This window comes from Lissotriton vulgaris, chromosome 4_1, assembly GCF_964263255.1.
Source record: "Lissotriton vulgaris chromosome 4_1, aLisVul1.2, whole genome shotgun sequence".
In the NCBI taxonomy this organism is placed as follows: Eukaryota; Metazoa; Chordata; class Amphibia; order Caudata; family Salamandridae; genus Lissotriton; species Lissotriton vulgaris.
Genome location: NC_141691.1, coordinates 1,110,105,608 through 1,110,249,786, shown reverse-complemented (window position 1 = coordinate 1,110,249,786; position 144,179 = coordinate 1,110,105,608).

Sequence of the window (144,179 nt, the reverse complement as noted above, 5' to 3'; positions counted from 1 at the left end):
CTGGCAGTGGTCCCAGATGCCTTCCTCCAGGACTGGAGCTCCGAGAGGGGTAAGCCTTTCCTCCCTTCGCGATGATCACGAGAGTGACAGTTCAGGTCCCACATCAGAGGGTGGATTTAGTCATGATCACCCTCTTTTGGAAGTCCCAACTCTGGTTTCCAATTCTTCTGGAACTTTCCTGGTATTCCCCAATCCTACTCCCCCCTCTCGGAACCTCCTCTTGAGTCCCGAAGAGGCTCCGCATCATTTGGTGCAAGCGAACTAACTGTGGCTCATGGTGTGGCAGATTTCAGGGGATGATGGAAGGTCCCAGGCCTTTTGCAGGAGGCTTAAACATTCAAGGCTCAAGGCATGGGCAGCCAGCACCGTCAAGAGGTACAGATCCGCTTGGGGCAGATTATCCCATTGTTGTATGCGGCGGGGTTTTGATCCCCTGGTCGCATATGTAGTGCATGTTCAGAATTTCCAGGCACAACTAGCTTCCAGTGGCATAGCTTACAGATCGATAAACACCTTTCGATCAGCCATCTCCTCCAGGCATGTGCCGATAAATGATACAACAGTGGGCGGACCCCTGATGGTTTGCAGGTTGATACGTGGTATTCGGCTCTCTTTACATCCAGAGCCTCGATACTCCGCTCTTTGGGATGTTAACCAAGTGCTCAACTTGTTCCTATCCTGGCAGCCGAACCGTTTTCTTTCCAGGAAAGAGTTATCGGCTAAGCTGGCTATGCTTCTTTGTCTCATCTCCTGCCAGCGTGTCTCCGATGTCAGAGCCTTAGACATCACAAGTAGGATGTTTACTCCTACCGAAGTGATGTTCACTCTCCTCAGAAGAAGGAAATGTCACACTAGAGTTATTTCCTACCCAGAATTTCCAGACTTTCCAAAGCTGTGTGTGGTCAGATGCCTCAAGGTGTATGAAGAGATGACAGAAGAGTATCATCCCCCAGGGGGACGCCAGCTACTCATTGCATTCCGTTAGCCTTTTGTTTCAAATCTTTTTTATTTTCGTCAAAGGAAGAAGGTCACACTCCACAGGGGGATCAGGTACACAGCGATAAGCCTACAACCCTAGTAAGGGCCGGCCGCGTGGTAGGAAGGCATATCAGGTGGCAATGAGTTCCAGGGGGAAGAAAAATTATACACAGCGTTACCCCTACAACCCCAGAGGGGCCGGTCGCAATCAAGTGACAGAGAACAACATCAGTTAGACCTGTGGAGTGGCAAGACCCAAAGGGCCTTTCTATGCTATAGACGGGCAACAGGCCCTCAGGTAACAATCATTCCAACGGGGCACCAGGGCCCGAAAAGAAGACTGTGATAGCAAGAAGGGGATCAGACAGAGGTAATTAAGCAAGAAGAGGAGGATGGGAGAGCAAGAGTAGAGACGGCGTGTTCGTGGGAAGGAGGCAGAGAGTCTAGTCTATTGATGGCAGCTTTGAGGCGCAGCATAGGGGGGCAGTCATGGTAGCAATCTGCTCGGGTCAGGGGGGACAATAGCATCCTCAAACAATCTCAGCGTCCTAAGTTTGGGAGCATGTAGCACGCCCGCTCAACTACGCAAAGGTATTTGACATGGGGCTGCCACACAGCTTCAAGGCGGGTAGTGCGCGCCTGCAGCCGGGCTGTAAATAGCTCCATTGTAAGGACATGCCAGAGGCGCACAAACCAGGCCGCGGTTGGAGGAGCTTCAGGCTTCTTCCAGTATAAGGCTACAAGCTGTTTGGCAGCACCCAGCATTTGGAGCGTCAGGATCCAATCACTCCTGGCCAGGGCCTTTAGAGTAGCAGGCTTAATACCCAACAGGATGGTGGTTGTGAGTTCAGGCAGAGGGAATCTCAGTACCCCCCTGATGTGGCTAAGGACCTAAGAGGGTCAGCGCCGGGCACGCCACCAAATATGAATGAGATCCCCCGTTGCAGATCGGCACCGCCAGCACAGGGGTGAGGAGTTAGGAAACATCTTATGAAGGCGCTGTGGAGTGTAATACCATTGGGTCATTAATTTATAGGCATTTTAACGCTGCGGGATGCTACAGTATGTTTTGGGGATGTCCCGCCAGAGCCTATGCCATTGCGCAGGGGAAATGTCCGTGTCCGACAGCGCCTGCCATCTGCCCTGGTAGGGGTGGGAGGCCTGCGTTTGCGGGTGCTGGAGGATCTGGTAAATGCGAGACACCAGACCTTTTGATTCGATGGGGTGGCGGGCCAGCCGCTCAAAGGGGGTGAAGGCGCGCGTAGCTGCCTGGTACATTACGTCTGCAGACACCCAATGTCGCAGCTGGGTATACTGTAACTGCGCCGTCGATGGGACATGGAATTCCTCCATACATTGAGCGAAGGACTTTACTTCGCCCTCCTCGAATAAGTCTGTAACCACCCTGCAGTCCCCTTGCGCCCACTTGGCAAAGGCTCTGTGTGATGTGCCAGCGGGAAAGACGGGTTCCCCTCGATCGGGGTGTGCAGCGAGGGAAAGGTCGTGAGGCCTCTGCGTACAGCTACTGCGCCCCAGATGTCGAGCACCATCCTCGTAGGGACCGCCAGGTAGGCGCTCTTAGAGAGTGCCGTTAGCTGACGCCAGACTAGGTCCCAAATGGTTCGTCCCGTCACGGCCCGATCCATGTGGAGCCATCCCTTTTCACTCTCCGTCACTCCGCATTCAACCACAATTCGGAGATGCGAGACCCAGTAGTAGTCCAAGAAATCGGGGCATGCGTCCCGCGGTGTCATTAACAGTTTCTGGGAGAATCGAGGCCTCTTACCAACCCAGATGAAGGTTGTGAGGGCACACTGGAGATCGCAAAGGTAGCGGAGCGGGATGGGCGTGGGGAGGCACTGAAATAGGTACAGGATTTTAGGGAGGATTGACATTTTGACAGCGTTGAGCCTACCCAGCCATGTCAGTACTAGGGGATTCCACTGTCGTAGTTCCTCCAGGACCGACCGTCGACACTCCCGCCAGTTTACTTGCGTCCACGTGTCCAGGGAAGGACTTATTTGCAATCCGAGGTAACGTATGCTCTGGGTGGCCCACTGGTATGGCGCCAACTGCTTAAGGTGGGGGATGTCTGTCTCCGGGACGGTAATGTTGAGGGCCCAAGATTTGCTGTGATTAATCTTATGACCGAGGCCCGCTCGAAAAGGGTCAGCGCAGAGTGGAGTGCCGGCAGACACTCACCGGGGCAGGTAAGGGTGAGGAGAAGATCATCAGTAAACAGCGCCACCTTGCTCTCGCGGCCCCCCATGAGGATACCGTGTATGTCGGTTGCCCGACGGATCATTGCCACCAGCGGTTCCACCACTAGGGCGAAGAGCAAGGGCGATAGGGGGCACTGCAGATGGGGAACGGCACCGAGAGCTGCCCATTGATCCGAATCCGGGCCTGCGGGCGAGGTATGGCGCCATGATCCTAGTGATCATGTCCGGTCCCAGTCCAAGCTTACGAAGGACCGCCCGCAAGAAGGTCCAACTCACCCGGTCAAATGCCTTCTCCTCGTCCAGCGAGAATAGGCAAGCCGGAATATTCCAATGACGCGCCTTCCCCACCAGGTGAGCTATTTTGCGCACGTTGTCCGGCCCCTGCCGATTACGGATGAAGCCAACCTGATCCGGGTCCACGAGACCCGGCATGTGGGGGTCCAGATCTTAAAATCGGTGTTCAGCAGAGCTATGGGGCGGTACGAGGCGCATTGCGTAGGATCCTTTCCCGGTTTCAGAATCAGCGCTATCTCCGCCATTCCCATGTCCCAAGACGGTCCCTCCGCGTCGGTAAACGAGTTGAACAGCCTCAAGAGATGGGATCCAAGCTGCGACTGGAACATACGGTAAAAAGATAGAGGTAGACAATCCGGCCCTGGGGTTTTCCCAAGGGGGAGATCCCGTATGGAGGCCGCTTTCTCCTCCTGGGCGATCGGGCTTTCCAAAGCCGTCGCATGGTACGGATGTAGTGGTGTCCCCGTATAGGCATTCAGGACATCCACCACGGCGCCTGGGTCTGGTGGTTCCTCCTGATAAAGCGCGGTGTAGTAGGCTCGGAACGCCTCGCATTTATCCTTCTCGGAGACGGCTTTCATCCCATCAGAGAGCTGGACACTGGCGATGTGGGCCTTGGCCGCACGCGCCCTCAGGCGCCTCACCAGTAAGCTGCCCACCCTCAAAGTATTTCTGCTTCAGGGCCAACAGGGAAGACTCCGCCTTGTTGGTACGCAAGAGTCGGAGCTGTCCTCTGAGATTGGCGAGCCGCCGTCTAGACACAGCAGAGGTGCCCCTATTGTCCTGTTGTTCCTCCCGTTTAATGTCCCGCTCAAGATTATCTTCGAAGGTTCTGGCCGCTCGAGTCTGTGCAATCGAAAGGGTGGTGATGTGTTCACGGATCGTCGCCTTGAAGGCGTCCCATACGACAGGGAATGGTGACTCCGGCAGGTCATTGCTGGCGAAGCAGGAGTCTATGGCCTCCTTAATGCTGTCTACATCGGGCGCGTCCCGAAGGACACCCGGTGGCAAACGCCATCGCGCCTCTCGAGCGGGGTGAACGGCCGGGTCCTGCAATAGCAATACAACATGCGCATGGTCCGATATCGAGATGGCAGATATGGAAGAGCCCAATACGTCCCTCAGCAGAGCATGGGAAATAAATAAATAGTCGATACGGGAGTACGAGCGGTGGACATGGGAATAGAATGAGTAGTCCTTCAGTCCCAGGGTGCCATACATCATAGAGCCCCAGGTCCGTGATCTGGGCGCGCAGCGCAGAGGACATGGCCCCAGAGCCGCAGGTCAAGGTATCACTACGGTCTACATCCGGGTCCCAGACTAAGTTAAAATCTCCCCCAGGTTCAGGGAGTGGTCCCCCTGTGGGACATGTGCATTTAAAAGCGTGCGTAGGTACCGATCCTGCAACTGATTGGGCGCGTACACATTACATAAAGTTTAGGTGCGCCGGCCAATGCCCACACTCACCCGGAGGAAGCGCCCATCTTCACTCCTAAAGGGCTTGGAGCCCCCCCTCCTGATGCCATTCCTACACAGAATCGCCACGCCTGCTGTCTTAGTGCTTGCCGCAGCCCAAAATTGGAGGGGGTATCTGGGGTGCGCCATACGCCCAACATCTGCCTGCAAAAGATGGGTCTCTTGGAGAAATATGATGTCAGGGTTCTGCTGCAGGAGATATCGCCAGGTCTGCTGCCTCTTATTGGGGGAGTTCAGGCCTTTGACGTTAAGCGTCAGGACCTTTAGGGGACTAGGTAAGGGGGCAGTCATAATGGAGCTCTAGTGGGAGCCGCATGCGCCCCTCCACCCCCACCTCGCTGCCACTTACCAACACAAACACTGTTCGCGAGTGCAGCCCAGGCCAAGCGCCACCGCCGCACAGCCCCCCACCGCACAGGTAAGGAAGAGAAGAGGTAAAAGTTGCGGGAGACAAGGAAAGACGGAGAGAAGAAAGAGACAAGAAAGAAAATACATGATCCAACAGTGGCCAACAGGGCCACGCCCAGCTGATCCCGCCATGGGCACCCTACACCCGGGGGTTCAGATATGCCCGGGATGTCACTCCCTCGGGATTACCAGGGGTAGGGGCGTAGTCGGTCTCTAGGTCATCATGGGGAGGAGCCCCAGCGTCGTCCACCCTAAAGAAAGGAGCCGGGGTGCCAAGACCGGGTAGAGCAGTCATCCTCAGTGGCACCCTGAGGCAAAAGGGGGAAGAGTGCCTACTCCCTGAACATGTGGGCCGTGAGTTGTCATGAACGCCCTCCTGTAAGGTCACGGGGTTGGCGAGCGGGTCGTAGCCTCCTCTCGATCTCCCTCCAAGGATTTGATGTGGGCAATAATGTCCTGCTTGGACTGGGAGGTGGACTGCTCGTCCACGCGGGTTGAGAGTCGGTGCAGTTGGACCGTGGTCCAGGATGGTTAAGCTGGGATGCGCTCCTGCCTCCGTGGGCGAACCGGACTTGCCGGCGGCGATGTTGGCAGCTGCAGAAGCTGTGCCGCCTCAGCGAATTTCCTCACAACTCTCCGCTTGGTCTCCCACTGGAAGATAAGGGCAAAGGGGTGGCCCCATTGGTAAGTGATGCCCAGTTCCTGGAGCTTTTCAGTCACTGGCTTGAAGGCTCGCCGCCGTTGGAGGGTGTGAGGCGCTAGGTCTTGGAAAATTTGGATTTTATGTCCCCAATAAGTAAGGTCCGGCTTGCTTCGTGCTGCCCGCAGGATGGCCTCCTTCTCCGTGAAGAAATGGACCCTTGTCAGGATATCCGGAAGGAGTCCTGGGCGCCCCGGTGGTTCGGAAACCCGGTGGGCGCTGTCCAGGGCCGGCGGTGAGGCATCGTTGTCTCCCCAGACCTCATGGAGAAGCTGCGCAACATAGGTCAGGATATCCTTCCCTTCCTCTCTGAGAGGCACTCCGCGGATGCGGAGGTTGTTCCGGCGGCTCCTATTCTCCAGATCTTCCTGCTTGACCTGCAGCTCGATGTATTGCTCCTCCAGCGTCACCAGGCGTTGCCACAGGAGCTCTTGGTCCTCAGTGCGGGCATCAACTGTCTTCTCCAGACCGTCTACGCGGTCTCCCAAGTCCGTGACCTCCCGGCGCAGCTCCCGTACACAAGTGTGGACCTCAGAGCGGAGGGAGCCAATCTCCATTTTAAGCTCCGACATAAAGGATGTCATAAACACCTGTGTCACCGGGGCCGCATCTCCCGAGGTCCGCGACGCCTCTGTCACCAGTACCGTTGCCCCTGCCTTGCCCCACATCATCACCACCGAGTTGTCCCTGGGGGGCACTGTCCCTTCAGACTTGCCCCCTTTGGAGCGCGTCATAGCCAGGGTTAATGTGTCTCACACGGCCCACCAGCGCCTCGAGGGCCGGGGTCGGGGCTGTTGAAAGCAATAACCAGATCGTAGGAGAGAGTCCTCTCGACCCCTTCCCTGGAGCACCGCAGTCCAGGGTCCCAGTCAGCCCAAACACGAGTCGCCAAGGGGCCCCACAGCGAAGTCGCAGCAGCAAATTCTCCCCGAGGGCGCGTACAAGATGGATGTCCCACCACAAGCAGATCGCGTCCAGTACTGTAGGGTTGGGCGTCGGGTTCCCAGGCTATGGGGACCCAGGGCTCAGGTCTTCCAAGTCCGTCACAGGTAAGAAGGGGGGGCCCGAGACACCTAAGAGCCAAGGGTGATGGACCCCTGCGTAGGAGCGGACGGGGGGGTGGAGGGAGGGAGCGGTCACTGCGTCACCACCCGCCCAGGCCTCTCTATCAAAGGCAGCGCCGCCGACTCACCAGCAGATCAGGGGCCCCCGGACCACCAGTCGCAGGCGCCAGTGGAGGCCCTCACCTCCGACGGCGCTCCTCGTGTCAGGGACTCCCAGGCAGGACAGAGGAGGGCCGTCCGTCTCTCACAGGACCGTTCTGAAATGAAATGAAATGAAATGAAAAGAAGATTTATTAAGCGCTACAGCTGCCCTGAGGAGTCCAGGCGCTAAAAACTAAAAGAGTGCCTTTAAAAGAAAACAGAGGGGTTCTGATTACTGAAATAGAAAAGTTTTAAGCTGCTTACGAAAGCTAAGCAGGTTAGGGTTCGTTCTCAGATGCAGGGGGAGAGTGTTCCCCAGCTTTGAAACATTATAAGAGAAGGAGCGGCCTCCTGCTCTGGCTCTCTGAATTCTAGGAATCTTAGCCAGAGATGCAGATGATGACCGGAGCATTTTATTAGGTAGATAGAGGGAAATCAAAGAGTGATTGATTTCTGGACCTAATTTCCAAAAAGCTTGGTGAGCAATACACAAAGATTTGAACTTCACCCTTTCCCTGATGGGCAACCAATGCAGAGCTTTTAACCCCGGCTTTATGGGGGTTCTTCGTGGGATGCCAAGTAGTGCTCGAGCTGCACAGTTTTGGGTTCTTTGCAGTTTTTGCAGGCTATACTCCGGCGCCCCAAGATACAGGACATTATTGAAATCCAGGCGGGATTGAACAAGGCCCTGTATGACAATCTGCTTGGCCTCAAACGGAAGGAGGGGAAGGATCTTCTTTATCCCCCTAAGGAGGCCAAAGCAGGTGGCCGCCACCTTTGTAGCCTGTGTATTGAAGGTCAATAACTTATCTAGCCATACCCCCAGACTTTTGCTGTTATCTCTGGGAGCAGGAACTGCGCCCATGCTCAGAGGCCACAGCAGCTCCAGAGTGAAAGGGGCTGCCGAGCCCAGGAGCATGAGCTCAGTCTTATCGTCATTGAGCTTCAAACAGGACTTCATCATCCAGCTCTTGACCTCTTCCAAACACACTGCTAAATTGGGCAGTGATTGGAGACCACTCTTCTGCACAAGGGAGACCACTAGCTGGGTGTCATCCGCATAGGAAATGATGTTAATACCATGCGGGCGGACAATCCCAGCCAGCGGTCTCATATATGCATTGAAGAGGTAGGGCTCAATGACGAACCCTGAGGTACTCCGCACCCCAGAGGCCTGCTTGACGAGACAGAAGTGCCATCAAAGACCTGGAAGGTTCTATCAGTTAAAAAAGATTTGAACCAGACCAGGGCTTCTCCGGACACACCCACGTCGGCGAGACGGGTCACAAGGATTTTATGATTTACCATATCAAAAGCGGCACTCAGATCGAGGAGCATCACTACCACCGATCCTCCGCGATCCGAGATCCGCCTCGCCTCCTCTGTCACAGCTAGCAGGGCGGTCTCTGTCCCATGTTTGGGGTGGAAGCCCGTCTGGGAGACATCAAGCAGATGGTTATCCTCGAGAAACTGAGTTAAAATGATGTTAATGTGTTTCTCGAGGATCTTAGTTGCCCATGGGAGCAGGGAGATCGGGCGGTAATTGCTGGAATTAGCCGGATCAAGAGCAGGTTTTTTCAGCAAAGCCCGTACCATGGCGTGCTTCCAGGCCAGGGGTACCGACCAACTCAAGATGGAGGAGTTCAACAACTCCATGAGTGTTGGAAGGATGACTTTGCTGGCCGAAACCAACATGCCTGGGGGAGCAGGATCGCACGGAGATCCAGATTTTATTTGGTGTACTAGAGTCTCTAGTGTTTCTAGATTCAGCAAGGGGAAATAGTCTAATTTGTTTTGAGGAAGAATTTCTACGTCTGAGGCCAGATCGGGGCTTTGAGTAGATGGTTCAATGACTGGGTCCGGAAAGGAGAGATAGATTGTGTTGACTTTGTGAAAGAAAAAATCAACCAGCTCGTTACATCTGGAGAGTGAGTTACAATTGTCTGCCAAATGTGAAGGGGGCCTTATCAAAGATTTTACTATTCTCTACAGGCCAGGGGGTCCCACCAACACCAACGTTTGTGCCCAGGGCCCAGCGGCAGCAGGCTCTGCTCCGCCGCCGGTCTCGTCGCCAGGGGGGGGGGGCCGCACCGCAGGAGACTGCAATTCGCTGTGGGCCAGGGAGCAGCAGTCGTACAAAATGGCGGCCTGCAGGACCGCAGGCGCCAGAAGTCCCCTAGCGCAGGCACCAGTGTGGGCCCCCACCACCACTCGCTCTCCTCACCTCAGGGGGGCCGCCGAACCCTCGCAGGGCCGTCACTCGTGGGGTCGCTCCACCTGGCAGGAGGGCCTCGTCAGCAGCAGAGATCACTCCAGGACCCCGGCAGCAGCCATCCCGCCACCGCAGTCACCGGCACCACGGGGCTGCACCAATCTTTGGGCTCTCCGATGTCATCCGCGGGGGGAGCCCACACCTCAGGACCCCAGAGCCCCTCCGAAGGCCAGCAGCCGACAGGCAGCAGGCCGAGCCCCCTTGCGGGGTACACAAGAAGGCGGCTCTCGGGCTCCCCAGCTGAAAGGGCCGCAGCTGTCCGGGGGCCGGAGGCAGTAAGCCCACCGGTCAGTCTCGCCGCCGCAATGCCCCAGCCCGCACACCGCCAGCAGGGGATCGCGCCCACGAAGGCAGTGACCCCTCCGGAATCCACGGGCAGCCGGGCAGGTCTCTGGGTGGACTCTGTAAAATGGCGGCACCCGCCTGAGGGCCTCCGTCGTCTCCGCTCCTCCGGTCCCCGCTGTTGTTGCAAGCCGCGATGGAAGGGCACCCAAGGCTCCCCGGGCGGCACAGGACTGTGGCTACCACTGGGTAGGGAGCGATCGCCCCGAACTCCGCTGAAATTAGCTTTAAGTGGTGGTGGATGCCGGGAGCTCCCGGGAGATACGTCCTAACACTTTGCCAGTTAGACCACGCCCCCTCCGTAAGCCTTTTAAGGCGGTCTTGTCACCTACCATTGCTAGATGGTTCAGATGGGTGTTGCAGGAAGCGGGCATTAACCTCTGGGACTTTGGGGCCCATTTGACACGGGGGCAATGTCCTCTAAAGCATTTGGCTTAAGTGCCCATTTGAAGATATTGGTCCTTGGACTCCACCTTTAAAAGGATCTATTTCAAGCCAGTGCTGGACATATCTCACCTCATTGTGAGCAAGCTTTAAACTAGCATAATCCACACCTCCAGTCCTGACATAGAATGGAGGAGGATTACCCCACCCTAGGTTTCCAAAAAAGGACATCCCTCCCCGTGTTTAAGTAAGTAATTTTGCTTGTCTATAAGGGGTTTTGGTGGGACAAGTTTTTTTTATTGTGCACTAACTACGTTTACTGCTGGGCTTGCAGGTTTCTGTAGTTTGTGCTCAGATAGTAATATGTGCTCTGTCTTTGTAGGTTCTGCCGCAAACAAACAGGATGCATGAAGGTGATCCGACTGCTGACTTCGCGCGACGAAAGAGGGTGAATGGCCAGTGAGAGAGGACTATGTTGGGGCCATGAGCCTCTTGATTGATCATTGTTGTACTGTTCTGATTCGTTGTTACCATATTTCTTCTAAACTAACTTTTCCCAAGGGTTCATGGGAAATGAAGACTTTAGTTATCTTTTAAAATGAACTGCTATTCGAAATAAAGTGAAGAAAGAAGGCATAATCCTCGCCTTCGAGTCAACAAGAAGATCATCTTCAAGCTCCTCACCCACGCTCACAAAGCACTTCACAACACCGGACCAACGTTCCTCAACAAACGACTCACCTTCTACACCCCGAACCGCCAGTATCGCTCCACCGACTTTGCCCTCACCACCGTCCCCCACATCCGACGAGCGACCGCCGGCAGCAGACCATTCTCCCACCTCGCCGCTAAAACCTCGAACACCCTCCCCATCCGCCTACGACAGATCCAGGACCTGCTGGCCTTCAGGAGACTCCTCAAGACCTGACGGTTCAAGCAGTAGCAGTCCCCCGCCCCCCCCTAGCGCCTTGAGACTCTTGCGGGTGGAAGTGCGCTCTACAAATGTACTGATTGATTGATTAATAGAATTGAAACTTTCCGTTACGATAGCTGGGAAATTTTTCATTCCATCAACAATTCTGAAAATTCAGAAGATACTTTTAAGGCCTTGCCTACTGCCAAAGAAATCCCTCACAATTCTTACAACAGCCCAAAAGTCCCTTTCCTGGTTCAAGAGGATGTGGTTGTGGCCGAGGCAGTGTGCACCACTGGAGACAGCAGGTCTCTTCTTCCTCCTCCCCCACTGTAGCAGCCAAGCAGCTTTGCTTACACCTCCTTGGTCATGTATGACTGGTTAGGGTCAGAATTAGTTTTTCCTCATCCAACTGGCATGCTATAACTTTAGGCCATTAAAAAAAAAAAAAAACAAGAGCAAGCCATATGTTCATTCAAACTGGGTATTCCTTTAGACCAGCGCCGACTCTAGGACCTTGGGACCGGTGCCACAGCAGCAGGCGCTGACTTCAGGGGGCACCATATTTTCAAATATATTGTGGAAGAAAAAGCACTGGCTGCAGCTTCTTTGCCACCAGCAATTTCCTGGCAATAATAAGACTGTCAAGATAACTCCGGTGATTAATGTACCAGCTGGAGAGAGATGGGAGTTTTATGTAGTAGAAATTTTGACTCATCATAAGGTACCATGGAGGATTAATATGCCTGCCTCAAAGAACTTGAACCATACAGATCACAGAAGTGCATATAATGTAAATAGTTCAGTGGGATACTGCTTTTGTCCCAGAGATCCTTTTGTCACTTGTATTTTATAAGTTAAAATCCTAATATAGAATTGCAACCTATTAACGGTCATCAAAAAGCTGCATGAAGACTGCAAGGTATAGATTAGAACATTCTGTTTTCTTACACAGTCTTTCATTATCCTAATGGCGCAAAATGGGTTAATTTGGGTAGAAATCAATTCTTATTTGTAAAGACAAACCCAAACCATGGTGTTACATTTTAAATGCCGAGTTTGTGCTTCTCCAGACCAAGCAGCATGAATGACATGTGATTCCTACACATTGTAGTCCTCTGTCTTATGTAACATGTCCTATAAACTGATTAACACATTTTATGATTAATTGTCTCTTCGTAATGTGTGTGTGATGTAAAGTGCTCTGTCGTACATTGGTATGAGTGGTGCTATAAAACAAAACAAAATGCAAGTGAGAGAGAGTGGTTATGGAGGCTTGAGGAACACTGTTGAAGGGCGGTACAGAGAGAAGATTGGGGATTGGATAACATCAACTGGGCAGAATTGATTTACCTGCTGACATAGAGGATGTTATTTTTTGCAAGCATGTGCCCATCTATGAACTCTCTTTATTTTGGTCACTAAGCAAAGTTTTCGGCTTGGTGCAGTGGGCCTCAAGATAACCCTCTGCAGGCTAAACAGAGAGATCCTTTGTTTTTCTTTCTGTTACTGGCCCAGCAGTACTTTGCAGAGGCATTGCTAAATGTCATTTGTCACTCCTTTTCCTCTTTCTAAATTTACCTGATTCATCTTTTCAATCTTAGTTATTGAAGTCACCAATTGTGATCCATTTTATAATGCTCTCATATACTTGCTTACCTCTACATCCTTCATTATGCTTCAATGGGACCTTAATTGGGTCCTTACATTTCTACTGGGCACGCAGTTCGAGCGCATGCACAGTTGTTCTTTGAGACTGCTGCTCAACAAGACAGTATTTCTCATTGCAGTCACTTCTGTGCCACTTGTCAGTGAGCCGCTGGTGCGGTCAGAGCAACCTCAGTTCAACAACTTTTTGCCGGATAGATTGGAGCTTCAAGCTTAAACTTTTTATTTGCTATAAGTGGTATCACCATTACAGGTGGGAGAGTTCCTCACTCTCCCTGCTTTTTCCCCCTTAGCAGCACCTTTAGCAGAAGGAGGAAAGGCTTCACTGACTGGAACCAAAAAACCCCTTTGCTTTTACAGTGGGCACCGGATGGATGATCCTATTTTTATCAACTTGTCAAGTTCCACAAAAGGAAAGGCGGTCCAGAAGCAAATATTGGCCAGATTATTATCATGTGCAGGAAGGCACGCTATGCCTTGGCGAAAAATGAGCATCCTGCGAGTCTTCAACCCTTTTCCACCAGAGTCAACGCCACAACAATGGTGTTGAGGAGAGGTGCTACCACGTGAGCGCTGATGCACACTTTCACCAGGCATTACAATGGTGGCAAGTAAGCCCACAGGAAGGGACATTTTGCCCACTTGCTCCTGCAGGATTTCCTGGTGGGTTCCCTCATACCCTCCCTGTTTTGGGAGGTACTGCTTTCAAATCTAATCAAAACGTGAGGTTAGAAGTATGCATCAGCAGATCTGCAGTAATGCTCTTTCTCGTGGATAACCTATGTTCCAACCCTCTTCTCCAACCCTCTTCACCCCCACCATCTATAAAGTAGCAATGCTACAGGAAGGACCTCATCGAATTTCTATAGACAAATCTGTGCAAACTTCACAGTCTAAGTCTCAACCCTCCTGATGCACCTACAGTGACCGGGAAAACAACTTCACCCCCAACTTGTGCACACAGACATGCAAAATTGAACCCACAGGCCTTCATCAATCTGTTTCGCATATACATATCATGGATATACCACAATAGTCACATATACAAGCACCCACAGCATACACTTTGATGGAATTAGGTGACAAATATGATTGCACATGGGCAAGATACTTTACACCAGTGCCAAATAACTAATTTTAGTGAACAAGTGAAAAAAACTCCTACTTACACAATAATGAGGGATTATCTTTAAATAAGACCCTCTCTTTTTCTGCGCCAACTACCCTTGTGCAGTGTACAGACTCCATGCTAAGGTTGAGATACTCCAGACTATGATTAAAAGGGCTGCGCTAGGCTTGGGAGAAAACAGGCTAGGGCTCTTAATGTTCAAATGAGGTATACACTTGTAGTCACATGTATGAACTGCCTGCACCAGATATGGAGCACTATGTATAATGTTTCTCCTTCCAGCTTACATTCTCCAATTGCTTGCCCACTCAGAAAGTTTTTCCCTTCTATATTCATAAACCCTGCATGAAAATTTGACCTTGAATTACCCTTGTTTGATCACTCTACTTTTTTTCTTGATTATGCGCCTGTTCTTACCTTCCATCCTCTGCATGCCTTCTGTTTCTGAGAATAGTCTCCCCTCAGTCTCATGCCTGCCTTAATCTTCCTTATTGTAATTCTGCAATTGGCTGATACCTCATCTTATAAATCCGAACCTCATTTCATAATTATAACCTCTCATTTTTATAATCCTATCCCTGGAACCTAACATTACCTAATCTCTGTCATCCTATCTATCTCACCAACCATTCACCTGAAATCACTTAGGGGCACATACATCAAGCCTTTGTCTATTCGCAAACGGGCCTGTTTGCGAATGGAAAAAGGCCTTTTCAGATGCATATACCTTTTTCTGTTCGCAATTTAGGGAATCACACTTTTTTGTGATTACCTAAATTGCAAATGCATTTAGGGAATCGCAATTTGCGAATTCCTATTTGCCAATGCATGTAGCCTTTCCTAAATGCGAACTGAGCATTTATGAAATGCTAATTACCATCAACTTCAAGTTGATGGTAATTTGAGCATGAGTTGAAAAATGCACAAAAGTGCCATGTAGCGCACACATGCCCTAATTTCACATGTGCACACTTACCTTATTTGGGGGACAATGCTTCATGGGGGTTTTAGGTCACCCGGGCACCCTTGGATTTGCATTCGCAATTTGCGATTATCAATTTGGTAATCGCAATTTGTGAATGCATTACCATTCATTCCTATGGGTCTGTAGGCCCATAGGAATGAATAGACTTACATTAGTTCATAGAGATCCACAATTTCCGAATCGCTATTAGCTAATGTTAAGGAATCGCAAATGTTATTGCGATTCCTACATGCATAGGCATTTGCTATTACCAAATAGCGATTTCTTAAAAATCGCTATGTGGTTATTGCGAATGAGGAGTTTGGTGCATGTGCCCCTTCATTCCCACTAATGATCACACCTAGTTGATATTAATATATCACAAGTAACTGGAGTAAATGCACACAATGTTTCTTGCGAGCACATGACTAATCACAATAGCCAACAGTAACCACTCGATTAACCACTAACCCTGGGTTCTGGAGTAGAGTGCTACTTGCCGCAAAGCGCTTCAACGACTCGTCAGGGGTAAGAAGCACTACATAAATCCAATTACAATTGCTACTGTCTTTGTGGCTGTACTTTAGAGTTTTTACATCTCTCACCATAAAACGATTCTAGTTGCTCCGACAATGTTTTGCTTTAACGAATTTACTCAAGTGATCCCAACTGTGCCCAGTCCGAGCCTCCTTCAAGCATTGGCGTCTGGCTAGGAAGGAGTTTAACAATCAACAGTGCAGCACGTGCAGTGACACCGTGACCCAGTGGTCTGAGCGATCACTTGACCACAATTATAGCTCTTTTATTTACTATTAAAGCGGGGTGGGGGAGGGGAAGCCTATATTCCTTGCTTGGTTTAGTACCCGCACCTTCACTATGCCGCCGATAAGCGGTGAGTGAGTGGGAAATTTACGTATATTAGTTTTTATGGCTTCTAATGTAAACATCCACCAGGCACGCCTGAGTTATTCGTGTCGTAGCGATCTCTGCAATTTCAAGATTTGATTTTCTCAGGTGAAGCCATAAATGAGCTGACATCTAGGTTAAAAACAATAACAGTGTCTTCAGCTGCCTGTATATTTTACCCATGGGAGAACATTTAATTCGAGCTAGTGGGCTGCCCCACACTCGAGGTATGCATCAGTGTTGATAAACACCCATTAGCGGTACAGTGCCCTCTTTCTAGAATCAGATGTCGCTGCTTCCAATAGCTCTAAATATTTTAGAAGGTGTGATTATGTGACAGACTTCAGCTCAGCGGTTGCTGGAGCAGCCACGCATGTCCTTGAACGCTCATAGGCATTAGCATGCTGCCTTGACACTGATAGAGTAGCCTTTATATGAGCCCATTCGGTCTGCATGATACCACGAGGGGGATGCTACTGCTCTGATGATAAGGACATTTGTTATAAATCACTGTGACCAGAGGAATTAGAATGCAACTGTGCGCAGATTGCAATCTACGTAAATGGAGCAGTGGAGAAAATCGAACTTTTCTGTGCCTTTCGAAATAATAATGGCTACCTGCAAGAGTGATCTGAAGGACTTTTATCTCACTCAGTGTTTTTTGAAAACGTTATATATGAGTTAGACTGAGCAATATGACTCTGCACTACAGTTAAGCTTTATATAAGGAGGTCATCATGCACATCCAGAGACGTTTTAGGCAAAGGGAGATCTGGCCCAGAGCCACAGCCTTCCAGGGGGGCCTGATAGAGCCAACTCTGTTCTGCAGAGCGTCTTGCCCTGATGACCTTTTATTATTATTTCAAAGATTGATTTAAATATTGTTTTCCTTTAGGTTATGTTTAATGTGGGTGTTACACTTGGCTTTTTCAGCAGATTTACCCCCAGACTTTTTGGCCACCTGGTTTTTACCCTATTTTTGTTGGTTTTAGAACTCTGGCTATTTTACCACTGCTATTCAGTACTAAAGTGCATATGTTCTCTAAATTATGTTTCTGGATTGGTGTTCCATTAATTGGCTTATGTGATTTCCTTTTAAGTCCAAAGTACAGTGAACTGTGTGTGCCCAGGGCATGTAAATCAAATGCTGCTGGTGACCCTGCAGTACTCGTTGTGCCCTCCACACAGGCTGCTCTTCAAAGGGTTCTCAGACCTGCCACTGCAGTGTTTGCGCGCAGTTGTGACTACCATGTAGGCTTGGCAAACGCACCTACTTACCAGGCCCTAACCTTGACTTTCCTTTATAAATAAATAAAGAAATAAGTCACCCGTAAGGTAAGCCCAAGGTGCCCCTATGGCCAGGGTGCGGTGTATGTGAAAGGTAAGACATGTACTGGTGTGAGTGAAATGTCCTGATAGTGAAATACAGTGTTTTTCGTTTTTTTCACTATTGAAAGGCAATCCCATAGGATAGAATGGGTAATGTTTTGTAACATCTTACAAGTATAACTTCCTATTTGGACAAGATGGAAAGATTGAGTTTAATATGCCGGAACTCAGAGAATAATAATGCATCTTTTAGTAAAGATGATTATTTTATTGTGTGTTTGAAAATACCACTTTTAGAAAGTTGGTATTTCTTGCTTAGCCATCCTGTGTGCCTCTACTGGTTTGTGGATTGGCTGGCTTTGGAGTGACAGGGGCTAGGGATGCGCATTCTCTCAGACATCAATGGGGGGGGGGATTGATGTGAGTCCTGCTTTTCCTTCATGAGTCAGGGCTGGCTGAATAGACTTTGGCTGCATTCAGAGTAGTGGGAGGAGTTTCAATAGCACCTGAATAGGCCCTGTCTGCCTTACACAATGCCATCCCCTCCTCCTGCCAGGAAGCTGGACCAGAGAGGACAGAACTGGTTTGGGCTGAACACAGACACTCTCTGCCCAAAACAACAAAGAGAAACTGAGTATAAATATTGGGGCCCAGACTCCGTAACCTTAGATTACTGCTGAACTAAGGAACCTGCCAAGAAGAGCTGGAAAAGCTGTCAGGAGGAACTGCCACTTTGCTGTGTGCTCTGCTGTGTTGGCCTGCTGCTTGCTGCTTCTGTCTTGGGCAGGCAAAGGACCGGATTGTACTTTTAACATCTTGCTGTTAGAGTTTTCTCCAAGGGCTTGAAGTAGAGCTTGCCTCCTGTTGGAAGTCTCATGGAGATAAAAGACTTCAGAGAACTCTTTTGGAACCAAGAAGACTGCCAAGAAAAAGAGCTGGAGAAGCTGTGAGGAGGAACTACCACTTTGCTGTGTGCTTTACTGTGTTAGCCTGCAGTGGCTGCTTCTGTCTTGAGCAGTGAAAGGACTGGACTGAACTTTCGGCCACTTCTTTGTGTGCTTTTCTCCAAGGACTTGAGTTACTGCTTGCCCCCTGTTCAAGAAGCCTCAGGAACAGCAAAGACTTCAAGTTCATCTGCTACCGGGCACTGGGAACTGTGTGTTCTGTGCTGCAACAGACGAAAAAGCAACCTGTCACCATCAACGACACCGCTGCCAACTCCATGTCCTAAAGGCACCGCAGAGGGCACCGCCGCACTCTGCACCGCAACCATGGTCACACCGCCGATGCCATCCACCACAGAGACACTACTTGCAGTGCGACCTGTGGGAACCTCCCTCCGCACTACCTTGCTTCACGCCGCCGCCCTGGTATCACCGACAACGCCGCTTCAAGCTGACATCAACATCACTGCTTGCACCGTGGTTCGGGACAACGCTCATAAGTTGCAAGACACACCGCCTTCATCCAGCACCGCAGCCATGGCCTACCAACACGGCGTCATCGACTCCAGTTCATCAGCCGTAGACAGCGCTGTCACAACAATAATGCCACTGCTTGCACTGTGACCTGCCAGCACTGCAACGAGCACTGCATCACTTCCCATCGCAGCCCTGTTCTCACTGACGTTGCTGTACCACTGTCACTGAGTCGCTGCCTGCACGGCGCCCTGAGGGCACCACATGCCGCACAGCTGCACTTCACACCGCAGCCCCGATGCCTGCAGATGCCTGCGCTCCAGACTTCAACCACGAGGAGTTCGATCTGCAACGAGTGTGACTTCAAGGGCCCGACAACACCTACACTGACTTCCGGAGCTGACGCCTGCTAACGCCAGCTCTTCGGGGCTCAACGAGAGGACGCCGACACCCTGCATTTCTTAAGGAGCTGTTTAACGGGTCTTCCTGACACTGTAGCTGGCCCACGATGTCGCGGTCAGCCAGAACTGTTTGGATTTGCTGTTCACAGCACTGTGATAGCCATGGATGGAGCTATCGACTTCAAGGAACTGGAATTTAAGTCTATTTTTGTTCATTGATATTGCTAAGAACTGTGTAATGCATTCTTATCATTTTTGGTATTGTTTGCACAGATAAAATATTGGTTAGTTTTCTAAAATGGGTGCGGTGTCCTTTTGTAGTGTTTTCATTGTTTTTGTTTAATGTTGGTTATCTGCCTCTGAGATAAGTCTGACTGCTGGTATCAAGCTACCAAGGGGGTAAGCAGGTGTTATTTCAGTAGTGTATCTTCTTTATACTGATTAGAACGAAGGGTCCCTATTTAGACAAAGGTGCCAACTATTGCCAACTAGAGACCCCCATTTCCAACAGTGGGTGATGGGTAAATATTAGATGTAAACATATTTAGAATTTGGACAAGTGTACGTGTACACTTTAGTGACCTGGCCGAAGAGGGCATGAAAGAGCTGAAATTGCATCATAAATTCATAGCTGTTCCGTACAGGTCCCCCTAAATCACTTTTGGCCCAGGGCCCCCAGAATCCATGAGATTTCCCTGCATCCAAACTCACACTTGGAGATCCCAGAGCAATCCATTCATATCACATGTGAGAATTTACATTCATGAGCATAATTATTATTTTACACTTGGCATCTGGTTAAGCATGGAATGTTAGACCTAGTATTGTATGCACATTTAGTTGAGCATGGGCTATATAGCTCGCATTTGTATGCCTTGTTGTACCTCTCCAACAGTAGAGCAAAGGTTCCCAGAAGCACCCCTAGTGCAGTTGAAGAGATACAATATTTATATATCCTATCTACCTTTAGGTCTGTTTCTGATCGATTGTCGGAGCTGTGTCTTGTTGACTACACAAGTAGTGCCAAGAGCGATATTTGTATACCCTTTCGATCTTGATTTATAGTTCATCGATGTGAGTAAATTAACAGAAGTTATTTCCGATAAAACCTCACTATCAGTAGTGCGATATAGATGAATGCATAAAAACTAGGAAAAACAGGGACCTTCTTTAGAAACAAAACCTGTAATTTACCTATGTTAAACTATTTACAAGAGCCTACTTCTACTAGGGCTAGTTTTCACTGTGACTTATCTTTGTGCTACTAATATGAACTCAACTTCCGGGCATTTGACTCCTTCCCCTCCACCGGTCATCTTTGGCTGCTAATTGGCTCCAGCAAACAACAAAGTTAGAATGCTGTGTAGTGTAGTTCCTATTTCCCTTATAGGTTCTGTGCATTGGAATAACATACACGATAGGCTTGGAATAGGACTGAGGTCAGTATGCCCCCATCATGTATATTAAACTTAATTACTGTGTACCAGCTAGCTCAGAGGCCACTAGAAGCTTCTTGATGACAAGAAGGGAATAGCTTCTGGCAACCACATAACATAAAACCCTGATCCCTCAGGATCGTGGAAACAATATACTACTTTTCATTCAGTCACTCATCTCAGAGAAGTACATAGAAGAAACAGTTGGGTGTGTTTACAATAAAATGTGTTGCACAGTTGTTATTCTAGTACTGGTTATATGTGCTGCGACAACTGTTGGACAGTAGCAGAGAATTATGGCCAGCAGTGCAGTTACATAAAAAGGCATTGTATAGTTCTACCATTTTGCAATAGTGATGAACACATACATGAAATACAGAATGCATTAAGATAAAGCCTATACCCCTATGATGCCTAACTAGATGTACTTAAGTGTACCTAGCATGTATGTAGGTCTTAGAGATCCAAGAATCCCCCTAGGATTTAGTCTAACCCCATTACCTTAGTGGGACTTCAACCTGATCTCGAGCTGGACACTCCAGGATAGGTGGATGGATTTCTGCCAGCTGGAGCTGTGGCATGACCCAGGTTGCAGCGTCTCCGTTCGGAGTGTCGGCATGGAAGTCTCGGTCTCCTCTGCTTTGCTTGGGCAAAGGGAGGTATATTTATACCTGATAGGTGGCTTGGAATGTTGGTATTGATGTACAAGGAAATGCGACAAGGGACTTGATTCTAGGAAGGTAAAATGCACTCAGTTGGGAGTCGTATGAAAGTTATTGCACTCCAGAGTATCAACACGATATCACATGAAATAAATAATCTAAACTAAGGAAATAAATCTCTGGAAGGAGGAGAATCAAAGATACACGGAGAGAGTAAACCTGTATTCAAAGGAAATTTTTATAAGTTTTAGGAAATGTAAATCATACAAAAATGTCTGGGGAGACAAGTAAAAATTAATTTGAGCAAAGAAGTTGTGAACAGAGGTATAAGCAACTTAAACACATCAGTTCAGAACTTAACATCAACTCCAAGAAATTACAACAAACAACCAGAATAATTAATCAACAGTGGTTGTAGGTGTGTTCCAAAGAAACAATAGTGGAGATGATGAGGTTGTCGACATTTCGGTCTATATTGCTGTCGTCGAGAAGACCATCTTCAGGACCAAACAATTCATTGCTGGTAAAAAGACCCCCTAGGTAAAACAGTGAAACATGTATTACTATCAGAACTACAGTTGTAAAAAAGGATTCTTCCGTGTATCGCTAAAATAGTGAAACAAGAGATATCATATAAAGTACCCCTTCCCGGTACTACTTGTTACACAAAGAACGCACCAATCATATCTCATGTAAAATCATCATTATGAAATTATTTAACCATACTGATCAGTAACTTAAGAAACATATCCAGAACGAACCATAATTAGACGGTTCATATAAATCATATAACATGTATAATCAACAACATATGAATGTTTAAAAGTATTCATCAAAAAAGAGAGAAATATCAGAACATGTCTAACACAATTAACAATTCCAATCGACTGAGGTTTTAACATTCATTAGAAAAAAGTCATAGACTGTACTGAATAGTCACATTTATGTAAGAGCATCTCAGAATGCATCATCTAAACCAGGGGTCTCCAACGAGTAGCTCGGGAGCTACCGGTAGCTCGCCAGTACCTACAAAGTAGCTCTCAGAGGTGAAGTCAAGCCCAGGATGAAATTCAGAGAGTAGGCACCGATTAAAGAAGGCAGCACTGCTTATCTCAAGACTCTTAGAGGGACAGCCAGCCAAACCTATGTCCATAATTAATACTAAACACACACAGTATCGGCCTGTAGGGTCTGCCACTTGATAGTTGGTATCCAATCTCAATATAACTAAGCCACAAGGAGATTGCCCATGTTGTAGTCCCTGCTTTATTAATCACAACATGTGTGTGAAAAGTGGACCATAAAAGAAGTATGGCAGCAGTAGCCTGAGCAGTAATCTGTGCTGACCCACAAAAGTGTGAGACTGCAGGAGCCAGAGTATAAATGTGTCAGTTGGGTGCATGACCAGCTCAAGGTCTGGGGAGAACAGGGCATGATCCAGACCAGAGAAAAGCAAGAGACTCATCAGCATTTATGTGCATCCATAATAAACACTATTGGTTCCTGAAAGCTACACCTGGTGTCAAGGACCGCCAAATGCGTATGCTTGCCCCCATCATAAGGGTGTTATCTCTGATATAATTGTGCCCATTCGTGACATAATAGTGCCAATGTCATAATAATGGTCATCCTTGACTATTTTGGGGGTATTTTTGGTCTAGTTGTGGTATAGTAGGCAGCCATCATTTACATACTGGGAGCATGACGGGCCTACATTTACCTATTCTTGGCATAACAATGGTCATGGCTGATATATGTTTCTACCCTGACCCTTATGGTTTCCAGCCTTGGCACAATTGCAGTCCTAGTATAATAGTGCAGCATTATTGTTATAAAACAGGCATCCGTGGTGCTGTGGTGAGCATCCACAGCATAAGACTGTAATAACTGGGTATTCAAAGAAGTCTGTCCTTATGAGGCATTTGTACATGGGAGTACTTGATGAAAATGATAAGCGGATGTTTTGGGACTGTGCATTTCCTAAAATCGGGAAACTGATATTTTAAAGGCAGTTTTTGTTTTCAAAAACGGGTTTTCTTCTGGGAAACTGAATTTGTTTGTCCACGGTGGAAAGTGGTATTTGATAGAAAACTTTCAATTTTAGAACTGATGAATGATAATTCAAGCTGAGCTGGGGAGACCTACTGCTGTACTTATATACTTTGTGCAGTAGGGCATGTCAAGATTTGAATGTTACTTCATAAGTCAGGTTATGTTGATGAACATTTTCCTGGGATTTCTGCTGGTAACCACACCAGGGGGGCGTTTTACGTACTTCCATTGTTTGTGCCTGCTGCACCTTTGAAAAGGTGCACCTGGCGCAAACAAGGCCAATGCTCCCCGTTATGGTGAATGCACTGCCCTGGGGACAGTGCATTCATGTGAAAACGCAGAGCAGCTGCTCCTTGTTTTCACAGTGCAAGCGGCCTCCGCCTGCACTTTCAAAGGGGATGAGAGATCCCCTTGTAGGCGGGTGCAGTCAGTGACTGTACCACTGCACCTTCCTGCAAGGGGATGTCTGAGGGGTACATTGGACCCCCTTCACCCCCTGCAGAGGGCTGCTCTCAGGGGGTGTACGGACAGTACGCCAACTTTTAAATAGCGCACTCTCAGTGCACCTTCTGAGGGCTTTGTTGTCTCTGTGGCCGTGTATGTAATATGGCGCTGGCGCAGAGTCAAAGGAATGCCCTCATTTGCATAGGGCACACCCATATGCAAATGAGGGACGACCTTCTGTTGATAGCACTGGTGCTTTAAGTGCACCCGCGATATCCGTATTATAGAAGGAGGCGCACAAGTGTCTGCGCCCCCTTTTATAATACCAAAGTTCCCCGGGAGTGTGCATAGCGGGCGCAAATGCCCCTCGCGCCCCTGGGGCACATTATGTAATAGAGCACCTGGAATACTTGGGTGGTAATTACTGATAATCCTGTTTGGGTGGTCATCGTGTAGTCACTATTTTACAGTTATAAAATTTACCAGTAGCTCAGGAAGACTTCCCTTGAGCAGAAGTAGCTCTCACTACAGAAAAGGTTGGAGACCCCTGATCTAAACTTTAGAAGAACTTCTCATTCAATTAACAAATCAATAGGAAAAGAAAGGGTATCAGTTGTCACCTGGATGAACAAAATTGGACCCTTCTGGCGAATGTGTAGGGTAGCACCCGTAGGTGGCAGAAAATCAATCTAAGAATAAATAGAGTAATTTAAAAAAAGTAATTTAAAAAACGGCATCTAAACACAGCGGGGCAAGTAGGCTGACATGTGCTTGGAGGTAATAATGTACCTTTGCTTACGATGAAACAAAGTATATGATGTTAATTGGCAGTCACCTCGAGCGAAAAACTTGAGTGAAATCTGAAACAACGTAACAAAAAAGGGGGAATGTCAAGTATCCCACTGGTTGACGAAACTAAAAGTAACTAAGGTTCATTTATAGCAGAATTAGCTCAGACGTAAATATAATAAATAATACTTGTCTAAACTGTCTAGTGTTTATATTTTGATAAAGGCAAGCAGCCGGCTAGTGGAACTGTTAGAGTAGTGCGCAGCTCCTGGCATGTTTAACAACTAAACTAGCACACAGGGCAATACGGTAGATAAAGGGCAAGACCGACTAAATTAATGAAACAGAAGCGGTCTGAGCGGGCTGCAGTAACACCCGAAGCCACGAAAGTGGGCGCTTGTATTCACTTACTTAATTTCCAGGCAGTTCTTCGATTCGTATACAATCGGTCAACGACAAGTTAGGGAAAAACAAGTCTACCGAGGATCGCGCGCTTTTTAAAGCCGACGCTGGTCAATGGGCAGTGAGCTAAACAAGGGACTTCTGTCCCGTCTTAGCTTTTGCTCAAGTGGGTAGATATGGCGGCCATATTTGAAAGGGTCAATGTGATTGAAACAAACTCGTTTTTAACAGGATGATATATTAAAAACTCGGTGTTATGTATTGTGTATCTAATCACAGAGTAGATTGAATAGACTAATGTAGCATGGGTCTAGTTAGATGAGAAATTTACCGACCGCCCTAGTGCAAAATATAACAGAGGGGAACTAGCGGTTTAAACGGACATTAGTATCAATGTATGATCGATGGACGTCTAGTGAGGGAGCATTATTGACAATCCAGGTGACAAGGGATAACCATCTAGTATTGCTATTATGTTATTCAATGATGCCGATGTGTACAGAAAAATGAAATACAAATGCAGATAAGGCTTATTTCAAACATGCCAACGCATGCCATTCAGTACTTGATTCGAGTCCATGTTTAACAGACTCAGCTAAACAAATCCAACGTTGTTCCTTCAGGGTGAGTAGATGATCAACATTAGATTGCCTAATAGTTGGTTTTACCACCTCCACCACCCACCAAACTAGTTGGTTTTCACTGTGTTGTTTGGCGGAGTAATGGTCAACGAGAGGGGCATTTTCAATGAGACATCGAATCCAAGACTGATGTTGAAGGATTCGTTTTTTAACAGGCTGAGATGTCTTGCCGAAATATTTGAGGCCACATGGATACTCTATACAATAAACAACATTTGTTGTATTGCAGTTGGAGAATGTTTTGAGAACAAAATTTTTGTTGTTCACAGAAAACTGTTTCATATTATTAGTAGTGTTACAGGCTGTGCAGTGATTGCACTTGTAATGACCCAATAATGGACTCAATTGTCGCATGTTGTCAATTAAATGGGTTTCCTTATTCTTGTATGCATGTACCAGCCTATCTCTCAAATTTCTGCCCCTTTTGAAGGCAAACCTAGGTTTGTCAACTAAATCGGGAAGATCTGAAAGCAGGGAACAGTTTTTTGAGATAGATTTCTTGATAGAGTTACTGTAAGTCCCAAATGTCGTAACACATACAAGTTTGGATTCAGTTGTTTTTTCTTTAACCTGAAGCAACGATTCTCGGTCGTTGTACCAAGCTCGCTTTAATGAGCGTTTTAGGAGTTTGTTCAGGTACCCACGTGCGAGAAGTTTGATTTTAAGAAGATTTGCTTCGCGGAAATAGTCAATGCGTCTGGAGCAGTTCCTACGTAAACGTAGAGACTGCCCAAAAGGCAGTCCATCGCGTAGAGCTTGTGGTTGACAGCTGTTGTACTTCAACAGAGTGTTTTTGGCAGTAGGTTTGGTGAATAAGGTGGTAAAGAGAGTTTTGTCTTTGTTGACTTTGATTGAGATGTCAAGGAAGTCCATGCTGTATTTGTCAAAACCCATAGTGAATTGTAGGTTGTTATTTCTCGAGTTAATCCAATAGTGGAAATTATTTAATTCTTCACTATTACCATGCCAAATAAAGAAAATATCATCTATATAACGCAGCCAGCATCGAAGATGGGCTGCGAATGGGTTGGTAGTGTTATAGATGTATTTATCTTCAAAGTCAGCCACGTATATATTCGCAATGTCTGGGGCAAAAATTGCACCCATGGCGACGCCTTTCAGTTGTTGAAAGAAAGTTCTCTCATGGATGAAAAAATTCTCACATAGAGGAATGTGAATACACTCTATGATAAATTCAGAGGGAACTTGGTGGGGTCTAGGTCTGCTCTCAAGTAAGGATAACAAGATGTTTAATGCATCACTCTGAGGAATATTTGTATAGAGACTTTCGATGTCCATGGACACCAAAAGTTCGGTCTCGCCGTCAAAATCTATGTTCTCAACACTATTGATAACTGCCATGGTGTCTCTAATATAGTTCTTGTTTTCGATGGCAAATGGGCGGGTGAAAAAGTCAGAATATTGTGCCAGGGGTTTTAGGATGGAATTACACCCTGACACAATAGGTCGCCCAGGGGGACAAGTCAGATGTTTGTGGACTTTCGGCAGTATATAGATGGCAGGTACAGTTGGCGTCTTATTAATAAGGAAGGCTGCCTCCTTTACACTCAGCCAGCCACCCTCTAAGCCTTCATTAGAGAGAGCTAGAATGTTTTTCTCCAGTTGAATGGTGGGATTGCAGGTTAGTTTACGATAGTTGGATACAACCGACAGCTGTTTTTCCAATTCAAAGTTGTATGCTGTTTCATCCCACAGTACTATCCCTCCACCCTTATCGGCTGGTTTTATGATAATTTCTGGGAGAGATTGTAAGTTGAAAAGAGCCTGTTGTTGTTCCTTGCTCAAGTTGTAGGGAACCCATTTAGGTTGTTTTAGAAGATGTTCAATCTCAGTCAAGATCACATTCTCAAAGGTAATGATTTCTTTGGCTACCGTATTATTAGATGGAAAGAAATTGGAGATTGGACGAAACCCTGTGCATATAAAATCAACATTCCCTGTCTAGATACCACAGTGTTACGTCCAATCTCCAATTTCTTTCCATCTAATAATATGGTAGCCAAAGAAATCATTACCTTTGAGAATGTGCTCTTGACTGAGATTGAACATCTTCTAAAACAACCTAAATGGGTTCCCTACAACTTGAGCAAGGAACAACAACAGGCTCTTTTCAACTTACAATCTCTCCCAGAAACTATCATAAAACCAGCCGATAAGGGTGGAGGGATAGTACTGTGGGATGAAACAGCATACAACTTTGAATTGGAAAAACAGCTGTCGGTTGTATCCAACTATCGTAAACTAACCTGCAATCCCACCATTCAACTGGAGAAAAAAATTCTATCTCTCTCTAATGAAGGCTTAGAGGGTGGCTGGCTGAGTGTAAAGGAGGCAGCCTTCCTTATTAATAAGACGCCAACTGTACCTGCCATCTATATACTGTCGAAAGTCCACAAACATCTGACTCTTCCCCCTGGGCGACCTATTGTGTCAGGGTGTAATTCCATCCTAAAACCCCTGGCACAATATTCTGACTTTTTCATCCGCCCATTTGCCATCGAAAACAAGAACTATATTAGAGACACCATGGCAGTTATCAATAGTGTTGAGAACATAGATTTTGACAGCGAGACCAAACTTTTGGTGTCCATGGACATCGAAAGTCTCTATACAAATATTCCTCAGAGTGATGCATTAAATATCTTGTTATCCTTACTTGAGAGCAGACCTAGACCCCACCAAGTTCCCTCTGAATTTATCATAGAGTGTATTCGCATTCCTCTTTGTGAGAATTTTTTCATCCATGAGAGAACTTTCTTTCAACAACTGAAAGGCGTCGCCATGGGTGCAATTTTTGCCCCAGACATTGCGAATATATACGTGGCTGACTTTGAAGATAAATACATCTTTAACACTACCAACCCATTCGCAGCCCATCTTCGATGCTGGCTGCGTTATATAGATGATATTTTCTTTATTTGGCATGGTAATAGTGAAGAATTAAATAATTTCCACAATTAGATTAACTCGAGAAATAACAACCTACAATTCACTATGGGTTTTGACAAATACAGCATGGACTTCCTTGACATCTCAATCAAAGTCAACGAAGACAAAACTCTCTTTACCACCTTATTCACCAAACCCACTGCCAAAAACACTCTGTTGAAGTACAACAGCTGTCACCCACAAGCTCTACGCGATGGTCTGCCTTTTGGGCAATTTCTACGTTTACGTAGGAACTGCTCCAGACGCATTGACTATTTCCGCGAAGCAAATCTTCTTAAAATCAAACTTCTCGCACGTGGGTACCCGAACAAACTCCTAAAACGCTCATTAAAGCGAGCTTGGTACAACGACTGAGAATCGTTGCTTCAGGTTAAAGAATAAAACAACTGAATCCAAACTTGTATGTGTTACGACATTTGGGACTTACAGTAACTCTATCAAGAAATCTATCTCAAAAAACTGGTCCCTGCTTTCAGATCTTCCCGAGTTAGTTGACAAACCTAGGTTTGCCTTCAAAAGGGGTAGACATTTGAGAGATAGGCTGGTACATGCATACAAGAATAAGGAAACCCATTTAATTGACAACATGCAACAATTGAGTCCATTATTGGGTCATTACAAGTGCAATCACTGCACAGCCTGTACACTACTAAAAATATGAAACAGTTTTCTGTGAACAACAAAAATTTTGTTCTCAAAACATTCTCCAACTGCAATACAACAAATGTTGTTTATTGTATAGAGTGTCCATGTGGCCTCAAATATTTCGGCAAGACATCTCAGACAGTTAAAAAACGAATCCTTCAACATCAGTCTAGGATTCGATGTCTCACTGAAAATGCCCCTCTCGTTGACCATTACTCCGCCAAACAACACAGTGAAAACCAACTAGTTTGGTGGGTGGTGGAGGTGGTAAAACCAACTATTAGGCAATCTAATGTTGATCATCTACTCACCCTGAAGGAACAACGTTGGATTTGTTTAGCTGAGTCTGTTAAACATGGACTCAATTCAAGTACTGAATGGCATGAGTTGGCATGTTTGAAATAAGCCTTATCTGCATTTGTATTTCATTTTTCTGTACACATCGGCATAATTGAATAACATAATGGCAATACTAGATGGTTAGCCCTTGTCACCTGGATTGTCAATAATGCTCCCTCACTAGACGTCCATCGATCATACATTGATACTAATGTCCGTTCAAACCGCTAGTTCCCCTCTGTTATATTTTGCACTAGGGTGGTCGGTATATTTCTCATCTAATTAGACCCATGCTACATTAGTCTATTCAATCTAAACTGTGATTAGATACACAATACATAACACCGAGTTTTTAATATATCATCCTGTTAAAAACGAGTTTGTTTCAATCACATTGACCCTTTCAAATATGGCCGCCATATCTACCCACTTGAGCAAAAGCTAAGACGGGACAGAAGACCCTTGTTTAGCACACTGCCCATTGACCAGCGTCGGCTTTAAAAAGCGCGCGATCCTCGGTAGACTTGTTTTTCCCTAACTCGTCGTTGACCGATTGTATACGAATTGAAGAACTGCCTGGAAATTAAGTAAGTGAATACAAGCGCCCACTTTCGTAGCTTCGGGTGTTACTGCAGCCCGCTCAGACCGCTTCTGTTTCATTAATTTAGTCGGTCTTGCCCTTTATCTACCGTATTGCCCTGTGTGCTAGTTTAGTTGTTAAACATGCCAGGAGCTGCGCACTACTCCAACAGTTCCACTAGCCGGCTGCTTGCCTTTATCAAAATATAAACACTAGACAGTTTAAACAAGTATTATTATATTTACGTCTGAGCTAATTCTGCTATAAATGAAGCTTAGTTACTTTTAGTTTCGTCAACCAGTGGGATACTTGACATTCCCCCTTTTTTGTTACTTTGTTTCAGATTTCACTCAAGTTTTTCGCTCGAGGTGACTGCCAATTAACATCATATACTTTGTTTCATCGTAAGCAAAGGTACATTATTACCTCCAAGCACATGTCAGCCTACTTGCCCCGCTGTGTTTAGATGCCGTTTTTTAAATTACTTTTTTTAAATTACTTTATTTATTCGTAGATTGATTTTCTGCCACCTACGGTTGCTACCCTACACATTCGCCAGAAGGGTCCAATTTTGTTCATCCAGGTGACAACTGATACCCTTTCTTTTCCTATTGATTTGTTAATTGAATGAGAAGTTCTTCTAAAGTTTAGATGATACATTCTGAGATGCTCTTACATAAATGTGACTATTCAGTACAGTCTATGGCTTTTTTCTAATGAATGTTAAAACCTCAGTCGATTGGAATTGTTAATTGTGTTAGACATGTTCTGATATTTCTCTCTTTTTTGATGAATACTTTTAAACATTCATATGTTGTTGATTACACATGTTATATGATTTATATGAACCGTCTAATTATGGTTCGTTCTGGATATGTTTCTTAAGTTACTGATCAGTATGGTTAAATAATTTCATACTGATGATTTTACATGAGATATGATTGATGTGTTCTTTGTGTAACAAGTAGTACCGGGAAGGGGTACTTTATATGATATCTCTTGTTTCACTATTTTAGCGATACACGGAAGAATCCTTTTTTACAACTGTAGTTCTGATAGTAATACATGTTTCACTGTTTTACCTAGGGGGTCTTTTTACCAGCAATGAATTGTTTGGCCCTGAAGATGGTCTTCTCGACGACAGCAATATAGACCGAAACGTCGACAACCTCATCATCTCCACTATTGTTTCTTTGGAACACACCTACAACCACTGTTGATTAATTATTCTGGTTGTTTGTTGTAATTTCTTGGAGTTGATGTTAAGTTCTGAACTGATGTGTTTAAGTTGCTTATACCTCTGTTCACAACTTCTTTGCTCAATTTAATTTTTACTTGTCTCCCCAGACATTTTTGTTTGATTTACATTTCCTAAAACTTATAAAAATTTCCTTTGAATACAGGTTTACTCTCTCCGTGTATCTTTGATTCTCCTCCTTCCAGAGATTTATTTCATTAGTTTAGATTATTTCTTTCATGTGATATCGTGTTGATACTCTGGAGTGCGATAACTTCCATACGACTCCCAACTGAGTGCATTTTACCTTCCTAGAATCAAGTCCCTTGTAGCATTTCCTTGACCTCAAATATAAACTGCCCAAGCCTACAAGGGTAAATTGGGTTTCCCCTGCCTGTTCAACGTTTCACGCGCAGATAACTATCTGCCGTGGGTAACTTTATAGTGGTTAACCTTGTGAGAGATTCTATTTCTCCATTTTGCTTTCCATCATCTCTGCTTCCTAGATGTCTGAAGCTGAGACTCTGTCCTACACTGACGAGTACATTTTGAAAATCTCAGCTGGGCCCTCGCTGTTGGGAACTAAGGGGCCCATTATTTCAACACCTTGTGATTCTGATCTGAACCATCTAGAAAGACTACGTAAAAAATTGGTACGCACAGAACTGCATGCCAAGTTTTTAACTGATTGTCTTAATGCTAATATAATTCCAACGGGGCTACAGATCCGCAATATCCCGATTATCTTCACTCAGGACGAAGACTTCAAGCTACATTTCTGTTTTGCGTCCAATAAATGTTCACGCACCTGGATGGTGCTGAGCATTGAAACAGCTTTGAAACACATGAAGAGTCTCCAAAAGGAGATTGAAACTCTTGAACTCAAGATTTCCTCTGATTCCAATATTGTTAATGCCAAGGCCTTGCTTGACAAGATATCTCTCACGATTAAGGAATTTGAGACATTCAATTCCCAAAAGAAAACCACTAAGCTTCAACTTGATATCAAGTGCTATAATAAAGAAAAGACCTATCCCTACCTTAACAAGGATTTTTTACCAACCCCAGGGGCATCAACAAGGCTCTAATAGACAACAGAAGAGAATTACCTTCTCAGGCACTGACTCTGACACTGATAGTGAAAGAGGTTCAGAATACCAACAAAGATTAGGACAAGAACAACCATCTACCTCCAGGCAACCTTTTTTAGGACAAGGACAGAGAGGACAAGGGCCCCCTCCCAGAGGACAACAGAGACAACCACGCAGAGGATGGGGGAGGAACAACTACACCCCAGGTTACAGACGTACGAGGAACCAGTACTACGAGTGGTAGATGAGAATGTAAGTTTGCCTATTTTTAATCTTTCCAAACACACCCTAACCACCGTTGAAATATCAGTTCTGTCACAAAGATTATCCTTTGTTCCTACCTTTAAGAACGAAATGTTCTCCACCAAGTTGGAGTTATACAGATTTTTTAGAGCAATACGCCTAAAACATTTTTTTGCAAATAAAATCAACATTCCCTGTCTAGATACCACAGGGTTACGTCCAATCTCCAATTTCTTTCCATCTAATAATATGGTAGCCAAATAAATCATTACCTTTGAGAATGTGATCTTGACTGAGATTGAACATCTTCTAAAACAACCTAAATGGGTTCCCTACAACTTGAGCAAGGAACAACAACAGGCTCTTTTCAACTTACAATCTCTCCCAGAAACTATCATAAAACCAGCCGATAAGGGTGGAGGGATAGTACTGTGGGATGAAACAGCATACAACTTTGAATTGGAAAAACAGCTATCGGTTGTATCCAACTATCGTAAACTAACCTGCAATCCCACCATTCAACTGGAGAAAAAAATTCTAGCTCTCTCTAATGAAGGCTTAGAGGATGGCTGGCTGAGTGTAAAGGAGGCAGCCTTCCTTATTAATAAGACGCCAACTGTACCTGCCATCTATATACTGCCGAAAGTCCACAAACATCTGACTTGTCCCCCTGGGCGACCTATTGTGTCAGGGTGTAATTCCATCCTAAAACCCCTGGCACAATATTCTGACTTTTTCATCCGCCCATTTGCCATCGAAAACAAGAACTATATTAGAGACACCATGGCAGTTATCAATAATGTTGAGAACATAGATTTTGACAGCGAGACCGAACTTTTGGTGTCCATGGACATCGAAAGTCTCTATACAAATATTCCTCAGAGTGATGCATTAAATATCTTGTTATCCTTACTTGAGAGCAGACCTAGACCCCACCAAGTTCCCTCTGAATTTATCATAGAGTGTATTCGCATTCCTCTATGTGAGAATTTTTTCATCCATGAGAGAACTTTCTTTCAACAACTGAAAGGCGTCGCCATGGGTGCAATTTTTGCCCCAGACATTGCGAATATATACGTGGCTGACTTTGAAGATAAATACATCTTTAACACTACCAACCCATTCGCAGCCCATCTTCGATGCTGGCTGCGTTATATAGATGATATTTTCTTTATTTGGCATGGTAATAGTGAAGAATTAAATAATTTCCACAATTAGATTAACTCGAGAAATAACAACCTACAATTCACTATGGGTTTTGACAAATACAGCATGGACTTCCTTGACATCTCAATCAAAGTCAACGAAGACAAAACTCTCTTTACCACCTTATTCACCAAACCCACTGCCAAAAACACTCTGTTGAAGTACAACAGCTGTCACCCACAAGCTCTACGCGATGGACTGTCTTTTGGGCAATTTCTACGTTTACGTAGGAACTGCTCCAGACGCATTGACTATTTCCGCGAAGCAAATCTTCTTAAAATCAAACTTCTCGCACGTGGGTACCCGAACAAACTCCTAAAACGCTCATTAAAGCGAGCTTGGTACAACGACTGAGAATCGTTGCTTCAGGTTAAAGAATAAAACAACTGAATCCAAACTTGTATGTGTTACGACATTTGGGACTTACAGTAACTCTATCAAGAAATCTATCTCAAAAAACTGGTCCCTGCTTTCAGATCTTCCCGAGTTAGTTGACAAACCTAGGTTTGCCTTCAAAAGGGGTAGACATTTGAGAGATAGGCTGGTACATGCATACAAGAATAAGGAAACCCATTTAATTGACAACATGCAACAATTGAGTCCATTATTGGGTCATTACAAGTGCAATCACTGCACAGCCTGTACACTACTAAAAATATGAAACAGTTTTCTGTGAACAACAAAAATGTTGTTCTCAAAACATTCTCCAACTGCAATACAACAAATGTTGTTTATTGTATAGAGTGTCCATGTGGCCTCAAATATTTCGGCAAGACATCTCAGCCTGTTAAAAAACGAATCCTTCAACATCAGTCTAGGATTCGATGTCTCACTGAAAATGCCCCTCTCGTTGACCATTACTCCGCCAAACAACACAGTGAAAACCAACTAGTTTGGTGGGTGGTGGAGGTGGTAAAACCAACTATTAGGCAATCTAATGTTGATCATCTACTCACCCTGAAGGAACAACGTTGGATTTGTTTAGCTGAGTCTGTTAAACATGGACTCAATTCAAGAACTGAATGGCATGAGTTGGCATGTTTGAAATAAGCCTTATCTGCATTTGTATTTCATTTTTCTGTACACATCGGCATAATTGAATAACATAATGGCAATACTAGATGGTTAGCCCTTGTCACCTGGATTGTCAATAATGCTCCCTCACTAGACGTCCATCGATCATACATTGATACTAATGTCCGTTCAAACCGCTAGTTCCCCTCTGTTATATTTTGCACTAGGGTGGTCGGTATATTTCTCATCTAATTAGACCCATGCTACATTAGTCTATTCAATCTAAACTGTGATTAGATACACAATACATAACACCGAGTTTTTAATATATCATCCTGTTAAAAACGAGTTTGTTTCAATCACATTGACCCTTTCAAATATGGCCGCCATATCTACCCACTTGAGCAAAAGCTAAGACGGGACAGAAGTCCCTTGTTTAGCACACTGCCCATTGACCAGCGCCGGCTTTAAAAAGTGCGCGATCCTCGGTAGACTTGTTTTTCCCTAACTCGTCGTTGACCGATTGTATACGAATTGAAGAACTGCCTGGAAATTAAGTAAGTGAATACAAGCGCCCACTTTCGTAGCTTCGGGTGTTACTGCAGCCCGCTCAGACCGCTTCTGTTTCATTAATTTAGTCGGTCTTGCCCTTTATCTACCGTATTGCCCTGTGTGCTAGTTTAGTTGTTAAACATGCCAGGAGCTGCGCACTACTCTAACAGTTCCACTAGCCGGCTGCTTGCCTTTATCAAAATATAAACACTAGACAGTTTAAACAAGTATTATTATATTTACGTCTGAGCTAATTCTGCTATAAATGAACCTTAGTTACTTTTAGTTTCGTCAACCAGTGGGATACTTGACATTCCCCCTTTTTTGTTACTTTGTTTCAGATTTCACTCAAGTTTTTCGCTCGAGGTGACTGCCAATTAACATCATATACTTTGTTTCATCGTAAGCAAAGGTACATTATTACCTCCAAGCACATGCCAGCCTACTTGCCCCGCTGTGTTTAGATGCCGTTTTTTAAATTACTTTTTTTAAATTACTTTATTTATTCGTAGATTGATTTTCTGCCACCTACGGTTGCTACCCTACACATTCGCCAGAAGGGTCCAATTTTGTTCATCCAGGTGACAACTGATACCCTTTCTTTTCCTATTGATTTGTTAATTGAATGAGAAGTTCTTCTAAAGTTTAGATGATACATTCTGAGATGCTCTTACATAAATGTGACTATTCAGTACAGTCTATGGCTTTTTTCTAATGAATGTTAAAACCTCAGTCGATTGGAATTGTTAATTGTGTTAGACATGTTCTGATATTTCTCTCTTTTTTGATGAATACTTTTAAACATTCATATGTTGTTGATTATACATGTTATATGATTTATATGAACCGTCTAATTATGGTTCGTTCTGGATATGTTTCTTAAGTTACTGATCAGTATGGTTAAATAATTTCATACTGATGATTTTACATGAGATATGATTGATGCGTTCTTTGTGTAACAAGTAGTACCGGGAAGGGGTACTTTATATGATATCTCTTGTTTCACTATTTTAGCGATACACGGAAGAATCCCTTTTTACAACTGTAGTTCTGATAGTAATACATGTTTCACTGTTTTACCTAGGGGGTCTTTTTACCAGCAATGAATTGTTTGGTCCTGAAGATGGTCTTCTTGACGACAGCAATATAGACCGAAACGTCGACAACCTCATCATCTCCACTATTGTTTCTTTGGAACACACCTACAACCACTGTTGATTCATTATTCTGGTTGTTTGTTGTAATTTCTTGGAGTTGATGTTAAGTTCTGAACTGATGTGTTTAAGTTGCTTATACCTCTGTTCACAACTTCTTTGTTCAAATTAATTTTTACTTGTCTCCCCAGACATTTTTGTATGATTTACATTTCCTAAAACTTATAAAAATTTCCTTTGAATACAGGTTTACTCTCTCCGTGTATCTTTGATTCTCCTCCTTCCAGAGATTTATTTCATTAGTTTAGATTATTTCTTTCATGTGATATCGTGTTGATACTCTGGAGTGCGATAACTTCCATACGACTCCCAACTGAGTGCATTTTACCTTCCTAGAATCAAGTCCCTTGTAGCATTTCCTTGACCTCAAATATAAACTGCCCAAGCCTACAAGGGTAAATTGGGTTTCCCCTGCCTGTTCAACGGTATTGATGTACAGTCAGTCAGAGGAAGACATCAGGAATGAACGCTTAGGGAATAGATCTCGAGCTGGACACTCCAGGATGGGTGGATGGACTTCTGCCAGCTGGAGCTGTGGCATGACGCAGGTTGCAGCATCTCCGGTCGGAGTGTCGGCATGGAAGTCTCGGTCTCCTCTGCTTTGCTTGGGCAAAGGGAGGTATATTTATACCTGATAGGTGGCTTGGAATGTTGGTATTGATGTACAGTCAGTCATAGGAAGACATCAGGAATGAACGCTTAGGGAATAGTGTTTCATGCATATTTAATGAGTTCTTGGAGAAATCAATAATCCTGTGCCAGGGAAAATCCAAGAGCTTAGGGGTCTGTTTATAAGAATTCATTGTAAATTTAGGTTAGTCACTGTTGGACATGGAGATGACGTATTTAGGAAGGACCGTCTTCTGCGCCCAGAGCACCGATCAGATAAGGGACAGCCTCTGTTGCTCGTTACTGTGAAGGGAGGGCTAATGTAGTGAAAGGGCTTTAAGTGGGTGAAAGGGCCTGCCTGTCTGTGTGGCACGAAGAATTTGTGCCTCTGAAACGGTGCACCTATGTTAGTGCCTCAATCTACCACATAACAGCTGACTGTCCTCTTTGGGTTTGTTCAATATTCAAGGTTATGGACGTGGTGAGTAGCACACATACATTGACAGTTGCTGCAGATTATTTGCGTTGAGCATTATTGGAAGGAGACCAAAGAGCATATGTGCCCTATAAATCAACCAGGTGCACTAACCGATGATCTGAAATGCCAAAGGGAAAGGACACACCTGGATTCAAGCACTAAGTGACAAGCTGGCAAATCAGTCAGTGTTTTTATCCTTTCTGGCCAGAGGGAACGGCTGGTTACTTACGGTAGTCTTCCTTTTTTTATCAACAAAAATAATAACTATAAGACAAGCATCTGGTGATTGTACACTTTGATACATGAGCAGAAATATATACATTATGTATGCATTACCAGCCAAGACAGTATTCATTGCTGATGATAAATGTGACTACAGGGACTCCAACACTTCAACTTCGGTCCGTACATTGGGGGGGGGGGGGGGGGGCACAAATATCTCCTCTGTAACTGTTCCATGGACCCCAGATCTTCCCCCCACTTCCTGGGACGACCCCTAGCCACATACACCGATCTTTCTCTAAACATGTTCCAGTCAAGGTCTTCCATCCATTTCCCCATTTGAGGCGCCTGAGTAGCACCCCATAATTGTGCGATGTTACGTTTTGCAATCATGCAAGCCAAAGTCACCCATTGTTTCCCATGTCTAGTGAGGTCAGAGGGTTCCCAAACATTCAGAAGACAACATCTAGCCTCTACATGCACATCCACTCCCAACACCTCACCTAACTTCTCATGGATCTTGAGCCAGTATTGCTGTATTTCGGGACAGTGCCACAATATATGTAGGAATGATCCTATCTCTCCACACCCTCTTCGACACCTTTCATCTTCTGCCAGACCCATTCGCACCAATCTTGGACCAGTCATATAGCATCTGTGTTGGATTTTAAATTGCACCAATCACAACCTCATGGGAATAGCCACTATCCTGGGAGATGACACAGCCTCTCTCCAGTCCTCATCATCAATGACCAAACCATCCACGCTCCACTGTCCTCTAAGCAACACCAACGGATCCTCCATATGATTAATTTGCTTTCTGTATATCAGTGATATGGTTTTGGTTGGGAGGTGTCCATCTAATATTCTGTCTTCCAGTGGGGAAGCCTTGGGCGGTTGGGAACCCCGGGGGATGGCGGCCATTAAAGCGTATCTCATTAGGAGATATCTAAATTATGGTAGTCTTCTTTAATCCAAGTTCAACACTTTCCTGTCACAGTCCTCACATAGTGAGTAATGGCTCCTTCAGCAAGAAGAATCACCAAGCTTTCAATTTATATGTTTCACCATCCCTCCAAAATGGCCTTGTATTCATTTTCTGTCACATGGTACAAGCTCACATGCTGTCATCCCAAGCCACATAAATCCCAAACTGCCCCCTATCAGATGGGAAACTTGGACTGTGACAGGAAGAGTTGAACTCGGAGTAATGAATATTACCGGTGAGTAACCGGCCTTTACATCCTCATCTCTCATCTCTCAACCCTGTTATAATCCTTATACAGTGAGCTGATGTCAAAGTAAATAAAACGGCTTCACAAAGGTAAGACCATGAACTGCAATACAAATACCTATTGCGATGTAAAGGCAACAAAATATGACAGTTTCAATAATGACATTCTAGTGAACTCAGAACTAAGACACCAAAAGGCGTTGAACTACTTTCCCCTGCTTTAAAAAATGTTTGGGGAAACCCAAATCACTGCATTACAATTTTCTTACTTAATAGCCACTTTGAATGCTGCCCAGAAGGCCGCTATATCACAGATGGACGTACCCTGGACCACATCTGGAATGTTCTAACTCTGTGATTGATAAGCAGAAATCATAGCAAATTTCAGCCTTTTATTCAATGCAGCCTCTGACAGTTTCAGACCCTGGTCAGTAAGAGCAAATATTACAAACAAGTAAGTAATCCGATTTTCAGAAAGACACAGTGGGGTCTACATGAATTGAAAAGGCTGTTTTTACATACAAAATATGTAGAGGTCTTTGCTCCTCTGTACTTGGCGCAAGACACAAACCTAGATGAGGTAAATCTTTAGAACACTGGAAAAGGATACAACTTTAGGAACAAACTGGAGGCTTGAACACAAAATCACCTACCAGGAAGATTCCGAGGATAATAAAACTCCCACATATCCAACTCTTCTGGCCACGGATAAAGCCACTAAAAACTCACCTTGTAAGCCAGAAATTTTAGTTCTTTCTGATCTAAAGGCTCAAAAGGCTGTTTCTCAAATCTTGTACGACCAAACGAAAACCCAAGCTGGTAAGGGACAATGAAGGAAAGGTCTCTCAAGTAAAAAAATGAGCCTTTCGACCAAATGAGACTCGTTCTCAAACTCTGGATTCCTGAAAGCTCTCACTGCTGCCCATGGGGCTTCTAAGGTAGAGACTGCCAAGCCCATGTCAAACCCCTCTTTAAGGAACTTCATCATCATCACTGGCTCTATCAACAATCCTGGTGATTGGCTTTTATTACACCTTTTGTCAAAGGAGTTCCATTGTCGAGAATAGGACTTTAAGATTGATGGCCCCTGGATTGTTGCACTAACAAACTTACTTCCAGAGAACAGCTCCTAGGTTTAATCTTTCAACAGCCAAGAACACAACTAGAGTCACTGAAGAGCTGGGAAGGACAAACAGGGTATTTCTGCAGGAGCAGAGGGCACCAAGGGTGACCGTTCCAACCTGGGACCAGCATAAGAAGCCCCTTGTCCTCTTTCACGTTCTGTTATACCATCTGGATTAGGAGAGTCAGGAGAAAGGCATATAGAAGTACCTTGGGCATATGAAATCCCCAGTGTTGATTATGTTATGTTAAGTGCTTTTTATAAAGCGCGCTAACACCGAAGCTTCCTGGCGCTGATAGACAGAATAGATGAGGAGGGAGCAGAGTTAGCGAGATCTAACCAGACGTGGGTTCTCAGCATTTTCCTAAAGGTCAGGAGGGAAAGGGAGGATTTGATGGGGAGAGGGAGAAGGTTCTAAAGTGCGGGAGCCAGGTGAGAGAAGCGGCGACCGCCGAATCTCTTGGTTTTGCTCTTGGGGGTGATCAGCAGATCTCGGTGGGCTGATCGAAGATTGCGTGTGGGACAGTGAGGGCGAATGAGGGATTTTAAGAAAACGGGGCCAGGGCAGTGAAGTGCTTTAAAAGTGAGGCATGCCACCTTGAAGGCAACCCTACGATCGACTGGGAGCCAATGAAGGCACGTAAGCAAAGGCTTAGCTGATTGCCATCTGGAGGTGCCATGAATCAGCTTGCAAATGCCTAAGGCCGCCCCTGCCAAACCTCTCCACCAAATGATAGAATGTCTACTTCTTCAGCAACAATGATGGCATTGAGTGTAAACTCTGATGAGGTGATTCCCCACTGCATTTTCTCTTCCTGAAAGATAAATTGACCCCAATAACGTCAAAATATGTTCCACTAAAAGTCAAATTTGCGATACTAGAAGATTCCGAGACTGAACTCTGCTCTTCCCCTAATTATTGATGTAACTCATGACAATCTTGTTGTTTGTTCGCACTTGAACTACTTGTTGGTCTGTCGATGGAGTGAAGCAGAGCAAGTCAAAATGAAGTGCCTTCAACTCCCTCCAATTGGAGGAGGCCCTCTTGTTAAATACTTTGGTTGGCCAAAATATGAAAGGGAACCACATCTGCAAATTCCCCTCCTAAAGCCACTACTGCATCTTAAGCTAAACACGAGCACCCCTTGCAACTACCTGATCGTAATCGCATGACCTCAGATATCAATGAGACAGAAGATGAGTGATAAGAAGATACACATATAATCAGGCCCAGGGATAAATCATCATTATGATTGTCATAGATTCCTGAACCCTCATTCACTGTCTGGTTGGAGATGATTGGTTTGATAACAGTTTTACCAAGCCTAATCTGAGTGTCTGAGCTCTCTTCTGAAGCAGGAACACCTTTCTCTCCTTGATATAGAATTGTCCTCCTATCAACTGTAGTGAACTGTAGGTCCTGTGAATATTCTATCTGTGCTTTTTCATGATTCAGGAGCAGCCCATGTTGCTGTATCACTTTGCACACTTCCTTCACAAGTCCTTTAGACTTAGAAAAAGAGGAAAAACAAATGAGCCAAACATAAAGGTATGGTGATAGCTGGATTCCTTTATCACACCTTGGGAGTCATCACCTTATTAAAGATCCTAAGAGAGGAGGACAATCCAAAAGGAAGTACCTGAAATGGGTATTGATTCTGGCCCATGCTGAAATGCAGGTAGTTTGAGATGCTGGATGTACTGGCATGTGGTAAATTATGTTATGCAATGCTACTTTATGTTATGCAGATTTGTACAGTGCACTATCACCTGGAAGAGTATCATGGCGCTGAACAGATGTAAATCTAGCCACACACAAGGCCTAGTGGCACTAGTCGAAAAGCCAGGTCTTCAGATTCTTGTGGAATTCAAGAAGTGATGAGGAAGCTCTTAGGTGTAGCAGCTGGTCTTTCCATGCTTTAGAGCATTGTAGGAAAATGCTCGACCTTCAGATCTGGTTTTGAGTAGGATTTGTGCAATAAGAGTCTGGATGAGCCAAGGTGTCTGGAATGTTTGTGAAAACAAATGCAATGTTGAGTATGCTGGGCCAGTGTTATATAGCACCTTGAAAATGTGGGTGATGAGTTTGAATTGTGCTAGTTTGTGGATGGGGAATCACTGGAGCTCCTGCAGGTGTGGTGTTATGTGAGTGCAATATGGAAGATTGGGAGTGATTCTGGCTGCCAAGTTCTGAATCATCTGTAGCCTTCTGGTAATTTTGTTGTTGATTTTGGCATTGAGGGTGTTGCCATAGACCAGCTTGCTTGTAACCAGGGTGTTTGTGACTGTTTTCTAGGTGCTGATTGGGAACCATTTGAAAATCTTCTTCCGCATCTTCAAAGTATAAGTGGTGATGGCATTGATGTGGGCAATCATGTCAAATTTGATGCTAATGATGACCCTGAGATTCTTGGCGTGAGTGTTGGGGGTGGGTGTCGTCCTAGCTCTGTTGGCCACCAGGTGGAATCTCATGGTGATATTCCTGAAGATTACGATTGATGTCTAGTTGGTGTTCAGCTTAAGACAGTTAGTCTTCACCCAGTAGGTGATTTCAGTCATGAAGGCACTGAACTTGATCCAGGGAGTGCTAGTCTCATCCGTGAGGAAGAGAAGGAGTTGACTGTCTTCAGGATCTTTTCAGAACTCCATAGATGAGGTTGCAAGCACCAAGGTGTACGGTACCAGGCTGAGTGACTGGGTCCTTCCAGTCAGGAAGGGCAGATCCATCAGAGTGCGTGCCCTTGGATTCCAATGTCATGTAGGTGTTGGATGAGGATGGGGTGGGAGACTGTGTCAAATGGTGCAGAGTGGTGCAAGAGGATCTGGGCCACTGGTCTACTCTATCCAGAGTCATGCAGATGTCATCCATGGCGGCACTGCCAGCAGTTTACATGCTGTGGTTGGGACCAAAACCAGACTGAGTGGTATCATGGAGTTATTGGTTGTTGAGGTATTCAGTGAGGTGTCTGTTAATGATTTTGTTTAAGATCTTGGCCAGTAATAGTGTAAATGAGATCAGTCTGTAGTTGACGAGCATTAAAGGGTCCACAAAGGGTTTCTTCAGCAATGAGAGGAAAGTTGTGTGTTTTTAAGCATCTGGGAAGGTAGCGAAAGAGGTGGAGGCATTCAGGAGGGATGTGAGCATGGAGCTGATGCGTTGCAGTCAACTGGAATAGGTGTGGCGGGGACAGGGGTCAGATGGGGCACCTTAGTGGATGGATTTCATGGTGGCAGGTTCTTCTGGGGTGAGGACTTGCCATGTGGTTAGGTTTGTGTAGCGGGTTGTCGAAACCAGGAGACTGAGTAGTCTTCAGACACCTTTTTTGCCAAGTTAACAACTTTAAAGTGAAGGTTCTTCTCTTCTCGGGGAATAGCACTTTTCTTCTCTGGTATTTTCTCCACCAGGGGTATCCAGGATATGCAGGTGAGGACGAAAGAAAAAGAAAAGAAACAAGTTGCACGCCACCAGCTATATCATTTTCAATAAAGGGAAGGGAGTGGGGGAATGTTTACACCCTTCATGCAGACCCTTAGGAGTGTGCTACCGAAGAGACAATCACCGAGAGATAAAGAAAAGAGGTGGGCCTCAATCAAATGCTCTGACGAGTGTTTTAAGGATTCCCCGTAGAATCGGGCACGCACCTGTGTGAGCCATGCTCCTCCTGGAACACGGCTGGGCGGCTTGTGGGGTCTTTGGCCTCCAGACGTTGCTGTCTGTGGTTTGTGGATGGAATTCATCTTCCGAAAACCGTGCTCAGTGTTTTTCTCCCCTCGGGACTGCTTCACAGCGTCTTCTGTTCTTTGTTCGCATTGTCCTTCACTCTGCTTCAACATGAGGCTCCTCAGTTCTTCCTTGATGACAAGCTCTTCCTCTTGCGGGTCTGGTGATCCACACTTCCATTGGGCGTGGCTTAGGTCCGCGTCAGGTAGCAGGTTCTTAAAGGGCCCAGAAGAGTAAAACTCAGGCTCCTCCACTGTATACAATACATCACCGCTGAACACTTGGGCTGGAAAGAAAGCAGAGGTGCAGTCCTATGAGGCAAAGTCACTTCTTCCTTCTCGTCAGGGTAAACGTGGCGCAGGGCCTGACACACCCCACCCCTAGAGTCTTCCCGATCGGGGAGGTAAGGGATATGAGACAGGAAGTCAGCATTGGCGTTTAGGGTGCCCTTCTTATGTCTAACCTCGAAAGCAAAGGGTTGGAGGGACAGGGACCACCGCAACACCCTAGGATTATTACTTTTGGTCCGAGTCATCTATGTTAGCGGTTTTTGATCTGTATAGAGGGTGAAGGGTTTTCCTTCTAGGTAATACCAGAGTTTCTCAACTGCCCACTTGATTGTGTAACACTATTTTTCAATCACTGGGTATTTTTTTTCTCTTGGGAAGAGATCTCGACTGATAAACAGTATAGGGAGTTCCAGGTCAGCAGTAGACTCTTGTGACAACACCGCCCCTATACCGACATCAGAGGCATCGGTTTGCAATATGAAAGGCTTAGCAAAATTAGTAGAAGACGTGATCGGGCTGCTAGTGATGGGTTTTTTAAGGTGTTGGAACGCTTCCAGGACTTGATCTGAAGGATTCAGGAGATTGGATTTTGGGACATCATTCTTCAGTAAGAGGACCGCTATCTCTAAAAAATCGGGAGCTGTACCACCATCGGGAGCTGTACCACCTATAATAGCCTAAAAGGCATAAGAACGCTCTCAACTCCTGTATGGTTTTGGGAAGAGGGGTATCTATGATTGTTTTGATTTTCTCTTCCTGGGGTTCGATAACTCCGTTGCCTAAAAGATACCCCAGATTGCGTTCTTTTTGGAACCCCATTCTTAGCTTCCTGGCATTTACATGCAGGTCCGCCTTTTGAAGCTCTTGGAATATCTGGTGACAATGTTCAAGATGTGACTCCCAAGATGGACTGAAAATAAGAATGTCATCCAGATAAGCCCAAGAGTAAATTAGATGGTCACGAAGCACAGAACTCATCAATCTCAGAAATGTAGTAGGCGCTCTATGTGTAAGCAGAAGGGACGAACAGTGAAATCAAAAAGCCCGTCTGGGGTGGAAAAGGCTATCTTTTCTTAATCTCTTTTCCATAAAGGGACATGCCAATACCCCTTTGTTGGGTCAAGAGTGGATATATAAACAGCATCTTCTAACTTTTCAATAAGTTTGTCCCTTCGCGGTAAGGGGTTGGAGTCAAACTTTGAGCTGGCATTTACGGATCTAAAGTTGATGTAAAATCGGACTGATCTGTCTGGTTACAGGACAAGGATGATGTATGAGGACCAGTTGCCCTGGGAAGGCGTTATACCACCCATTTGCAACATCGTACTGATTCCTAAGGCAATTACTTTTCTTCGGGCGGCTGGTATTCTGTATGGTCTTTGTTTTACCTCTGCCCAGGAGAGATCTTGATCGAATGTTCCACCAGGAAGGTCTTCCCTGGTGGATCAGAAAACAACCTGGAAAAGGGTTCGAGCGTTTTCAACAAACCTGAACGCTGTTCCTTAGTTAGGTCCTCGTTTAGTACCAGATGTTCTAAGGTACAGGGGTATGTCAGGGTTGTTAGGGCGAGTTGAGTGTCCGGGGTAACGGACCCAACCATTTCTTCAGGAGGTTAATGTGATAGTTCTGTTGTTTCTTAGGGGTGACTTGGATTCTGTAAGTGGTTCTTCCTATCTTAGCTTCCGCTTTATAAGGACCCTTTCATTCAGACTTAACTTAAGGGAGGCGGGCTGCAGTATGAGGACCCAATCATTAACCTGTAGGGTCTTCATTTCTTCCTCCTATCATAGAAGGTTTGCTGCATCTTTTGCTTTCTCTCCAGATTGGAATGTGCTAATTCTCTTAGTTTCCCTATCCTAGCCTTGAGTTGTTTGGTATAGTCAAGGAGCTCACTAGCATCATCCTCTTGCCTTTCCCAGACCTCTTTCATCATCTCCAATGGGGTTTGGGGCAGTCAGCCATATAACAGCTCAAAAGAGGAACAACCTAGACTGCTTTGGACCTGTCCTCGGATGACAAATAGGGCGAGGGGAAGGAGCTGGTCTCAGTTCTTCCCTTCTCCTGTGAGCATCTTTTTCGGGGTTAGTTTGAGAGTCCCGTTATATCTTGCGACTAACCCGTCGGTCTGGGGATGGTAGACAGAGGTTTTGATATGGGTTAAATTTAGCATTCAGCATGCTTGGGATATAAGCATAGAGACAAAGGGAGACCCCTGGTCGGTAAGTATCTGGCGTGGGAAACCTACTCGGGAGAAATATTCAATCAACTTATCAGCTATGCTGGTTGTGTTAGGGGTTTGTAAGGGAAAGGCCTCAGGGAATCGAGTAGAGTAGTCCACTAGCATTAGTACATACTGATATGCCTTTGCGGATTTGGGTAGAGGACCAATCAGGTCCATGGCAATCTGTTTAAATGTCTTGTCTATGATCAGTAAAGACTGGAGCGGTACTTGGGGTGGTCTATAGGGTTTTTTTGCTGGCAAACGGGACATTCCTGGCAATATTTCTTAATGTGTGCATATATGCCTGGCCAATAGAAGTGTCAAAGTATACTTTGCTTGGTCTTTAGAGCCCCTGCGTGCCCCTCTAGAAGATGTGAGTGGGCAAAGAACATTATCTGGTCCCGAAAGACCCGTTGTACAAGCAGCTGCGGGGATTCGTTCACTCCTCCCACCCTGTATTGGAGCCCATTTGTCTCTAGGAAGTGGGAATATACTGGGGGTTTCGTGGAATCTGACTTCCGGGCCTCCTGCCAAGCATTTTGTAAGGACAGGTTGTTGACCTGGGCCAACCGGAAATTCTTGTCTGTTAGCCAAGGCTACTGAGTGATAAAGGGGCGAGGGATAACTGAGACGGGTGGTTGGCGTGGGTCCCTTTTATTTATATTTATCAGGACCAATGTAAAAAAACTGGGGTTGTCTGTCCCTATTATGAGTTCTTCTGGAAGGTTCTGGAAAACACCTAGAGTCACTACTATTCGTGGTCCATCTAGGGGTTGTATGGATATCCGAGCCTCTGGATAGGTCGTAACGGCCCAATGTACACAACGGATCTGTACCTGTTTCCCAGGGAGTAGCTGTACAGCACCAACCAGATCTTTTTGTACCACAGAATGACGACACCCTGAATCCAGGAGGGCAGTTACCCGAGTTTGGTTAACAAGAAAAATCACGTCGAAACAGAGAACCACACACGGTAGTGGTGGATATAGTGTTGCACTTAGTCATCAATGGAGCGCACACCGCTAGCCCCTCCTCCGGATCGCCCCTCGGGTCTCTGGTACTTGTAGTTCTTTAGTGGATCACCCAGGTGGGTGCAAGTCGGTGCTTGTTGGACTGATGAATCGCTAGACCCGATACATGTCCCGGGTTTTAGGATATCGCCCGAGACATGTCTCGGGTTTCAGGATAACTTCCCTCATCAGTAGAGAAAGATCGTTAGGGGTGGAAGAGAAGGCCGCTACACAACAGTCAAAGGCCTCGATGCCAGAACCGGCACGCAGGTGCGTCGTCCAAGAGCCCGTCGGACCAAAGCTCAAGGGAGCCATATTGTGTTTAGTCATCAATGGAGCGCACACCGCTAGCCCCTCCTCCGGATCGCCCCTCGGGTCTCTGGTACTTGTAGTTCTTTAGTGGATCACCCAGGTGGGTGCAAGTCGCTGCTTGATGGACTGATGAATAACACCCGATACATGTCCCGGGTTTTAGGATGTCGCCCGAGACATGTCTCGGGTTTCGGGATAACTTCTCTCATCAGTAGAGAAAGATCGTTCGGGGTGGAAGAGAAGGCCGCCACACAACAGTCAAAGACCTCGATGCCAGAACCGGCACGCAGGTGCGTCGTCCAAGAGCCCGTCGGCCCAAAGCTCAAGGGAGCCATATTGTGTTGCACTTCAAAGAAGGTGTTGTCAGATGTAGGTACAAATTAGCTATCACGTCTTCACGTTATATCAGTTTTAGTAGGTGCCACTCAGGGTAAGATACCCCACTACCCAGAATATCAGTTAAAACAAGGCACACAAGTGACTTATTCAAAATACACAAGAGATAGGACCACAGCACTCTAAATGTTTCATACACAATTTGTAGTTAAATTTCTACAGCAAAGAAAGCACCATAAGATAATGGGAGAAACGTTACTTTGCAGGAATTTGGTATACACAACAAAGCTAGATGATTTAACTGTGATTTATTTCCTCAAAAGCACATGAGGTGTATTTCAAACAGACTCAACATTTACAAAACACAAGTTCTATGATGTAATTAGAATTCCAGTTTCTTGTTTGGGTAGCACGGAAACAGCCAACGCACGTTTCGTCACCACCGTGACTTTCTCAAGGCTTGTAATGTTGTAGCATATGAGCCTGGGAAAATATTCCAATGGTGGCTCTAAATTCTCGAACTATTGAAGATCTTTTGTCATAGCTAGTGGCGAACAGGCTTATACTGTTGTAGCGAATGGGCCTAGGAAAATTATCCAAACGAGGCTTTGAAGTCTTGGACTACTGAAGATCCTTTATAAGGACTAGTGGTGGACAGGCTATAGAGATAATTCATTAGGTAGAAAACCTATCTTGTCTTGTTCTGTCCTGAATACTGGGGTTTGAGAGTGAATGTTACCTAGGCAGCGAGTACACACAATCTGGCACCTCGTGATTCTCCCAGTTCGAGCAGTCTTTTGAATATATAAATCAGAATATAGGAAGATTTATTGAAAACAGTTAAGAAACTGTAGTGTAGCTGTTAGTTCAACAATGGAAGTCCAATATTCTTTTTAAATAGATTACCAAGTAGGACTCTCCTTGATTAGTTCATGGAGCAAGATAGGATCACATGTTTCAGGTACTGTGATAAGACCCTACAGCAGTATTTCAGGCGACCCCAGCAGCCCACGTCCGTCCGTCCCCCGTAGAAACAAGCACCCATCTCTTCTGTGTAGAGAAGAGACCTGGTAAAACAGCAGACGTCCATCGGTTCATTGCTTGGCTTCTTATGGGGGCCGTTAATAATTCTTATCCTCTGCACACGCTACGTCAAGTGACATCAAGTAAAAACTGGTAGCATCAATAAAGAGTCCAAAGTTCTCGTGTTTGTCTTGTCTTTTCTTTTAATCGACAGCACGCCCAGCCAACATGTGTTTCGTCGAACGAGAAAACCCCACAACTTCTTCAGGGCTGTTAGGCTGATCCAATCTATGGTTCTAATTCTGACCCGGCTGGTCAATCTGTTCTACACGAAATCCACACCAATATTCCTGGCGTCTGGTAATGTGTCCCACCTTCATTGAGGATTTGGTGCATCCGCCTGAGCGTGGAGGCTGAATTACTGCCTGTACCGTGATTCTGCTCTAAGTAGATTTGGTCCGTAATATCTTCTTTTGTTTTTTCTGTTGGTTTCAGCCATTTATCCACTGCTAGCTTTAGTTTCAAGAACAGCATCTTGGGGTTGTCACCCGGGCCCCCTATTTCTTCCTGAATTTAACTCTGTAGGACTCCGCATCCATACCCAAGCGGTTAAGGATAATGGTTTTTATTTCCTCACTAGCAGCCCGCCCCAGCGTTGCCTGGGGGCAATGAGGCTTCAGGGCCAACCGCCCGCCCAGGCCCCTGCCCGCCCCGACATGCCCATGCACGGACACGGACCAGGCCCCGTCCCGCCCCGACTCACTCCCGCCCCCCTCCCGCCCCGACTCACTCGCGCTCCGACATTTTCCTTTACTGCTGCCTCTTCCAGCTGATAGCACTGCGAAGGTCCTTCTTGCCTCCCCCTGCATCACACAGTCTCGCACTGAACTTTCCCTTTCCCTACCTGTGCCACCGCTCCTCACTGCACAGCCGCTCGTCACTGCACCGCCGCTCCTACTTCATCGTCATCACGCACGTCGCATCGCGGTCATCACGCACGTCGCGTCGCGGCCAGCACTTGGTCCCGCCGGCGCTACTTTCAGGGCACTACTTTGTTTTCAAACTTAATTTTTTTAATTTACTTTTTTTTTAAATTCATATTGCCTATGTCCATCTACACACCCTGACATTTTCATAGATGTATCGGGTGTGTAGATTGGCGCTGTGGTTCCCGAGTTTACCTGGCCAAAAGGTGCAAGTTCTCTCTTTATAATAGTAGTGTAGATAAGGGGAGTACCTCCGGCGTTAGCAACTTGGTAGGCCACTTGGGCTTCCCCTGTCAGGAGGGGAGCCAAGAAAAACTGCCACTTTCCGACAGGCCATCCAGATGCTTTGACTGCCCTTTCTGTAGCGATTCTGGGTAGGAAAGCTTCCCCAGATAGGTAATCATGTGTGTATGAACATCGTTGTTTGACATCTAGGAACCACCGCACTACAACTCCCAGAATGCCCTGGGTTCTGGCGGTTAGGAAATGCAAATGGCTCCCTGTAAATCAGATATAAGCACCTCCCATTGAAGAGGAAGGTGCTTGTCAATCGTTCCTGATTCCGGCCCGAGGAAGCCTTACTCTCCGTCTTCTTGAACCTCTCCTGAAATTGAGCGGACGCTTTCCTTCCCGCTTTTGGATCTGAGGTTTCTTTCCACTCAAACCTTCTCCTTCCTCTACGTCTGTAACCAACGAAGCGGTCGCCCTCTGATTTCCCGCTTGTTGGTTCTCGGACCCTGCCCTGCTGAGCGGACGCTTTCCTTCCCGCTTTTGGACCTGAGGCTTCATTCTCGGTTTCGTGACACCGGCTCCGGACAGAGAAGCCGGAAAACAGAACCGCTGCGCGGACGCTTTCCTTCCCGCTTCCAAGGTAGGATTGTTCCTTGTTTATTTTCTTCTGGGAGATAGCGCGGCTGCGCTATTGATACCTATGACACTCGTTTCAGACATTATTTCATTTCCAAGGTACTCCCGTTTTCGCCCTCACTAGGTTGCTAGAAGATTCCATAAACTATTACACAACCCCTGTAAAGACACTATTTACAGGTCTCACGGAGGAAGTTTGCTGCAAAATAGTGGAAGCACCAACTACTATTTTTCTGTGATAACAGGAACCTATCTCCTAGCTGTGACGTTAACAGCGGTGAACCGTTACTTGGAGATACTTGGTGCCGCCTATGAACAGATAAGGGCAGTATAAAGACAATCATTGCTGGGCATAGAGTAAGTGCGCATAGTGACTGGTTCCTAGAGAAGTGTGTATGTGTACTGTTCTGTTGTCCCTGTATACCAATTCTCCTTTAGGTCTTTATAGTAACTTCTGCATCAAGAAGATTCCTATGCCTTAGACCAGACCTAGGACGTGTGCCATACCGGCAGTGTTCTTTCTTATTTTGTCCCTTTCCCTTTTCCCCGGGGTGCAGCCTGCCTTAGTTGTGTTTCTCACACCGGTGAGGTCTCCATTTACGGGAACTGGGAGGCTCCTCTTCAAGCTGTGGTATCTGCTGGCTATTACACAAGAGGTTAGTGGCATATGTGTTTCTATTTTGGGCTACTAACATTCTGGCAAGACTTGACACTTTTAAAGTTTAGAAGAAAAGCGTCCGGATCCTCTCTGGATATGTACTTCTGAAGGGCTATGTTCGGGTGAATTTGAGCACCCGAACAAGCTCCCTGAAGACGTGATGTAGTCTGTACCTGGTCTTCAGCCACCTTGTGTATGGCATCTGCTTGGGACTTGATGATGTCAAGGCCCATTCAAGTTTCTTTGGTCCATCTACTAAATGGTGTATAAAGGAATCCATTTCGGCTCACCAATTGACAACTGCCCGGATTCTCCACCACATGTAGAGGGTTGTAGAAACTACAAGACTGAGTAGAGTCTTCAGACACCTTTATTGCCAAGTTAACAACTTAAAAGTAAAGGTTCCTCCTCTTCTCGTGAAATAGTTTTTTGTTCTTGTCTGTTATTTTCTCCACCAGGGGTATCCAGGGTATGCAAGTCAGGACAAAAGAAAAAGAAAAGAAACAAGTTTCAGCGCCACACACTATGTCATTTTCAATGTAGGGAAGGGAGTAGGGGAATGATTACATCCTAAATGCAGGCCCTCAGGAGTGTCCTGCTGAAGAGACCGTTACCGAGAGATAAAGAAAACAGGCGGGCATCAAGCAAATGCTCTGACGAGCATGTTGAATCTTTCCCTCTAGAAAAGATGGGTTTTTTCTTCTGCCTGCCTACCGCTCCCTAAGAATCGGGCACGCACCTGTGCAAGCCTCGCTCTCCCTGGAACGCCGTTGGGCGGCTTGTGGGGTCGTTGGCCCCCAGGCGTTGCTGTCTGTGGTTCGCGGCTGGAATTAATCTTCCGAGAACTGTGCTTGCTGTTCTCCTCCCGTTGGGACTGTTCCACAGCATCTTCTGTTCTTGGTTCACATTGTCCTTCACTTCGCTCCAATGTGAGGCTCCTCAGTTATTCCTTGACAACACGCTCTTTCTCTTCCGGCTCTGGTGATCCACACTTCCAGGGGGCGTGGCTCAGGTCCTAGTCAGCGCCAGGCAGCCGGGTCTTAAAGGGCCCATAACAGGAAAACTCAGGTTCCTCCGCTGCATACAATACATCACCGGCGGGGCACGGGGGCTAGAAAGAAAGCAGAAGTGTGGGCCAATGAGGCAAAGTCCCTTCTTCTGTCTACTGGTCAGGGTCAAGGGGGGTTCAGAGCCTGACAGTTTAGTTCTTTGAATAAGATCAGAAAGTGTCTGGTGAGGTCTATCGGGTCCAGTTATAGGTTGAAGTTGCAGTAAAAGGAGGGGATTATGTTGCTGAAGAATTCAGAGAGATTGTTGCTGAACTCCTTTGAGGGAGTGATCGAGTTGGAGCCGCCCAATAGTGTAGTGAAATCTTTCACAATGGCAAATATGTTTTTGCTTCTGTTGGTGCTGTCATCAAATGCAGTCTGTCAGAGTGGTGCATTTGGTGGTCTAGATTATTTGGTGGAAGCATCTCCTATCTGCATTGTCCTAGCTCATCCTCCATTTGTGCTAAAGTTTTGAGCAGTGGCATTTCATCAGTTTCAGTTCCACTGTGTACCAACTGGCCTGCAGATTTTGTTCTATTGCTATGTTGCGAGGAGACATTGTGTTCCTACTATGTTTTACTTGCAGTTAATGATCAATGAATCTGTTGCAGCTGCTTTTAAGGCTAGAGAAACTGTACCTTCTACTAAAAATATATAGGGTGAAGCCTGATGAACCTGAAGATCTTGATGTTGAGGAGGATGTCAGAGGCAGATTTATACAAGGCACAGAGCTGAAGAAGATTTTAGAACACACTCCGAGAAAGGAAGAGATGGAGAGTAGTTGCCTCCATTACACACTCTCCCTGAACTTATAATTACAATTAGGTGTGCAGTTCTATGGTTATTTTAAGATGCTCCCACCAGGTGGGAGCAGACTTACATTCTGTTTCCCTGCCGGGAAACAGAACACATATTGTTCCTACACAGAAGAATCAAGCATAAGTAGCTGCTACCTTCAAGCAGGGGCAATGCCAGTTCCTGCACCATGCAGCAAGCTGGTTGGGGCTTCGGAGCCCTAGGGCAACCCTCTGCGGTCCCAATGTGGTAGTTGGTGGGTGTGCCTCGTGGCCACCAGGGCACCCATCTTCAATTAATGATGGCCCCAGAGATGGATTCCCCAGGGCTAAAATAGGTTCGGGAGGGGGTTCAAGTGGCCGCCATCCCCTTTAAAAATAATGCATGGCCCCCAGGGCCTAGGAAGGTTCGGGGGGGGGGGGCAGCCCAAAGGCCAACCCTGTGCACAGCGAGGGTTGGCACTCTGCTCGGGGTTTGGCACCAGGGCCTGGCAGCAGATCAAACCCTGTGGTAAAGGCCATGCGTAGCAGGGGTTGGCTGCCTGCGGGTGGTCCGACACAGGGCTTGGCTGAAAGCCAGGCTTTGCGGCTGACCCCACACAATGCACGACTAAAGGTTGTGTGCAGCCTGGGGAAGGCTGCCTGTGGGGGTTTGGACGCAGGGTCTGGCAGCAAGCCAGGCCCTGCAACCAACCCATGCCAAGCACGACAAAAAGCCTTGAACAACCTGGGTTTGTCTGCTACTGTCTGGCTATATGGAAAGTTGGATAGATGCCCAGGCCCTGCGGCCAACCCCATGCCATGCACTATGAACGGCTGAGGACAGCATAGGATTGACTACCAGTGGGGGTGTTGGCTTGGCCAAAGGCCATGTGCAGCATGGGGATGGCTATCTGCGGGGGGTTGACTTTACGTAATGTTATATAATATAACTTTACGTAAAAACATTTTTTAAAGTCACTGAAAAATCAAAAATGTAGGTAACGTTAAAGTTAGGTGTGATAAAGAAATCTGTTTTGTTTTAAAAAAAAACACTTAGAAATCACTAAATAAAAACAAAGGTTGAAGTGACGTTATAGTTATGTGAATATGTCAGTGACAACAGTAACATTTTGAACAAAAAAAACACAGATATTCACCAGTTATAGTTGGCATAACTAACTATAACTTGCGTCCCCCGTCATGCACTGCTTATGATCTCACATATTACATCACTCATGACATGCTTACTGATGTATTCACCTAACTATAATGTCACGTTAACCTTTTGTTTTTTCGGTTCATTTCTAAAGTAATTTTTTTTTAAACAAAAACAGATTTTTTTTATTACACCTAAATGTAATGTTACTTTAACCTTTGTTTTTGCGTGAATCATAACTTATATGTTCTGTGTTTTTATTTGAGTCACACTCGCGTAAAACCATAGTAAAGCTGTTAGGCAGAAGATTAGATGTGATTGGATACAAGAGCAGACCAGTGCAACAAATTCAAGTGTTTCTCTGTCACTGTTATAATTGTTCAAAACCAGCTGTACTAGCCTTTCCATGTGGTGAAGATCTTACTGCATTCATGTATTTTGGCCTTCGAGTTCAAGGCTGAACAATAATGGGGCATTTAGGTCTATCAAAACCTTATTAGAAAGAGGGCCCTGGCACACCAGATATCACCAGATCTTTCTGCTAAGTATGTGCAAATATCTTGGAACTGGTTGAAGAAAGTCACACCTGCTTGGCTTATTTGAGGGTTAGAGAGACATTTCAAGGAGGGATGGAAGGGGAATGCCTTAGAATATTTTTTGTTGTCAAAGTTAAACAGATTAATTGGAGAATAGTATTTTAGAGGGGAGAGTGTCCTTTTTGCATTTTGAGAACAAGTGTAATCATGGTTTGGAAATAGATGCCTTGGGGTGCGTTGTGTGACAGGAAATATAAGTAAACTGACAATCATTTTCAGGCCTAGGAATCTAGAACACAGTTTAGATGTCAGGAGTAACTCATATATGCCTGGGGTGTACCATCTCTTAAGAGCCTTTACATTTAGATGGGGTACATAGTTTGGCTATCACCAGATTTAATTCAGTTAAAATTATATTCAAGTGAGATACCTTTAGCTTGATATTCACTGGTACGATTCTTTGATATAGAACTTTTGTAAACTTCATAGGGTATCTACATTTTTCATGCAAAGTGTGTCTGATTTATTTTAAAGGCCATGACTATTAGTATATCCAGTGACCAGTTTCCTTGACCTTTTACCACATCTGTCGGTATTTGGGCATGATAGAAAGGATCAAGTATTCTGCTGTCAATCAAATATCTTGATTAATTCAGATTTTAGAAGAAGGAGTTCCCACACACAACATCAGTCTGTGTTTCACTGCATTTGTTATCCATGATTTAATTTTAGTAAGCATGGTTTGTCATCTTTTCAGATTGTTTATGGTGGTTGTGGTTCACTGGATAATACCCAGCTTTCAGTGACTTTATAAGCCGCCTAGATATTGCTTCACAAAGTTGGTGCATTTATTATTGTTAAAGATTCCTTTGTTTAATTTCCATGCATGTTAAAAGAATTCTAGATTGGTAAGTAGTGAGAGGTTGAAATACCATCTGCAGGATTTAGAGGTGTCTTGCTTTAAATGAGGGGTGATTGAGACGCATAGGTGGAACAGGTAGTTTAAAGAATTACATTTCCATTTAGATCAATTGTGTTCAACTATATCTATGAGCATAAACAGATACTTTATTGAAATAAGTATGTATGATAGCTTTGGTATAGAAGAAATGAGTGACAGATTGATAAATGCCCCTAAAAGCAATTGATGGCAATTAGAGAAGACAATGAAAGAACGTTTTGTGTCTCATCATGCTTGGGGAGGGATTTGGAAAACAGCGTGTTGAGAAGTGTATTCAGCTCCTTTGGCACGTCAAAAGAAATTATTTTATTCTTCTGTATTATTTGGCACCTACCACAGTGGATGATTCCATGTCTGACATTAAGGCGCCGATTACGATGTCGGTGGAAGTTGCCTCCGACCGACACCATCGTGGTCTTGGGACGGCAGTTCTGATTGCCTGATTATTATGCGACCGAACACTGTTTGGTCGTATACTACCATTTCTCTATGGGAGCTTGTGTTAAGGCTGTAAAACCGGCCGTAATGTAGACTCCCATAAAGAAATGGGGGTTGTGTAAGACCCTGTGGCAGGCACCCAACGGTGCCTGCCACACAGTGCAAGGATTTACAGGGGGCAGCCTACGTACCAGCTTGGCCACCAACCGTAGGCCATGGAGGCAAGGGTGCCCGGTATGCACCTGTTACAACGCATTTTTTACAACGCACTACTGTTACAACGCATCTATTACAACGCAGATACTGTTACAACTCATGTTTTTACAACGCATTTTTTTACAACGCAGGTACCTTTACAACGCATACCATTACAACGTAAGTACTGGTAAGTATATAGTTATTTTTTTAATGTTATATGTTTGGGGTAAAGGGGTATTTTTAGGGTTTAGGGTCAGTTTTGGGTTTTTGGGTAAAGGGGTATTTTTAGGGTTTAGGGTCAGTTTTCAGTTTTTGGGTAAAGGGGTATTTTTAGGGTTCAGGGTCAGTTTTCAGTTTTTGGGTAAAGGGGTATTTTTAGGGTTCAGGGTCAGTTTTCAGTTTTTGGGTAAAGGGGTATTTTTAGGGTTCAGGGTCAGTTTTCAGTTTTTGGGTAAAGGGGTATTTTTAGGGTTCAGGGTCAGTTTTTAGTTTTTGGGTAAAGGGGTATTTTTAGGGTTCAGGGTCAGTTTTTAGTTTTTGGGTAAAGGGGTATTTTTAGGGTTCAGGGTCAGTTTTCAGTTTTTGGGGTACAGGGTAAAAATAAATTAAAATTAATTTTAAATTAAATTGTTTAATAGAAAATAAATTAAATTAAATTACATTACATTATTTTTGGGGTTGAGGGTCAGTTTTGAGTTTTTGGGGTACAGGGGTACAGGGTAAAAATAAAGTAAAATTTTTTTAAATTTACAATAATTAATTTAAATTAAATTTAATAAAATTACTTAAATTTATTTTTGGGGTTGAGGGTCAGTTTTGTGTTTCTGGGGTACAGGGGTACAGGGAAAAAATAAAGTAATATTAATTTTAATTTAAATTAATTAACTGAAATTAAATTAAATAAAATTACATTAAATTATATTTTTAAAAATTAATTTACTATTATAATATTAATATTAATATATACTTACCAATACTTACGTTGTAATGGTCTGCGTTGTAAAGGTACCTGCGTTGTAAAAAAATGCGTTGTAAATACATGCGTTGTTACAGTATCCGCGTTGTAAAATCCGCGTTGTAACGGTATGCGTTGTTACAGTCCGCGTTGTAACATCATATATCCAGGGTGCCCTCCTAGGGGGCCCCAAAGTTGCTTTCTGACAGCCTTTCCGTGTCCGAAAGGCAGGCAAGGAAACGCTGTCGGAAACCGCAATAGTAATCCTGATGGCGGAAACGGCATCCATAGAGGATTGTGGTGTGGGTCCGACCAGCTGGTTTACACTTGGACCACCAACATCGTAATTCAGCAGTAGGACCACAAACTGACAGTGTGGGTTAGAAAGCCTCCAACCGCGGTCGGACAGCTTCTGACTAGCGGTCGGAGGCTTTCTGACCGACATCATAATTGGCCCCCTAGGTGTCTTAAGCCTGTTTCCTTGTCTGACTGCATGTTAAAAATGTTTTTGACCTGGAGCACTCCCTTTCACAAGACTACTGTTAATTTACTGCCTATACAGTTTTCATCTTTGATTTAGCTGCATCAGGTATCATCATTGGCTTGGTTGGGGTCCCAATCTATTTTCATCTGAATATTATATAAGAAATCTAGAATCATGGACAGGAAGCTTTGTTTATATATGCAAGTGTCTTCCTTCTCTGGTGTCAGACGATTTGGTCTGATATTGGTCATTCATATCCTATTTTTTATATGTTTTCATTCCTTCAGGCTCCTCTGAATCTGATATGATATCTGATATGATATTTATTTTCCTTCATTAGGGGTGGCTCTTTCTAACCGTTTAATCATTATCACCCACCGACTTGCCAATGTTTGACAATATGTCTTCAATAGTATGCATTGTCATTGTAATGGAGGCCAGGAAACCTTTTAAGGTTGTTATCCCGACTAGGATAATGCCTTTAATTGGGTTGTCTGGCTTAATAGTGGGTAGGTATTCATTTTTAGGCTCCTGGGTTGGTATTTAGAGTAGGAGCTAAGTCTTTTTTGGCGGATAGTCTAATTGGGCCTAGTCATGACATGAAGTTCGGAGATCCCCTGGTGTAGCCTGAACAACAGTTTTGTCAGATGTTAGAGATATATTAGTTGTACTGATCACAAGTTGAATACGATGGGCGAATTGAGACTAGGGATACAAACAATGGGCCCTTGATAAGGATAAATGCTGGCTGGAGTCACTAAGGTGCCTACACATACGATCACCAATGGTATTGTAGCTGTTTTTTTTTTAAACTCAGTTAAAGGAAAGCACTTATGTAGCCATTAATGTAACGCAGACACTGGTATAGTATAAAACTATGCATTTTGATTGGCTCTTAGCTAATCAATATCTTGCAAAAAACATCAGGGCCAGAAGCCGAGAGAAGCCTCATAACAAACACAGCCTAAACATAATAATGTCTTATTTGTCTAACACCTGTAAATATCACAACGTTCCAATACGTTTCTGGCATGCTTAATGTGCAGTCAATCAGAGCTTTTCATGTGGACAAAACATCTATAGAATACTTCACTTTCTTATGCAGCAAACTGCAAACAGAGCAGACTGAGGCAAGCCGAGCAGCGGAGCAGCGAGGAGCTGCTGTAGCGGAGACGGTGGCGGCGTCCTGCAGAAGCCGCAACCGAGTGACCAGGTAACGATCAGGCAAAGCAGAATACCAGGGAACAGCTGTAGCGTCCCATCGGAAAGCCGCACAGAAGCGCCGAGCACCGAGAGCCCCTGAAGCGGCGGCGTCGGGGGTCAGTGTATAGAGACCGCTAAAGCCGAGAACCCGCAGGAGACGCCCAGAGGGCTTGCTGGTGCCGCGGCCGGAGCTAAAGACAGAGCTGGAGGAGCCGTAAGAGTCGCAGGAGCCGCGGCGAGAAACCAGCGGGATTTGTGCAGGAGGCACCGGCAGCCCGACCCCGACATTCCGCCCAAGCCCAGGCACAGCAAGAGGCGTGAGGCATGAGAGAGCCTGATTGAGCGAGTGAAGCATTCAGGTTCGAGCGGCGGTCTATGAACAAAACAAAAGAAAAGAATCGCAGCGAAGAAGCGAAGCAGTGAGTGCGAGCTGCGGTTAAGGATTTGTGAGTACCAAGCTCCCTTTCACTTGGAATTTTAGAATACCAAAAGAAAAGAGATAAAGAGAAAGGGGCGGAGGGAAGGGGAGGGAGGCAGGGATACGAACACAGTCAAAGGAGTTGAGTCAGAGGAGGGGGGGTGAACTGTGGAAACCGTGCTATAGACACAGCAGACCCCCAACCCTGCCCCGAAGCCCTGTACTTCAGGTAAAAAACTCACAGACAGACATAAAACGCAAATAAAAGACTCCCACCCCCCATACCCCCTGCGGAACATCAAGCAGACATCAAGCAGGCACGCAGAACTCTACTCCGGGAAATACAAGAACTGACGCGCTTTGGAAAAAGCAGCCACAGTTACAGTTGGTCTCGTCTTACCCATTCCTACTATTTTCCATCAAGAACAGCATTACAACTGACACACTGCCCAGCACCTACCTTCCCGCTCCCGTTCGCTCCCTGACGCAGCTGTTCCATACTTAAGGGGCAGACAGGCTTGGGGGGTTTGGGAGTGCTAGTGTAAGTGTGAAGGTAAATGTGAAGGTGGTTACAAGCAGCAGGGGGACCATATCACTCTACGCAACGAGTAAGTCTGAGCCCAGGGAACTCAGGGAAGCCTGCAGTGGTAACCATATTACGCCGTTTGCTAATCAGTAAATTAGCAACCCAGAGCAGACTGAAAAATTAAGAGTAGGAATGAAAATTTACACTGTGCGAAAGGAAACAGAAATAATTTAAAAACAAAGGGATAACCAGATACACCCATACTACGAAAAATAAAGTAAGATCCTAGACACCTCTAAAACACCTCTAAAACAGACCACAGGACAGAACAACAGAAATAGGATATGCGGTCGGCAAAAATTCGAAAAACACCAATACAGAAAATAAAAAGAAGGTTAGCGGCAAAGGAAAGAAACAAACAAGGAAATAAAATCAGGTCAGACGAAATGCTCAGCGAAGAACAAACAGACCCGATACCAGTCCCCATTGCAGAGCCTTTCAAGTTTGGGGAGGAAAAACTTAAGCACAAATTTCATTTTTTAAAAGATCAAATGGCAGTAATTCACAGCGTAAGTGAAGAAGCAAAAACCCTACAATGTCCAATAAAACCACTAAACCTAACCTCATCAAGCAAAAAACGCAAAAAGAGAAATGAATCAGAATTAAGTTTAGGCACCCAGTTCAAAGAAAAATCAACAATAAAAAATTGGTTGGTAAAAACTACCGCACAAATCCACGTACCTAGCTGCCAAGCAATGTCTACACCAAACAAAAAACCCACCGAGGGCAATGAAAAAAGTTTAATACTTATCAACCAAAGTCAATCAGGGTCCCAAATAAAACCGCATAGAAGTATACAAAAAATAGACTGGTCAAAATCTTTTTCAATTTTTGAAGAGGCAGAACTTCTGAAAATTCTCGAAGACAACACACATAAGGAAGCGGAACCAGAACGATGCAGTAACGTAGAGGTGAAAGAATCCGAAAATTTGGAAATAAATGAAGACGATGAGAAATAGAAAACTACACTTGCTCCAAAAAAACTTACATCAAGTCCCATCAGACAGTTGAACACTAAAATCAAGGGGTCTGATGAAGTAAAAGAGGGGAAAGAAGAAGACTCGCCAATAACTATCTCTTCCGCAGGTAGCTTTAACTCAACCACAAGGACCCGGACGCAACAAACCATAGCACAGTCCGCGTTCTGGGGTAACGCTCTAATAAAAAGCTTAGAACAAGCAATTAACGCTTTAAATTTTCAATCAAGCAAACTTGATGTTCAGGTGGATTTGATGAACTTAATTGCAACATACATAGTGGGAATAAATTCCAAAGTGGATAAAATCTCGGTGTACCTCACAAAAGAAAAGGAGGAAGAAAAACAATGGAAAGCTAAGTTAATGGAACAAAATTGCGTCTGCGGGGAAATAATAGACAAATTAGCATCATTACCAGACATTCTGAGAGAAATACTAGCAGTAACACATTCAAAAAATATCCAAGGTGAAAATTCCAATGGCAAGACTGTAAAAATTGGAAAACAAACTAGAACAATTTCCCCCGTTGAAAAGGAAAAAACCCTAAATGGATCAGAAGAGAATGAAACAACTGAGAAAGGACTCGATGAAAATAAAGCACTGGGGTCATCGGACATAACAGAACACCTAACCAAAAGACAGCGTAAACGCGCAAGGAAGGCAAGGAAAAATGCCATCAAAACCAAGCAAGAAAAACAAATCTTTGCCATCTTCGAACGAAAAAAGAAAGAGATCCCAAATGAACCGGTTAAAGAAAAGGTTATTAAAGAAGAAGGTAACCAAAGGACAAAAATAGAAGAGGCTGAAGAACATTCAAAATGTTCATGGCAGAATGAAAAAACATCAATCTCACAAGAAAAGCCAAAGGACGAGGAAAAAGCTGATATAATCACACAGAATAAAATAACATATAAAGAAGACGTGATAGCAAAAACAATTCACGGCCAGGACACAGAACAACAAAAAGTACAAGTAAATGCATTAATAAAAAAACCCGAGCATGAACTATCGGCACAAAACTGTTTAAAATGGTCAATAGGAGGAAATGAGTCATATGGTCGGAATATAATGGAAAAAGAAGAAAGCCAAAAAATACAAGTAGATCAAGTCAGGGAGACAAACACACGCCTAACCATAATGGTAGGAAAAAAAGGAAGAACATGTAATGCTTCATATGGAACTCTACCAAATGATAAGGCGGGGCAAAACACAAACAATGGACCAGCAGAGCGAGAATTAATGGAACTCCAAAAAGTGGTGACAGTACTGGGGCCCAGCCGACTAGAAACAACAACTACGGAACGACAATACCAACACATACCATATATTCAACTGGATCAAAGAGAGGGAAAAAGAGAAGTCTACCAAAAACAGAATCCCCAAACGGCATCCCCAGAAACAGGCTGTAAACTACTATTTAGGCCGGAATTCCAAACAAGAGGGAAATTGGACACGTTGAATCGGGGGAACATACTGAGATTGTTTGGAGAGATACCCAAATTAAGGGGAATAACAACAAGTGACCTCATATCAGTAGAATTCGTTCAGATACATAAAGAGAAAGAAGAGGAAATAAGCAGCACTACGTGGGCATCAAAAGATATAGTAGAGCTGATTCTTTCGACAAGATCTTACTTTGCAGAATGGGGAATAACATTATAACTCCCAACGCCAATTAAGTACCCATTCCCTTTACTAAATAACATGGTTTCCCAACCTAAGAACACAACCGAAAAAATGCATTCAATCTTAAAGGGGGCAAGAAACAAAACAATCATGCAACAACAGTCGAACGGCATAAAAATAACACAAGTGAACCATGGGTCGAAAGATGACGAAGATTGGTCTTGGACAGCACTAGCCCTAAACTCGCATCGATCCTGATGGCAGTAACTCGGTCCGAAACAAGCAAAAGCAAAACATCAAGGTAGGCCAGAAACCAGAGAGGAAAATAAAATTTGCTCGTGGAACGTTCATGGTTTTAAAGAAATGATTCAAGACCAAGAGACAATAGCTTTTCTGAGCAAATTCGAAATTATACTTCTTCAGGAAACATGGAACGAGATCCCGAGACAAATCATGGGATATGAAGAACATCACGTAATGGCGGAGAAAATTGCTAAGTACGGACAACCAAGGGGAGGATTATCTACTTTTATAACAAACGACCTAACCTGGAAAACAGAAGCACTCGATTCGGGGGTGAATTGGATACAAGTCATCAAATTAGAAAACAAAGCATGTAAAGACAGTTTGGGATGGAGGTTATTGATCATAAACATATACATCCATCCTGACAAGGCAACAAAAGTTAAAAAATTACTAACGCTATTAAATTTGATAAAAACCCTACAAAAAAACATACCAATTCCATGGGATGCTTATTTCAGGCGACTTTAATAGTAATCTAACAAGTGTTATGCATGACAAAAACAACATCCCAAAAATATGGAACGTGTTGGAATCACTAGGATTAACGATCCTAAATGGAAATATGAAGGGAGACCAACCCGCAAGATTCACCTTGTCGAGTGGAAAGAAAAACTCCATACTAGACTTCACACTAATTAGTAAAGATCTAATAAAGACGGTCGATCATTTCGAAATAATAACCCGACCGTAAAGTGATCATTTCCCACAAGAGACGATACTGAGCATAAACACCGAAGAAAAAACGAAGATAATATCATTAGCTTTTATTCCGGAAGTACACAACTTGAAGAAACTCAGATGGAGGGGTCCTATAAAAAAAGAGATAATGGAAATGGTGTTTGAACAAGTAAAAATCATGGAGGCCATTGGAAACCAATCGCTCGAAGAAAAATGGGAGAACTTACATAAGCTTGTGCTAGGAAAATTTCCAGTAAAAACACCAATAAAATATGAACAAGATTCTAACAATGAGCCCTGGTACACTACTAAATTAAGAGATAAAAAAAGGGAAATCGCGAAAAAACTAAGAACAAAAGTTTAGACAAAAGGCTGGGAAAAGAAGTAGATAATAACGAAATATTGAAAATGAGAAAAGAATAGAAAGAGGAATGTAGAACAGCGAAAATAGTGCACACGGAGAAAATTTGGGAAGATCTGCTACGGACGAGCAAACTACCTAATAGTAGTGAATTCTGGAGTATAATAAATAAACTATCAAAAGGAACGGGCGGACAGCACAACATAGGAATTAGTGAAACCACATGGATACATTATATCGAAAGCCTGTATAACACATACAGGCACCAACCACACAAAGAAATAAATAATGATTCTATAAAAGGAATGGTACAGAAAGAAGCAGCCACTGGACACGCAAAAGACGACCGGTATGAAAATTCTTCCAATGGTGGTCTAGAAGATCTAACTTCGCTGACAACAGTAAAACAAACAATCATCATGATAAAAAAACTGAAAGCGGAAGGAGCATCAGGCCCCAATGGGCTCCCAAACGCTCTATTCAAATATGATCCCGATTTTTGGGCAAAGTATCTCACACCATTATTTAACCAAATATACATGGAAAAAAAGATACCGCAGTCCTGGCAGGGTAACATCTTCCACCCAATATATAAAAACGGGTGTAGAATGGAACCGGGAAATTACAGATTGATAGCCCTAATTGACGTCGAGGCAAAGCTTTTTGCATCTTGTATATTGATTCACCTTCGACAATGGATAAATAAAAACAAAATAGTACCAAAATTCCAAACGGGTTTTATGGAAGGCACGGGTTGTACAACTAATCTGTCAGCACTGGGGCTGCTTATCGAAGGAGCAGTAAAAAAGAAGACCGGACTACTAGCGTGTTATATAGATTTGAAATCTGCTTCTAACCGCGTGCCAAGAGACCGCTTGTGGAAAAAACTCGAAACATGGGGCCTCCCACAGAAATTAACTGATATTATAATAGCTTTATATAGCGGAACGTGGGCAAAAGTAAAGCTAGGTGATGGGAGACGAATATCTGCAGAATTAAAAACAAGAAATGGCCTCAAACAGGGCTGTGTGCTCTCTCCAAGCCTCTTCAACATATACCTGGCAGACTTAGAAAGCCACCTGCAGAACGTAAACGGACACCCACCAAAATTAGCCAATGAATGCATCCAGTTCTTACAATATGCAGACGACATTGTGGTCTTAAGTCAAACACCGATAGGCCTCCAAAGAGTGATAACTAAATTAACTGAGTACTTTGACTTTGAAGGTCTGGAACTAAACATCAAAAAAACGAAAGTGGTGAGATTGGCGGGCTCAGGCAGACGATCATTCAAATGGTATACAAAGGACAAACATATTGAGGAAACAACATCATATAAATACTTAGGAGTCACACTAAGCAAAAACATGTCCATATTACACCAAAAAAGAAACATCAATGCGAGAGCCCAATCACTGAGTTTCGCTTACAGAACACTCCAAAAGAAACTTAAATGCCCGTTTTACGAACATCTTCTGAAAGTTATGGCAGCCCAAGTATTATCATCTCTGTCCTATGGGCTAGAAATATGGCACGGGAAAGAAATCGACATTTTGAACACACTCCAGACAAAAATATACAAATCGGTGTTCAACCTTTACAAAGGATCAGCTCCAGCAGAAATAAGATTGGAATTTGGCCTGCAAAATCAAACCTACCAAAGGAAAGCAGTTTTAGCGAAATGGTGCTGGAAGCTCAGATCAGCAGAACCAGGTTCACTAAATAACTTATGCTGGCTGGAAATCAAGAAACAATATGATCAATATGAACCAAACTCTTGGGGTGAGGATCTGCGAACAACCTTGGAAACCCTTAAAATAGAGGAAATGTGGAACAGCCAACTGGAAGAAGCATCCTTTAAAAAGATCTGCAAATCAAACGCAAAAGCTCTATCCCTGGTAGAAGACAAAAAGACCTTGGCCAAACGTCGACCTGCATGGACTGTATTAAATTCATATAAACGATTAAAACCGCAACCTTATCTTGCGGCACATTTCCGTCTATCTTCAAAAACGAAATGTATGGCTTTTAGACTGGGCGACCACCTTTCTAAAGACCTGATTCCATCTTGGAAAAACACACAACAAAAAACAAGATGTAGATTATGCGGATATCACACGGAAACCTTATGCCACTTATTATGTATGTGCGAGTCAATAAAAGAGGAGAATAACTTTTCTGAAATCAGTTCTAAATGCTCTTCAGATCCGTACCTGCAGGCAGGATATCACCAGCTGGATGGGTGCAGGCTCGAACATTTTAATATGCCGTGGTGTGAAATTTATGAAAAAAGTAGAGACTTTGCTTTCAAAGGCCGAATTAACTTAAGAGTGGGGACTGTAAAATAATGTTTTACTTTTTAAGAACCGAAAAAATAGAAATATATTTTAAGAAAATGAATTTTATCTTTTTTAATAATTGTAAATTGTATATGTATACTTTATGGTTGTGACAAACCAAATAAAGTTAATCTTGACTTATGCAGCAGTCTCAATATGTAATGATGACTGTTCTTGTCTGTGCAGGTTCAAATTCAAGAATGAAGGCGAGGCCTTGAAAACATTCTTATCGTTCTATGTTTGTGCCATTCGCATTTAACCCTTTAAGTGCTGAGGCTTCCCTCCAGTTCTGAAACTTTTTCTTACAGTTGAGGTAGTTGGCACTTATGACTTTACAACTTTTTCCACAAAAGATATCCATACCAAAGTTGCATATTTCTTTCACACATTAGGATTTCTAAAAGTACCCAGGGTTTGTGGTTTCCATTGGAAGAGCTCAAAAATAGCCAAAATATTGTAATTGTTTTTTAATTGCCTCTGTAAGAGTGTATTGGCTGTGTGTTGTAACCTCTCCAGCTGGACCCTCCCGCACCCACCCCTCTCCCTCCCTCCTCCTTGGTATGGCCCGCACTGCTCCTTAGAGTGCGAGTTAGAACGTTCACGGTGTGAAAGATTAGCCGCCAAGCTGGAAGCACCTGTTATCATTTAACTAATAAAAACATATGAGGAACCTACCGGATGTGGTGATTCTTTACTACATTCTGGCGACGAGGACGTGGAGCTGAGCCAGGGTCAGTTAGGTGCATTCCCCCTGGATGAATTTATGCTTGTGCGAAGAGATGAAGTGAAATGAGGCTCGTAAAGTGATGAATGAAGATCTATGGTCTATAGCCAATAATCGGAGCTGAAATCTGGAACCCACCCAGTCTACAACCCGATGTGTTGCCGGTAAGGGACGTGGCACTAGGAGTGAAGCTGTGAGGGCAAAGGACGCACGTAAAACGGAGGAAATGTTCCATTCCTGGCATCTATGAGGTGATTTCCCGAACAGCGCCGTCCCCCCTCCGTGTTTTGAAAGGATTTGTGCGCAGGTCGTGAGAAGCAGGGAAAATCATTCAGGGAGAGGACTTGCTTGCTCCGAGGAACTGCTGAGTCGACGACAGGAAGTTCCTGTTACTTAATCCTGGAAAAAGAAAGAGGACTTCGCAGCATATTTCCCTTTCTGGTGGCCTGTGGGAGAAAAGGAAGAAAGGAGAAAGTCAACTCGGTTTCCCTGTGGTGCCTCTGGAAACTGTCACGGAGTGGGGGAAGCATACTCAAGACAATAACAGAGGGATTCATCTAAGCGCATGAGGTGACCTTAGGAATCTGCGTGTGGAAAAAGGAGCTGAATTGACGCTGGTCCAAGGCAGAGTGCTTGGTGATCGTGAGTGGATTGAATGACAGCACGGGGAAGCGGAGATCTCTCACTCACAGTATTATCCGAGGCGAGGAGAACAAGGGGATCAGCGCAAGTCAAGGAGGTGAGACTTTTGAAGCTGTCGGAGGAGAGGTGTTCAGAGCAGGGAACTAAGTCAAACCTCTGACATCGCAGTGGAAACTGACCTGAGGCAGTGCGTCAAGCTATTTAAGCATGAGTGAGTGACTGCATTGGGAAGTTGGTTTTCTAAACAAAGTGTTATCGGATGCGAGTAAGGAACAGCCTATGTGAACCTGGGCATGTTTGTATAAGCGGGTGAGGAAAACACTCCCGAAGGCTGGACCCAAGTTGAAAAAACACAAAAGTGGGGCAAGTGCGTGTGGGTAGCCATTGAAACCGTGAGAGGAGACGGGAGCGGGACAGGGTGTGCTGTAAACCCCTGTTCCCGCGTTTGAAACTGACCTAAGGCGGCGTTTGTGTGCTGCGTGAAGAAATTGAACTGAGGCAGCGCGCCGTGAGGTGATGCGCAGTTCGTGAAGAAATTGAGAATAACAGGGTGTCCAGCAAACCCATGGTGCTGCGTATGAAAGTGAACTGAGGCAGCGCGCCGTGAGGTGATAAGCATCTCGTGAAGAAATTGAGAATAACAGGGTGTCCAGCAAACCCCTGGTGCAGCGTATGAAAGTGAACTGAGGCAGCGCGCCGTGAGGTGATAAGCATCTCGTGAAGAAATTAAGAATAACAGGGTGTCCAGCAAACCCCTGGTGCAGCGTATAAAAGTGAACTGAGGCAGCGCGCCGTGAGGTGATAAGCATCTCGTGAAGAAATTGAGAATAACAGGGTGTCCAGCAAACCCCTGGTGCAGCGTATGAAAGTGAACTGAGGCAGCGCGCCGTGAGGTGATAAGCATCTCGTGAAGAAATTGAGAACAGGGTGTCCAGCAAACCCCTGGTGCAGCGTATGAAATTGAGCTGAGGCAGCGCGCCGTGAGGTGATGCGCATTTCTTCAAGAACTGTAACTGATGGTTGAAAAGGGTGTTGATTTTACAAGCGTCAAGAAGTACATGATAGCCACTTTCTAGGGAATATATGGAAAAACAGTGTGATGAATCTAAATGCGAGCACCTGTAGTCAGCTCACACGAGTATCGGCGCAAAGCATTTTTGAGTAAACTCTGTAAGCCGAGAAGGGAAGCAGGAGGCGGAGCAGGAAGCATAATCTTCCCCTCAGAACTTCAGGGAAGGCTGTCAATCCCCGTTGCAATGCGCGAAAAGGAACTGAGGTAGCGCTTTGAAACAGCGTCAAGTAGCTGCGTGAGGAGATCTCTGAGGGGCAAAGTGCGCAGTGAACCCTAAGGGGAGAGTCTTGCTCAGATTTGAGGAAGAGCATCTCATGTGAGATATGATATCTTTCGAGGATCCTTAACTTGTGGGGGTCAAGGATCAGTAAGCTACAGGAGTTGGGAGCAAAGCATAAGAAGACATCTCAGTGTAGTGCAAGAAACTAGGCCTTTCCACCAGAGCCTCCATAGAAAAGCACGAAACATAAGGAGGACATAAGGATAAAGGCATAGAGAAGTCATCAGAAGAGGCACTATGGGAAAATTATCGCATCCTAAGCTATTAACTAAGAAGAAAAAAAATTTGGTACCGCAGATGACAAGGAGAGGAAGATGGGATGAGAAAAAACGCATAGCATTCGTCATAATCATTTCTGAGGAGAAGGAGGAACCTGTGGTAAAAGAGATAGGGGAAGAATGGAGAGCGAATAGTAACAGTGAAGGGAGAGACTGTAAGGACGCAGAAATAAAAGGTCGGCAAAAGGACTTGAATTATGCAAATGTACAAAATGAGCGAGAAAGATGTGCCAAAGTACAAAGGAGAAAAATATGCCGAGAGAGGGGAGATATCGTAGCGGTGAGAAACAAAAGCGAAGCAAAACTGAGGCTTACCATCAATAGGGGTGGAGAATTTAACGGAGCCCTCACAGATGCAGAGTCGCAAAGTACAGTGATGGACAAATACAGATGGAAGAGTGATTTGTCTTTAACCAAAGGAAATGAAGTGAAAGCAGCAGACGCAGGTGGAAACTTGATATTGAAAGAGAAAAACGGGACAGAGTGGTATTACATGAAGAGAAGTATGACATTTAAAGTGAATAATGCAGAAGAGGTGGTTGCAGTACAGGAAGGGATGGAACGAAGGAAATTAAGTAGACTTAAAAATCCTAAAGGTTCTGAGTCCAAGGTAAAGTTGGCTGTAAATAAAAGCAACCCATTTACCAGATTGGAGAATTTGAAGGTCAACACGTATCCATCCTTAGGCCTTGAAGTGAGAAGAAGTAAAGTCCGGAGGAACAAAAAAGAAACAGAAACCGCGAGGGCCAAGCGCAAAATAAAGCAGAATATGTCTGAGAAAAAGGATGTTGGAAACAAGAAGAGAAAAAACTTTGTGAGAATGAACAGGGAACATGATACTCTGGAAGAAAAGGAGGTGGTTAAGGAGGAAACGTACGGAGTAACACAGTCCACTAGAGTAGTGGACGAACTGTCCGAACAAACCTGTCTCAGGGTTAAGACAGTGTGGCGCTATGCCGCTAGGGGTGTTTACCAACTCAGAGCGTATAAGAGATCTGACCTTCACATGAGCCTGGGAAGAGGAAATCGTCAAGGTGGGTGTGAGAATTCACACAATAACGGACCAAGCCAGTACCCTAAAGGTCCGGTTGGAGGAGTCTGGTGGCTTCCAGAAGGCTGGGAAGAAGTTGCGTTAGGGTTTACTAAGGACAAGGCCAGATTCACAAGGTTGTTCCCGGGGGCGAAGTTGGAGGGAGGTCCAGTCCCCGAGGAGGCTCGTGCAGGTGGAAGAAAGGGAAGCACAGGCACGGCGTTCCACAAGAGAAATTATGAGGGACACAACGACAAGGAGACCAATGAGAAGGAAACCGGTCACAGGGGCAGGGTCAGAAGCAGTGAAATATGGTCTAGGAAACTTCCGAGAAAAAGAAAAAAAAAAATATATATATATACATAAAGGAATAATGTGTTAAAGGGATCGATGCTTGCCAGCAGGGTGAGGAGGTCTGTGTAACGGAGGACTGGAGCATGTCAGCAGAGTACATTTTTGTCGAGCGGATCCTGAGGACATTAAGTCAGAGTACCATTAGGCATCAGTTCCCCTTCCCAACCCTCTACTCAATCCAAACATAGGTGTGACACTAGCCTAAGGGAACAGGAAGGAGGGCAAATGGTGTGCTCTCAGTTCGTACAAAAGCATCTTAGTGAACAAAACAGTCACCCACTCCGTGGAAGGGATAAAGCGTGGCCAGGGACCACGTGGAACTATCAACCCTATCTCTCAGCAACTCCGCCGCCGTGAGCGGTGGTGACCATCACATCTATGACGGAAGTAGCCGAATTCAGAAGAGTATTGGGAGGCTGTTACCTTTTCCCGGGACAACTGGGTCGCTAAAATAACTAACTTTAGTAGTGCAAGTATCTCCTATCTTACTAGACAGGCGCCTAGTTGGATTTTTTCCCCTTCTTTCAGGGTAATGCGTAAAGAGCCACCTGTCTCCAGTTTTGGGGGTCAAGTCGCAGCGTCTACTTTGTTCTTTAATTGCAAGTTTATGGGGGGTCGCCTTAACCTGTCTCCTTTCTTCATCCCTCTGTCCTACCTGCACTCGTTCCTGGCGTAGTTTCCCCCCCCCCCCCCCATTCTCTTTTCTGTTCTCTCTTTGCATTTTCTCTGGGGTCCTTGCCTCCATTCTCCCCTTCCTTCTCTCCCCTAGCCTGGGGCCCTGGGATCTCCTTCCCTCTGTTCTCCTTAGGGGGAAAGGTGTATTGTAACCTCTCCAGCTGGACCCTCCCGCACCCACCCCTCTCCTTCCCTCCTCCTTGGTATGGCCCGCACTGCTCCTTAGAGTGCGAGTTAGAACGTTCACGGTGTGAAAGATTAGCCGCCAAGCTGGAAGCACCTGTTATCATTTAACTAATAAAAACATATGAGGAACCTACCGGATGTGGTGATTCTTTACTACACTGTGCTAAGGTCACCCTCTTCCATGCCACCAGAAACAAGCAGATTTGTAAAAACCATATTGACCCAATTTGAAATTTTGAAAGCAGTGGTCAATATTTCCTATTTAGGTGTGTTTTTTCTTTTTATCCCATTCCTTTTTCCCTGCTTCTACTATTAGTCATGTATATTACGATGTGTGTATATAGTTGTGATGACGTGAGGAGTAGAAGAGTGCTTCGCTTCCATTGGATCCAGAGTACAAGGACTGCCTATTGATGCCACCCAGCATACCCATACTTCTCTCGAAAAAAGTGACCAGTACTATCGCATGTGACACAAAATGCCCCAAAATGAAATCTGAAAAAATCCGGTGGATGTTAAAAGCTGTGGTATTTGGGCCCTGGTTGGTACATTGGTATTGTTTTTTGACATAAAGACCAAATTCTCAAATAAAGCTACATCCACATTATTTATTATTATTTTTTTTGGAAACCTTTATTGTGCAATAACAGCATACAGGTACGGGCCTACAACCACCTGGCCGGCCTCGAAATCAGTTTGCGGCACAAAAAACAACCATAGAACAGCTCAGCAGTCCCTAGAGATTTAAAAGCAGCAAGTGTTCGAATTATCACATATGGGAAAAGCGACCGCCGAGTACAGGAGAAGTTAGGTTAATTTTTAAATTATAAAGAAGAAGGATCAGACGCCATACAATCCGCCGCAAGCACACAGTGGGCAATGACACAGCAGGACATCAACGATACTAAGAGTTACAATCGGAAGATCAGCTGAAAGATACGCTTATCAGGATAAAAGACATGTGTGCACAGTACATACTGGTCATTACCCACCCCATGAACATGGAGCGTCCTAACTAAGGTTAGCGGTAACACTAACAACAAAAACAATAGGCAACGCTACACCTAAGCACCATACTGACCCAGAAGAAGAAAGAAAAAAGAGAAAGGAACCAGGAAAAGAGAAGAGAAGAAATAAGGCCCATAGAAACTAAGACAAAACAACCCCCCCCCCACTCCCCACCCAGCACGCATGCAGAGGCTACGGCCTACCCCACCCCTAGCAGTGTGCCTGTCGCCCGAAAAACAACAGCCCGAAATTTAGGTACAGAAAAGAGAAAGGAAAAGGAAAAAAGTTACATAATACCGGAGGAGGGCCATCCCAACAGGCTCCCGGTCTCCCCTTCCATGGGAATAGACTCCACCCTAGAAGCAACAGTCAAAGCATCTATCACTTAGCACAGTAAAAATGGGGGTGAAGCATCAGGTATTGCGCCATTAGGTATATCTTAAGAACTCGCCAACCCGCTTCCCCACCAGCCACACAGACATCAAACATTAGAGAGAACCGCTTAGCCCTGGCCTGTTCTTGTAAGTTCCCCGTGGCGTGCCTGCAGAGGAGATCCCGTAGCAGCAGACATAGGAAGACAAAATGTCCACTCGCGGCAGAAGCGCAACTTGCAAGTACAAAATGGACGCCGACGACCACCGACAGAGTCCCCTTCACCGAAGACCAACACTCCCAGTTCCAGTTCAGGGGACGCATTCCCCAGCAGAAGTACAGCAGCGGGGAAAGAGCAAGCAGTCACAGGAGGCAACAATAGCTGAACCAGTGTCCGAGTCTTCCGCGGCGCTACAATGGATGGGACCACTTGCAAATGCTGGGAAAGGCATTCTTCAGCACAATAGAGACGTGTGGACATTCTGTCACAGGCACCCACACTGTCCGGGATCATCCATTCCCCTCCGCAACCGAGTAGAGCCACAGTACCCTCCTCAAACGTAGGTGGGGGCAATTCCTCGCGTACCTGGGGGCCCTCCGAGCGCAACCGCTCCAGTGCGGGCGCGATGTCGTCTAACTTCCCACCAAGCGCTCGGGAGCCATCCCTCCATTCAGTGTAGAAGTCACTCAGAGCCACAAGAATATCACTGCGGGACAGCAAAGGCTGTATTTCCCCCATCACTGAACAACTCGGTGGCACGCACTCACCCTCACATAACACTTCGGTAAGAAGGGTGTTGTACTCCATCTTATTCAGGCACCCATCGGGCTTTTCCAACTGGTCGGGAGAACAAAAGCAGGGCAGGGACAAGTACGGTGTAGACAGGCCACAGCTGAAACTCCGAGGGCCCCCAGAGTAGAAGCCTGAGAAGCAATCCACGGCGGAAGCCATCCCCTCGCCGACTCAGCAACAGTATCAAATTCGGGAGCGCCCCGCAAAAACCGGGCAGGACCAAAGACAAAGCCGACAGGCTCACCCTCTGCACTCCGCAGTCAGCAGTAGGTCCATCAAGCCTCCGCGACGATAATGCACTCCAGCCGCATCGTGTGGCAACCAGGGCACCCTCAATAAATGCCTCTTTGGAGTTGCTGCGTCCCGGTGGGCCGACTCCACCCAGGTCCAGCTGGCCGCCGCCGAGGAGTCAGCGCCCGGCCATGTTTACCAGCGAGATCTCGGCTCAGGGTCGTCTGAGGCCATCAGTCAATTCCGTAAATATCTCCGTCTGTGGGGCCGGTAGAGGCGCCGGGATTGCGCAAGCGATATCTGCGCGCTTTCACCGTCGCCCCGCTGCCATGCAATGCCAGGATCTCGGGCAGGATTGTCTTGCGGGGCTCGGAAGCTCACAGAGCCGGGAGCCTACACTGCCATCCCGATCGCCATCTTGGCTCCTCCCCCATCAACATTATTTTCAATGGGCGAAAGGGAATGAATAAGTAAGAAACAAAGGAATAGGGTTGAAGGCTGGCCCAACCTGGCATGGGGTTGCCCCATCAATAATGGGCAAAAACAATCTTTCTGCCCACATGGGAGTAATATCTGAAGGATTACCCCCAATCTGCCTACCTCGTGGAACAGAGTAGGAGGCAAACAGCCTACATCACACCAGGGAAAGATATTCAGAAATATGTAATGTGGTATTGTTGGGCCTTCCCGTCACTGCACTAGTTGTGCTCTCCATCCCTAGACCAAGAAAGTCTCCACTTTGCACATTAAACTAAGTTTCCTAATTCATATCAATGTGACTATAAGCCTGGCAAATTACCATCTCAAACTCATTTGGAGTATCAAACACTGCCTACCCCCCACCCTACCTAACAACCTGAAAATGGTGATACAGGCTTCAGTGCTACAGTGCTATCAAGATTGGACTATGGGTGGAGGAGCTTCGTGCGCAACCATGATGGCCGCGTGAGCACAGGGCTCCCGAGACCCTCGCAACCTCCCGCATCTATCCTGAAAATTATCCTGTTTACATTGACAGGCTATTGAAGATGAGCCATGACTGAGGCGGACACCGTTGTCCAAATTTGAAACGGACTTCGGGAACCGGAATAACAGTGATTTGAATATTGCGGCCTGCCCCTCGGAGATGCCCGGAGCTCGAGTTGGCATGGTGCCCGGGCAGTAGTTGGACAACAGTGGCCTGAGGAACCACAGACTTGTGCTTTCACTTTCGTTTTCCATGGCTCCAGTTGGACCCTCTCTGAAAGTGAAGCCTGCTACCAACAGACGCTTTTTGATGACATAACAATCATAAGGCGATATCCTGACATCGGATACTGGGCCCGGACAGATTGAGTCCTCTGGTTGCGGCGGATACTTTGATCACAGCCATTTCTCTCGAGGAACTTTACTGTGGAAGGCCTTCTTGTCTGCAATGGCGACAAGCAAAAATCCAAGGCCACTCGGCGGGGTACCTATACCAAGCAAACAATATGGATCGGTATGCCCACTCTAAAGGATCCCCTGGTGACCGAGCAGATCACTGGAAGGTGCTGAGGAGGATTTATCCTCATCGGCGGAATTGACTTTGCAAGACGTCATGGGTGCCCTTGATGGTATGAAGATGCCCATCGGCCAGCAATTTGAAACTCTCGCCCACAAGCTGGACACCGTTTCGATCGATGTGAATTTGATCCACATGGATTTATCAAAAACTAATGAAAAGGTCAAATCTTTAGATCTAAAAACTTCCAGCCTAACGGGCGATGTGTCCGACTTGCAGATGGAGGTCCGCAATCTGCGGACCTTGAATGATCTTTTTGCGCGCCGGTTGGAGGACTTTGAAGGTAGGGCCCGGCGTAACAACGTACGCATTATTAGAGTCCCGGAAAAGTCAGAAGATCCGACAGCTGATCTGTTTGTGGAAGATCTTATTACTAAACACCTCGCTCCCAGGGGTCTGAGCAAGTTCTTCGCAGTTGAACGAGCTCACAGAGTACCGGGCGGTAAACCGAAGGTGGGTGCCCCGCCGAGACCTCTCATCGCCAGAATCTTTAATTTCCGGGATCGAGATGCTATCCTGCAGGCCTCACGGCTGAATGGACCCACAAAATATGAAAATACCACTATAAGTTTCTACCCGGATTTTACACAGGCAGTCCAAAAACAAAGACTTGGATTTCTGGGCATCAAAGGACGATTGAGAGACATGGAACTAAAATACGCAATGTTATTCCCAGCTAGACTGCGTGTAGAATTCAAGGAACGTACATATTTTTTTGATCGTCCGGAGAATGCGGGAGAATGGCTAGACACTTTGTCACATCAACGTGGCCGGGAGGAACATTCTGGAGGAGCGGAAGGCGGCCCGATGGAGCAGGAATAGGAACATGGTATCCGGCCCCTGAACTTTACTGAGAACTCTGCAATGGTTTGATGACTTTGACTGTAGGCTTTAATGTGTCATGCCTGGGAGTGGCGAGGCAATGGGTTGACTCTCTTCCTCCTAGGGGGTTTCTTTTTGTAGACTTGTTTGATATAAGGGCGACAGGCACACTGCAAGTTGGGGTGGTTATTTAGTTTCGCCCAGGGATGCAGGGTGGTGGGAGTTGTAACAGGTTTTTGGTTCGAGGGTAGGGGATGTTTCAGTGGGTGTGTTTTGGTTCAATGCAAGGCAACGTATTGTTTTATCATTTGATTTGGATGTTGATTTCCGAGGGGAGGTGGATCTGTTTTCACTTTTGGAATGGGGGGTAGGGGATTGAGACTACTGAGCTGGAATGTGAATGGGTTGGGGGATAAGATAAAATGAGGGGTTATTTATTTTATTTTATTTTTTAAACTTGTAAGGCGCAAAAGCTACCCAAAAAGGATTTCCCGGCGCCGAGACACAGCACAGAAAGGGATTGCAGGGTCATTCATGTTATTGCTCGAACAACCAGGTTTTGATGTTCTTTCTGAATCTAGCATGGTTTTCCTCCTTGCGAATATAGGGAGGGAGTGCGTTCCAAAGAGTTGGTCCTAGATGAGCAAAGGATCTGCCTCCCATTCTTGCTGGTTTGAACCTAGGCACACAAAAGTTAGCTGCTGATTGCGACCGTAGGTTGCAGTTGGGAGTGTGAGGATGGGCAAGTGTTAGTAGGTATTTGGGTGCAGTACCTGCTTTTTTTCTGAACATATAGTTCAGGGCTTTAAATCTAATTCGGTTTTCTACCCTGAGACAATGCAGCTCACGTCGGTAGTTCGAGACCCTGGTAGTTTTGGGAATTCTACACAGCAGCCTGACAGCTGAGTTCTGGACAAGCTGCAGCCGCCGAACTACGGCTTTATTAGAGCCAAGGTACAGTATGTTACCATAGTCAAGCCGAGATGTAATGAGGGCATTGACTACGGTTTTTTGGGTGGAGATGGGCAACATCCAAAGGATTTTCCTCAGCCACTTAATAATGGTAAAACAAAGGCCGACGACTTTGCTGGCCTGTTGTTTCATGGAGAGGGAGCTATCCACAATGACCCCCATATTGCGTACCTGGGTGGCTGGGGTTGAGAAATTTCCCATCTGGAGTGGCCAGTGGGAGGGGTTCCATTGTGTTACAATTGTTGAAAAGACTGTCTCCTGATGTGGTAGATGTGGAAGAAACGCATTTGATCGGTAACACTTGTCGTGCCATGAACCGGAGGGGATAGCACATGGTTGCCCATGCGGGGTTCACCTCTGGATCCCGAGGGGTGGGTATCCTAGTTAGGAAATCCCTCCCCCTAAAAATAGATGCAACAGACCTGGATGATAGGGGGCGTTACGTAGCCCTTACTGGATGGTGGGAGGGTAGAACCATATCCTTGATCTCAGTTTACGTCCCCCCGGGACTACAGTCGACAACTTTTGCTGACCTGGGGCGATTGGTGTTGGGACTCCCTGAGGGAATTCTGGTCATGGGCGGAGACTTCAACTCGGTCGTCTCTGGCAGGGAAGATCGGCACCCGCCCTTACTGGGTCACAGAACTGGCTTAGTGGTTTTATTGACACATTTGGGTTAGTGGACTGTTGGAGATTGTTACACCCAGCTCAGAATCAATACACTTTCCACTCGGGTGCACATGGTAGCCTTTCCAGGATTGACTACCTTTTAATACCAGCTGCACATGCCCCCTCCATAACTGAAGTACGACATCTGGCACTGGGAATATCTGACCACTCTCCATTGTGGATTCGGATAGACGTGAATATAGGGTCGGAGGGACGGGTAGCCCCGATTAATCCGTGGTATCTCCGTAACCCTAATACCCGCTCGGAGTTGGTCAAATTTCTTGACCAGTATTTTGTTGAGAATTTGGGATCGGTCTCCTCTGCAGTATCGCTCTGGGAGGCCTTTAAGACGGTTATCCGAGGTCATTGATTGCTGGATCGAAGAAGAGTAGCCGCGAGGAGGTGGTTAGGCTCGAGACAGAGATCTCCGAACTGGAGCGTGATTTGGAATTGGGAGTCACCCGTGAAAAGATACATGTTATGTGTCTTAAGCAAATTGACTATAGGGCGCTGGTTACTGATGCCGCAAAAGTTATGGGTAGGGAGCAGCAGGGTCGATTGTACGATGTTGGGGATAAAGCTGGCAAGCTGATAGCATGGTTAGATAAAAAAGAGAGGGCCAGTCGTGTGGTTTCTGTGATAGAGAAAGTAAATGGTCCGCGTGTGACTGAACCCGAGGAGATTGTCCAGAGTTTTGCGGAACATTTCCAAGAAGTGTATTCGCCCGTATCTGATAGGCCGGAAGAATACTCCCATTTATTGTTGCTCGACATTGCATTGCCCAGCGTATCTGATTCTGATAGAGAGTTGCTAGATGCCGAAATAACTGCGGACGAGGTAGCTCTTGCTATTCGCTCTATTCGTTCGGGTAAGGCGATGGGACCTAATGGTCTCCCCATTGAACATTATAAACTGCGCCCCGATAAAATCGCGCCATATCTTCGTGACATGTTTCTGGAATCGCGAGATGGTGGCTCTCTTCCCCGTGATCAGCGTCTAGCGACCATCGTGGTGATTCATAAGGAAGGGAAACCAAGGGACCGCTGTGCCTCCTATAGGCCTATATCACTCCTTAATGCGGAACCCAAGATCCTTGCTAAGCTATCGGCTAATCGAGTAATAAAGGTAATTGTCAGTCAGTCAGTCAAAACAAACTTTATTTGGTTTGTTACAACCATAAAAGTACAATTTGCATCATATCTTACTAAACAGGAAAAGTAAAAGCAACAGAAAATACCTAGCACGGCGGTATCGATAAACATATTACATCTTAATATACATATACATAACTATCATTTTTAAAATCGAAATGTTATCACAATTAATTTAAAAAACACTTAATTCACATCTATACATCAACTTCTTAATCATACAGCACTATTTTAAACACTACTTGTTTCACATTATTTGATGTCAGGGACCTATATTATTAGATCTTACTCTGTGCAACTGAGGAATGCCTTAACTTTTTTCATATATTTCCCCAAGGCACAGGCTATGTCTAAGTTCTCCATTTCCATCAACAATTTTACGGCTTGCATCCTATTTGTAATACTGTAATTTTTAAAAATAGGACATAAAATCTCCTTCCGCAAATCTAAAAACCACATACAATCTAATAAAATGTGTATAATATTACAGGTAGTGCCTAAAGTGCAAGTGCAGAACCCGTTACAACTTATCATTTGATTTCGGGCTCCATTATTCGCGTAACATGGGTTTATTCCGATTCTCATTTTTAGGACTTCTCGCCTTAAGTTATGACTTGGTAGCCGGTCTACATATGGGAAGTGCTGGTCAAGCTCCCAGGCAGATGTCATGTGGGCTACCGAGCTTTTTTGTGAGAGGTACTCCCGGTCATAGGTGCGGGACATCTCGGTGCCTTGGAGCCTTAGTTCTCTCTTACCTATTATTATATGATCTTGTAGCGGGCAGACCTTCAGATCGAGCACCCTGTATGCATTCCTTATTGATGTTCTAGCCTCTTTTGCCCAGGGTAGGTCGCTCTTTGTAACTTCCTCTTTGGCCCACTGAGAGATTTTGAGGAGCTCATCAGTTCCCAATCGCTGCCAGAATCGTACAAGGGCCATACAGGTGGTTATCGCCCATGAGGTAATTCCCAACTCAAGTCTGGCCGCCTGTACCATAGAAGATTTGGGCAGTCCAAATAGGCTTTTTAATATATTTCCCTCCTCTCTATCCCAGGAGGTCTTACAGCTTAAGTAAATAACTTCGGCTCCATACAAGAATTGAGGGGGCACCATTGCTTGATAGGCTTTCAGGACCGGTCTGTCTGACATTTCTCCGTATGTATTGTTAAATCTTTTTAAACCTTTCACAGAGGCCAATGCCCTCATTTTTAGTGCTTGTACATGAGTATGCCATTTCAGGGTACCAGAGAACCACATTCCCAGATATCTATAGTCCGCTACCCTCTCGAGCAATACTGTGCCCAGGTACCAAGAGAACTTTGTTTTCTTCCTGCCAAAACAGACAATTTTTGTTTTCTCCATATTTACTACTAGTTTTTTGGTAGTACAGTATTCTTTGAATCGATTTAATTTTCTTTGGAGCCCAATTTCCGTCTGATCCATGATTACCAAATCATCTGCATAGAGAAGGCATGATATCTGGTTTCCTCCCAGTTTTGGGTTAGCCCCTCTAACCTCTCTCAACTTTTGAGGCAGGTCTGCTAAGAACAGGGAGAATAATAGGGGGGCAAGTACACAACCCTGCCTTAATCCGTTCCCAATTGGGATTCTCTTCGTCAATCCTCCCTCCTTATCCAGGATTATCTGTGCCCAGTTTTCTGTATGCAGTTCTTGGATTAGTGCTAGCAGGTCACCCTGTATTTCATAACCAACCAATGATGACCACAGCTGATCCCGGTCCACCAGGTCGAAAGCTGCACGGAAATCCACGAAACAGGCGAATAATTTTCCCCCCTGATCGATCGACTTCCGTGCAATGGACCAAAGGGCAAAACAGTGGTCAACAGTTGAGTGGCCTTCTTTGAATCCTCCTTGTTCTGGCGGTACTATTTGTTTGTTGTCCACCCAGTCCTTTAGTATACCCAAAATTACTTTTGAAAACACCTTTTCGCCTATATCCAATAAGTTTATTAGCCGATAATTTTTGGGGGAGTTTACATCACCTTTCTTATGTATTGGCCTGACAATTGCCCCTTTCCAATTATCTGGGAACTTGCCTGAATTTAGGATCTCTTGAAACATATTAGAGAAAAACTCCGCCCACCAATCTATATTCGTTTTTATTATAGTTGCAGGTAGATTATCAGGTCCAGCAGCACGTGTTAGATTTAGTCTTTTTATTATACCTCTAATGGCATCTGGGGAGAAGTGTGCTTTAATTTCTTCCCTTATTCTAGGCCAATCCTTGGTCGTTGTCCCCTCCCTGTCTGGCCATGTACCATAGATTTCTTTCAGATATGTCACCCACTTGACCTCTGGCACCGAGCAGTGTAGGGTTCCTGAGGCTTTACCCGTGCATTCCTGAATTAACTTCCAAAAGCCTCTCACATTCTTTTCTTCAATTGTCTCAAGTAAATTCCCCCAACATTTGTCCTTAAATGTCCTTTTTTTATCTCTAATAGTGACCTTATATTTTATGTTTAGTTTCTTAAGTTCTATTACCGCTTCATCACTATAATATGCTCTTAGGTGTCTCTCCTGTTTTCTGATGCTGGCCTTGGCCTTCCGACATTCATCATCGAACCAATGAGAGCTGCTACTGGGGTATGGTTTCACATTATTTGCTACTTTACGGTTACCGTGTTTTATTTTTATCCTGAGGCATTCCACCATATCCCTTATTGTGTCCTCATACCATATTATGCCCACCACTGGTGCTAGGCTATCTAAATTCACGGACAACTGGTGTGCACTCAGTTTTTTTATATATTCATCGGTAATTCTCGTGGTTAGTCTTTTAGGGTATTCCACCTCTACTGGAAGCACTTTTTGTCTATGAGGGGAACTGCGTACCTGGAGTTCTACCTGTAGAGGGTAGTGATCACTACCCTCAAGCCTAAGGATTTCAAATTGTTTAATTAGATAGAAGTTCCACGCCTAAATGAATGCATAATCTATTGGGCACATTTGTTGTCCTATCTTAAAGGTACGATTCGCGGGCCGGTCTGCATCCTTCCTTCCATTTACGCATACCATCCCTATGGCCCCCAGCAATTGCCCAAGCTCATCGTCTTGATTTGAAATCTCACAACGGGGAAAAAGTGCGAGCTCTATTTTATATACTCCCAGCATATCCCTCAACCATGGGTCCGTTTTAGTAGGATTTAATCTATGATTGAAGTCCCCCAATATCATTAGCACATCTCTTGGATAGCAATCACATAGGTACTCCAGGTCTGATTTTAAACATTCTAGATCAGTCTTATATTCGTTTGATTTCCCTTTCTGAATGTACACATTTATAATGCATAAGTTTTCACCCCCCAGCATATTGTTTACGGTACACACTCTACTACCCAACGCCCACTTGCACTTGAGTTTGAGGGGTTCCAAATCTTTGGCTATCCTTGTTGAGATCAGCGTCATCTGGCCACCGGAGGGTCTACCTGATTGGTTCTTTTTTGCTGGTTTTACGTGGCGAGTGAAGCCTTCCGTAACAAGGGTTTCGTCGCACAGCCAAGTTTCCTGGAGGCATACAATATCAATTTTCTTCAAGATGTTTTTGAAATCTTCCTGTGACTTTATTCTGTTGTATCCATTTACATTCCAGGACAGAATGGCAAGGCTGTGCAACGACCCTTCTTCCTAATCAATGTTACTCATATAGCTGTCTTCCTCACCATTCATGTAGGCCAGATCTCTATATCTATTCCCAGCAAGGACATCTTCCACGTCCCACCTCTGATCTTTTGGTTTTATCGTAACTTCAAGGGCATCTTTCTTGCCTCTCCCCAGGCTAATCATCTTTATTTGTCTTTCATCTAGTGCTGCATGGTTCCTAAGGAAAGAGTTCCCTGTCTTATTCAGTAACACCTCTTCCCTTTTTACTATTCTGATTCCTTCCCAAAGCATCTCAGACTCTGCCTTTTCTATTGCATCTTTTATTAGGGCTGAGTGGAGTAGAACCTTGGTTATTTCCTCCCCCTTACTATTTGCCATGAACCCAACTTCCTTTAAATCTGCAGTACTGACATATCTTAGGCTGGGACACATTGCAAAAGATGTTAGGAGCTGTGAACGATTTAAAGGGTTTAATTTCCTTTTTCTTTTCCCCCCCTTTTCCTGTCCTAATGGCTCTACGAACACCCAGTTATCTGTAGGGAGTTCTGGCTGTCGGTGTTGTAATATTCCATCCGACATCTCTCCCCTATTATGCCTGCTTACTTCTTCTTTGTCTCTGACTCTAACCCCCTTTATCTGGCTTAGGTTTGTAGGTCCCCCATCTACTGGCGTGTCCATCCCCCAACCTACTGCTACACTCTCCTTTGCCTCAGGTTGGGTCCTCCTGGTAGCCTTTTCACCCTTTCCCAATCTGTTCCTTATTATCCTCCTGCTTGGATCATCTGAACTAGTGCTACTTGCTCCTGTTTCAGCAAAGTTTAGTTTCTTAATTCCTTGCCTTAGTTTCTTATCCTTTATCTTCTGGACTGGAGAGGCCCCCCTCCCTAACTCCTGATGCTTTCCGGGGTTGCAGTTATCTGGGGCCTTTTTTCCCCTCCTTTGCTTTGTTGTTCTTTGCTTTCTATAACTCTTTCCCCCATACCTTTTTATTATCATTGGGCGATAGGATATATATTCTGTGGGTGCATCCTCTGAATGACTACTCTCCCTTCTCGCTACCTCCCCACTATCCACTATAGTCTCTTCCTGGTCTTCTACTGGTCTTACTAAGGCGGGCATCAAGTTTTTGATCTGTACCAATTCACCGATCATAACCTTGTATTGGTCACCTTGTCTTTTTATAATGTCGTTATTTAGGACTGAAACTTCTAAAATGCCCTGCAAGGTCTTTTGGAGCATTAACATAACCTCAAGCATGGATAAGCTGGTAGATCCAGTCACCTCCAGATTGCATAAGGGCACATTTGTAGCATTTAGACCAATAGTAGTTGGGCTCTTTAGTCCATTGAAACTATTTTCCCGCTCAGCAGAGTTCTCTTCACCCAAGTGGTTACTTCTGTCTATTTTATCCTCGTTCACCACCTCTGCTCCTGTGACCTGGGTGAATAGAGACTGCCACATCCTTGGTGAGGAAGACAGTCGAGGTTCCAATGGAATCTCAGCAATGTTGAAGTCTGACTGGTTCAGGGGTTCCACGCTAGATTCTGCCGAGTCTTCGGTGATTTGTGGGGTCTCTAATACACTTGTCTCCTTACATACTGACTCTTTCCCTTTAAAATGTTTCCAGATAAAATCCTTAATGGTTTTTGATACCGCCGACCCCCCATTTGCGCCAGCTGACTTTGAGGATGCGGGTGCTGGCAAAGGAGTTGAACTCGGGGATGAGGTTACTCCATTAGTCATTGCTCTGCTGCCGGTTGGTGTTGCCATGTCTTTGTTTGTGTTCTCCAGACTTTTTGATACATTGGTCACATCCACCATTCCGGATTTGTTTCCTGCTTTTTTAGGGTTTTTCAGGGCCTTACGTGTTTTTGTCTTCCCTAAGGCCATTTGATCTCCAAATTCTTCTTTACTGCGTAACCGAGGGTACAAGGGAACTTTATTGCACTGGAAGGCTTCTGTTGCTTATGTATGAGCAACTACCCTCTCCCCCGGACCTAGGCGGGCTGACTTCCGGCCACCCCCCCGGCTCTTACTCAGCGGCCGCCTCTAACGGCAGCAGCGCTCGCGTGTGCACAATTGTCCCCTAATGCTGCCCTTTCTCGCCTTTGTATTGCCGGTTATCTCTTTTGCTCCTGCTTCCTGTTTCTACTCCTACCCCACCGTTGCTCCTCTCCTAAGGTAGCGCAGGGTAATTGGTAAAGGTAAAGGTAATTGGCGACTTGATTCATCCAGACCAGTCCGGTTTCATTCCACATCGGAATACGGCCCTTAATTTGCGACGTTTACATGGTGTTCTCGTGAGGACTTCGTCATTGTGTGAGCCGGCCATCTTGGCCTCCTTGGAAGCCACAGGGGTTTTTGATACGGTGGAGTGGCCGTATTTGTGGGCTGTACTTGCCAAGTTTGGTTTTGGTCCTGGCTTCATTGGCTGGGTCAGGCTCCTGCATGAGGAACCGTTGGCGCAAGTGGTGGTGAATGGTCGGGTTTCAGAGCCCTTCGTTCTTGGAAGGGGCACGAGACAGGGTTGTCCATTATCTCCGCTCTTATTTGCTCTTACTCTTGAGCCCCTTGCTGCATGGATTAGATGGGAACCGTCGATGAAAGGTATCTGGTGGGCCCCTGACCTCGAGGATCGTATTTCGCTTTACGCGGACGATATATTGTTGTACCTGACTTCACCCCGGAAGTCATTAATCGTTTTGTTCGATGTCCTCACCTCCTTTGGGAAGAACTCAGGACTGGTCATTAACTGGACTAAGTCTTATTTATACCTCCTATCGGGAGATGTCCGTCTTCTGCCGCGTGATCGTTCCATCCAGGTCACACAGACAGGTTTTAAGTATCTCGGGGTCTATGTATCGTTAAACCCGGCTGCCCGATATGAACAGAATTTGCTCCCACCGCTAACCCGGCTGAAGTCGGACGTGGTGCGCTGGCGTAAGCTACCGCTCTCGCCGCTCGGCCGTGCTGCGCTCTTTAAGATGATGTCACTACCGAGATTTTTGTATGCTCTTCAGAACACCTTTGATGTAATTCCTGCGAGTTATTTTCGTACCATCGAGGGTCTTCAGAGGAAGTTGGTCTAGGACGGGCGTTCGCGTATCGCCCTCGCCAAGTTGACACTTTCATGGTATGACGGTGGCATCGCTCTCCCTGATATCAAGCGGTATTATTGGGCGTCTCAGTTTGGGGCCATTAATCATGGTATGTATGGCCCCGGATTGAACCCAGCTTTTGCCATGGACAGGTGGCAGTTGCCGGGGGGGGGGGTGATTACTATAGAGCGCTTTATTCTAGTTTGGGTAGAGGGAAACTTTCCGGGCCCACAAAGATCGCTGCTCGTGCTTGGCACTGTGCTAACAATGCGATGGGATAGAGGGATCGACTGACCCGTGCGACCCCGCTTTTGGCTTCCGAGAAGCTGGGTAACTTGTGGAAAACTAAAGGATTTGAAAAATGGGATATGATCGGTATTAGTACTGTTGGTAACCTCTGGGTGAAAGGCAAGTTTAAGACTTTTGAGGAATTGAAGGCTGAGTACAACCTGAGTGACAGGGAATATTTTCGATATGCTCAGGTCCATCATGCCTTGACTTTGGTTTTTCCTGAGAGTGCAGATATTCCGGAGTCTTCTCCACTTGAGGATAGGATATTGGATGGCCATGTGCCAGATAGTACTATCTCTTTGATTTATAAAAAGCTGATTAATGGTAGGACTGACCTGTTGGTGTCCTCCCAGGATGATGACGGTCTTGAATTAGACGATGAGAATTGGCAGTCCGCTATCTCTTCTCCCAAGGAGGTCGCGATTCCCGCCCATTTCCAGTTTGTGCAACTGAAGATCCTGCATAAAGTCTATGTGACTGGCCCACGCTTGATTAAAATGGGTTCTTCAGATGATGGTCTCTGTAAACGTGGTGTGGGCTGCTTGGGACGTTTCTACATATAATTTGGGAATGTCCTGCAGTAGCTGCTTTTTGGCTTGGGATACACAATAAGATGAGGGAGGCTACTGGTGTTGTACTGTTGCCTGAGGCCAGACGTTGTCTCCTGAATGTCTGGGAACCAAATGACTATAATGTCGCACAGACGCAGTGGGCAACCCTAGGAAATATGGTAGCAAAAAGGGATATAGCACAGCTGTGGGGTTCTCCTAGATCTCCCACGGTTGAGGCCTGGATGGAAAACATGGACTGGTGCATGTTCAGGGAGAAAACGGTCTATGTAGCACGGGGAAGACCCAGGAAATGGGGTAAGGTGTGGGGTCATTGGAATACTTACCGTGGAGACATTTGCACTCCTCCTCTTGTGGAGGTCCCTGAAGTTCCACTTTCCCCCTGACCTGCCATTCCTCGTAGTGTAAGAGAAATAATTGACTTTGTATTTGTCACTCCCCTGCTCCCATCCCCTAATTTGACTTGAGCACCTTATTGTATGATATTTTTATTCCTCCTTCTTACTTGGACCGATATCCTATTGTAATGTGTTATTACCTTGTTTGTTTTTCATTTTCAATAAAAAGAGTTAAAAAAAAAAGGATTGGACTATGATTTATGATTCTCGCTCTTGTCGTGCAAGATATGTAATGTCGATTTGTTTACAATAAAAATAAATGTATATATATATATTTTTTTTTTTAAAGATTGGACTATTAGGATGACAATTTTGCCTGGATCAACAAATACACATTGCCCCAATGAAAGCCCCAATTCCTGCTCCTGCTCATTTGGCCTCAGTAGCAAACTTATTTTACCACTGTACCCTGATCTTGTCTTCCTTAAACTGACTGTTTGTTAAAGGGAGATCCATGTTTATATTTGCCTGTCTAGTACACAAACTCATTCACTATGGTCAATTGCATTACCTAGCCAAGAAACAGAAGCACTGTGGAGAACCACAACAGCTAAGAATCACAAACACATTCCAACTTGAAATTCCAAGCTTTAGTGAATAAATGCACCTTGAACGAGTTCTTTTCTGGATAGAACTCAAATTCCCTGCAAATTCGGACTCCGTCCTCCCTACAAGTGTTTTAAAGACAACTCAAAGTCTCTCTCCTCAATAAGTTACTACCAAACCACACCCCACCACAAGCAGACCAATATGTGTATAAATGGATACTAACAATATTGTCTCTCCTTACATTAGACTGGAAACATGAATTCCAATTAACCCCTGCTAAGACACAATATTGGCCACAAACAGGTGTGGAAATGTGCCTTTTTAGGGGCTGATGGAGCAAGGAGGAAAACAACATTTTTTGTACACCCCTTGTAAGATTAACTTTCCATAACAGTAATAAGTACTAAATGTGTGGTTTTGAAATTAACCAACATAGAGTAAAATGCACACAGACAAATACACGCGGGATACTAATTTGCATGGATTTGCAAAGCATCATTTACTAATTTGTTGTATATTGTGTCATACAGAGCACGCATTTATTATAATCTAATTGAGAATTGCATGGATGTGCTTTTGTCCGTTTATTTGTGGCATATATCATGAATATTGGTAAGTCAAACTACGCATATATGTTGCTTAAAGCTAGGTGAATACTAACCGGGTTATCAACAGAAAAGGAGGAGGTAAACAGAAAGGGCTTAATTTCATAAATTTATACTTATTTGTGTTTGTTTTCGTAATAGTTCCTAAATTGAGCCTATGCGAGTAAAAGAAAGATGGACACTGACTGAAATTCCGAGAGGGCGATAGAAGTGCGCAGACGCCAGATCGGAGATGCGAGCTGCCTATGACTGAACAGTATGGGTCAAGGACAGCGTGGCCATTTTGTGAGGCCTAAGCCAAAAGACAGATAAGTCAGCATTTGGTTTGTGGGAAAAATCCTACAAATAACAATTTAAAGGACACTTCGAAGGAAGTTAAAGTTTGAACAATAACACCACAGTTTGCCGCAATGTGAAGATGACTATGCACAAAATTATAATGAATGACGATAAGGTGATGCTAATCCGACTCTAAATTGACCAATCACGGACATTCTAGAACTTAAGTTACGAATTTAGATAGATAAATTAGTGACAAAGGGTATAAAAGAGGACATTTGGGACATTGAAGGGAGCTCGCTTTTTGACTTGATCTTTGCACCCCGAGATGCTGTCGGTCAGCACAATTTTCCTATGGCGCAGGGACTTTGACATTTTTCTCGGCCTTAGCTTTTGAATGGGTGCGAAGTCCTGAGAGAGAAAGACAAAGAGGTTTTCATTTTGGAACCATTGCATTCTACGCTGATGTCTTCGCTTCTGTTTGGGTAATATGCCTTTTATTTTTCTTTAAAGCGGTCATGCTAATAAATTAATGTTATTGAACTTTAACTTTTCTCTCAGGATTTATTGCAAAACTGAATTATTTTCATTTTAGTAAAACGTATAGATCATGCTATGAGATTAAATCTCTAAATAAAAATTAAATAAATGGAGAATTAAGCTGGTCTGGTTGTCCATAGTTAACTTTACTAGCAGATCAAATAAAATAAATGAATAGTGGGGTGTTTCTAAAACTTCTTACAGAAACCATGGTATTAGAAATAAAACTGCAGTTGTAAATAATGTATAAAGTTTAGTTTAGGCACTCCGCTATAGCACCGCGACTCCTCTTTTAGATTATTACTGAATCCTCAGAGCAGAGTAAAAGTGTGAATGATTGCAAGGTAAGAATGATGGGCCCAGTTGTAAGAAAATAGTGGGTAGCTCCGTGGGGTACGGTGATGGTTTTATGAAGAATTTTTGGAGCCGCGCTGCACCAGTAATACTTGGTAGCAGAGCATTGGTTGCTATAGGTTAAGTAGGATATATGATGTGTAGAATAGAATATATAGAATCGTGATGTACAGAATTTTTGGACTAACATCTGTTGAGTTTGTATTGCGTTATATGTAGTCTGGTAAAGGCTTCTGGATAGTGTGGGAAGCTGGTCACTCTGTCTGCAGGCAGAGGAAGTTTGTCAAGTGAAGCCGCACATCACATAGTCTGTTTCAAAGTGGTGACATCATCATATGTTACAAATTTAGGGACTTATACGTGTAAAAGTGGTGAATGTATAGCGAGGGCAGCCTGTGAAATCTTGGGTTTTGAGTACAGGGATCATTGCGTATTCTGTCTTAAAACGCTACTGAGAGGGGGGCGTGGCTAAGATGGTGGGGGGCGTGGCTATGATGGCGGCCTGACTGGATGCGTTCTCTGAGGCTCCCCGGCCTTAAGCCCCTAATTTCTATTTAATAGCGGGTAATTTCCCCCTTTTCCCCGGCTGATCGACGCCACAAAGCCAGCTGAACACCCGGTGCCGCAGAGGTGTCACTTTGGTGGGCGCAGTCAGCGGAGAACGGCGCGGCCGAGATTCGGCCTCTGGCGGTGCGAGGCTGCGAAAGGGTAGCGGAGGGAGTCCGGTGCCTGCGGTGCTCCCCTGGCTCAGGCGGACACAGAGGCGAGCCACATGAGGACTGGCGGTGCGGAGCGGCGAAGGATCGGTGACGGCCCCTGGACCTGAGGCCGAGCAAGGGCTGAGCCGGGCGACTGGGGTGCGGCCCAGCAGAGCTACAACCACGAGCCCCGGCTTCGGGCCTAGTCCAGGGCCCGGAGCAAAAAAACGAGCGCTCGCCGAGAGGCGCGGCCCGACGACGGAGACGCTGGAAGAGACCCCCCCCCCGAGATGGGCGGTTCCTCCGGTAAGGTGCAGAGGGAGGCACAGCGAGACGGCGAAGGAGCAAGGAGGAAGGCCGGGCCCGATCAGGAGGCCCCCGGACGCGCGCAGGGCATTACACTTTGGCCGCAGCAGCTGGACTTACCACACCACCGGCGATAGCCCCCGGGACAGCAACTGAGTGGGGGTAGCGCCGAGCTTCAAGGACGCGGCCTCGCTGGGCCGCGGCAGTGATCGGGAGGGACAGGCGGCCACGACACCTGGCTCCCCGGCTTCGGGCCTGGTCCCGGAGCGACACTTCGAGCACTCACCGGGCAACCCACGCGAGCCCCTACGGACAGCAGCCCCAATAGGATAGAGCGGGGAAGGCACAACAGCTCAACGGAGGTGCGTGAGGGAGCCGAGATCGATAAGACAGCCCCGCTGGCCGTGTTCACCGGGGAGCCCCCCTCTGAGGCCCGCAAGGGTTGAGCCCAGCGTGGCGGGTTCTCGTACTGCGGACGCTGACCCCGGGGGTCGGCGGGGGAGACGGCGAGGAGTGCTAAAACCTACATCGGATCTGTACACATACCGCCCGGAGGGGCCCCGAGGCCCGACGGCCGACAAGGGGGCTCTCCGTTCTGGACAATGTGAGGATTGCTCCCCCCCGGACTGCGCAGCGACCTCCAAGGCCCGGTGCATGCGTCAGAGACCCACATTGAGTGTGCCCCCCTGGGACAGACGACGCCGTTGGACCAGGGTTGCCTGCAGCTCTTCGCAGCAAAGGAGCAAAGACCCCGGACCCCCGAGCCTCGAAACCCGACACAGATTACGGAATCGGCTCCCTCTCCTCCGCTGCCCCGGACTAGTCACCACCATGGCCAACGCGGGACACAAAGGCAACCATACCATAACGGACTTGCTCCACAAAAACGCCGTGAAGATGGAGAAAGCCTCGGCGCAGTCGCCCCCCAAGACACCGGTTGCCGCCTTGAGCACGGACGACGACTCTGCACCCATCACGAAGGCCTTCCTGGCCTCCCTCTTCAACACCCTGAGAGATGACTTTCAAACCTTAAAGCAAGAGCTTGCGGGGGAGCAGAAGGAACTACGCGGGGACGTGGATGGCTTGGGAGAGCGTGTGGCAGCGGTGGAGGAGGCAGATCAGACCCGCAGCATGGAAGTGGAACGGCTTCAACAGGAAATTATCCGCCTGCAGGACCAGCAAGTGGATCTCCAGGCCCATTCGGAGGATCTTGAGAACCGTTCCCGGCAGAACAACATCAGGGTCCGAGGAGTTCCATCGAAATCGGAAGGGAACAGCATCACAACGTACCTACAGGACCTTTTCCGGGAGATCCTTGGGGAACCAAGCGAATTTGAAATCCGAATTGACCGCGCTCACAGAGTCGGCCCAGCGCGCCGGAAGCAGGCCCCCCCTCCGGATATACTGGCCTTTCTCCCAGACTTCCTTCTCTTGAGAGAGGCCCGAGTGCGACAGCCGATCATCTTCGGAGGGGACCAGGTGGCCCTTTTTCAAGATCTCTCTGCCATCACCTTGCAAAAAAGACGCTCCTTCAAGGTGGCAACTGACTTCCTGAGAGACAAAGGCGTGCCCTACACCTGGGGCCACCCATTCCGTCTCATCTTCAAGTGGAAGGGATCACTACACCAGCTTCGATCCCTTCAGGACACATGTGCCGTGCTAGAAATTGACCCACCGGAGGACTTGGTCACAAGTGGGACCCCCCAGCACGGATCTGCGGACGGAGCAAGCCAGCGGTCCAGGGACAGCTGGCAGACAGTGCAGAGACAACGTTTTCCTAAATCCTTCCAGAGGCCGGACCCTCTCCTGGCCGCCCAGGAACGAGAAGCGGCGGTGCAAGAGGTGGCAGACAATACTACCGCTAAAGAGTGAGGTGCCAGACACAGGGGCTTGTCCTCATTAGCCTCCGTCATTGGAGGGGAGGGGTCAGGGGCCGAAGAGTCGGCCGCCACCATGCCCTCACTTTCTGTGACAATCTACGGACCTGGACTCTGTCCCGATAGGCCCGAGACTATGGGAGTTGTTTTGGAGGGTAGTTCAGGGGGGGGGTTGCGGGGAGGGGATGGGAGTTGGGGAGGGAGAGGGTTGGGGGGAGAAAGTTGGGGAAGTTGGGATCAGGGACGGGTGGGGAGAGGGAAATCAGGACCCTCCCGGTGTGGTACATTAGAGTCAGGACGGGCCGACACGGGGAGCTAGCAGACCCCTGGCAGGCTGAGGACGCTGCGCGACCCACACAACTCCCATGCATGGCTAGCTCTGCACTGAAGATTCTCACCTTGAATGTAAAGGGGCTTAACAACCCCGTTAAACGCAGGGCTGTCCTGTCCTTCTTAGAAAACTCAGGAGCGGAAATTTGCCTGCTCCAAGAAACTCACTTGCTCTCCAAGGACTGGCACAGAATGCGCTCAAGGGCCTTCCCGCTCCAACACTACTCCTCAACCCTAGAGAAGAAAGCGGGGGTGGCCTTACAAGTGGCACGTCACTTTAAGGGGACAGTTGGGGACAGGGTGGCTGAAATTAAGGGGAGATTCCTAGCCCACACCATCCGTATCGGTGGGTTGGAAATGGTCGTGGGCTCCCTTTATGCTCCGAACGCCAAGCAAGAACCATTCCTCAAAGGGGCATTAGCAGACGCGCTGCAGCCTAACACGAAGGCAGTACTGGTGGGCGGGGACACAAACCTTGTAATGGACCCCAACATTGACTGATCTGGCCATCGACAAGAGTTTGCCGGGGCGATCACATCGGAGGGGAGCCAATGGTTGTTGGAGGAGGGGTTCGTGGACCTGTGACGCAAACACCATCCCGTCACCCCGGGATTCACTACCTACTCTCACGTACACCGCACCTACGCATGCATTGACCACTTTTTCGGTAACACGGACGTGACTCCCCTGGTAGACGATGTGGAGGTGCTCCTGGCGGCGTTGTCTGATCATGATGCGCTCGCATTACACATGCAAGCCCCTAGGGTCACACAGCGGAAAGGTAGATGGCGCCTCAATGATGCACTCCTGCAGCACGAGGGGGTGACGCAACGGCTTCAAGACCGCATCAAAAAATATCTGCAGACCAACGACACCCCGGAGGTCTCCCTGGCAGCGGTGTGGGGGGCGCTTAAGGCGGTAGTGAGGGGAGAACTAATTTCTATAGCCGCAGCGGAAGCCAAGGAACGGAGAGATAAAAGGAACTCTCTGTCCGCATACGCGCTTGACCTGGAGCAAGCTCATAGCCGAACCGGGGCTCCCAGGATTTGGCGGCAGCTTAAGGCGGTCAGGGCCCAACTCGCCAGCTTAGATCTAGATAGGGCGGAATATGCAGCCCTGAGACTGCGCCACACTTATTACGTGGGTGGCGATAAGACGGGGCGCTTGCTAGCGAGCTGCCTCAAAGCAAAGACCCTGCGGGCGAAGGTCCCCTCCATCTGTACCCAAGACGGGAAGGTCGTCTGTGAAGATGACCAAATTGCGGAGGCCTTCCGCGAACTTTATGCCTCGCCGTATACGGCGGAACCACCTCCTGGGCGGATTACGGCGGAATCTTATCTCCGGGACACGGAGATAACGCCCCTAGATGAACCCACAAGGGCCTCCCTCGAAGCTCCCATTAGAACAGAGGAGGTCATCTCCGCGATCGCGCGTCTCAAGCCTCTGAAGGCCCCAGGCCCGGATGGTTTTTCGGCAAGCTTCTACAAGGCTTTCTGCCCCCATGTCGCGCCGGTATTAACCAGACTTTTCAATTCCTTCCAGGGCAGAGGCTCCATCCCTCAGGACATGTTGGAAGCTGACATCGTGGCCATCCCCAAGCCAGGCAAGGACCCATCCCAATGCAAAGCATATAGACCCATCTCACTACTTAACCTCGACCTAAAACTGTTCACAGGCGTAGTGGCAGCGAGACTAGGCCCGTGCCTACCGGGAATCATTGAACCGGACCAGGCGGGATTTATCCCTAACAGACAGTGCGCAGACAACACCAAGCGCCTGCTTCATGTCATTGAGAAAGCCCACTACAATGACTCTGACGCGGTCCTTCTGTCAGTAGATGCCGAAAAGGCGTTCGACAGAGTGGACTGGGGATATCTGGACGCCGCCCTGACGCGCTTTGGATTCGGAGACTGGTTCCGCACATGGGTCGCTAGCTGCTACGACGCCCCGCAGGCCAAGATCACAGTTACAGGTACGCTCAAAACCTTTAGACATCCGAAGGGGCACCAGACAAGGGTGTCCTCTGTCGCCCCTGTTATTTGCTTTGTATATCGAACCACTGGCCCAACGGATCCGAGACAACAGGTCCATTACAGGCGTTCGATTCGCTTGGGGACCGCAGACCATAAGTCTGTACGCAGACGACGTCCTGGCGGCCCTGGAGAACCCCTCGACATCGGTACCGGCTTTCCTCTCGGAGATGGAGCGTATCGGGGTTCAACATGAATGTAGAGAAATCACTAATCCTGCCCCTGGGACGGAACGCAAGAGCCGCGCGACGCGGCCACCAGCAATATGGACTCAGATGTCCGTGCCCTATTTGGGCATCTCCCTAACCCCGAACACGGCCCAAACGGTCGAACAGAACTATACGGCTCTACTAGCTGCCCTGAAGGGGGACCTCGCGAGATGGTTGGGACGCGTGGCAGCAATAAAAATGACCCTCCTGCCAAAGGTCCTGTACTTGTTTCAGACCATTCCGGTAACTCCTCCGATTGGCATGCTCAAACAATTGCAGGACTGAGGGAGGAGCCAAGCTGGCGACCGCGATGGCCGCTTAGGCTCTCAGCTCCGCCGTCTTCCCTGATTTGCGTACACATCCTGAAACTAATCCTGACCCCGAGCCGCGTTTTCATGAAGGGGAAGTGTTGCAGCTTTCGGTGACGTGCTCCCGAGACTTCCACCAGCGGTAGAACCGGAGAATTGTTCCCGCTCTATATCCGGCCCTCAACAGCCGTGAAACCGGGGCTTTGCGTGTGAGGGATGGCCAGCCCCTGATGCAACAACAACGGCCGCCTGCAACGGGGAGGAGTCGGCCGACCGGAGTGATTCACCCGCACTGCTTAACCCTTGATGCAAGTCTCCAGCCCACCAAGCGGGTCGAGTGCCGGCGGAACATCAAAGAACCGGGGGACTACACTTTATTTGGGTTTTTCCGCCCGTGCACCGCTCAGATATTCCTTCCATCTCTCCCGACGTAAATGTGGGCGCCATTTTGTGCAACTCGGGATCTGTGCTTGGGCTCTGAGGGCTCTAGCGTTCGGTAGAGATCCTGTCGCCTGATGAGGCCGATTCTGTAACATTTCCTGAGACGCCATGGAGTTCGCCACCCCTGCAACTGTGATTCGATTGTGCTCCGATGAAAGGCGAGAAGGCGCCCGATCGGATGCATGGGACAGCGACATCCTGACTAATGTGGCGAGGCCTGTTGGGGGGCCCTCGGTGAGGACGACGCCAGGGATCGTGGATGTTATTGCTGCTCTCGGTGCCCTTCGCGTCGACATGGACTGCTGTGCCCGCGACCTGGGGAGAAAACTAGATGCCATTATTCCAGCTGTGGGATACGCTCTACGGGACTGCTCGTGCGTCCAGGACACTGTGCCACACCCTACACTTGAGCGTTTTGTCATGATTCTCCCGGTGGGTATGGTGATGTTGGAGGGCCAGGATCCTATAACGAATACGGGACTGCTTGGAACTCTCTCACAGTGCCCTTGACTGCAATCTGTTGTTTATGGCTGGCTTTGGTGGGCAGCCCACCGAATTCTCCTGGTCACCTTTGTCGCTCACGTTGATTAACATGGCGGCTGGCCGGCTGTACTCCGTTGGTGCACTCGATCGCACGGGACTGGGCTGAGATTGCTTCCTTGATTACTGGTGTTTGATAACCTGGTGACTATGTGGGGCACGCACTGAATTGACTGAAACTGATTTCGCTTCTGTGTTGATTTCCTGGTCCGGGGCTCGGGGGGTGGGTGGCTGGGAGCTGGTATACTGATTTCTCTCCTCCTCTGCTTTCTTTCTTTCTTGCCTTACTACATTTCGGGTCTCTTATTTAGGGCGACAGGCACACTGCTGGGGGGGGGGGGGGGTAGGCCGTGGCCTTCTGCAGGGGTGCGGGGTGGGGGGTTGGGGGGGGATTTTTCTTTCTAGTTCCTTGCTTCCTCCTTGGTTCTATGAACCTCTTTTCTTTTTCTTTTTCAGCATTACCGTTTCCTATGGTTCCTGTAGTATTTTCAGTTTTTGAGGGGTGGGGCGTTGGTTTATTATGAAACCTGACTGTGCTTGGGATTATCCTGATTTGTATGCGTAGCCCTTTTCCCCTACTGCAATTGTGTTGCTTGTTGACCTTCCACTTTATGCTGGCTAACTGCAGGACCTGGAACGATTGTTTGGCATTGATCTTGTGATTCTTAGATTGAAAAACGAACCTTCCTTAATCCTGACTGCCTACATACATACTTGCATATACGTTATGTCCTGACCTTGCTGGAACACCTGACCATGTGCTGCTTTGTTTTCTCAACATTGATTTGCTATTGTTATGACTTGCTTCGTGGCCGGCCAGGGTGGTTGTAGGCCTCTGCCTGTAATTGCTTGTACGAATAATAAAGGTTCTCCAAAAATTTAAAAAAAAAAAAAACAATTGCAGGACTGCATCACACACTTTGTGTGGGCTGGTAAGCGCCCACGTTTGCGTAGGGACCTGAACACGCGGGCTACGGCGGAGGGCGGTCTCGGGGTCCCTGACATGCTTCGCTACTTCCACGCATAACAACTTTGCTACCTACTACAATGGAGCAGGCCCGAATCAGAGAAGCAGTGGTTATTTCAAGACTGGGCTATGGGCCAGATGTCTCTATGGAAAGTCCCATTCTTGGGACGAAAAGACAGGCCCTCGTATCTTAAGAAATCGCCCATCACGAGAACGGTAATGCAGGCATGGGACAGAGTGGCGGTCCCGAAGGGCCTTACCACATTCCCGTCCCCGATGTCCCCTCTGTTTGGGAACCTGGCGTTCCCTCCGGGATTGACCCCCGGGTCGTTTTCACAGTGGCGGGAGTCGGAATGCAAGGCGGCTGGCGACCTCTTCAATCCCACGGGCTTCATGCAGATACGCACTTTGCAGGAATACTACACACTCCCACAGATCCACCGCTTCCAGTACTTCCAGATCAGACACTGGCTCACGGAGAAAGACGTGCTGCCCCACGTGAGCAGACCCCTAACAGACTACGAGAAATGGCTACACACGAAAACAACAGACAGACACGCGATCACAGACCTCTACATGATGCTCAGTTCACCTCCCCCTGCTGCACGGTCGGTGGGTCAGAATCGATGGGAGCGCGAACTAGGACGCTCCTTCACAGATAAGGAATGGCAAGACATATATTTCAGGGCCCACCATACCGCCCGCAATGTGGCCAGTAAAGAGGCGGCAGTGAACATAGCATACTATTGGCACCTTACACCGGCACGGCTACATCAAGGCAATCCACGTAGAGACCCTGGGTGCTGGAGGGGTTGCGGCCAACAGGGGGCACTCACTCACATCCTGTGGGAATGCATAGAGGTCCAGGGGTACTGGGAGGAGGTGCTAAAGAGCTTTGACACACACTTTGACACGGAAATTCCCCGGTTTCCAGCATACACGTTCCTTGGCCTCCCCAACGCCATCACATTCCCTCTCAAATCGGTCAGGGGGAGGCAGATGGGGCTAGCGATAGGGGCAGCCACCCAACACATCCTATCTCTCTGGGGCACCCCAAGGACGCCTACCCATATGGGGTGGCTCCACCGCCTGTGGTATATAATGGGGATGGAGAAGATACAGGCCTCCCTCACCCAAACACGGGACACATTCCTCGATACATGGCAGCCCCTCGTCTCTCTCCTGTCAGAGGAATTTAATGAGATCACCTGCCCAAAATACCTCAGGGTGCTCCAGCTTCCAGACGATTTCCGGGGGAGCCCCGATCACCCGACTGAATGATGCCTCTCCTGCAGGCCCTGTGATGTCTGACATCAACGCACTTACCACACCGGGGAAAGGGAAACGAGGGTGGGATACGGGTGGGGAAGGGAGGGGAGGGATTGTTGGATGTTCATGGGACCGGATCAGAGCTTTGCTTCGACCCCTGGGCCTCACTAGCACTCAAGGACACACTCTATGCTGCACCAATGGGTCCCGCCCTTTGGGAGGGGAGGAATAGATGTTACTTGCCGGGCGACCGCATGCATGCCCGTACTGTATCTGTGTCCTATGTCTGTCTTGTCAAAATTTCAATAAAAAGATTTAAACAAAAAACTCTACTGAGAGAGTAATAAAGCTTAACTTGAGCTTGGGAGAAGGGTAAGGTAGAGGGAAGTGCTACTTTATCGGCGAAAGTAAACATTCTGTGGTAGAGAAGAGGTAAGCGTTGTCTACTGGAAATACAGAATTCTTGTATAATTGAGGAAACTATCCTTTTGGTTTTAGCGAAACAGATCGTTGTTTTATGTAGTTACTAACTGATTTTGCTGTATAGAAGTGTAAATACAGTGTGCCGATAAATTTTGTAAAGGAGGGGTCAGTCGAAGCTGCAGAAACCGGAGCAGGGCTGACGTCAAAAGTGTCGCGCTGGGATTGGTCCGCGTGACCAAGACAGAGTAAGGGCTGATTGGTGCATCAGTGAAAGCAGCGAAATAGTTGGTTGAGCATTAATGAAACGTATCTTGTTCTACTTGGTGCGATAGTGTGAACCACGCTGCGATAGGCTGGTGTTACTAAGCAGTTTACGGAAGAGAGAGCGATCTTTTGAAAAGACAGGAGAATTATAACTAAATGGAATTTTATTACCGAATGGAGAAAGTGAAACCTTCATGGTTCCAAAAATTTAAAAATGTATTAAAAAAGGACAAAGTAATTGAAAATAGGGAGGGAAAAATAATTACTCCACCGGAAACGCCTGCATCATACATGATGACAAAATATGGCTACCATACATGTGTATGGTTAGAGAATTAGGCAAGATATACCCGAAATGATGGTGCCTTATCTTTCCCGGAAGAAGGATCTTTTAGTCTTGCAATATTAAGAGACTTGAGAGACAAAATGATGAAGCTTGAACCAAGACCTAGACCAACACAGTTTGAATCTTTGGCTGAGTGGGAAGATGAAATGCATGACTTAAAGCAAGAAAGGTTCGGAGACTACCTAGGACCAAGGAATAGAGGTCGTAGATTTTGGAGAGAGACACACGAGACTAGAATGCGAAGATGGAGAGATGCTAACATGTGTGATGGGATGTATCCAGTTAGATTGGTAGATGAGGAAAAAGGGCAGAAATGTACAGAAAAGAGAAATAATATAGAAACAGGAAAAATGAGTTATGAGCGTTGTGGGTCTGAGGATGCAGTATTGGAAGAGATCCTAAATAGAAACCACCGCCACATCAAGCAAATTCTATGAGTACAACCCCAAGTGCTCCGCAGTTAGAAGACAGACTAGCAAAAACTCCTAAAAAATTCCCACATTTTAGAGATCTCCCAGAAAGAGTAAAAATGAGATATGAACCAGATGTTCATTTATTGGGAACAAGATATACAGGGACACCTAAACAAGGAAATGAAATGGAAAGTATGGGAAATAGAGTAGAGCAACAAGTTGAAGCACAACAGAGTACTGCTGAATATATACGTTCAACAAATGAATTAGCTGAAAAGATACAGGAGCTTACTAGGAATATAGAAGCTGTAACTGTTACGGTAACAATAGGTCCAGTAATCCCAGTGTTTGAAAACGAGAAAATAAAAAGAGCCATCTTTAACTATTCCTTTAAATCAGAGTTTACAAAAAGTAAAAGAAAAGGTTTACCCAGATTTGTCAGAAAATAAACATACTAACCAATTGACACCGCCAGAATTGACTTTTAATCAGAGTCTTCAGTATAAATTCCCAACAGGAGCAGAGTCAGATTCGGTAACTCCTGAGCAGAGTGTAGAGAAAATCAATTTAACACTAACTCCAGTAGGGCCAACAGAGCAAGAATTAAGCGATTGGATCAAAACCTTAAAACTGAAAGAGACAGAATCAAAATTGCTAGATGTAGCTAGGTTAAAAGTTGATATGGAAGAACTAATAATTGGAACAATTGGTACAGATAGATTGAAAAATGATCAGGATGATGAGATCACGTTTATGTGTAAAAGTATTACGTGGAAGACAAAAAGCATGCATGAAAGGTTTGAAAGCCTAGCAAGTGAAATGGATGTGGATTTTACGAAATATAACATTTTGCAGAAACCGTATAGAGTGGATTTTACTGACAAAGATATAGAAAACATGAATACAGCAGGAAGAATTACTCAAATAAAAGAATTAATTGTGTTATTGAGAAAATGGGAAGATATGGATAAGTGGAAAATGATTTGGACAAAGAAAAGAGCGGAAATCAGTGACAAATCCACACTAGCATTCCCAGTAAGAGAAAAGGAAGAAGTGGTAAAAAAAATTCCTATGAGAGAAATACCTGGAGGAGGATATGTGCATGTACCTTGGAGCAGACAAGACATTTTATCATTCACAAATGATTTTCACCGATTGAGAGAGAAACCAGTAGAGTGGTATAGAGAAGTAGATCGATTTGTGAAGGTTTCAAAGGTCTTATGGGAAGATTTAGAAGGGTTGTTTGACATAGTAGTACCAGCAGATTTGTGGTCAGATGTAAGATTACAGTGGATTGGCCCAAAGAGGAATTTCCACGAGATAAAGTGACAGGTGCTCCCAGACCTGAAGTGATGCGAAAATATGAACAAGTTTTAGTGTTTTTGAAAAATAAAATTCCACCAAAAGAAACAGATTGGGTAAAAATAGACAGGACAATACAGGAGGCCAAAGAGTCAGTTCATGCATCTTATGAAAGACTGTTATTGGTATTTAAACTGTACAGTGGATATGAGGAATTAAATGAAAAAGATGTGAGTCATTTTGTATATTGCTTTGTGCTTGGATTGAGACCAGACGTAGGGGATATGATTAAACATAATTTAATGGGATGGCAGTCATGTTCCGTGGACGAAGTCCTGAGACATGCAAAATATTGTAGTGTGAGGTAAAACAGAGAAAACTCAAAGAGAAAGCAATGTGGGCACAAGTAAAGGTTGCAAATCATCAGGTAGCTCAGTTAGAAAATAAGAATGCAGAAGGTAACCAAAATAGTGTGAAAGCAAAATTCTAGCAAACCAAAGTTACCTGGAAATATAGAAGAAATAAAGAAGAATTATCCGTGTCATAATTGCGGTAGGATGGGACATTGGAGAAAAGAGTGTAAGTATCCACCGAAAGCTAATCCGGAAAATAAACAGGTGCAGAATGAGATAATTCAGCAAAGATCGCCACCGCAAAAGGTAGTTAATCCACAATGTCAGGTGCCACAACCTCTACTTCCTCACAATGTAAACCACCAGAGATATAGTACAGAGACAGGATTCTGCGTAGGAGACCAGGTAACAAAAAATAATAGAGTGCATGTGAGTCCGCAATATTGGCTGAAAGAGGATGGAAGCGAGTCAGATGATAGTTTCTGACGGTGCCTGAGAGAGGGAGAAGAGTGCGTGCTTGGCGCTACTCTAGAGGTAGATCAGTCTGGTCCATATGTGAATGGAAAGGTGAATGATGTAGATGTGACTTTCCTAGTGGACACAGGTGCTACCGGTTCTACTGCTGGATTAGTGGAAATTCAAAATCTTCCTCTCTCGGGTGAACACATTCAAGTGGTAGGTGTAGCAAATCAGCAGATTAAAACGTCCTTAACAAAACCAATTGAAATAGAGATTGGAAATTTCAAATATATGCATCGATTTGTCGTGTGTGACAGTAGTCCTGTACATCACCTTGGAATGGACATACTGTGTAAAATGAACTGTGCCATTTATTGCTCACCAGATGGCATAGAACTCCAAACTCCAGATGTGGATAGTCTGTATAAAATGACAACGACACTAATTGAAGCAGAAAAGAATAACATTTTTCCTGTGTTTGATCGAGAAAAAATACCCAAAGAACTGAAAGAGGTAGTAAAAGAGCAAGTGTGGAATTTCACAGGAGAAGATATTGGTTTGATGAAAAATGTAGATCCTGTAAAAGTTTCTGTAAAAGAAGGAGTAAGCTCTCCGAATACACCTCAATACAAGATTACAGTTGAGACAATTGAAGGAATAACACCATTGATTGAAAAAATGATTGAGCAATGGATTTTGAGAGAAATAGAAAGCAGTCCTTGTAATTCACCGATAATGGGATTGAAAAAGCCAAATGGAACATTCAGAATAGTACAGGACTTGACAATGGTAAATAAGATAGTCATTCCATGTTGTCCAATTGTGCCAAACCCAGCAGTAATTTTATATCAGATTCCACATGATGCAGAATGGTATACAATCATTGATTTATGTAATGAGTTCTTCACAGTTCCATTACACCCTGAAAGCCAGCCAATATTTGCCTTCCAATTCAAAAACTGTATTTTAGCATGGTGTCGAATTCCTCAGGGGTATACTGAAAGTCCCTCAATCTTTAATCAATTGTTAAAGAAATCATTAGAAGATCGGAGATTACCTGGAGAATCAGTTCTAGTGCAGTAAGTACATTGACGATCTGTTAGTGGCGTCAAAAACAAAAGAAGCATGTGTTACAGACACTGTTACATTGTGAAATCATCTGGCAGATGAAGGACATAAAGTGTCACCGTCAAAATTACAGTTTTGTCAAAAAGAAGTACAATATTTGGGACACAAGATTGCTAAGAGAATCAGACAGGTCACCTTAGAAAGGATCAAAATGATACAGGGAATGAAACCTCCAAAAACACAGAGACAGGGAGGAGCTTTGCGCGCATCCAAGATGGCCTCGTGAGCTAGGGGCTCCTGAGACCCTCGTACCCTCCCCCATATATCCTGTAACTGATCCTGTCAGATATCGACTTCTCTGGGTAGATGAACCACAGGAGACATGAAAGCTGAAAACGGTGTCCCAATCGGACCCCGGAGGCCAGAGTTGTGATGTGGTGAAGTTTGCGGCCTGTATCTCCTGGAGGCCCGGAGCTAAAGTTGGCATGGTGCCCGGGGTGTAATTGAACAACATCGGCAAGGCTCAGCGAGGGAGCCCGGTCCAGCCGCACTTTCACTTTCGCTTTCGGCACTTGGACCATTCTATACTCGGAAGACGCTCCATCGTTGCAGCGGCTCTCGCCCCTGGGCAGTGTCTGCGTATCCTCGACAATATACGACGTTTCGTGCCTAGGCCTTGGGGACACTTCATTCTCCCCCCCCCCCCCCCCCCCCACTTTGCTTGGGCTGATTTGACTGTACCGCTCGGAGGCCACTTTACAATCTCTTACACAGCTGGGCAAATAGGAGACATTGGGAGCATAGCCTGGCATAAAGTCCTTATCTATTGCCTGCTGTATCGGAGACCAGCTCTACCGGCTTGGACACCGAATGGTGAGTGCCTTGAGATGGTGAGCAAACCGGAGGGGGACAAGCAGAAGTTAAAAACCACCAGAAGGGGTGGATATACACAGTTCAATGTCATGGACCGGTATGCCCAGGTTAAGGGGTTGCCCAGCGGACTTGGCAAGTCGGAGGAGGAAGCGAAGGATTCCTCGGCTCCAGCGACTGAGTTGACTCTGCAGGATGTTATGGCCGCCATTGATGGTATCAGGTCATCCCGTGGTAAGCAGATGGAGACCATGGCGCATAAATTGGATACAGTGGCTATTGATGTCAATCTTATCCGCACGGACCTCGCAAAGACAAACGAGAAGGACAAATCATTGGACATTAAGACATTGAGTCTAACTGATGATGTCGTCGAATTACAGACAGAGATGCGGAACTTGAGAGCCTCAAACGACTCTGTTGTCCGAGCCTTGAGGGCTTTGAAGGGAGGGCCCGAAGGAACAATGTCCGTGTAATCGGTGTTCCGGAAAAGGCGGAGGAGCAAGCGGACGATCTTTTCATTGAAATCCTGATCATGAACCAGCTAAAGCCCAAGGGACTGAGTAAGTTCTTCACTGTGGAAAGAGCACACAGAGTTCCTGGTGGAAGACCGAAAATGGGTGCCCCGCCGAGGCCTATTATAGCACAGATTTTTAATTTTCGAGATAGAGATGGTATCCTCCAGACCTCTCGGGCAAGTGGACCCCTGAAGTTCGAGAACTCAACTATCAGCTTTTATCCGGACTTCACACAGGCGGTTCAAAAACAAAGACTCCGTTTTCTGGGGGTGAAGAGGAGACTTTGGGACATGGGCCTCAAATATGCTATGCTTTTTCCAGCCAAGCTGAGGATAGAACATAATGAAAGGACCTACTTCTTTGATAAACCCGAAGTGGTGGCCGACTGGTTAGACACTTTGCCGGCCCAGCAAGTTTTGGGGGAACCATCTGATGGGGTTGAAGGTGAACAAATGGCTCAGGAATGAATATCAAATGTCTTGTCTCCGGGGTTGCTAGGGTTTCTTCGAATGTATGGTTCTGAACCAGAGTGTAGCTTTGTGCTGACTGTATGGGGGGGGGGTGGTTGGGTTACTGGAGGGTCTCTTTCCTCCATAGCTTTCTTTTTGTTGATGTGGGGGTGACAGGCACACTGCGAGTTGGGGTGGCTTTATGGTCGTAAGCAGGGGTGCAGGGTGGGGGGTGTTGTATCGGGGTGTTTGGGGAGGGGAGGTGGGGGGGTGTTGCTTTTTAGTTTCGTTCTCCAGCAAGGCACTATATTGCAAGACATTTTCATGGATGTGAAGGACTTGGGGGAGGATGGGTTTTCATTCTGCTTCATGATGGGGGGTAGGGGGTTGAGGTTGATGAGTTGGAATGTGAATGGGCTGGGGAACAAGATCAAACGTCGAGTGGTGTTGCAACTTTTGAAGCGACACTCTCCGGATGTAGTTCTGCTTAAAGAAACTCATTTGGTGGGAATACGTGTCACGCCATGAACAGAAAGGGATACCGTCTGGTGGCCCATGCGGGGTTCTCGTCTGGGTCCCGGGGGGTTGGAATTCTCCTTAAGAACTCTTTTCTATTTGAAGTAGAATCCTCAGTCCTCGATGAGAGGGGCCGCTATGTTGCGGTTTCTGGAAGATGGGAGGGCAGTGTGCTTTCCCTTGTGTCTGTTTATGTTCCTCCTGGCCTGCAATCTACGACTTTTGCTGATCTGGGACGGGTTCTATTAGATCTTCCGGGAGGGTTTCTGATTCTGGAGGGTGACTTCAATGCAGTCTTATCTGGAGAATTAGACAGGCACCCGCCTCGGGCTCTCACGGGGGCTCGGGGCTGGTTGCCAGACTTCATTGACACGATGGGCCTGGTAGACAGCTGGAGGTTGCTACATGCTACTCAACGACAATACACTTTTCACTCTGGTGCCCATGGTAGTCTCTCCAGCATAGACTACGTGTTAGTGCCGGCTGCACAGGCGTCCTATATTGCTGAGGTCAGTCATATGGCTCGTTGTATTTCTGATCACTCCCCACTTTGGTTTCGGTTCGAACTAGCATATGGATCTGGGGGAGGGTGGCTCCCATCAGCCCCTGGTATCTTCGGAATCCCAAGACTCGCAGTTCACTGATTAAGGCATTGGACCATTACTTTTGTGAGAATGAGGGTTCGGTCTCTTCCTCTGTATCGTTATGGGAGGCTTTTAAGACAGTGATTAGAGGTCAGGCTCTCTCTTTAATAGTCGGTGTTAAGAAACAGAAGGAAGAGGATGTGGTTAGAATGGAATCGGAGATAGCTGCGTTGGAATCGGAATTGGAGCAGGAGGTTACCCCCTCCAGATTGCATGTCCTGCAATTAAAGCAGTCGGATTATAGAATGTTGGTAACGGATGGTGCGAAGGCTCTTAGTCGTGAACAACAGGGACGTATTTATGATGTTGGTGATAAAGCTGGTAAATTGATCGCATGGTTGGATAGGAAAGATAGAACTAGTCGTGCGGTACCCGAAATTGAGATGGAAGACGGAACTCTGGTGACCGATCCGCAAGAAATAGTGGCAAGCTTTGCCAAACATTTTCGTTCTGTTTACTCTTTCGTGTCGGATAGACCGGAGGAAGATTCATGCTTGTTGTTGTGAGACATCGCGCTCCCGTGTTTGTCTGTAGAGGACAGGACCTCCTGGATAGTAAGATCACCGCTGACGAAGTGGCATTAGCAATGCGCTCCCTGAATTCAGGTAAAGCGATGGGTCCCGATGGCCTACCGATTGAGTTATATAAGCTGCGACCGGAACAGGATTGCCCCGTACTTAAGAAACATGTTTCTGGAGTCCCAGGACCGTGGCCTTCTCCCCCGTAATCAGAGACTGGCTTCGATTGTCGTAATTCATAAGGAGGAAAAACCGAAGAATAGATGTACCTCGTATCGACCGATCTCTCTGTTGAATTCTGAGCCTAAGATTTTAGCTAAGTTGTTGACTAATAGGCTGATAAAGGTTATTAGCGATTTGGTGCACCCGGACCAATCTGGCTTTATTCCACACAGAAATATGGCACTCAATCTTAGGCGTCTTCATGGGGTCCTTGCAAGGGCCTCGACGCTACGTGAGCTGGCCATTTTGGCGTCGTTGGACGCAACAATGGCGTTCGATACTGTGGAGTGGCCGTACTTGTGGGCGGTGCTAACTAAATTCGGTTTCGGTTCCGATTTCATCAGTTGGGTGCGCCTTCTATATGCAGACCCTCTTGCCCAGATTGTAGTTAATGGTCGCGTATCGGAGCCGTTTTGTCTCGGGCGAGGTACTCGTCAGGGTTGCCCATTATCTCCTCTTTTATTTGCGTTAGCTCTCGAGCCTCTCGCGGCGTGGATCCACTTGGAACCCTCGATGAGGGGAATTTATTGGTCGCCGCACTTCGAGGACCGTATTTCCTTATATGCGGATGACATTCTTCTATATTTGACCTCCCCCTAGAAATCACTAATGGTACTCTGCGATGTTCTGGCCTCCTTTGGAAGAAACTCGGGTTTGGTCATTAATTGGGCTAAATCCTATGTCTACGCCCTCAGTGGCGAGATACCGATCTTGCCCGTAACTGTCCTATCCAAATAGCACAGGAGGGATTTAAATATCTGGGAATATATATTTCTATTGACCCTATGATTCGTTACGAGAGGAACCTTCTCCCGCCCTTGACTCGCTTAAGGCGAGACGTTGAGGGTTGGCAGAAACTTCCATTGTCCATGCTTGGACGGGCAGCTCTTTTCAAAATGATGTCGCTTCCTCGCTTTCTGTACGCCCTTCAGAACACACTAGACATTGTTCCGGCTAGATACTTTAGTTTGGTGGAGGATTTGCAGAGGAAATTATTGTGGGAAGGCAGACCGCGTATTGCACTAGCTAAATTAACGCTCCCATTGTATGATGGGGGCATTGCCCTCCCTGATATCAAGAGATATTATTGGGCGTCACAGTTGGCGGCCATCAACCACGGTATGTATGGACCCGTGTTGAATCCTGGTTTCGCCATGGATAGGTGGTTATTACCTGGTGGCAATTATTATAGAGCGCTATATTCTAAGTCGGTGATGAAGACTTTGATGGGTCCAACTAGAACTGCGGTGCGGGTCTGGCGTGATGCTACCAGTTCCTTAGGGTGGAAGGACTGCTTAACTCTGGCTACCCCACTTTTCGGTTCAGATCGGCTTGGCAAACTGTGGAACACTAAAGGGTTCGACAAGTGGGATCTTATTGGTACCTCCAAGGTCGGAGACATATGGGTGAAAGGACAGGTTAAATCATTTGCGACCTTGCAGACAGGGTATGAATTGGGGGGGGCGGAATACTTTCGCTATGCCCAGATTAGACACGCTCTGACTTCCATTTTCTCGGAAGGGGAAGAGATTCCGGAATCTACCCGGTTAGAGGATCGTATCTTGGATGGTCATCTGCCTGATAGCACCATATCCCTAGTGTACTAAAAATTGATTAATCATAGAGCAGACCTTTTATTGCAGTTGCGTGATCAATGGACCAGTGACGGCCTCGAGCTTGATGATGAGAATTGGCAGTCGGCGACCTCCTCTCCTAAGGAGGTCGCGATTCCAGCACGATTGAGATTGGTGCAGCTTAAAATATTACATAGAGTATACGTCACGGGTCCCCGTTTGGTTCGGATGGGGCTATCTGAGATAGGTCTGTGCCGGAGGGATTGTGGACAACTGGGGACGTTCCTCCATATAATCTGGGAATGTCGAGAAGTGTCTGATTATTGGAACAGAGTACATGCGGTAATGCAGGAGGTCACGGGTGTGGCCCTCTTACCAGAAGCTAGGTGTTGCTTACTTAATGTCTGGGAGCCTACTGATCATAATGTGGCACAAACCCAGTGGGTGACTCTAGGGGCCATAATTGCCAAACGGAACATTGCACAGTTGTGGGGGTCACAGAAGCCACCTACTCTTAACTTGTTGGTTAAAAATATGGATTGGTGTATGTTCAGAGAAAAAACAGAGTACTTGGCTCGGGGCGCCCCCGGAAATGGAGCAGGATTTGGGGCCCCTGGAATAAATATAGAGGGGATATATGTGTTCCACCAGTTGCTGCGGTCCTTGATGTCCCACTCTCCCCCTGACCGCCTTATTTTATTGAGTACTTTCGATGTTCCTCTGTGTCCTCTCTCCCCCTCAATATCTCGCTATTTGTACCATTTGAAGATATGATGCTCTACCCTCGTACAGTCTTCACTTTCCTATGTATTGTATATGCCTTGCTTGTTTTTCTCAAATAAAAAGAAATTTTAAAAAAAACAACAACAAAACACAGAGACAGGTGAGAATGTTTCTTGGAATGGTTAGATATTGTCGACAATGGATTAGTAGATTTTCACTAATAGCTACACCCTTGCAAAGATTGACAAAAGCAGATGTAAAAGACCCAATAACTCTGAATAAGACAGAACTGGAAGCTTTTGAGCAACTAAAAACAAGTCTATGTGAAGCACCAGCTTTAAGAATGCCAGATTATGAAAAAGAGTTTGAGCTATATTGCAGTGAGCGAGAAGGATGTGCTTTGTCACTCTTAATATAGAGACATGGAAAGCTGAGAAAGTCAATTGCATACTTTTCTGCTGTTCTGGATCCTGTTGCAAAGGCATTGCCGGGATGTTTAAAGGCAGTAGCTGCTACAAGCATGAGTATTGAACAAAGTGAAGGTATAGTGATGGGATTTCCGTTGAGAGTGTATGTACCTCACTCGTTGGAGATTCTCTTCACTAGGAGTAAGACACAGTATCTTACCAAGAACAGAATTACAAAATATGAGAAGACAATTATAGGTACAGACAATGTTACAATTTCAATATGTATAAATGTGAATACATCTACATTATTACCTGATGCCATGAATGTGAAAGTAAGAGATGAAGTGGATCACAAATGTCTGGATGTACTAGAATATTGTACTAAACCAAGGTCTGACATCAAAGATGTACCTTTACCTGAATCTGACTATGTGATGTTTGTGGATGGATCATGTCTGAGAACAGATGAGGGTGTATTGAGCGCCGCATATGCTGTTTGTACAGTAGCTAATGTCTTGGAAGCATCTTGTCTGAAAGGAATCCGTTCAGATCAAATTGCATAATTGATTGCTTTGATTCAAGCATGTGAGTTGGGAAAAGAAATCAGGATCACCATAGTGACTGACAGTCAATATGGATTTGGGGTTGTCCATGATTATGGTCAACTGTGGTCCCAAAGAGGTTATATGACTTCGGCAGGATCCCCCATCAGAAATGCTGAATTTGTGAAAATGTTGATTGATGCCATACAATTACCAGATAAGCTAGCAGTAGTTAAACGTGCAGCCCATAAAAAAGGAGATGATTATATAACAAGAGGTAATAAATATGTTGATTCAATTGCAAAATACTGTGCCAAAAATCAAACATCCATTAATCGGGATAGACAAACTGAGCATGTTTCAAGTCCTTTGATGCTAACAACTGTAGTAGAGACATGGCAGGAGGTAAAACAAATGCAGGAAGAAGCTAGTGAAGAAGAAAAGGATAACTGGTTAAAGGCAGGATGTAGACAAAGAAAAGAGGATGAAATCTGGGTTTATAAAGATGAAAGACGAGTAATTCCAGATAACATGATTTCAAATATGGCCCGAATGTATCATGGTCAAGCCCATATTGGAAGAGACGCTATGATTAGGCTGTTTTGACAGACATGGTATAATCCAAAGTTTAGGATGATTTCTGAGAGCATTTGTCAAATATGCCTTGTATGTCAACAACTGAACTCAAGAAGAAAAACAGTTGTGAGTCTGGGAACCATAGGACGGGAGGGTGGTCCATTCACTAGAATGCAATTGGATTTCATTGAGCTTCCTCCATGTAACAGACTTAGGTATGTGCTTGTGATCATTTGTCTATTCTTACGATGGGTTGAAGCATTCCCCACTAGGAGAAATGATGGAGTAACTGTTGCCAACTCCTGTTACGTGAGATAATACCACACTACGGTTTCCCAGTAACTATTGAAACAGATCGTGGAACTCACTTCCACAATAAACTAATGCAAATGATTTATGAAGCACTGGACATTCATCAAAAGTTGCATTGTGCTTAAAGACCAGAAGCTTCAGGGGTGGTTGAACAAGTAAATGGAACAATAATAAACAGAATCGCCAAAATGTGTTTGGCCACAGGACTAAAATGGCCCATACCCTGCCACTTGTTCTAATGACCCTGAGGAGTACTCCTGACAAGAGAACAGGATTAAGCCCACATGAAATTTTGATGGGAAGAGTAATGAGACAAGCATTTGTACCAGTTGATAAACTGTTGAGCATAAATGATGATATCATACTGGATTACTGCAAAAATCTGTCTGATGTAGTAACTTCTGTGTTCCTTCAGGTGGGAACTGAGTCACAAACGAAAGAAAAACATCCAGTTTCCTAGAGTACACAAACCTCCTAAAGGTTTTATCGACAGCAAGATCCATTAACCATATTACATAATCGGGCAACTCTTTGTTTTTCTCACAAGATTACTGTAAATCTACTGCTGACAGACTTAAGGAATTCCTGGCGATGAGACCCACCCTTAGATACATGGGGGCACAGCATGGCCTTTTTCACCTGTGCCTTTTCAAGGTGACTTAACAACAAGACTACTACATTTGAAGATCCTGTAAGACTTAAAAGCTTTCTTCACTCACATAGTGCAGTAACGATGGACACATCTTCGTTGGGAAAATAAGTTGTTAACCTTGTTGTTTTGCAAGTTTCATTGTTTGTTATCTTACCCAGGAAATCTGCCTTGGATTATAGATCTGTTTGCTGGTTATTAAACTGCACTGAATTTTATTAACCTTCTTCTTCTTTCCTCACAGGGTCCGTCCTTGTATCGTGTGATCCATTCTCTGTACCCGTGATGCGTCCTGCGGTCCCCCTAGCCTTCCCACTTGAAGTCTGGATGTGTCATTGTTCCATGTGGCATCATCCTCCCCACCCTTTATGTGTTTTGGATTATGTGTAGGTATGTCTTTTTTTCTTTGTTTTCTCTTTTTTACATAGTTTTCTTTTCATCATAACTTTCCCAATTTTGCATTCGTTCACAATTCCCTCAGCCACTTTCGCTCACTGTGATGCCTTCTGTATTCTACAATCCAATAGCATATCCTACTTTTTAATTATCCTTATGCTCATTCTTCTACGTCGTTTTCTTATCCTTATATTATTGTATTTACACTTGAACTCTTGTTTTTTCACTCTTTTTTCTTAGTTTCTTTAATTCATTTTGTCCATGGTAGGTTTGTCTTTTGGCATGCTCTTCATTGTTCAATGAATTACTATGTTTGATGCCCTTTATTTATTTCTATGTTTATCCCATGTCATTAAAACTTATCTCATGGAATGTAAGGGGTTTACATTCACCTATTAAGAAGCAAAGGGTATTAACTCACTTAGCTAAATTGGGGGCAAATATAGCCTGCTTGCAAGAATCTCACTTAACGGCAGAAGAATCATTAAAGTTAAAGAGAGGCTGGGTGGGGGAGGCCTTTTACTCACCAGGAGATGGCAAACGTAATGGAGTCTTAACTCTTTGTCGCAAATCACTTTCTGTTAAAGTGGTGTCACAATGTTCTGATGATAATGGTAGATGGTTTTCACTAATTTGATGTTGGGAAATGCTCTGATCTCTTTACTTAATATTTATGCACCCACTGCTGGAGACTCCTCATTTTGGATGTCCCTGGCGCAACAGATTGCAAACGGTTCTTACAGGTGATTGCAATCAAATGTTCGATCCTTTTATAGACCGTTAGTCAGAGACCCCTTTTGTTACTCATAAAGCACTAAAACTTTTCATACAAACCATTCAACAATAGAAACTCATGAATGCCTGGAGACTCTGCAATCCAACGATAAGGGAATACACTTATTACTCTCTGGCTCATCACACCCAATCACAAATAGATTATTTTTTTGTATCTCACAATATTTCTCAGTCACTAATGACGGCGGACATTGGATCTATTCTAATTTCCGACCAAGCTCCCAATATCATTCAGCTAAATATCCTACAGAAACCTAACTTAACTCGGACATGGTAGTTTAACAATACTCTTCTTTTGGATTCAACTGAAACTTTATCTTTTTAATGAATATTTTTCCTTTAATCAATCTGACACTTTACCCCTACACGTGGTGTGGGATGCTTTTAAAGCATCAGCTAGAGACTTTGTTATTGGCTATGTTTCTAAAAAACGTAGAAAATCCAAAGAACTCACTGCAACTCTCTTGAATGAGATAAAGAGATTGGAGCATTCCTACTACTCTTCTAAGTCAAAAGATTGTTTATCAAAACTTTAAAAAAATCAAACTTCGGTTCAATAGAGAATCCAGCACTGACGCTTCAACATTTTTACTAAAATCCAGCGGAAAATTATATGGAGGTCAGAATAAAGCCGGGAAAGTCCTAGCCAATTATTTGAAAGTTAAACAGAACAAACTCAACATAGAGTCCATTATGAATAACACTCAAACTTTTAAATTTAGGATACAGATCTTTTAAATTAATTTCTCCAATTCTATCAGACATTATACACATCAGAAAATTCACCCTCAGAATATCACATATCTCAATTTCTATCTGGCATTCAACATCCTCTGAACATTCGACCAGATTTTACACTTCTGGAATCCGCCCTTTCCCAAAAGGAGCTCATTGCTGCATTATGAATACTTAAGAACGGCAAAGCCCCAGGACCACATGGTACATTTGCTAATCCCAAAATTGCATAACCTTATTTTTATCCACAGGTAAATCCCTTGGCTCTTTTTCTGACACCCTAATTTGTCTCATTCCTAAGGAAGAGAAAGACCTAAGATATTCTAAAAATTATCGGCCAGTTTCCCTAGTTAACATTGATTAAAAATGTTTTTAAAAGCTCTGGCCATCCGCCTGGAATCTTATCTACCTGATCTATTAGGAATGGAACAATCTGGTTTTGTTAAAGGTCACCTTATCACAGACAATACTTGTTTATTTTTTACATCTTATCCAAGTCCCCCCATGTTTCACACCCCTTGGCAGCAATAGCCTTAGACGCAGAGAAGGCGTTTGATAGAGTGGAATGGCCATATCTTTTCCGCACACTTAAATGGTTTGGCTTTGGTCCTAGAATTATTTCCTTAAAATCAATTTTATACTCCAACCCACAAGCTGCAGTATGTGCAAATGGGAGTAGCTCTTCATATTTTAATTTAGGTTAAGGTATTCGTCAGGGATGCCCAATGTCCCCGTTTCTTTTCAATCTAGCCCAGAAACCTTTTTTTATCAAGGATTCACCAGAACAAAGATATACATGGATTTGATTTTAAAGATACTCAAATCAAATTGGCGGCTTACGCTGAAGATATTTTATTATTTATTTCCCAGCCTCAAAATCTCTCCCTGCATTCTTACAAGAGGTTGATTCTTTTGCAGCAATTTCTACTAAACTAAATAAAGATAAGTTCAAAATCTTACCTTTAACAAAACATACATTCAAAGCAGATTTTGCCATCTCAAGCTTCACATGGAGCCCCAAAGGCATTAAATATTTAGGCTTGCAGTTTACCCCCTCTATCTCAGGCACGGTCTCTTGTTGTATGGAAAATAGTTTACAGAGAATATCTTCCGTAACCACTAGGTGACATCCTATATACTTATCTTGGTGGAGTCGTTTAGATACAATAATGTTGATGCTTTTTCCCATAATTATGTTTACCATTTCCAATATTCCGGTATCTATCACCTCGAACTTTTTAAAGAAAATGTATTCTATATTATCCTCTTTTCTATGGAGTAGTAAGAAATCACCCATATCCTTATCAAAACTGACTCGTCCAAAATCAGAGGGTGGTGTTAATTACCCTGATTCACCCACATATCACAAATCCTTTTCATCCCAAAGTCATCGAGATGGCTTTCTGAAACCCCCGCATATTACCCTCTCTGGGCTGAACTTGAGAGATCCTTTATACCCCTTTTTTCTTTCCAAGAATAATTATTGTTTTCTTGTAAACCACCATCTTTATCCACTCTCGTACTTAAGCACACATTCAAATTCTGAGACCTATAGATGCGTCAAATTTCACGAATTGGATTTCTTTCTCTGAATCAACGATATGGCATAACAGCATGATATTGATTCGTGGTAGGCCTCTATATTGGAAATCCTAGAGACAGAAGGGCTTAATCTGGATACATCATTGTTAGATTTGGGGGTTTCTAGTTGGCACAGGTAGGGACTTGTGACAAATAGGGACCCTTGCCTCTAGTCAGGATAAGGGGATTACACTCCTAAAATAACCCCTGCTCACCCCCTTGGTAGCTTGACAAGAGCAGACAGGCTTATCTCAGAGGCAGTGTGTTAAGCATTTGTGACCACATACAGTAACCCAGTGACATCACTACAGATGGACATCGCACAAGATTTTATATCAAAAATAAGTATACTTTATATAGAGTTACCACAAGACCATTAACGACAAAAATACACAATACTGTTACTTTAAGATGGTAGATTTAGCTTAGTTAAGTTCAGTTCTTAAAATGCAACACTTTGCGTCATGTACCTTAGGTTGCTTTGCGCTTCCACGACAAGCAATGTCGCAGCAAGGGAAATGCGGCAAAGTTCAAGTACAAAAAAATTAAGATGTGAAGATCTTCCAGATGCAGCACGCTTCTCCGGGGATGCGAAAAGTTCTCGGTTTGATGCGTGGACTGCATCGGCGACACCCTTGTTCCGCGATGCGATGGTAGCAGATCCACTTGCGACACTCTTCTCCCACGATGCGTGAAGCTTCCGCACAATACGACAACTACAGCAGCGCCATCCAAGATGCGACGGCAGCAGATCCGACTCTGGCGCGCTTCTCGGGGATGCGAGGCGCTTTTCTTCGATGCGGTACAGTGCGGCAGTTCCAGCGGCGACACCCTCCCTTGGAGTAGCGACGGCAGGCACAGCGACGGCGACACACTCCGACCTTGTTGAGAGACTCTTCTCTCGATGCGGTGCAGTGCGACAGCTACAGCGGCGACACCTTCCTTCAGAGTTGCGACGGCGGCAGCAGCAGCAACGGCGACGCGCTTCCGCTTCTTTCGGCACGCTTCTCTCCGATGCAGTGCAGTGCGACAGTTCCAGCGGCGACACCCTCCTTCGGAGTTGCGACGGCAGGCACAGCGACGGTGACACGCTTCTTCTCGATGAGTCGCACTTCCAGCTCCTTGTGACATGCAGTTCCTCAGAAAGCCCAAAACAGCAGCAGGCACTTCCCAAAGAACTCTGGGGAGCTGGGGGGTGAAGTCTGTTGTCCCTGACACTTCAGCAGGAGGCAAGCTATTTTCCAAGCCCTTGACAATCCTTCACCAGTTGAAAGCAAAGAACACAAAGTTCCTTTGTCCTTCCTTTGTCAGTAAGGCAACCACTGAAGGCCAATCCGCCAAGCAGCACTTCAGCTTGGGAATAGTCTCTCCTCAGTTTCTTCATGTTCCTCTCCTCAGTAAAGGTTTCTTCCTGTAGTCCAAAGTGATATAATTTCATGGGATCAGGGTCCCAATATTTATACCCCAAAATCCTTTGTTCTCTGAGGGTAGAGGGGCCTTTACCCAGTCCAAACCAGTTCTGAAGCACTCTGTTTACCAGACTTCTCCTTTCCTTTAACAGTGCAGGGCAGGCACATCAGACGCCCCGCAGGAGGTGGAGGCAGCATTGTGGAAGGCAAGTACAGTCCTGGAGCACTTTGTTTACAGGACTCTTTCTCTTCTTTCAGTGTGCAGGGCAGAGACATCAGCTGCTCCCCAGGAGGTGGAGCCAGCATTGTCGAAGGTTCAGGTGCAACTCCTCCCTCCCATCCAGATGCATATCTCTCTATTCACCGCTGGGCTGACTCATCCTGTCTCTTGGAATCCCCCAGCCGTGTCACTCAAAAAGCAGACAAAGGAATACACAACCTAGCAGAGGCAGGCTTGAAAGGTTAGACAAGCAAATACCTACATTCTAAAAGTGGTATTTGCAAACACAGAATGTTAAAACCTACTTCGCTAAAACATATATTTGATCATTCTGAGTTCAGGCATACTAAACTCGAATATCTACCATGTTCTCTGAGACAGTTAGGATTATAAACATGTAATAATCTAACAGTCCATTCTGGCCTATGGAGGACAGGTAGCCTTGCAATAGTGAAAAATGAAAATGGCTGTAATTCACTATTAGAGCATGCCACACACACCAGGGCTTGTCCTACCTTATACTTACAATGCACCCTGCCATTGGGCCTACCATAGGGGTGACTGATATGAAGAAAAGGGAAGGTTTAGGGACTGGCAAGTGGGTGCACTTGCCCCGTCAGCATGAAAGTACAAGACTGCACAAAGGCTCTGCAATGGCAGACCTTAGACACATTTTACAAGGCTGCTTCTGTGGGTGGCACAAACAGTGCTGCAGGCCCACCAGCAGCATTTGGATTTACATGCCTTGGGCACACTCAGTGCACTAGACTAGAGTCTGACAAGTAAAACAAATAGCCAAACATGGAACCACTGATTAATACATCAATTTACAATAGGGAGCACTTGCACTGTGGCACTGAATAGTAGTGGCACAGTGCCCAAAGCATCTAATACCAGCAAAAATAAATGAGGCAACAGCAAAAATGGAAGGGAGGCCCACGCCAATGGTGCCAGGTCTAACAATCAACTATATGTACAGGATGAGATTATGTCCTTTTTGCAAGCTAGCAGTTTCTTTGGTTTACCCTCCTCATTCCAACCTAAATATCTTCTTCTGAAGCAAGCCATTTTAGACGCTCACTCACAATGCTCACTCCCAACCTCTTCGACTGACCCAATTCCCTCTTTGGCTAACAAGCTACATATTCTATTACGCTCAAACCCTAAAGCCTTCGCTATATACAACTACTTACACACTTCGTGTAGCACACCGGATAAAAATAAAGTGGAACTTTCTTGGGGAAAAGATTTGGCTGTTTGTTGGCCCACGGAGTTATGGAAGAAAATATGGACTGCAATTCGGAAATCCTCAAGAGCAGTGAACACCACACAGACACTTTTCTTTATATACAACAGACTTTTATTATGCCCAGTTACTCTAAGTGCGAGGTATGCCGAGCTCTCCAATGCTTGCTGGACATGCTCCTCTCCAAGTGCAGACCTCCATCACTTACTTTTCACATGCCCACCTGTTCATAATTTTTGGAAAAATGTTTGGTCTCAAGTTAATTTAATTTTTTATACCAATTATCCTTTCTCTATTTCCCATGTGTTTTGGGGAAGCCTATCTTCTATCTGGACAGACCACTGCTCCAACACAAAGATAATAGACCTATTACTAGCAGTTGCCTTTCAACAAATAACTAAAAATTGGAAAGATCTTACCAAGCTATCTAATTAAGCATGGTGGTATGCTATATGTTATAACTAAAGACTAAATACAATTTTTGTGCACCCCATTCACATGGCAACGAAACGCTTGGATTTATGGTTACCTATCACATTGTTCATTGATGCTAGTGCTAGACGATCTTTCCCCCGACTCCAATGCAACAAGACGTTTCCAAACCTCCTTGACTTCCCTTATGTTATTTTTATATTAACTGATTACTTCACATTTTGTATTATGCCTTTTTTCTTTCTTTTATATGAATGTGTTTTTCTTTTATCTGCGCCAATCAATATGTATACCCATGTAATTTTCTTCTTATCCTAACTTTTGTCAAACTCTACCATAACTTTAATTATTTGTTTTCTTAGATTTTAGTTAACTTATATGATTATTTGCTGTTTCATTATATCTTATATTGTCACTTTGACTTGTCTCAATAAAATTCTTTTTGAAACAAAAAAAAAAGAAATGTTTTTGGGTGGTATCCTAGTCATCATACCTCGGTTGTTCTTGTATGCTCGTCCATGCAAGACCGCTTCTTGGAGCTGGTGAACTACTCAGATCTGACTGCGTCACAACCTTCTGCACCTCTGATTAACAACTACTACTGACCATCATGATCAAAGAAAGTGACTGTACCGACAGGATCCTCAACAGCATTATTTGAAGACACAGGCAGCAATATTGGAGACCATAGACGGAGTAGAGGGGACAATCGGCCCTTTGATGAAAAGTGATGAAATCCCTATATTTAATTTGTCTTCTGAACATATTAGTCTGGAAGATTGTCTTCTATCAAAAGGTCTTTCAGTTGTCCCTAGCCATAGAATGCTTTTCAACTTAACAAAGAAGTACATGTTTTTTTTCAGGAAGATCAGACTAAAGACATTTATAATGCATCAAGATAAGGATACTCAAGAAGAGTTCTAAGTTTACACCTATGTTGAATACATTCAGTCTAGAAGTAGCAATTTTTGACAGAGCAGTATTTAAGGATTTAAATACCACTACAACATTTCTTTCTTCTTCCTCGAGTTTCATTTAATTTGGCAGAAGGTGAAAAAAATTCTATTAAGTATTACAGGAACATTTTAAAATAACAGTGACATCTTGTGACAAAGGTGGAGGAATGTCCTGATGTACACAGACAACTATGTAAAGATAATTGACCAAATGTTGGCATGCCTGAGTATTATGAAAAAGTAATAAGGAAGAACTCACCAAACTAAAGAATAAAATTAATTATTTAACAACTGTGACCTTGGAAAAAGTCTGGGTATGCAAAAAAGAGTTTGAGGTTCCTAATAAAACTAATCCAGTTACAGCTGCATTGTTGGGGCTCCTAAGACTCATTACAAATTAAAAGAACCCTCACTGGCAACCCATCATTTCAACTAATAATGTATTGACAGAACCTTTCTCCAAATATTTAGAGATTCGTATGTCCCTTGGTAAATATATTTAAATCATACATTGAGGACACAGGGGATATGTTTAAAAGATTGTGAATCTACCTTATTGTACGGTGCGTAAAATACTAGTGACTTTAGAAATTGAAGAGCTATATATGAATATACCACAGAAGGAAGCACAGGAGATCATCAAGAATAGAAATTGACAAAGACCCCTGGAGAGAGGCTTACGGAATTTATCTTGGAATGCTTGGAGACTGTACTTTTTAATGATTTTTTGGAGTTAAAAGGGGACTTATTTCAGCAGATTAAAGGGATGAGCATTGCGGCATCTGGTGCTCTCAGCATAGCTAATATCTGTAAGGTAGTGTATGAGGAACAACCCGTCTTCAATGAGGTAGCTCTGTTCTATGAGAATGTTTAAAATTGGGTGCGTTAATAGATGATATTTTTTTCACCTAGAAGGACGAGGAGGAATTTCTTTTATAGCTCAAATCAAGCAAGAAATTAACAGCACATACAAGTGACGTGAAAGTAGAATTTTGTGCAATTTGGATTAAAGGTTCTAGTGATCAACTGGAAGTAGATTTGTATAGAAAACCTACCATGAAGAATGGGCTCCTCCATTTTCTAGTTTTCACCCGAATTACCAAAAAAACTCAGTATTATTTAGACTGTTCCTGAGCCTTGGAACAAATTGTTCCAGAATGGAGGATTATTTAAGGAATGGGGAATAATTATATGGGAAACAGTACCTATGAAGGTAACCAACATGTTTAATTAGTAATGCTTCAATGGGAGTGTGTATCACTCTTTCGAAATAAAGAAAAAGTGAGGGATGAGACTGCTGTGTGTTACCAGCCACTTGAATATTAACAATAGATTAGAAAAATGTTTGACACAATTAGAAGATTTTAAATACCAATGAAGGCAATGTCCCCTATGAGAAGCCTTTGTATGCATTCAGGAGAAATGTCCACTTAAGGGATAAGTTAATGCATACTTGGATAAAGCAGAAAATGGGATCAGTGGAATGGGATCAGTGCAAAGACCTATTGTAGCAGGCAATGAGGGAGAGAGACTCCTACAGTTAGTCTTCTCGCTTGAGGGAGATGACTAACTGTAGGAGACAGAATATTGTGCATCTCATGTTGCACTCCTCTGTTTGAGATATGTGGGGAAACTGGCAGAGGGTTTAGAATAACATTTGGGAGCATAAGTCGGCATTGCGAATAAAGATGATGCAGCACCATTAGTAAAACACTGTTCAACAAAAGGCCATCATGATTCGAAATTGAAATGATTGATCCTCGAAAAGGTGAAATCTCACTGTAGCCAGTCAGAGACAATCAAATGTCAAGAAAGAGAGACATTTTGGATTTTTACTCTAAATACTAACAAATTAGGTCTCAATGAAGAGATTATCTGGACAGGAAACCTAACCCATTTAACTAAATGGTATTTGATATATTAAGTGTTAATCCTGATGTTATGTCAAAATGTATCATATGGGTCCTAGACTTAGGTTGTTTACCGATGAATGCATAATTATGGTGAAGATTTCTGTGTTTAATCATTACATGATATTGATGTAGGTGTATGGCTCACAGGGAATATATGGGGAACTAGCAAGAAATATTTATGCAGAAGAGCTAGAGATTCACTAGATCAAAATGTTGATGCCCTATAATACGATGTCACATGACTTAAGAAAGAGTAACACTGTAATGTACACATACCAGTTTTACTCTATAGTGAGCGAGGGAGAATATATACACAAGTATATGTTGGTTTATTGAATTATTTTATCACTATATTATCATGACATGGGTGTATGGCTTGATGTCACAAAATAGAGGATGAATACTAGTGATATGTATTTAATAGAGCAAAAAAGGTACTAGATTAAGATGGCAGTGCTTCACAGCCTGATTGTCATGTGACCTAGGAATAGATCAATGTGAAAGGCATACACACTTGGTTCCTATTCAGTTGGTGTCTGGAACTATTTATACAAGTACTGGGGATTCCTCTATAATGATCCACTAAATCATCAGTGGAGGATTACAGTTATGAATGAAGACTGCATAATGAAGGTATGTGGTGTACATAAGTGATCGTTGCTGTAAGGCTGAAATTTGTTGGTAGAGGTATTCAGTTTTATAGAGTTGCGGTGAAGGTTGGGGCATAGCATACAGTAATTAGTGCAGCGTGGCAGTATGATTGTTGACTAGTATGTCATCTCTCCTTGGGATCAGTAAAAGGTCTCAAGCAACGAGAGAGTTAAGGACGCTTATTTCACATTGTTTGTTTTTGTTCCTGCTGTCCTAATTGGTAAGTAATTTATCTTTGTTTTGTTTATATAAAATGGATCCCTGATTGTTAGAGAACCTAGGAAGTGGAGAGAAAAAGATAATATGGTGCACTAAATTACAGCAGCTATGGATAGCAATATAGGTATATTTTGTAATCCTTTCACCTTATATGTTTAGTTTTAGGTTGTCTTATAAACAACTAAATACATTGCCTATTCCAGTTGTGGCATTTCTAAACAATGTGAGTGAAGTCGAAATGTGCCCTATGAATATTTGATGTAGCAAATAGCTTTCTTTGAAAAGACTGTTGAGATAATTTTTTTACCTCTTCAATATGATTCTGTTTTAAGGTTTCTTGTAGGTTTTTCTACTGGTAGAAGGATCTTGTATGTTCAAGGCCTTATTTACCCCCATTGTATAGGAGGGGTGTGAGCACCATTGGCAAAGTTTGAAGACTACGACCAGTTGACAAATATGTTATGTGCAGGGACCATAGTGCTTGATAACCTGTAAGTTCTGCATGTTGGAATAGCATGTGTGGTAGATCTGGGCCACTATAATTTAAATGAAGAAAAGCACAAAGGGAATAATCTTTCTTGGGCAATCTATGGCTGAATATAAAACATGAAGGTGTCTTTGGTGATAGTCTGCTTAGTCACATGATTTTGACTCATGGTAAGTAGTGCACTTAGGCTTCATAGATTTAACAAGCGCTTTCAATCTAGTTAACCATGCAAAACTAAGGCAGACCATGGTCAGGATGAGTACCCCCAGTGTCAATATAATTTTTTCTCACAAATATATAAACTACTATCTGCAAGAGTTCGATATGAGCCCAAAGGCGAGTGCACTCCCCGGTTCAGAGTAACACGTGGGATTAGGCAAGGTTGTGTCCTCGCCCCGCTTTTGTTTTCCCTTTATATTAACAGTGTTGACAAATGCCTGCAAAAGCTGAAAGCCGATGTTCCCAAAGTCAGCAGTCGCGCCACCCCGGCCATGCTATATGCGGATGACGCAGTTGTGTTATCTAGAACCGGAAACGGGCTCCCTTGCTTGATTACATGCAAGAAAAGGATTTAACACTTAATCATGAAAAATCATGATGATTTGTGGAAAGGGGAACCAAAACCAGGATACACCATATCAAGGAGGTGCCCATAGCGGAAAGACATTCATTTTCACATCTGGGCCTAATATTCACGTCGAAGGCACATTGGGGAGCACATATTGAATCATGAAATCAAATATTTTACAGTCAACAGAGGCCATTTTTGGATTTTCCCAAAAAATGGGGAATACGCCAATCAGGGAAATTCTGACTCGTTATAGGAGCAAATGCCTCACAGGAACTTGTTATGGTGCGGCGTTATGGGGAACGACTAACCATGCTGCACTCCAGACCCAAGAAATTATTTTTCTAAGAAGATTACTAGCAGTCCCCAACTCAATATCTTCATACATTGTACATAAAGAATTAGCAGCTCCCTATATTGATGACTATATTAATGTAGCAGCTCTCACTGTTTGGTATGGGATCTGGAGTAAAGAGGGAACCATACTCACTCAGAAAATTATTATGGATTGCCTCGCCATTGAGCATAGTAAAAAAATCCCATGGTTGTCATATATTATTAAACTCTTAAATGAGTGAGTTGAGAAAGTTGACTTTAATTACCCCGTGCAAATCCTTTGTTATAGAAAAAAGGATTTGAAAACCAGGCTTATAGAAGCAAGAGAACGTCTAAAAGAAACTGACGCAATCTCAAAGCAGACAATCAAGGCATATGGTAAAGGGCCAATTGTTGTAGGCATACAGCAATATTTACTCTGGGTAACAAATTTAAAACATAGATTTTACCTTACAAGACTGAGAATGGGAACTCTTCACTGTTTAATAGCTTTCCCTATTATGGGCAAATAGAACCAAAATCTCCAAAATCGCATCAGTCAACTGCACATTTTATACTTTTTTGTAACTTTTATAGAGGCATCAGGAAGAGCACTGTACGGCCTTTTTTTCTTTTTGTTTTTCTAAAAATGTTTTTATGAAACCAAACTTCTCTTTGACAATCATGACAATTATTAGACAGTGATTTCACATCTATACAATTATACATGCTCGGATATACAATTCTTATAATGGCATTAGTACAGTATGTTCACTGTATCAGTTTTACAATGTCTCGTTTCTTTTCCCTATCCTCATTCCCCTTCTACCTCTCCATCTGAGCTATCTACATCAGATTCTGGCAACGGGTCACATATTTCTCCTCGGAAAACATTCCAGGCCGCCCAGATTTTGTTCCATTTACGCGGGCTTCCCCTGTTTCAGTATACCGTGCGCTCTGTGACCATTGCAAGGTCCATGTACACCATGATGCCAACGTGGGGAGGTCTGTCGCACCCCATTTCTGCGTTATATCCCTTTTAGCAATCATGAGGCCTAGCGTGACACAGGTCGGTCCATGGCGAGTGAGATCATTGGGATCCCTTATACTTAAGAGACATTTTCATGGTTCTGGCAGAAGGGATTCCTCCAGTGTTTGTGATACTGTGCGTAACACCCGTCGCCAATATTCTACTATTGCTGGACACTCCCACATAGTGTGGAAAAAGGTACCTTCCTCCCCGCACCCTCGAAGGCAAAATGGATGTTGTGCTCTTTGTAGCTTGTGTACTGTGATTCTGGTATAGTATATGCGATGTAGGATTTTAAGCTGTCCCAGTCGAAGCTTGGCTGAAATTCCCACTTCCTTAGGGGACACCAGGGCTTCTATCCATTCCGTGTCATCCATTTCCCCCACTTCCGCCGCCCACTTCTCCCGCAGTGTGATTGTAGGGTCAGGTATGTTGTTGAGTAACTTTCGGTATGTGAGTGACGTTGCTCGTTTTTGCATGTAATCAGTGAGTAGATGGTCTTCCAGCGGGGAGGCCTCTGGGACGTCAGTGTCTGGTGGAAGTGCTGCTAATAATGCATGTCTGATTTGTACATACCTATATGTTTCAGTCGGTCCCAGTTCATATTGTTGTTGAAGATGGGCAAATGGAATTACTATTCCTTTATTATCCCACTGTGTGAAGCCCTTACTGTGTCTCAGATGTCCCAAAGCCCTGGTGTCCCAAAGTGGGGTAAGTTTAGTTATAACCCCTTTCCATCCCAGTTTTGCATGCGCCGTGTACCATGGTGTGACCGTTTGTTTTGTGGGCCCCTCCTTCTTCGAGGCGAGTCCTCTGTTGTAGAGCACGGCTAGCATGTTGTTCGTGCCCAACTGTGCCCTATCCGCTCTATACGCTGGATAATCTTGGGGTGCGTGGATCCATTGATTGAGGGTTGTAAGTTGCGCTGCCCAGTAATATATTTGTAAGTTTGGTAGCGCAATCCCGCCGTCATACCAACCTCTGTGCAGTTTGATTTGTGCTATACGTGCTGGGCGATTACCCCATAGAAGGGTCGAGACTTGCACTGCTATTTGTTTAAAGTACTGGGGTGGGACCGGGTAGGGCGTATTATCAAGTGCGTAAAGAAATGTCAGCAGTGCCATCATTTTGTATAACGCTGCTCTACCCAGAAGCGTCAGGGGCAAAGACGCCCAGTGCGCGACATCGCGTCTCAGACGTTCCAGAGGTGGAGATAGATTTTTCGCGAAGAAGTCTGTTGTGTCCCTAGTAATGTGAATTCCTAAGTATTTAAAGGAGTCCCCCGCCAGCACCAGCGGGCACTCAGCAGGTAGTGAGGTCTCCGGTCCTTTCAGAGTGTAGAGTACCGATTTGTTTCAATTTATTGTGTATCCCGACGCTTTCCCGTGTGTATCGCAAATTGTAAGGAGCTCTGGTATGCTGTGTTCCGGGTCCATCAGATATACTAACATGTCATCAGCATAGAGCGAAAGACGGTCTTCCCATCCCTCCTTCCAGCTAATTCCCTTCAGCAACGGGGTCGTTCTAATTAATGTTGCCAGCGGTTCCAATACCATAGCAAATAGCAACGGCAACAGGGGACACCCCTGGCGCGTCCCCCTTGCCAGTTGTATTTTGTGGGATATGTGGCCGTTAGCCGTAACTTGAGCCAATGGTTTAGAGTAAAAGAGTCGTATCCAAGCTCTAAATTTTGGGCCAAAACCCCTATGGGACAGGACAGCAAAAAGATAACGACCTTTTTTCCTTAATTGGAAATTGTATTCTTATAAATCCGGTTTTGATTTTATCTGTAGCCAGGAAAATGAGAAAGTATGTAAGGCAGTGATTGTATATACACAACTGGCTCTTAAAAGAAGAAAGATGAATTCACATCTCGAGGCCTTAGTTTATGAAGATATATAAGCAATATATTGATTGGTGTCACCTAGGAATGTTATACCCTTTTTGAACTTTTAGGATAGGATCAAAACGTATTTTTACATTAATATTTGTATACCTAAATAGTAATTTTTATAGTCTACAGAATGAAATCACTATTAGAGACTTATGTGTAAACTATCTGATGTATTATGTATTTATGGTATTGAATAATTGATATATTATGCTGACCTACTTTTATTAATATTTTTTTAAAGTTTACACCATGTTTTACATGTGTTAAGGTATTTACAACTTGATGAATTATGTCAAGATCATTTTTTTAGAATGCTTTTATGGTTGCACTTCTTAACCAAATAAAGCTAAATTAAATTGAATTGAAGTAGTGCACTTAGGATAAGCTGGTGTAACCATTGACACTATTGGTTTTCAGTGAGATAAAGTCATTTTTTAGGTCATATACTTACAAATATATATTTTAAAAAATTCAGTTTACAACAAACCCATATAGTTTTATGAGAAAAGGGACATTGCATGGGAGGTCCTGAAGAAGGTGGTTATGAGTCATCTATGCCCCCAAAACGTTCATTGACCCTCAATTAAACCCCCTGACAAAGACACATCGATGGAAGACTAAAGAAGAGTCTACATATTGTGTTGTTAAGAAGATATCTGGGGAAGAGAGAGTAGTGTTTTGAGAGTGTATGGTTGTGCATAGTTAGTATAGATGTGAGAATTAATTGGGGTTTGTTCCATTTTATTTTGTGCTGATTAAATGGTTGCAATGAAATATTGTGCTTTTATTGTTTTAATGAAAGAAGTTATAATGATGGCTATATAGATTAATGATGATTCTTGTATTAAAAACATGAATGTTTCAGAACAATTGTAGTCAGTGAAATACATAAAAACATTTTTGAAGAAATTGTTGGGTTAGTGGTGATTGAAGATTCATTCCTTGTAAGAAACAAAATAAGCCAGAGGGATTTTTTGTGATGTTTGATGTCTTATGCCCCCTGTTCCAGAGCCTTTAAAGTGTACTGGGGTGAAACCTCCTTTGCAAAACAGCAGGATTCACCTGGCTCCTGACATGCATAACAGAAAATGTGGTCCATGTTTTCCTTACAGTTGAACTGTTCACACAGTGCTTTGTAAGTAGCAGTCTTTCTAGTAGACAATGTTGTGATTGGGCACTGCCTATCAAGTCCCACTAGATCTGTCAGAAGTTGCAGCTTTTGTTTGTCACACGATTCTATTGTTGCTTCAAGAAAATCATCCAGAGATTCTAACCACCTCTTCCCTTGGGGTCCCAAACTTTGGCACTCAACCTCTATGACTGAGAGTGACATTTTGAAGGAGGCAGTCGAGTTTTGTGAGACTATCTTCAGGCATGGTGGTCCTGTGTTAGGTACTCTGATCATGGTACAATTAGTATGAGCAGTGTTTAAACTTGCTGCTGAAATGTTGGTTCTTAGAGTGATAGAGGATGCAAACTGTAATATTTCCTTGGAACTCGTTATGTCTTTCTTTCTGCAGTGGCTATATCTTTCCACATATTTCCAACTATTTTGCTTATGTCTCAATATTTCTCAATTTACTAACCTTTAGGGCATGAACAACTGGGTAAGCTTGGTCAGATTATAGACCTTGTGATTGTCAGATGTCTGCCCATCTCAAAGTTAAGCATTTTAATCCAATTATTTTTGTTATTTATGTATTCATTCTTTTTTTTTTTGCATATATTTATTTGAGTTGTTTCTCTTGTAACCATACCAATTCTGTATTAGACATATTTTATTCATGGCTGTTTCTCTGCTCAGAATACTGGAGTTATAGAAGTCTTTTATTAGTATAGAAGCTCCTTTTCTTTTCAAGTTATTTCAGACCAGGACATCATATCAATTGTTGTTCTTTTGTAGATAAATCTCTCATGGCCCTAGCGAGATTGCACTGATACAACAGCATTTACCATATTTACTATTGATCCAGCATACTTTCGTATACATCAGTGCTCTAGTGTAGTAATCTATCAGATAGCTCCGCTGGTCATGTGGAACTTTGATTGTCAAGTGAAAATGTATAAAAGGAGCAAGTATCAGCGCAAAATTTACAGCAAAACCAATTGGGATCAGAAAAAACAACAGCAAGGATGGTTTCCAAACCAAATTTAAAGTTACAAATCTCAATCAGTAAATCGGTTTATCAAATATGCATATATATAAATTCGATCATACAAGCTGAATTAGTATATTATGAAAAAGAAGTTGCAAAATATAACAAGATACAAAGCACAGAAAAAGGAATAGATAGGTTCCATAAGGGAACTTAGCTAAAATAAAGCATTGAACATGGCAAGGGAAAAATTCTAAAGAGGAAGGTGTTCGCATCTGTCGATCCAAGTTAAGGTTCAAAGGAAATAGGCACAGGTGTTCCAGTATGAAGATTAACACCACAAGTAGGGAAATCAGCAGAGTTCAGTAGAGGTCTTTCCTCAGTGCAGTGAGGTCAAGATCTGCTGAACTATACTAAGAGATACACTTAATACATGGTAGAAAGTTCTGGCAGGAAGCCTTGTCCCACCAACTCCCTCTAGTTGCACCAAAAGGGGTACAGCGTCTCCTGGGAGCACGTCAATTTCCACATTTCCAGAACCGAACAAAGAAGCATAGAGCTGAATGGCCTTGAAAGTAGCAACGTTGCGATCTGCCTGGTATAGGAGGCGCTCTCCGAATCCCATGATCTGCATCTAATTACTGTTCCTTAATCTAACAGTACTCATTATAAACGAAGGCTTAAGTAGACAGGACACTTGCACTTGAAAGAAACCAGGGGAGCAACTCAAGAAGAACGTTTTATTCTGAATACCAGGAAAAACAAAAAAAATCTGTTCAGGCTTAAAGCCTAGCCACAGTCAAGCTAATGTTAAGAAAATAAAATAGAAGTTGAGTGAATACAGTTAGCATAAGCAAAACCTTAATCATAATTAGGACTCCCAGTTTTATAGTATTTATTTTTTGGACATTTCTGTCTGTACTTACCCATGTTTATTTTTTGCTAATTATATCTGTATTTATCCATATTTATTTTGATCTTTGTAAAAAAACCTAATCTGAAATTAGTATATTTCCACATTTATTTAACCGATAAATATGCACTCATGCTTGAATGCCAGCCAGGTTTCAGTGCTGTGAACACCTGTGAAGTTAAATCAATGTGCCTTTATGAAAGCATGCCAATTTCAACATCAGCCTTGTGTATATCTACTGCTGTTAAAGCCCCTCCACTAAAATCCCTTTCTCTTTTAACCCCCTTTCCTATCAACCCACACAGCTATTGGCTTGGCAGTAATTGCAGACAGAATTTAGAATTATTCCAAAAACAACCCAAGTTCAATTTTTATCCACATTTAAAAATAAGTACCGACACGAAAAGAAAAGTTTTCTGTCCGTATTTATTTGTAAAAATCAGTAAAAGCAGAAAACACAGAGCACTAATTATCATTCAATTCTATGAAAGTGGCTTCTGTTACAAGCTGATATAACCACTTGCTAATAAATGTGCACACTGGTCAAAATGTTAATACACAGATGAAGACTTTGATGTATAAATGTATGGAGCGCTACATTACGCTGCTCCACTATCCTATTCCATTTTAGACCTTTGTTCATTTGCATTTTTTTGTGGTGTATAATTATTTGGAAAAGAGAAAAACTGTATTCAATATATTTGGTCCCTTTTGCAAGCATATTTTGTCTTTGTAAATAATGTATTTACTTTATAGCCAATCTTAAGGAAAGTTTAGGGGCATACAAAAATAAGCCCAATATAGCCACCATGTTTCTCAGGGATTCCACAAGACTTTTCCCCTCGTATGGGTTTCAGCCTGTTTCAACATGACAAATGTTCTGCCTCCGTTAATATTATCTCTGGGCAACACAGTTTGCACCTGAATTTGCCCAAATGTATGTAATGTGCAGTTAGTTTGCCTTGTTTTCCAGGTTACTGCTGGTTTGTTAATTATTCTGAACCTTGCAGTTGTGATGGTGATTAATTTCTAAAAGGCCACCCATATGTCATTAATGAGCCCACCTGACCTCAAAATAGGCGACTTGTCTCTCAATATCTCATCTGGCCTCCTCGAGATCTTTAATGCTTCTGCTTCAAATTTGTGAATGACTCGGGTCTCACTTACAAATGTTTTCAACTCATTCCTTAAATAAGTAGAAGCATTTGAAATATGGAAGAGAGAGTTGAACAGAGATCAGAGACTGTAAAGCTGATGCCGTGACTTTAATTGCTAGTAATTACCAGTTAATTACCTGGTCGAGTCCCCGTGCAGGTGGTTGAGAGGCACATAGTGGTATTCCAAGCTAGCGTGGCAAAGGTTTTTTGAAAAAATGGCCCAAATGCTTACATAACGTCGTGAGTGTGTTGCGTGTTCTTGGGCAATGGACATAGAAGAATGTTGGGACTCATTCTTATGGTTTTCCCTGTGTCATTTTGATATAATAAAGGTAGAAAGAAAATGTATTTGTCAAACGTTATTTATCCAGATGTTAATTTTAATTCGTGTGGCATATTGCTAGATTGAACTGTTCGTTGCGGGAAATCAGCCCGAATGTTTTTATAATAACGAGTGTATCACTTGTATTAAGGTAACAAACATAGACAACTAGCTGGACATGTACTAGTAGTTAATCTTTTGCTTCCAGTAGTTTATCATGCATTGTTCTTAATACTAAATTTATAAATAATGCATATGTGTTAAAAGTTGTTCCTGCAATTATTGTATTGTGTCCGGCTTTGTATTTTTTATTTAAAAAAAAATTCTGATGTATATACACCGCAGTGGAGTACACATGTGATTGTTGTTTTTTCCAATAACTGTGGTTCCCATAATCTTTTATCTTATTTCTTGTATTGTGTCTGACATTGTATCTTAAGAAAGGTACCGATGTCCATACATCACGGTGGGGTATACTCGTATAGGTGGGTTTTTCCAGTTAACTGTTGGGACCCATTACACTGTGAACTAGTATCTTTTTTTGGGGGTTGAGGAGACAAAAACCTTAATGGTAATTTCTAAATTAGTCTGGCCAATTGTGAAGTGTCATAGCTAGCATCGTAAGTTTGGAGGCAGGCTTGTTTGTTAAAAACTTGTATGTATAGTTCTCGGCCTGTTGTTTCTTACAGGGCGTGGTTAGCGTGGTTAGTGTGTCCAGTGTGTAGTGCCGCTGCATCTTCAAGGGATTTTAACCATATGGTGGGTGGACTGCCCAGGGCAACATGAAAGTGCTCTAAATCTCTTTAAGAGGTGACCTTATCAGCCATTCATAATATCTTGTTTGTGTATAAAGGATCCTATATTGCCCTAAAGTTGTTGGTTTTACAGATAGAGATTCAAAGAAAATCAGTTGGTACTTTCTCTTCTGTTCTTAGCTGTGCTTCTTTACTTAGGTTGCAGTGTTACAGGATTTATCACAATTTCTCAAGTGTTCATTACCTCTACGTCCCTCGTCCTCGACCCAGTCATAACACATGAGGTATTCCATATGACAGGAAACAAAACAGGAAACGCTTTTAGACTCCACCCACCCTCCTGTCAGGTGCTATAACACACCTCACCACCAGAAGCAAATCCTGTTTTGTTTCCTGTCGGATGGAATTCTGATGGGGAACGCTTGGGTGGGTGCCGGGCACTTACCTGCATCGCCTGTCCTGTGGTTTCCTCCTTTGCTGGGCATTGGGGATGCTCATGGACCTCCGTGGGATGTGGACACCGGGCTGCTGGGCTTCCTGTGTTTCCTGGATTACTGGGGACCTGGGTTGCGGGGCCTCTCGGGTCCCCGGGGATTTCGTCTATTTGTTGCTGAAGTTCGGGAATGCTTTCCACTTCGGGAGAGTCTTTGCATCTGTCCTTGGACCCGGCTACCGGTTGGAGCTCCGGTTCTTTCTTGTGCCCTGTGCCTTTGGATTTCGGGGCGCGCCACGGCTTCTCGCTCTCCGGCCATTTCCAGTATTGCTTTGTTGCTGTTTGCCGGAGCCCCGCCCCCGCAGTCCAACTCTGGAGGCTGGCTCCCGCTGTCACTCTCTTACCGGCCGCTTGTTCAGTGGTTCTCGGCTGTGTGTGGTCGCCCCCTCGAGGGGGGGGGGAGGCTGATTCTGCCTGGGAGCCCGTTTAGGAAGTGTCTCGGCAGTGTGCGGGGGTTTTCGCCTTGGCGGCGGGGGCTGGAGCCTCCATGTCGTGTCGGACGGCGGCCGAGAGGCCGGTTGAATATTCTGCTCCGCATTGGCCTGTGCAGGCGCCTGGGTGGGCTCCAGGCTGCTTGTCTTTCGATACTGTTTGGCTGCAGGGGGTGATGTCATCGTTTCTTTGGATGATTCATTCGCTGTCCGTGGCTCAGCTCCTCCTTCCTCCCTTCCTTCCTCCTCGTCATTCGGCTGATGGGTGAGTGTTTCTATATATTTTTTGGCGGGATTCTGCTGTTTTGTCATTCCTCTCTGCTGCTTGTAGTACTTCAGGGTGTCTCAAGTCTGCTCTGCTGGCTGGTTTACTGTGCAGCTTTGCTATGGGGAAACACCACAGGAAGAGAAAGCATGTCTCTCCTGTTCGGTCTTCATCTTCCTCCTCAGTTAGTGAGGATTCTGCCCCTGCTGCTCGGAGTGCCAGTTTGGGTGACTAAGCGTCTGAAGCGCCTGATTTTGGAGACGCTGTCTGAGCTCAAGGCTTCCAGTAAGGGTGCTGGGGGTCGCTCTGAGGCTGCTGCTCCCCTGTATTTGGATATTTCTTCCTCTGCTTCCTCGGATGAGTCCACGTTGGGCGCGGTGGATCTGCAGGGCAAGACATTTCCAAGGACCTGATGCCTGATCTTCTTGGTCATGTTAGGGAGAATAGGGGCTTCCCTGAGGTCTATGTGCCGGCCTCCTCCCAGGACACTGTTCTGCCGCAGTTTCGGAAGCCTGTGTCTTCTTCCATGACCGTCCACCCCTTTGTCATGGATGTCCTCCTTAAGGAGTGGAAGGACCCGGACCGTATTTCTATGCCAAGATTTATGTCTAGACTTTATCCTCTGCAGGATATGGAGGTTGCCCTGCCTGATTTGGTGCAGGTGGACTCCATTGTTGCTTCTCTGGTGGGTCGGCCCTCCATGGCAGATGATAATATCCTGAAGGATGGGGTTGATAAAAAGATGGACTCTGCTGTGAAGAAGTCCTATGCTGGCTCTCACCTGGCTCTTAGGTCGGGGTGTATGGTGCGTATGTTGCGCAGTCTTTGCTGGCTGACTTCAAGACTTTGCTTTCTACTATGCAAGAGGGGGGCACTTGTCCGGAGTTGCTGGAATCTATGGAACGTCAGTCAGAGTTCCTTTCGGACATCGCCTTTGACTCGGTCAGGGCTTCAGCTCAGTCTTGTGGTGCCTCTGTTGCTGTCCGTCGGAACTTGCTTCTGCGGGGTTGGAAGATGGGTGCTGCGCAGCGATCTATGGCCTTGAGGTTGCCCTTTTCTGGTACTCATCTTTTTGGGACGCCCTGGAAGACAAACTCCATAAGGTCTTCAAGGAGAGGAAGCATTTGTTGTAATTCTGTCATACTCCTTCTCCAAGGGGGTCCTCCTTCTCGAATGCCCGGTCCTTTCGCCAGCCTTCCAGATTTCAGCAGTCCTCGTTTAAGGGCCAGCGTGGTGCTCGTAGGTCCTTTCCTCTGAGGTTCCAGAAGAAGCCCCAGCCGGATGGTGGGTCTGGCGCTCCTCGTTCCTGACTACGCTGTTCCAGTACCCGTTCTCGCTGGTGGTCAGCCCGCGGTTTGTGGAAGACTGCGGCTGTTCCTCCATGCTTGGCTGCTGACGACCTCCGACCAGTGGGTGCTGGATGTTCTTTCCCGGGGTTACCGGATAGAGTTCCTGTCTCCCCCTCCTCCCTCGGGTGTGGTGGTGACCTCTTTACCTTCGGACCCTTCTCGACCGTCTGGCGTTGCTGGAGGGTGTTCAGTTACTGTTCGACAAGCGGGCGATTGTCCCGGTTCCCCCTCTGGAACGTGGACTGGGGACTTATTCCGTTGTTTTTGTGGTTCCGAAGATCACGGGGGGTTTCCGTGTTGTCATCAATCTTCGGGCCCTGAACTTATTTGTACAGAGAATCCCATTCAAGATGGAGACTTTGCAGAAGGTGATTCCCCTGATCCAGGAGGGTTGGGTGTTCACCTCGCTGGATCTCCAGGATGCCTACCTGCATGTTCCCATGGCGTTGGGGGATCAGCGGTTCTTGCGCTTCTGCCTGGAGGGTCGTCACTGGCAGTTCTGCGTCCTTCCCTTCGGTCTCCGGTCCGCCCCCAGGGTGTTCACCAAGGTAGCTGCTCCCTTGGTGGCTCATCTCCATCTCCTGGGGGTGTCCGTGTTTCCGTACCTGGACGATTGGCTGCTGCAGGCTCCGTCTCCGGAGGTCATGTCCTGCCACCTTTCCTTGACCATGCGTACGCTCGAGGATCATGGCTTCCTTGTCAATCTGCCGAAGAGTCAACTGGACCATGCTACTCGGAGGACCTTCATTGGGGCGGTGTTCGACTCTGTGCTGGGCAAGGTCTTTCTCCCAGAGTCCCGGATTCTGCGTCTTCAGTCTTTGCTGAGGAAGTTGCTTTCCAGGGTTTCGGCTCCTCTCCTGCAGTGGCTGGTGGTTCAGGGCCACATGTCTGCCACTGTGTTCACGGTGCCCTGGGCCAGGGTTCATCCTCGGCCTCTGTTGTGGCATATTCAGCGTTGGTTGCCCTTTCCTGTCCAGGACTTCTCGATTCCTGTGCCTATGTCTCCAGAGTTGGTGTCTGCTCTCCAGTGGTGGCTGGATTCTTCGAATCTGTTGCGGGGCATGTGGTTCCATCCTCCGCCCCCCTTGGTGTTGACGACGGATGCCAGAGCTTCCGGATGGGGTGCGACTCTAGGCCCTTGGGCGGTGCAGGCACGTTGGCTTCCTTCGGAGTCGCACCGTTCTTCGAATTGGAGGGAGCTGTCTGTGGTGGAGAGGGCTCTTCGCCTTTTCAAGGATCGTCTTCTGGGGTGCAACATGTTGGTGAGGTCGGACAACACTGTGACCGTGGCCTACATCAACCACCAGGGCAGTACCCGCTGCCTTTCCCTGAACTTGGTGGCGTGTGCAATTGCGAGTTGGGCCGAGTGTCATCTGGTGGCACTCTCTGCTCAGCACATTCGGGGTGTGGACAACGTGGTTGCAGATTCCTTGAATCGGAAGTTCCCGTCCTCTCTCTCCCTATGTCTGGCCCCTCGGATTTTCAGGTTGCTCTGCCTGATATTCGGGACTCCGGTGCTGGATCTGTTTGCCTCCCGGACAGATGCCCTGCTTCCCCTGTTCTGCTCCAGTACTCCGGAGTCGGGGGCTTGGGGAGTGGATGCCTTGTCTGTCTTTTGGCCTCCTTGGTTCCTCTATGCATTTCCCCCCTTTCCTCTGATCCCTGCTTTATTGCTGAAGGTTCAGCGGGTGGGGGCTCAGGTGGTGGCTGTTCTCCCTTATTGGCCTCGCCGCTCCTGGTTTCCTCTGCTGCTGAGTCTGGCGGTGGGCCCTCCGTGGATCCTGCCCCGCTACCCGTCTCCTCTGGGTTCCCCGTCATCCTCCCTGTTGGTTCCTCTCACCTTGGCGGTCTGGGGGTTGAACGGATGTCTCTTGGTGTCCGGGGTTTGCCCGACCACCTCATCACTGTGATGCAGGCTTCTCGTCGGAAGTCCACTCTTTCCTCCTATTCCAAGCACTGGGTTTCCTTTTCTTCTTGGTGTACTTCCCTGGGCCTGTCCCCTGCCTCCTGTGATGTTTCTTCTGTTCTTCAGTTTTTTTTGGGTGGCTTTCATAAGCACTATGCTTTGTCCACTTTGAAGGGTCAGTGGGCTGCTATCCGGGCCTTTCGGGGTCCGGCTTCTCTTCTACCTTCGGACGGGTTGTTGGTTTCCCGTCTGTTTTGGAGTTTCTCTCTTTCTGCTCCTTCTGTCCGCTCTCCGGTTCTTCCTTGAGATCTTTCTTTGGTTTTGGGTGCCTTGCAGTCCTCTCCCTTTGAGCCTTTGGAAACCGTGGACTTGAAATCCCTGTCTTTCAAGGTGGCCTTTTTGGTCGCTGTTACTTCTGCTCGGAGGTTGGGCGAGCTTACGGCGTTGCGCTGTTCTCCCCCCTTTTTGAGGTTTATGGACGAGGCGGTGGTCCTTTTTTTGGACCCCGGGTTTTTGCCTAAAGTTCGTTCCCGTTTCCATTCCTCCCAGGAATTAATTCTCCCTTCTCTCTGTCCTACTCCTTCCTCGCCTTCTGACATCTTGCTCCATTCTTTGGATGTGAGGCGTGCTTTGTCTGTTTATGTTGCACGTTCTGCTGGGTTTCGGTCTTCTGACTCCCTCTTCGTGACCTTTGGTTTGGCTGGTAGGGGAAAAGCTGCCTCTCACCTTACTTTGGGTCGCTGGATCAAGGCTGTGATCTCTTTGGCTTACCAGGGCTCTGGTTTGCCTTGCCCGTCGGGGGTTCAGGCGAGGTCTACCAGGGGTGTGTCTGCTTCTTGAGGCTGCTTTCTATGGAGTTCCCCTTGAGGAGATCTGTAGGGAGGGGACCTGGGCGTCCGAGTCCACCTTTGTGCGACATTATCGCTTGAACTGTGCTCTGTCTGGCCACCCTAATTTTGGTTCTGGAGTGTTGCAAGCTGTGGGGTATCACCCCCCCCCTGTTTGATTCTGTTTGTTTCTGTTTATTATTAAACTCTGTCTTGCTGCACTCCTTGGTGTCTGTTCTTTTCTGTTTGTGGTGTGCCAAAGGCCTTTGTGGGGTTGCTTTGGTATGCCTCATGTGCTATGACTGGGTCGAGGACGAGGGACGTAGAGGTAATGCTATGATTACTGGGGGTAATCCCCATTACTCTTAGTCCTACTCGTCCTCGACCCAGTCATACATCCCGCCCGCCCTCCCTTTCCAGGCCTTTGGTGCTTGGTACATCAGGATTTGCTTCTAGTGGTGAGGTGTGTTATAGCACCTGACAGGAGGGTGGGTGGAGTCTAAAAGCGTTTCCTGTTTTGTTTCGTCGTACGGAATACCTCATGTGTTATGACTGGGTCGAGGACGAGTAGGACTAAGAGTAATGGGGATTACCCCCAGTAATCTTAGCATTTGTACACTGCTAGCCAGGAAATATTGTCATTCAGACCTGTTTTAGTGGGTCTTGAGCTGACATAGCCATCTTTGCTCATTTTGGAAGAGCGTCCATTCAGCATCTTTTCCGATGTAATCCAAGGTTTCTAGGACGACACAATTAATTTAATTTTCTGTGTGGATTTCGGTTTCATTTGTGTCGTTAATCTCTCGCGTCGAATGTTACTTTGGTGATCCCCAATGCAAGTTTTAATCTTTCTACATGTCATTTGTAGTTTGTGTCGAAATCCAAGTTCTTGGTTATTTTAGTCAAATGGCACACTGAGCATGACCTGCATGGGGAATGGCCAGTTACTGGTTGTAGGCCCCTTTGCGTCTGTACTGTATTTCTCACTTTCTTCTCGGAGGTCGTGTGTGCACTACAAAGTCTCTGATGTTTTTTGCTCTTTTAGTGCGCATATCTAGGTTTGGGCTGGCTCAAGTGATCTTGATGTAAGTATGCTCCAGTGTTTATTAATTTGTTTTTTTTTCTGTAGTTTGATGCCATGCAATGTGTCATCACACATGTTATGAATTCACTTTCAGGGTTTCTGTAAGTTAGTTCCAACAAGCTCTCTCTGTTCTGATTCTTGGCTTGTGTGATACATTTACGCCTCAGGACACTCTAGAGTATTAGTGCGCGCTACAAATATTTCAGAACATAACATTTCATAACATTTATTAATAATGTGCTTCGGGGGGGAGGAGCCAAGCCGGCGTCCACGATGGCCGCCCAGTCCCTCGGCTCCGAGTACCATCTCCTCCCGAGGGTACCTTCTGCCTAATATCCTGACCCGTAAGGGTACACACGGGTACATGAACAGTTCCGGCGATCGATGTCGCAATCCCGAGGTTCGTACCTGCTTCACACGGGGAGAAACAGCCAACGGCGTTTGCGGCCCGCGGCAGCCCAAAGACCGGGGACTCGTCTGGATTGAAGGGCCGGTCACCGAGCGAACAACAGCGGCCACCAGTGGCAGGGAGGGGCCGGTCGGCTCCGGGTCGAAAAGGAACGGCCGATTCTTGGAACACTCACTCGGCCGATTGGGGGCATGAGTCGGGGATAAGCCTGTCGTAGTGCCCCTGAGTGGATTGTGTATTTACTGGAACTTTGCTTGCTTGCTGCCTGGGAATGTTATGAGACCTGTCCCGCTAATGGCGGGAGAATCCTGAATTTGTGCCGAGCCGCGACCTCACAGTGCTGATTCCATCGGTGGCTGTGATTTGGTTGCACTTTAACTGTTTCGGTGACCCTGATGTTGGTACCATGACGCCTGATGCCCCACTGCGTGTGCCTCGGCCCCAATCCATGATGGTGCTTCCCCGGCACATAGCGAGGGGAGCAGAGTGCAGCTTCTGGGAGACCGAGTCCCGACCTAATTTACACCATACGGAGAAAGGGAGCATGACAAAAGGGGGGCACGGAGCAGAACTACAGCTTGGCGATCTTCTGACTGCCCTAGCTGACCTTCGCGACACCTTGGAGCAGGATGCCCGATCACTGGGGGATAAAATGGATGGTGTGGTCTTTGTGGCGGAGCGAATGAGACCGGGTGGTTCGTGGACGCACAGCGAGATGCCTCACTTAGTACCCAGATGTAACAAGATGGCGTCGGTCACTGATACCGAAAAATCCGGGACACAGACTCTCGAGCCATCTCCAGTTAGTGACGTCGGTGACCTAGGACTATCTGTGGGCCGTAGCTTGGAACCGAGCGATGGAATTTCTCTCCACGTCATGCTGTTAGTATCTCTGGTTCTGCTCCAGCCGTGCTTGGATACTGTGACAATCTTCCCCTGCTCTGTTTTGCCGATCGAAATGTGGCGGTCATGTTGTTGTGCCAGGTTGGGTCCATCATACTGGCAGGAAACGGGCTCGGCTGAGATCCGGTCGCATCGCAGCACTTCAGACTTGCTGCTGTCTGGGTTTGCTCTAGTATTCCGATTCCCTACGATTATGGATTTGGAGTGCGACAATTTGGTGGGCCATCGCGGTATGTGCAGGACTGGACAAGGATAAATGCTGTTTCCTCCGTGTTGATGTTTTCTGATTACGGGTTCATGAGGGATGTGCGACATATTGTTTTACTTATTGACATATTGGGCTGATTCTGTGCCTAGTGCATTGTTCTACTGTACTGATTTTAGCAGAAGTGTTTTACATCCTGTGCAAATACAATACTTGCATGAGGGAGAGGCCGGGGGACTGTTAGAGGGCTCCCCTCCGTTTCTCACTTCTTTCTTTGTAGTTGTAGACCTGAACCCCCCGTTTTTCCTATTCTTTTCTTCTCTCTTTCATAGACTTCGGGGTTCCTCCTTTCTTTCTTCCCTCACTTGGGTTCTTCTTTTAGTCTAGGTGGGTGGTAGTTCTTTTTCTCTCTCTTCTAAATTTCGGGTTTCATACAATGGGCGACAGGCACGCTGCTGAGGGGGAGGCCGTAGCCGGAGGCAGGGGTGCAGGGTGGGAGGGTGGGGGGTTGGGGGGAGGGGTATTCTCTGTTTTCTTTCCCTTTTTCAGTTTCTAGGGCCCCTTTTTCTCTCTTGTTCTGCTTGGCTTTCTCTTTCTTTTCTCTCTTTTTCTTATCTTCGGGATTCCGAGTGGTAGGTGGCTTGCTGGATGTTCTTATGTCTCAAACTACAAGGGTGGATGTCATAATAGAGCTCTCAGCTACAGCGGGCGTGTGCTGCATTGGGGGGCGTAATGTACTATTTATTGTCTATCCTGTTTAATGTGCGTTAGTGCCAACGCCCTGCCTGCAGTGGTCCCGATAGTGAATATCCTGTTTCATGATATCCCCTAGTTTTGGTATTATTGGATTGTACGACATTGGATCCTGTTCTTCCTTAAAAACTCTTAAAAGAAACCTCTCTTATCCTGGTACCATTACGGTGCGGACAGTATCCTGGGCGTCGATGGTGAATTGAGGAGGCGGAATGTACATGTTTGGATTTATGGATTTGCATTGACCGTCTCTGAAATAATGGCCGGCTGTGATTATTCTAGGCCTGGTATTGTTAACCGGTTTGCCGTAGCACTCCATCAAGTAGAGACGTTATGTACAATTACAATATACAAGCATGTTCAAAGCACAAAATGGCAGAAAATTAAACAGGTTCACAAGATGAGTAAATCTTGGTGTCTTTAATGAAGATTACAGCCAGCCGACACGTGTTTCATCGCCTTCGCGATTCATCAGGGCTAGACGGCTGTGTCAATATCCAAAGGTCGCTTAGCTGGTGATAATTCCAACCCAGCCGGGCCTTCTCTGGTAGCACTGGTTTGCGTGCGTCCAGAAGCGGTGAGAGTCCTAGTGTATCTGTTCAGATCGTATATATTTTCAAGGGCGGGCTCGGAAGTCACTCGATATTTTTCATCACGCTATCAAACTTCTATGGTTAGAATTGTACCGTATTTATTACTGACAGAGAAAACCGGTTCGGTTCCTAATTTTTTAAGGTAGTAAGCCGTGTGCGGCGACTTCCAGGAGCAGCGAGTGACTGCAGCTCTTCCCGGGCCCGGTTGCGTGAACTAGACTAGGACTCTCACCGCTTCTGGACGCACGCAAACCAGTGCTACCAGAGAAGGCCCGGCTGGGTTGGAATTATCACCAGCTAAGCGACCTTTGGATATTGACACAGCCGTCTAGCCCTGATGAATCGCGAAGGCGATGAAACACGTGTCGGCTGGCTGTAATCTTCATTAAAGACACCAAGATTTACTCATCTTGTGAACCTGTTTAATTTTCTGCCATTTTGTGCTTTGAACATGCTTGTATATTGTAATTGTACATAACGTCTCTACTTGATGGAGTGCTACGGCAAACCGGTTAATTGTTAGGAGTAATTCTTTACTTACAGGAGTGGTTTGGGTTTGTCCACTCGCCGTTTAGCACCTAGTAATTTTTGCTGCTTAAAATTGTATGCGTATAATCTGGCAGTGCACCCTCTCTCTCTGTTCAAAAACCTTCGTTCTTCTAGGCCTGGTATTGTATTTGCCTTATGTGACAATAAAGGTTTACCAAAAATTTAAAAAAATAAATAAATAATAATGTGCTTCGGATTCTCTCGGTCTTCGGACCTGCACATTAAAATCCGGCTTGTTTCTGCAGTTGCGGCACATTCTTCAAAACTGAGGATACCCTTCTGGAAGTGATATATTGATGATATTCTCATAATCTGGGATGTAGAAGAACATATGGCCAAAGAGTTTGCAAGTTGGATGAATACACAAGACACCTGTCTCAAATTCCTGTGTACAACTCACAGGACACGACTGAATTTCTTGGATGTAACAATATTCTCAGATGGGACCGGGCTGAGCACCAAGACATATTACAAACCCACAGATAAGTACAGCTTGCTCACTTTTACCAGCTTTCACCCTCAACCCCTGACAGAAAACCTACCTTACAGTTAATTTTTGAGAATTTGCCTCAGCTGCAGTAATAAGCAGGATTTTAATGACCAGGCCTGAGATCTAGCCAAAAACTTGAAGACCAAGAGTATCTGTAGGACATTATCAGTAAATGTAAAACAAGCCAAGAATCAGAACAGAGAGCTTGTTGTTACCAACCTACAGAAACCCAGAAAGTGACGTTATAACATGCGAGACAGCACATTGCAGGGCATAAAACCACATCAAAAAGCTCATTAATAAACACTGGAGTATACTGACATCCGGATCCTTGAGCTGGACACACGTGTTGATATACAGCAAGTTCGGCGCTAAGTTCTCCATCTTGACAAATAATGGATACACGTTTTAAAGTATGAGCTATGTAAGGGGCCATCTGTGACCTGAGCCCCTGGTCAGGGCTCATTGTTTTATTAGAAGATTCTCAGTGACTCGCAAAATCATTACTCACAGTCATCTAAAACCTGCATGCCTCATCGCTCACCACAGCCCTAGGCAAACATCTCAGAATAACATTCATCATAGCTTCCCACACCGCTATTTATTTTACTCACTCAGCATTAATCAAAACAAGCACTCGCAACACCATCAGCACATCCCAGTATCAATCACTCTCAGCACCACCAGTACTCCAGGGTCGGATTGGTAAGGCGGGCACCTGCTCCAGCTGTGGGCTGCTTTTTTTCTCTTTTGATCATCCCACTCCAAGTGTGACAATTCCGACAACGCGTTATCAATGAATTTTGTAGTAGGTATTAGTCATTTTTTATGTTTTCATGACAAATCTAATCTGCACAAAATGGTAGTCTTTCAAAACAAAATCAAAGTTTCACACAATTAATCACGTATTCAGCAAGCATTCCTTTGTACAATCAAGGACATTGCTCTAGAAAATATGACGCATCTCGCATGAAATGTCAGTATTCTGCATCAGTGTAAATAACAAGTCATCATAGGCTGTCAAATTATGGTGGCGTACATAGGGTCAACACCGGACTATTTCATATAATACATGTTCGTCTCTGGTTGAAATAAGATAAGAACGCAGCAGAGTACATTATGTAAACCAATATGTTTAGCTTCTACTTTGCCTTTCCATCTTACTTCATGTCTTGGACTCTGCTCAAGGTGCCCAGCGGCTCCCTTATGTATCACCAAACTCTTTAAAAATTCTTCCTCAAGAGGTGTTTTAAGTACTTGGACGCCTTTCGGACTGGTCTTAACGCCATGCTAATTTCTCCGTTTAGTGATGAGCTCTTTTGTGTTGCCAGCACGATCATTATTGTGAAGGCTTGTAAAATTTCCTTTGGTCTCCAGTATGATTAAGGTTTCCATGTGTGTAACCATTTTATATCAAAAAGCAGAGACAGAAACAATATGTGTCAATAACTTTTGTATTTTTAATTTTTAAAAACAGATCCAACGACATCATAACTTTAGTACCCTTCCAGGGGAGTCAATGACTTTTAGGACAACAGCAGTGCATATTAACAAAATAGTTAATAAAAATGGGATTCCTGAATGAAGTTTGAAATGCTAGAGACAGGTAAATATGCTAGCTGTACAAAGCCACAGTTTCCAGGTGACTGTAATGCTTTATTATAAGTGGCTACTTGGCACGCTAAATCCTACCCGTAAAAAAGTAATATGGCACATTTACTTTTAAAATAAAATGTGGAAGAAAACTAGTTTCAAATTGACTTTTTCCACACACGGATAAATAAATATGAGAGAAAACATGGATACATGCAGGCATATAAAAACAAGCATCGGCATAGCCAAAAGGTCTTGCCTTTGGGGCCTTATAAGTGTTTAACCATGCAATAGTTGATGTTGTTGCACTAAGGATATTGTGCTGCATAACTAATTACTTAAAA